Raw genomic sequence first — 115,772 nt, forward strand, 5'->3', positions numbered from 1 at the left:
CAGTGACTCACGGTGGTCCGGGGTCAGATGAAGAATGAGCTTCTTGTGCTTGCCCTGCCCTCCGACCTGAGATGCCTAGACTTTTTTGTGAGGTTCACTGACATTCTAATATCCCCAAGAGAAACTGTATCTAGCCTACTTGCATCACTCTTCTTGTTGAACTCAGGTATATTTTTAATATTTGCGCTACATGGTGTTTACAGTAGCTAAAGCATTCAGTGTTTAGAGTAGATGAAGTCAGTCTTTGGTAACTCCCTGAATTCTCTCTCACAACTTCTATCCCTGGTCTTCTTGGGAGCTTAGTGCCATCATTCTGCCCTCTAACTGCCCACTGTTGGCACCGCCTGTCTCCGCCCAGTACTGACAAGGCCTCAGAACGGATCTCTCCTCCACTCTTACTCTTCAAAATTTGGCTGCCAGGTGTTTCCCAGTTAGCAAGAGACTCTTTGCCGCTTGGTAAAGGGTATCACAGCGGGTAAAGTTGATGAGAACCATAGAGATGGTCTAATCCAATCCTGGTCATTTTATAGATCAAGCAACTGAGTCCCAGAGAACGGAAGGCGTAAGACCGGCACAGACCCAAAGTTTTCAACCAAAGTTCCCTTCATTGTCATGAGAACCAGAGCTCGTTGGGTTAAGGGCACGTGTGACCGGCCTCAGGTCTCCTCCTTCAGGCTATGCCGAACACTGCCCCACAACAGGTCTTCTTAGGGGGGCTCCTAGCACTTCTGCCCCCAAAGCCTGGCCCACAGCAGGCTCCACAAATGATCATTATTGTTGTTTTTGCTATGACAACCGCAGTAATGAGTGGGAGAGAGGGAAATACAAGATGCCCAACAACAGTAATAATTATTTACCTCATACCTCAAAGACACTAAACCATGGCCTGCTACCCCTGAGAGGTAGCAGTACTGTCTACAACTTTTAGAAAGGAGAAGGAAGGAAGAGAAGAGGGGAGTGCTCTGTCAGTGGATTAATCAAAAGATAGATTGTCAGAGATAAGTGGAGAATACAGAAGACATTGATGCTCGGCCCAAGATTGGATCTGTAGACCTGTGTCTTCAACAGAACCTAGATCTGTGCCCTACACAACACCTCAACGCAGCAGTTTCCAAGCTCTTTTGACCATTACCCTGGTAAATAATATGATTTTTATCTTTACACCCATGCATATATGTACATAACAGAAATAAAAGTGTTCATAAAACAGTCATGTTCACGGGGAGGGGGAAGGGTAAGCTGGAACGAAGTGAGAGAGCGGCATGGACATATATACACTACCAAACGTAAGGTAGATAGCTAGTGGGAAGCAGCCGCATAGCACAGGGAGATCAGCTCAGTGCTTTGTGACCACCTAGAGGGGTGGGATAGGGAGGGTGGGAGGGAGGGAGATGCAAGAGGGAGGAGATATGGGGATATATGTGTATGTATAGCTGATTCACTTTGTTATACAGCAGAAACTAACATACCATTGTAAAGCAATTATACTCCAATAAAGGTGTTAAAAAAATAATAAAATAAATTAAATAAATAAATAAAACAGTCCTGTTAACCCTTACCACGTGCCATGCATTTGGATATTTTCTCTTTCATTCTAAGTCTATTCTGTTTTGCTCTTTGAAGTGCTAGTTACAACCCCCTAAATGTATTTCACTACACACTGGTGAGTTATGACCCACAGGTTGAAAAATATATCTTCAGAGGGAAGATGAAAGAGCAGTCCTAAAGGAGAAGGGCTGGATGAGCCTCTTCTCCAAGAAAGAAGAAAGAAAAGCAGTTAGGGATAAAAATAGAAGAAAATGAGTATAGAGTCACGTTTGTAAGATTAAAGTATAATAGCAGAAGTACACAGCATCACCTATATAGAATTTTTGCCCAAAATGTTTAACCTGAATCTAATCATGCAGGCACAATCAGACAAATCCTGCACATTCTACAAGACAACAAACCTGGAAGTCTTCAAAAATCTCATTGTCATAAAAAGCAAGAAAATGTAAGAGACTGTTTTAGATCACAGGATACCGAAGAGACATGACACATGCAATATGTGATCCTTAATTGGATTCTGGTTGGAGAAAGGGAAAACAACAACAACCCAGCCACAAAGTACAGTATGAGGGCAATGAGGGAAATTTGAATGTGATCTCATGTTAGATGACACCATTGGGTCACGTCAAGTGTCTTGGGTGTGATAATGGCATCGTGTTATGTAAGACAAGGCCCTTGTTCTTGGAGGTACATCCTGAAGGATTTAAGGGGGAAAGAATTGTATCCTCTGAAATGTACTTCAAATGCTTCAAAAGACAGAATATGTGTAGAGAAAGAGAAAGCAATTGTAGAGGAATATTAACAATTAGTGAATCTAGGAGAAGGATATATAGGTAGGTGCTCATCAACCTATTCTTTCAACTTTATCTGTAAGTTTAAAAGTTTTTGCTTCGACCTTTGAATATATTTATAATAACTACTTTACAGTCTTTGCTAAATCTAACGTTTTTTAGTATATGGACCGTATTTTTCTGGGGTGTGTTTTGTTTTTGTTTTTGTTTTTGCATGTCTGGTAATTCTTGAATACTGTGGATTATGATGGAGTAGTATAGATGCTGTACTGTAGATGCTCTGGATTCTGTTTGAAAATGTTTTGGAAATAAAATTTTAGGGGGAAAGGGAAAGAAATAAAGACTTTAATAAAAGAATTTAAATTCTAACATTGCAATGAATATTAAAATGGTGTTTCATAAGCCTTTTCTGTGATTATATTTTTTTAATTGAGGTATAGTCGGTTTACAAAGTTTCAGGTGTACAGCAAAATGATTCAGTTTTATATATGTACATATGTACATGTATATATGTATATATATACACACACATATTTATGTATACATATGTATATTCTCTTTCAGATTCTTTTCCATTATAATTTATTATAAGGTATTGAATTTAGTTCCCTGTGCTATACAGTAGGTCCTCATTGTTTATCTATTTTATATATAGTAGTGTGTATATGATAATCCCATATTCCCAATTTATCCCTCCCCATTTCCCTTTTGATAAGCGTAAGTTTGCTTTTCTATGTCTGTGAAAACATTTAGAAATATTTTCTAAATAAGTTCATTTGTATCATTTTTTAGATTCCACATGTAAGTGACATCATATGATACTTGTCTCTGTCTGACTTACTTCACTTAGTATGATAATCTCTAGATCCATCCATGTTGCTGCAAATAGCATTATTTCATTCTTTTTTATGGCTGAGTAATATTCCATTGCATATATGTACCACATCTTTATCCATTCATCTGTCAATGGACATTTAGGTTGCTTCCATGTCTTGGTTATTGTAAACAGTGCTGCAATAAACATTGGGGTGCATGTATCTTTTTGAATTAGAGTTTTCGTCTTTTCTGGGTATATGCCCAGGAGTGGGATTGCTGGATCATATGGTAACACTATTTTTAGTTTTTTAAGGACCCTTCATACTGTTCTCCATAGTGGCTGCACCAATTTACATTCCTAACAGGGTAGGAGGGTTCCCTTTTCTCCACACCCTCTCCAGAATTTATTATTTAGAGATTTTTGGATGATGGCCATTCTGACCAGTGTGTGGTGGTACCTCATCGTAGCTTTGATTTGCATTTCTCTAATAATTAGTGATGTTGAGCATCTTTCCCTGTGCCTGTTGGCCATCTGTATGTCTTTTTTGGAGAAAAGTCTATTTAGATCTTCTGCCCATTTTCTGATTGGGTTGTTTGTTTTTTTGATATTGAGCTGTATAAACTGTTTATATATTTTGGAAATTAAGCCCTTGTCAGTCACATCATTTGCAAATATTTTCTCCCATTCTGTAGGTTGTCTTTTTGTTTCGTTTATGGTTTCCTTTGCTGTGCAAAAGCTTTTAAGTTTAATTAGGTCCCTTTTATTTATTTTTGCTTTTGTTTCCATTACTCTAGGAGATGGATCCAAAAAACTATTGCTGCAATTTATGCCACAGAGTGTTCTGCCTATGTCCAGTTTTCCCGGTGCCACTTGTTAAAGAGCCTCTCTTTTCTCCATTGTATATTCTTGCTTCCTTTGTCATAGATTAATTGACCATAGGTGTGTGGGTTTATCTTTGGGCTTTCTATCCAGTTCTATTGATCTATATTTCTGTTTTTGTGCCAGTATCATACTGTTTTCATTACTGTGGCTTTGTAATACAGTGTCCCCTACTATATGAACAAGTTCTGTTCCAATTTGTTCGTAAGTCCAACAAAGTTAGCCTAGGTACCCAACTAACACAATTGTCTATTTAGTACTGTACTATGATAGGTTTATAATACTTTTCACACAAATAATACATAAAAAACAAACACAAAAATAAAGAAAACATTTTTAATCTCACAGCACAGCACCTTGAAAAATACAGTAGTACAGCACAACAGCTGGCACACAGGAGCTGGCATCGAGAGAACAGGAAAGAAGAGTTACTGACTGGTGGAGGGAGAGGGGGTGGGAGATGGTAGAGCTGAGGGATCGTCAGCAATAGGAGATGGAGGGCAAGGTGCAATTTCACTCATGCCTGACGTTGACGGCACAGGTTCTGGTTCCTTGCTGGACCAGATGCATGTTCGCATCTTTGAAAGTTCGCAACTGGAAGTTTCGTATGTAGGGGACTTACTGTGTAGTCTGAAGTCAGGGAGCGTGATTCCTCCAGCTTCATTCTTCTTTCTCAAGATTTTTTTTGCTACTCCAGGTCTTTTGTGTTTCCATACAAATTTTAAATTTTTGTTCCAGTTCTATGAAAAATGCCATTGGTAATTTGATAGGAATTGCATCGAATCTGTAGATTGCCTTGGGTACTATGGTCGTTTTAACAATATTGATTCTTCCAACCCAAGAAAACCATATATCTTTCCATCTGTTTGTGCGGTCTTCAGTTTCTTTCATTAGCGTCTTACAGTTTTCTGAGTACACATTTTTTTAAAATAAATTTCTTTCTTTCTTTATTTTTGGCCGCGTTGGGTCTTTGTTGCTGTGCGCGGGCTTTCTCTAGTTGCAGCAAGCAGGGGCTACTCTTCGTTGCAGTGCGTGGGCTTCTCATTGCAGTGGCTTCTCTTGTTGCAGAGCACGGGATCTAGGCGCGCGGGCTCAGTAGTTGCGGCGCATGGGCTTAGCTGCTCCACGGCATGTGGAATCTTCCCGGACCAGGGCTCAAACCCGTGTCCCCTGCACTGGCAGGCGGATTCTTAACCCCTGCGCCACCAGGGGAGCCCCCGCATTTTGTAAAAGATGTAATAGCAGTGAATCCACACTTACTGCAGCTGTCACGCCACACCCCCACCACCCCTGGCAGATGGGACAGCTAATAAGCCCACTTTTACAATTTTAGACTAGAGAGGCCAATAGGAGTAGAATAAAATGTGTAGGTTTTGGAGTCTATCAGACCTTATTTGAGTCTCCTTTCCACTGTTTTAGCTGTGTGACCTTAGACAATTTACTTGACTTTTAAACCTGCTTCCTGGACAATGTGGATTTTAACCTGAGCCCAGTGATCCCAGAAAACAGTGAAGATTAAGATATCCTCACACCCTTTTTGTTCCAAAACAGCACACTGCAAGGAACCACCCTTCCCTATGAGACTTTTGTAAGATTTGCAGATGTCTTCCTTGTTTACTTATGACAGGACACACACAGCCTCCAAATTCCCATTCTTTGCTTTATAAACCGTTAGCTGAACTGTTTGTCCCTACTGATCAGTCAGAATAAGACGCTTGTTAACCAAACTTTTTGTTAAGCTTTTCTGACGTCTCCAGCTCCCTGAACTTTCATCCACCCTCAGCCTGAACCAGCATACAGCCCCCTTAAAGGATCCCTCCCAGAAATTAAGCTAGCCTCAGGGTAAAACAATCTCTGATCTACTATCTAATCTCACCATCCCTTCATCCCACTTTCTCACACCTGGTTCTCTCTAGCTTTGTCTTCTGCTCTGTAGAAGAAAAACCCTTTTTACCTAACTCTGGAGAGGTTTGCACATCTTTAAAGTAGTCCCCCTCCCCCATTACAATAATCATTTTGAAATAAGGTTTCTCCTTACTAAGTCTGGATTTGTTTTTTACTTGACACTCCTTTGTTGAATGAGGATAACAGTATGTCTGGCGCACAGTACGTGCTCCATAAATGGAAGCTGCTATTATTATTACTGAAGATAACATCCCAAATGAGAAAGATGAGGCCCCACTCAGCTCCCAGCTTGGGTCCAGCTCCAGAGCCCACACTTCCCACCACTAAGGCTCAGGAGCGCATGGCCCAGACAATGGGGGAAGCCATGTTTGGACCCTGTCATTTCAAAAGTATATGGAAAACACTGGACTGAGTCAGAAAAATCTATTTCTACTCTTTTCTGACAGTCACCTACTGTGTGACCATGTGAAACCCCTTTGTCTTTTGAGGACCCAGTTTCATGAGAGCTTTGGTTTGGGTCAAGAGTTTTCAAACTGTACCCCACAGCACCCTAGGGCTCCACAGAGAGGCCCTGGTGTTCCACATGTTGTGTGAGAATTCTAATTTTTTAAATGTGTTTAAATACTTTCTCAGCTATTCTTCAAAAAAACACCTGCTCAAGTATATTCTATGTCCTATTTTAACCCACAGGACATCACAAGGGCATTACCTCGTGCTACCAGGTTAACTAGCTTTAGTCCAGGCTCAAGTTAAAGCTTTTCTTGACACCTCCCCTTAATGGAAGACCATCCTGAGTTTGAAAAAAGAGCTGTTGGAAGGGACCACCGTGTGTAACTACTCATCTAGTAAAATCAAAGTTGCCTTGATTCTGTACAAGTAAAGCAAAACCAAAATTCACGCTGGATGCTGAGACTGCTATAAGGATGGAATATCATTCATAACCTTGAGCAAAACAACCTCATTGTTCTAAAGCTGTGCTATCCAATAGAACTTTCTGCGATGACAGAAATACTCTATGCCTATATACTCTAGTCACATTTGTCTAGTGAACACTTGAACTGTGGCTAATGTGACCAAGAAGCTGAATTTTAAAAATTTATTTTAATTTAAATTCAAATAACCACACGTGGCCAGTGGTTATCTAGATAGCCTACTTACAATAAACAAATCTTTGAGGGACTTCCCTGGTGGCACAGTGGCTAAGAATCCGCCCACTAATGCAGGGGACATGGGTTCGATCCCTGGTCCTGGAAGATCCCACATGCTGCAGAGCAACTAAGCCCGTGCGCCACAATTACTGAGCCTGCGCTCTAGAGCCCGCGAGCCACAGCTGCTGAGCCCACGTGCCACAACTACTGAAGCCTGTGCGCCTAGAGTCCGTGCTCCTCAACAAGAGAAGCCACCGCAATAAAAAGCCTGCGCACCACAAAGAAGAGTATTCCTGAAGACAGGAATAAAAACACAGACCTACTAGAGAATGGACTTGAGGATATGGGGAGGGGGAAGGGTAAGCTGTGACAAAGCGAGAGAGAGGCATGGACATATATACACTACCAAACGTAAGGTAGATAGCTAGTGGGAAGCAACCGCATAGCACAGGGAGATCAGCTCGGTGCTTTGTGACTGCCTGGAGGGGTGGGATAGGGAAGGTGGGAGGGAGGGAGACGCAAGAGGGAAGAGATATGGGAACATATGTATATGTGTAACGGATTCACTTTGTTATAAAGCAGAAACTAACACACCAAAAAAGAGTGAAGTTTTTTTTTTTTTTTTAAAGAATACCTTCATGATCTTGGAGTTGAGAAAAAATTTTTAAAGATGACACAAAAGAAATTAACTATAAAGGGAAAAATTATAAATAAGACTAAATTCAAGTTAAGGACTTCTTCCAATTTTAAAGTGAAAAGGCAAGTCACCAAATAGGAGAAAATATTTATAACACCTATAACTGACAAAGATCCCATTACAAAAATATATAAATATATTCTACAAACCAAGAAGTAAAAGGCCACTCAATCGGAAGGTGTGCAAAAGATTTAAACAGGGTCAATTGTAGTAGCCCAGGCAAATAATAATAATATTAATAATGATGGTGGCTTTATCTAGGGTGATAACAGTAGGCTAGAGAGATGTGAATAGATTCAAGAGATATTTACATGGTAGAATATTTATAATCATAAAACATTTGCTTTATTTTATGTTTAATTTTATTTATATATATATATATATATAACTGTTCAATCAAAGCTTCAAATGTATTTTAATAAAAATTTCTGTGACTTCCCAAAAGTTAAATTCCTCATTCTACAGAAGGTGGTATTCTTTGTGTGAGAGTTTTCTTTTCCTCAGCAGACTTCCTAACCTACCAAGGAATAGAATATCATGACTAGAAAGTGATAACATAAGAATTGTTTTTTGAATTATCAGTTTGATGCATAGAGGTTCATCCAGAGCTCTTTTTTTTTTTTGCGGTACGCGGGCCTCTCACTGTTGTGGCCTCTCCCGTTGCGGAGCACAGGCTCCAGACACGCAGGCTCGGCGGCCATGGCTCACGGGCCCAGCCACTCCGCGGCATGTGGGATCTTCCCAGACCGGGGCACGAACCCGTGTACCCTGCAACGGCAGGCGGACTCTCAACCACTGCGTCACCAGGGAAGCCTCCGGAGCTCTTTAACCTAGGTTGGTCAAAGGGGTTTCTGGCTGTCACCCATTGCTAACGTGAAGTTCAGTCAAGGTGACAGCAATGAGCAAATTTCACTTCCTCCTATCATCCCAAGGTCCCAGGGCCCCCTTTATCCCACCCATATCTGAATATAAGAAAGAGTCTTGGCCTATGTATTGCCATTGTTTTTCTCTGGCAGAGTGGCTGGGAGTATTTCGGAGGCTGTTGGGCCACAACCAGGGTCTGAGAGCAGAGCCTCACATGCAGGGGAGGTAGAAAGGGAATCAAGATTATACAACTGACCATCCAGGACCCTGAAGGGGCTCAGACTTGTTTCCAGTGAGTCAACCAAGGCTGGGCCACACAAGATCTCGAATCCTGAAACCTCGTTTCCTACTCCCAAAGCACCAGGAAAATAACACAAACAAGGTATCTGAGCTTCCTAAACTGAGATTAAACTGCTTCCACCATGTAGGTTTCCAAAGCCAAATGAAGTCAGGAATCATTTTTCATAAATATACTAAAGAACCATTCATTTCATATAAACAAACTAGTAAGGCTGCATTACTCAAGGACTTTTAAATTCATTTCAGTGTGATTAACTGGGCTCCTAAAAGTAGGACTTGTTGGAGAGATTCAATCTGACATTTTAGAAATAAGGGGGAAAGGTGAGACATTTCAGATTGTTCTATAACAAAGAAAGTAAGAACTCTCCATGGAATATGGAAACATAAGTATAAACATTGACGGTCATAACAGAGATTTCCTACTTCACAGTTTGGAGTTAGCTTATGCAGGTTGGAAGTCTAGCTCCACCGATTCTAGCTTCTAAATATGCAACCTTTGGCAAATGGCTTCACCTCCCTAGACCTCAGTTTTCTGCCCTAAGCAGGAGAAAAGTGGGTAATAAAGTTCTCACCTCATAGGATTGCTGTGGGTATTAAATGAGATAACCCATATAAAGAACTTAAACCCTGGCACATTCAGTAATAGCCGGGGTCATTCTAATTCCAGAGGCTGCTGGTAGCCGCCTCTAGACTGGCTTGAAGTGTAAACGATGTTTCAGATGCTGAACAGTGGTTTCCTGGAAGTTACCAGCCCCTGGGCTAGAGAAGGACCTTGAGGCTTGAAGTCTTCGGGCTGAGTCAAGCGGCCCACTGCCCTCAAACCAGAGTTCTGCTGCCATCTAGTGTCCGGTGGCAGCAAATGCCTAAATTCCAAAGTCAAGGTCCCTTTCCTTGTGTCCCTCACTCATTATTCTCCTTTTCTACTCCAGGTTCCAAGTCAGCAAAACCACTTGGCTTCCCCAAAGCTTCACGCTGTTTCACACTCTGTTTTGTTCAGGCAGCTCCCCGTGCCTGGTATGGCGTTCTCTTCACCGTCTCGTGTGCCAGGCAAAAACACCCACTTGTCGTATCCTCTAAGGAAGCTTTCCTGAGACACTTGGACTGCTCACTTCCTTCTTGCCAGCCGCGGTCACCCCGTATTAGCACATCTCTTCCAACACTACCTGTCTGCCCCCTTCACCCTCACCAAGGCTCCCCTGTGGACCCTCGCCCCTACCACAGTGCCTTGTGCCTAGCACGCACCAGCTACAGTTGTCCCTTGGTATCCGCGGGGGGTTGGTTACAGGACCCACTAAAAGTCCTGACACCGACACTCAAGTATCATAGTCGGCCCTCCATATCTGCGGATGCGGAACCCAGGGATACCGAGGGACGACTGCATGTGTTTAATCAATGAATACATAGGACAGTAAAGTTGGAGGTGGGGATGGGCATTCCTGATAGAACTGCCAGGAGCTCAGAAACAGCCCACTGTTACTGGCGTATAAATGCTTCATTGCCGATTGAATATCTGTAGCCCCTGCGTTGCTCCTTTGAGGTTAATAATTTCTCATTAGAAATAAATGCATAAACATACATCTACCAACAATCCAACAGTTCCACTTCTAGATATTTACCCAAGAGAAATGGACATCTATGTCTACAAAAGACTTGCTCAAGGATGTTCATAGTCACCACTTTATTCAGAATAGCTAATAACTGGGAAAGACCCAAATGTCCATCAACAGAGGAATGGAAAAACAAATTGCTGTATGTCCATTCAATGGAATACTATTCAGCAGCAAAAAGGAACTGAAGATAAGGCTCAATCTCAAAAGCGTTATGTTAGGTGAAGAAGCCAAACCCCCCAAAAAAGTACATAGGGATGATTTATAAATTCTAGAAAGGGAAAGTGTAATCTGTCGTGATAGAAAGCGGATCAGTGGTTGCCTGGGGTCTGGAGTGGGGAGATAGGGAGGGAATGGGCGGGGATTGACTGGGAAAGGGCAAGGTTTGTTAAAACACATCAAGGTGTTTACATCTAAGATCTGCGCACTTATCTGTTATGTTAATTATATTAAATATTTTTTCACTCTTTTTCAGCAGAGATTGGCACAACATTGTAAATACTTCAATTTTAAAAAATAAATACATAAGAGGGACGGAGGGAGGTAGAGGGGAAAATGCAGTCTCGGCGCTTACACTGCCGGCGGAGGTGGGCGAACCAGGTGGAGGAGGCCGAAAGGTGGGCGGGGACTCCGGGTGGGGGGGCCAGGGAGCGCGGGCAGAAGCTAGCCGCCGTACATGCAGTTGCTCATCTCGGACGCTAGGCGGCGGCGTGGGCCCGGAAAGGGCTCGCCGCGGTGACCCGGGAAGAGGCGGCGAAGGGGAGGGCTCGTGCCCGGGAGTCCATGTGGGCGCCGGCGCGGCAAGGAGCAGCGCCGTGTCGCCATGGCGGAGCTGCAGCAGCTCCGGGTGCAGGAGGCGGTGGACTCTATGGTGAAGAGTCTGGAGAGAGAGAACATCCGGAAGATGCAGGTAGCGGGTCGGGGGCCCAGCCGGGGGGAGCCAAGGCGGTCCGGGATTCCTGGCCCCTTCCCGCAGCCGTCGCACGATCCCCAGTGCCACTGCCTCCCTCCCCGCAGACCCGGGTCGGGGTGTCCCTGGGGTCGTCGCGGCGTCCTCCAAAGCTCGGCTCACCCTCAGACAGAACTTCTGGAGCTTCGGCTGAGCGGATGAAATCTGTGCTCCCTCGCCATGCGCAATGCCGTCTGCCCCCAAGGCCAGGCCGGGGGAGGGGGTGTCCCCGGGGCAGGGTTAAGAAGCCCCTGGTGTAAGATGTTCAGCCTCCCCGACCTTCCCCACTTGCGCGGCCCCTTCTGCAGGTGAGCAGCCAGAGGCCCGGAAGGAGCACAGCCAGGATGAAAGACCGGAAAGGGGACTGCGCTCGGCCTCCTCAATGGCCAGGTCATGCCCGGTTCTGTTGCACCGAACCTGGCACCACACAGCGCTGGCTTATGTGCTGTTCCGCTTTCATCTCCTAAATGTTTTGTGGCTGCTGGTCCTGCTTCCCTAACCGGATTGTGGGTTTCCCTTGTAAAGGTGCCCCTGGAGTCAGTGGACCAGTTGCTCCCTGGTGGAATGTAGGTTACTAGATTGCTGACCTCTGAACCCTGTGGTTTAGGCACCAGGTTTTCAGAGCTTGGCTTCATCTGACCCTCCACCACCTTCCCTGTCCACCCAGCCTTCGATTCAACAAGTGCCAATGAGCTAGCGGCAAGGAGGCTGTGAAACACTACGCTAGGCACCGAGGATAATGTTCCTGTTCGTGGTTTTAAGGTCCTGATGTCTATTCTAAGGAGAGGTGCGGGTATGATGCTTCTCCTAGCCTCTGTTGCACTCCGTGGTCATCTCTGTCCCAGAGGCTTTACTACCTAACCTCCCTCTGCCCTCCCCCCACAGGGCCTCATGTTCCGGTGCAGCGCCGGCTGTTGTGAGGACAGCCAGGCGTCCATGCAGCAAGTGCACCAGTGCATTGAGCGCTGCCATGCACCTCTGGCTCAAGCCCAGGCCCTGGTGACCAGCGAGTTGGAGAAGTTCCAGGTGAGGAATTCCAAACAGATGACCCTAGCCCTTGATGTTGCTCTTTTGCAGATGACAAGCATTTGTTCAAAACTCTTAGCTTTAGTGTCTTGGTTCTGTGTTAACATTTGTGACAGTCCTATGGCCAACTACTCTTTACACAGTTTCAAATTTTAGAAAAAGTCCAGGAGCTTGAGTGCTGTAAAAATTTCCCATAGAAACAATGTAAAAGGGAGTTAACCAAGGGAGTTCATGACCAAGAGCCTTATGTTTTTTTCCCCCATAAATATCAAATACATATGTATACTGTACAGTATAAAGCTTTCTAAAACATATTAATTCATTCTTACAACAGCAGAATCCCCAGGAAAGTGGAATGGGCCAGTCTTTAAAGCGTACTGATTAGAACAAGATCCTGCCGTCATTTTGTGGATATTCCCACCCAGGATGCTCCTACTTGCTACACCCAGGGGGCAGCTCCTGTGTCACTAAAAAGCAGCCATTTATATGAAGAATTATTATTGTTGACTCACCGATGCCTGACTCACAAGCCTCTTTGAGGTCACTAAGAGCCTCCCTACAGTATCCCTCTCTGGAGCAAAGGGTATCCACAACTACCTTTTACTCCCTTCCTCTGGATATACTTTCCTGGAACTTGGGGAAGCAGGGCCCACCTCTGAACCAGTTTTCATAGCCTGGGATTCTGTTCAAATGGAAAAATTATATCTAATGTGGTACATTTTTACATTCTATATAAAATTCTTCAAAATTACTAACACTATAAAAGAATAACTTCTCCAAGATCATGGAACTTCAGGGGGTTTCTTTGTGTTTGATACCTTATTTTACAGATAGGGTCTTTCAAAATTTGATTCTTGAATTACTGTACAACTTTCTTCTTCCATTCACTTTTTTTTTTTCTTTCATAATTGAGATTTTATTGGTTGTTTTGAGATCAGTACAGGTACAGATCAGTACAGGTTGTTTTGAGGATCAGTACACAGACATTTCAATTTGTACACAATTCTCAACATACATACCAAAAACCTAAAAAATCATGTAGTCGTGATTCTTTTCTGAACAGTTATTCCAGTGACTTTCCAGCTTAACATTTGGGGACAAATTTTCCTTCACAGGATATCAAGTACCAATATCTTCAAATATTGATATGCTGTTACATCGTAAGTCCCAATAATTCACAATTTAATATCACATACACTACATACTCAAATTGTCAGTCGTTCACAGCACATTAACAGTTACTAGAAGAACTGGACTACCACGACCAAAGATGTTACAGAGTGCACAAAATTCTGCCCAGGAGAGCCAAGATCAAGGGGTGAGTGGTTTGCTTTAGGAAACAATTCTACCAAAAACAACGTGGGAAGAGAAGTAATTTAAAGTGTTTAAGACATGAAATGCACAAGTGACTCCAAACTGCCATTTGGTATGCTTTGTATTATAGGATAGAAAAGCTACCCTCCATCTGTGGAATGTTAAGCTGACACCCAAGGCAATCAAAGCCTCCCATATTCAATATCCCACTATTTTCTGGTTGTACCAAAAAATAAACAAGCAAATGATTTCACCTCTTTAAAAAAAGCATTTACACTTAAAAAATGGGATGAGGTGGGATTCCTTCCTTTTTAAAAATGTTTCTAGAGCTACTAAAAAACCTGCATTTACAAAAGAGTTGATAAAAATATTCCTCTGGATTGTACAAGAAGGGAAACAGGGACCCCTGATAGGACCAGGTGTGTGATATTAATCAGACTTGGCTTCTTTCTCTCCTGCTTCATCAGAAGCTGGGCTCTCCTCATTTTTAGTTTCTCCATTTTCTGCAGGTAAGTCTTCTTTAGCCTCTTGGTGAGCCACTTCAGCCTGTTTTCCCTTTGCTCCCCTTTTCCCTTTTGTTTGCACTTTTTTCTCGGAAGATTTATCCTTTCCTGCCGCCTTTTTTGGCTTCGTTTCCACTTTTGCAGGAGCCGGTTTAGCTGACTACCTCGCCGATCTCCTCTTGGGCTCCTCCTTCGCCGCCCCCTCGGCGGAGCTGACCTTCCTCTTAGGCATCGTCGCGGCGGGGCTCCGAGAGCCTTCGCGAAGCTGGGCTGCCTGGCCGCTGCCTCTTCTCCCTCCGCCCGAGCTGCTGGGACCCCTTCCATTCACTTTTCACTCCTCCAATCAGACTTACTTTTCCACTGTGCCAGAACCACTCTTGCCACTCCCTTCCATGGGAGTGGTCATTTCTCATTCTTCATCTTACTCAACCTACCTGCATCATTGACACAGTGGATTACTCTCCCCCTCCTTAAAAATCTGTACTCAGTTGGCCACCAGGATAGGATGACTCACTCTCCTGGTTTTCCACCTCTCTCCCTCTCTCCTTTCTTGTTCTCATTTACTGTTTTTTTCCCTCTCCAACCTCTGAAGAGCACTGGAGTGCCCAGGGCTGTCCTTGGATCTTTTTTCTTTTCAATCTAGTTCTCTAGTCTCATAGCAAATACCATCTATATGCTGACAACACCTACATTCATATATTTAGACCAGCTTTACTCCTGATCTCCAGATTCATGTATCCAACTGTTTCCCCCAACATCTCCACTTATTTATTTTGTTTGTCTCTCTCCCCTCACTGGAATATCAGTTCAATGAAGGCAAGGACTTTATCTGTTTTACTCATTGCTGTATTCCCCAACATTAGAAGAGTCCCTAGCACATAGTAGATGCTCAATAAATATTCGTTGAATTGAGTATTTTTCTGTAGCAAGTACAGACCTTATAAAATCAAGGTGTTTGAAAGTCTGTAGTTGAGTAACATTAGCCTCTAGTTCCTTCTCACCTCCGGGAAGGGGCTTCTGTACAATTTATTCTATTATTCACCTGCTTTCTAGTGATGCTTTCCCTGGGCCCTCGTGGTGCCACCCTCTGTTTCAATCAGGACAATCCTGGTTAATTGCACGATAGTGTCACTTTAATTGATCAAGATAACCCACGTAATATGTAGAGAAATACGTAGCACAGAGCCTGGCACGTGACAAGCATTTGGCAAATAAAGGCCAGCCTTTCAGTTCCTCTACCCTTTTCCCTCTTGCCGCAGGACCGCCTGGCCCGGTGCACTATGCATTGCAACGACAAAGCCAAAGATTCAATTGATGCAGGGAGTAAAGAGCTTCAGGTGAAGCGGCAGCTGGAGAGTTGCGTGACCACGTGTGTGGATGACCACATGAACCTCATCCCAACCATGACCAAGAAGATGAAGGAGTCTCTCTCATCCATTGGGAAATAGATGTCTGCTATTGGCCATCGGGGCTGAAGGCAGGAGTCCATTTAAAAAGAGAAATGGGGATTTGGGTTTTCTAAGGAAAGTTTATGAATGAGGAAATTAAGGATGGCAGCAAGTTTAAGGCCTATGTCACTTGCCTCTGGACACTGGTTCCTTTGTGTTTGAAACCTAGAAAGTGAAAAAACCTGGTGCTAAAATTGGGGTCAGAGATAGCACAGGAGAGTTTTTGTGATCCTGAATTTCACGTGGCAAGTGCTTATCCTGGCAACAGGGAGTCTCCCTTGTACCAAACCACAGCCCTCCAAGGTACCAGATTCTCTTAGTACACAGATACCAACAGGCTGGCAGGTTCATCTGACCTGCTTATGAGCTGGTGGAGTGTGAGGAGAGGTGTTTCTGTTTGTTGCCAACCTCCTGTTTACCAGAAGGATCACTACAACGTTTCCCACAAACTGGAAATAAAACAAAATCCATGAGGTCACTAATTTAGAAGGGGAAAGGGGGCTTCTAGGGATTTGTTTTGCGTGGTTTTGTTTTATATACAAGGGTATGAAGCTACTTTAAGATGTAGAGTTGGGAGAGGTAGTTTCGATAAAAACTTTGAAAGGGTCCTTGCGGATATTCATTTCTGGCCGTCAGGATGTGGATGAGCATTTCTTAAAATTCTCACACATGACATCTTTCAGCCTGGAGACCCTGCAAAAATATAAGAAGCACTATCACACTGGTAGGGGAAGCAGACCTTCCCTCTGACTGGCAGCCATGATGAGCCCTGAGGCTGTCAGCAGCAGAGTCAGCCGAGTGACAAGACAATCTTGCAGTGACACTCACCCTTGAAGGGAAAGGGGATTTTGATTGTGCTATATGCTAGTATTCAAGAATGAACAGTGAAAGAGGAATTGTTAGCTGCTTAATTAAGAGAGTTATGAAGTACTGGCTTTGGAAAAATCTGGTTTTCATAAAACAAAATAGAATGAAAGCCTACACCCAGTATTGCTTACTTTGCCCCCTGTGATAACAGAGCTCTGTTGAAACAATCCCTTGGCAACACGAAGGTCAAAGGAGAAAAAGTAAGCAACTCGGGCAAGCTGTGACTCCTTTAGAGCAAAAACCGGGACAGCCCTCCGTTACCAAATACTACTTTTGCGACATGCGTTGTTCTTGCCCCAGTTCTGGCACCTTATCGTTTTATTAAGGACCTTGTGTTTTTACCAACTTATTACTTGAAATGATAATATAGCCTGTCTGTTTGCTGTTTCAAGACTGTGATATATTTTCCTAGTGGTTTGGTTTTAAAAATACATAAGACTTAATTTTTCTTCCACTATTGTGTTTCTTTCCTTTTATCTGGCCAGTGAATATATAACTTTGTCAGGATGCTTCTCTTTGTAATGTGTGAAATAAATTTAAGAGGTCCAGGGGAGTGAAAATTAGCTATATGTTATGGTTCGGATGCTTGTAAATGGGAAGAACTTTGAGGGCATGCTAGGGCACTACAAACTGAAGTCTGTTAATGTAAAAAGACAGAAACTATAAGGCTGAAAAAGAAATTCAATATCCACATCAGGTCTCTAGCTTCAACTAAACACAACAAAAAATGGAAAAGACAGGCAGTTATGACCCCTCTAGAGAAAATGCAATGCCTGGGATTTTGAGTACCAAGAGAGTACAAAATAGATGATGAATTTAAGTCTTTACTATCACTGGTATTTAAATAGAGTCATTCCTGAACATGAGGAATGAACTGAATCTTGTAGAACCATCCCCTACTTAAAATCACTAATGCTTTTCTATTTTGGCCTAAGTCTTCTATAATCCCAATTGTATCTGATTCGTAAATGTAGATGCACTTATTTTGGATAACTTAACTAGGAACAAGTCAGAGACCACTGTTTACACCTACACTCTTGACTTGAAAATACCTTGTATTAGAGATCATTTGTGTTCGTATTAGAGATCATTTGTGTGCTGCACTTCACGTTTTATACAGAGAGACAATGTACGTTAAGTGGGGTTTTGGAGGCATTGTTAACAAGCATTGCAGGACCGACCATAGTGAATACACTTCTGGGCTCTAGATTCAAAGTCTTGGAAATTGAGGCCCAATCACCCTCTCTTATGGTGCAGAGGTCACTCACTAACTGAGCTGTTACCAGAACCCTAGACTTAGCATGACATTCTCCTGTGGGAGTATAGGCAAACCTCTGAGATACTGCAGGTTCTGTTGGAGACCACCACAGTGAAGCAAATGTCTCAATAAAGCAAGTCACACATGAATTATTTGGTATGATCACAGATCACCATAACAAATGTGATGAAAAAGTTTGAAATACTGTAAGAATTACCAAAATGACACAGAGACACCAAGCGAACAAATGCTGTTGGAAAAAGAAAAAATGGCACCAAGAGATTTGTTAGACTCAGGGTTGCCACAAACCTTCCTTCTGTTTAAAATAAAAACAAAAACGCTGTATCTGCAAAGCACAACAAAGGGCAGCGCAATACATGGACATATCCCCACACATGCAAAGAAATATTAGGGGCCCACTCCTCTAGAGCTTATTTTCATTTGGTACATATGAATAAGATACATGTTGCAACCCACAAAGACACGGCATTAACCAGGTTCCTTCCGAAGCTAGAGGCGCACCCCGATTTTACAGACGGGACAGAACGGGGCTCCCGAAGGTCCCATCCCTCCGTCCTGGCCAATCGCTGGCGGCGCAACCGGAAGCTTGGGACTGATCGACACTCTCAGGCCTTCCCTAAGTATCGCGAGGTGAAACGGGAAAGCGGCCGACAATCAATTGGCTAACGGGATGAGTGACGTCAGACGCAAAGCGCCGGGCCTACTGCTGGAGTGAGAGGGAGGACTCGAGTTCTGTTTGGAGGCGTCTTTGAGCTCCTCGAGTAGACATCATGAGCAAAGCTCACCCTCCCGAGTTGAAGAAGTAAGTATGTGTGAGGGCCGTGCCCAAATGGCAGCTTATTTGTGTGCCTAGGGTTCCTTAGGTCCTCCGCCATTCCCGAGAGTGCGCCTGGCGTGCGTCTTCTGGTCCGTGGCCGACGAGATGCGGGCCGGTGTCCCGCGCTTCGGGGCCTAAGACCCGCTCAGACGTAGCATTTCGGCCCGGTTGGCAAGGTTACCAGAGGCAGCAAGGCGCCTCCGCCCGCCGAGTTGCATCCCAGGCCCGAGCTCCAGGCCCCGTCTCCCGCACGCTCTCGCTCGTTACTTGAGCATCTCGAATGCTACCCTTTGTTGAACATCTTGAGTAGCATCATGTTCTAGATAAGGTGGCTGTAGAGTAATTCTGTAAGGAACTAAGGAGATGGGTGGAATGGAAGTGTTTGATAGTATATGAGGAATCAAAAGCCGCCTTAATCTTAGAGTGTGTTTGTAGCTGTTTCTTTGAGCTTTAACTTAGAAATCACATTCCTTTTTCTTGTTCTCTTGTTCTTAGGTTAAACTTGAGTGTCGTGTGATATCTTGCTCTGTTAACAGAGCTGTGTGAGAATATTCATATTTTCTAATTAGAGAAGGCTAGGTTGTTTGGGGGGCGGGGGTGGGGTTTGAACCCAGTAAAGTCAACTCAAAGTAGGATATTCCTACTTTAGATAAGGCCCATTTTAAAGTTTTAGCGTCCTCAAACACTCTTGGTTGAACTTAGCATGGGCCATGTTTCCTAAGTAACTTCTCTGTCTTGTTTAGTTGGATAGCACAAAGGATGGAAAATTGGTCCAAGGATCAGTTTGTGAGGCAGCCAGCCATCTGGTCTGCCATGTGTACAGTTCATTTATTATCAGCCCCATAAAGAAGTCAGGCTTAAGGAAAAGTTCATATTTAATGATTTTACACTTAAGTGCACATTTGTATTGAAGCCATCTTTTGTGCAAAAACTCGTGTGTATTTTAGTTGGATCTGTTATAAATTTAAGACAATTATTAAATAAGCCTAACATTAAGAAAAACAATTATTGCTGTGAAAATACTTATCCAATTATCCTTTTATTGGTGAGCTGGTAAAATCTTATGTGTCCTCTGGCTTCATCAGGAACTGGTGAAATGGTAATTATTTTTTAACAGAAGGACCATTCTCTATTTGTAAGGTTTCCTTTTTGATTCTTAAGACATTATTTGAGAATTTCAGAGGATGAAACTAGTTTTAATACCTTTCTCTTCTTATCTCTAGATTTCATGAATTGTGAAATCCTGGCAGGTCTGCCTCCAAAATGACTTAATTTTTTTCTTCCTTTAATTTCTCACAAATAACCATCTTTTACACTTTTATACCATCTTCCTGGTTTAGCATAACTCAGTGGTTCTTAACTGAGGGGATGGGAGTCTGGTTCTATCAGCATCTAGTAGGAAGAGGCCAGGGTTGCTGCTAAAACTTTCTACAATGCACTGGATATCATGCAACAACAGAATTATCGGGCCCCAGATTTCAGTATGCTGAGGTTGAGATACCCTGGCCTAACCAAATTCTTAGTCCTGCTCTTAAAAGTCAGTGCCAGGAACTTCCGTGGTGGCGCAGTGGTTAAGAATCCGCCTGCCAATGCAGAGGACACAGGTTCGAGCCCTCGCCCGGGAAGATCCCACATGCCCGGGGCAACTAAGCCTATGTGCCACAACTACTGAGCCTGCGTGCCACAACTGCTGAAGCCCACGTGCCTAGAGCCTGTGCTCCACAACAAGAGAAGCCACTGCAATGAGAAGCCCCTGCACCGCAACGAAGAGTAGGCCCCACTCACCCCAACTAGAGAGAGAGCCCGCTCACAGCAACAAAGACCCAATACAGCCATAAATAATTAATTAATTAATTAAAAAAAAAATAAAGTCAATGCCAGAGTAGTCTTTTTTTTTTCTTCCAGTTTTTTTTAGATATAATTGACATACAGCACTGTGTAAGTTTAAGGTGTATAGCATAATGATTTGGCTTACACGTGCCACAGTAGTCTTGCCATTGGCTGGTTCTGCTGCAATAACTTATTGCTGTATACATAACAAAGTCCAGATTTCTTGACCCAGCATTCAAGCTCCTCCATCAGAAATCCAGGCACCAAATATTACACACAATAACATTTGAGTGCTGTGTTCTCTAGCCAAACTGAACCATTTGATTTTGCTCAAACTTTTTCACTGCTGTGACTTTGGAAATTTTACTTAACCTTTCTGAGCCTCAGTTCCCCATCTGTTAAATGCTGATACTTATTATTAATTTGTATGTATGTAATTTATAAAAGCCATCATAGGATTAAATAAGCTCATGTGTGTTATATTTGTTTTATGTAACATATCCTATTAAAATAGATTATTTTCTATATCATACTATATCTTTTTATTTGTAAAAACCTATCTTCTTACACCTTCTGTCAGCCCCTTTCTCTTATTTATCTTTGAATTCTCCCATGATTTATATTAAAATTGAATGAAATTTCATATTTTTTAGCCTATAACTGGAAGAGGTAAAAACTGGTTTGACTACATGTCTTCATATTCTCATACTACCCTGCTGAGATGGAATTTTCTTGTTTAATTCAGATTATTTAAAACTTCAAAATATGCATGTATTTTGCTAAAGCGTAATTATGTGTTGAAGACTATCCTGAACACTTAAGATTGATGTTTAATATTAAATAAAACAGCACTACGTATTGTCTCAAATATAAAATAAAATAAAATACCTATTGGATTGGGTATAGTTTGATTACCTTCTGGTTTCTTCACAACTTTGTTTGGTTTTGGAAATAACTAAAAATATAACCAAATCTTTGTTTTTCTGTTATGGTTGTAAAATCCTGTCATTGAAAGTTAGGTCAGTATTGAACAACAAGAATGGTTTGTAATTCACATCAGTATAAAGATGCAATTTAATGTACATTAATATATTGTAAATCCATTCCATTTTTGTTTATCTTCCCTTCCCAAATCACATTGCTCGGTTAGTATGAGTACTAACTGAGGTAGCCCATCACTCTCTCATCCTTTACCACAGTACAGTTTTTACTCTTTTAAATTTCATTATTCCTATTGTGTATATTTTAACAGATTATCCTGACTATACCTACTTTTGTGCTTACTTGTGCTTAAATTTTTTTAATTAGTTACATAATCTTTACCCCTTTTGCTTTTTCAGATTTATGGACAAGAAGTTATCATGTAAGTCTTTTTGGTTTTTTATTTTTGGGCCTTTTTTTTTTTAATATTAAATTCCTTTTTACATGTGCCTTGGTGGTATATAATGTTTGAAGGAGCAACATTATAAAAATTCAAAGCACACAGAACCTCTAATTCATATCCATTAATTAAGCAGGTTTATCAAAATCCTAACTAGACAGTTTTATTTACTTAATTTCTGATACTTAGGAAGTTTCACAGTACTTCAGACTCTTCATTATTTCATATAAGCCCTCTCTCACTTTGATAAAATTAACAGTATTTTCTATTTTATATTTGAAAACTTAACTTTTTTCCTTTAAACAAAAGACAGACAAGGACTAAAATCTAACCTGTACAGTACTCGAAGTATATAGGGGTTAAGACCATGGCTTTAGGGGCGAGCAGCCTTCAGTTTGAATTCCAGCTGTACCCCACAGTAACTGTATAATCTTGAACCAGTTATTTAAAAATGCTATACTTCAGTTCCTTCATAAAAAGTCAGGATAATTCTACTTCATAGGATTCTTATAAGTTTAAATGTGGAAGTAAATGTAAAATGTTTAGCCCAGTGCTTGGCATATAGTAAAGATAGTAGATTATACATCTCAAATACCTAGGTTTTATCTCACCTAGTTTTTTAAATTTATTTGGTTGCTCTGGGTCTTTAGTTGTGGCGGACGGGCTCCTTAGTTGCAGCAGGCAAACTCTTAGTTGTGGCATGCACGTGGGATCTGGTTTCCTGACCACGGATCAAACCTGGGCCCCCTACATTGGGAGCACAGAGTCTTAACCACTATGCCACCAGGGAAATCCCGATCTCACCTAATTTTTAATGAATAGTTTAGTTGATAATTAATGGTCAGTTTTATTAAAATGTCTTTTTCCCTTTACACAGTGAAATTAAATGGTGGCAGACATGTCCAAGGAATATTGAGGGGATTTGATCCCTTTATGAATCTTGTGATAGATGAATGTGTGGAGATGGCAACTAGTGGGCAACAGAACAATATTGGAATGGTGGTAAGTAAAGACACAAGATTTCTCTTAAGATTTCATTTTTCTTTTGGAATAAGCATTAACGTCCCTTCTATCAAACCCTTGGGTTAGACTGAAGTTAGGCAAATTTCAGGCAAGATTAGACATTCCATCTCCCTTTTAGTTTAATTTAATGACAGTTATTCAATTGTGATAATATCCCAGTTACCTGTAGGTTAGATCCGAATCTTACACAGAACCCACTGAGGTCCTTAGACTTGAAATGGCTGTTAGAAATCATTTTTGAGCTTTATTCTATAATAGAGACACATACTTGTTCTTTCACTAGAGCAGTAGTTCTCAATCTTAGTTGTATGTTAGAATCAAATTAGTCTGGGATGCAGCCTAGAGTTTTTTAAAGTTCCCCAGATGAAATGGTACAGATGAACTTATTTGCAAAGCAGAAATAGAGACAAAGATGTAGAGAACAAATTTATGATTACGGGGGCCGGCAGGCAGGGGTGATTTGGGAGATTGGGATTGACATAAAAAAAGCACTGTGTGTAAAATAGATAACTAATGAGAACCTACTGTATAGCACAGGGAACTCAATACTCTGTAATGGCCTCTATGGGAAAAGAATCTAAAAAGAGTGGATATATGTATATGTATAACAGATTCACTTTGCTGTACAGCAGAAACTAACACAACATTGTAAACCAACTATACTCCAATAAAAAAAAATTTTTTTAAAGTTCCCCAGGTGATTCTAATGTAAGGCAAAGATTAACCAGTGATTGAGAGCATTTACAATCAGTCATTGAGGAGTTTTTTTAAAAGCAAGCAAACAAAAATTATGCCTAGAGTCCACCTCAGAGCAATTGAAACTGTATCTCTAAGGGTGCTGCTCTCTTTTTTTGTTAAAAGATATTGTGTAATTTTAACGTGTAGTGAGGATTACTGCTTATCAAACTTTAACATGCCATGAATTCCCAGAAAATCTTGTTAAAATGCAGATCCTAATTCAATAGGTATGGGATGGAACCTGAGATTTTGCATTTCTAACAAGTGCCCATTTGATGCAGATCTGCCAGGTCACAGATCACACTTTTGGGATTTAATTGTATATATAATTAACCTAGATTTTCTGGTTTATCACACTCAAAAAGTAGTCAAGGTAAAAGTTGCAAGGGATACAATGACAGCCATTCACATGGAAGAAAACAGAAGGAAAACAGATGCTGACTTGTTAATCATAGGAGCAAACGTTTCTGCAGTCAATAGGCCGTAGTGGTATGACTACTGAAGAAGAGCTGTTGATGTTTGTCAACAAGACCCAGACTTTGAATTCCACTCTGCCCAACACAGGACAGTATACCCAGTAAGTGTTAAGTCTGAGTTACCTGGGCAAGGTGAATCAAAACAGACAGCTTAGCTTTAGCAAATCATTGAGCATGTAGACCTCTAAGAGGTGGTAAGAGTTCCTAATCATTAGCCATGATTTTGCCTCACTTTTTAAAGTTTGAGCAGTAAAAGGGTATAATTTTTTAATCACCCTTTCCAAGGCTTGTGTTATTGCTTATTTCAAGTGTATTTCCATTACTGCATTTTGAAAAGCAAATCAGTAGTCAGGGTTAGAGAAACAACTTGGAATCTCTAGCTATGAGACTCCCCGCCCACCCCCACACGTTTCATGTAAACCTGCCTTCTTTCCAGGTACAGTCTCCTTGAGCTTCTGGTTAAAAATGAATAAAAGTATGGGCAAATCATTAGCAGCAGTTTCTTATAAAACAGTTTTAAAATACCCCAAGATTTCCCCCTAGCCATTCCTTTTACAGATTAGGAAATCTTCATTCTAATAGAGGGTAGATTAGGATTTTGGTTCACATCTGAACAAATTTGCTAAAAAAGGATTCAAGAAGGAATTGACACCTAAAGTTCTTAACTTGGGAAGATAACTTTTTAGAGAATGTGTGGCACTTTTTGAAATTTTTACCGGAAGGAATTGAGCCTAGATCATGGATCTTTCTCGTAATTTTCTCCCTAAATTTTGATGGGCTTAATTTTCTTTACACGGAAATTGGTTAAAAGCAGTGTCCTCGGGCTTCCCTGGTGGCGCAGTGGTTGAGAGTCCGCCTGCCGATGCAGGGGACGCGGGTTCGTGCCCCGGTCTGGGAGGATCCCACATGCCGCGGGGTGGCTGGGCCCGTGAGCCATGGCCGCTGATCCTGCGCGTCCGGAGCCTGTGCTCCGCAAGCAAGGGGAGAGGCCGCAGCGGGGAGAGGCCCGCGTACCGCAAAAAAAAAAAAAAAAAGCAGTGTCCTCCCAAGTCATTCAAATAATGAGCACCTACTTACCGTGTTAGGCAGTCTGCTCCTCCACCTATGATGGGGGTTGTGTGACTAAAAATTAAAGTCTTGTGTTAGTAGGTGCTAATTCTTGTGGCTGAGTTCACTTTGAAAATGAAATAATGATAATATATCAATTGTCTTTAAAAAAACAGTCTAAAGAAAATGGAAGGATGGCTTTTCTAAGGAAAAGAGGGGAAAACAGTTACAGTTTTGTTTTTTCACAAGTTGTTTGGCTAAGGAGACAGTTACGTTGGCGTCATTATTCCCTTGTCCAATCAGTGACCCATTGAGGCCATTGAAATTACTTAATAGTATTAAATTAAGAATAGTATTAAGAATGTGTGTATTCTGAAGGGGGTGGGGTAATTTGTTTGGGGGATCTGTCAGGTGGATAATTACATAACAATGTCTCGACTAGCCTCTTATCTTTTGAGACACCCCCAGAGTAGTCAGTAGCATCAACTGTGTCTTATTTCCTAAAGATTCTACTCCACTCCAAGGTTCCCCTAAGAATGTAGTAAAAATTGTGTCTTTTTTTGACGCTACATATTTCAGGTGATCAGGCTTTGTGCTTCTGTAGCTCCATATTATGTTTGTATTCTTTATTAGGCAGTTGTGCCCTTGCAGGAGACTTTAAAAGCCTGAGCAACACTTTGCCAAAACTTAGTATTGAAGCCCAACAAAGGAGCAATATGGAATTCGGGTTCCAGTTTGATTTGGAGAATGGGGCCTCGAGCACAGTGGGGAAAGAGGTAGAGCACTGCACAACAGAGGTGTTCACGACAAACCTTAACTGTGTATTATGTGAGAAGGCAAAGAAGTGTGTGATACCATTTTAGAAAATGTTGATGAAAGTAGTGGTTTTGTTTTTTAATGATGGCAAAAAGGAAAAGCCCACAGATCTGAAAATCTTAGTTACCTGAAATAACTTCTCTCCACCACCCTCCACGTCTAGGGAAAGTGTCAGAAAGGGACAGATTTAGGAGGGAGCTAGGAAGGAAGCCTACTTGTTTTTCATGCTTTTGTCCGTGAGATGTGATGTTCATCTGTTGCCCATAAGCCGGCAGTTTAAAACTCTTGAGAACTAGGTAATCATGTTGTTTAGCTTTCTTCTTTTCCTAACTTGTACGAAGAGTAAGAGTCTGTAGTTTCCTTCAGTCCCCATTGTCATTTTCAGGGCCTTGTTCTCTTTAATGCAGCTCTTTAATTCCTTGCCACCTTCTCACCATACTCATTGCTGTTTGTCTCTGCCAGGCTCCAAGACACTTGCCCACCTGTCACATTCCTTTCCAGTCTGTCAGCTGCGGTAATCACGTGGAGGTTCATTTGTTTACTTAACAGTACTTACTGAACCTTTTGTGTGTCTGCCACAGCTTAGGCACTGGGGATGGTGCACCAAGCAAAGTCCCCGCCTCATAGAAATGACACTGGAGTGAGGAAGATAGTAAATAACAGTGTATGTAATAAATAAAGCAAGTAGAATGAGAGGAGAAAAGAACCAGTTACAGCGATAGTAAATAATAGTGTATGTAGTAAATAAAGCAAGTAGAATGAGAGGAGAAAAGAACAAGTTACAGCTATTTTTACACCACCTGCCTACAAGCATAGCTCCACTTTGATCTTACTCAGAATGCCTCTATTTCTAATAAATCGTTCCACATCCCTCATCCCACTCCTGTCCTTTTCACCTATCCAGCTCTACTTGAACTGATCTGTGATTGCATTGCCTACAGTCCACCAGGCGCTCCTTATTTTCATAGTCCCCTTCCAGTTTGACTTATTTTTCTATCCCTCTTTACCAGCCATTACCAGCCATTTCACCTATGCTGTCATGAGTATCCTGGCTTATCTTTTATAGAATGGCTACTATATCAGGCACTGTGCCCCTGGGGCCTTTTCTTTATAACTTTTCTTCCTGCCTCTAAGTCTCCCCCACCCCCATTCTCTTATATACGCTTTTGCCAAAACATTCCCCCAGCTCTGAAACTGTCACTAGTTCATTGTTGGTTTCATGATGCTTTCCAAACACTTTTAAGATTGGTGTTTGAGGCCTTTTAAGATTAGGTGCGAACTGTCTTTGTTTACCACTTCCTTCCATAACCGTTTACTTTATTCAGATTAGATTTTTCCTTATCCCCTTACGCTTTTTCATCTCAGTTCTGTCTAGAATTTCCTATCTTCCTGTCAAAATTGTACCCAATTTTCAAGACCCAGCTAAAATGTCATCTTCAGAAATCCTACTTTTTCCAACTTTCATCCTGGTTTGTTCCCTCAATGATCTTATACCCCTAAACTGATTGATGTATTCTACTGTACCTATTTTTCCCACTAACTTATGGATCCCTTAGGGGCAGGGATGGGCATGTTCATTTGAGTCCTGCAGTTTAAGTGAAATGGGTCATTGGAGACTGGTCTCAAAAAGGTACTTGTTAGCCTTCGATCTAGATGTGCATCTCATTATGAAGGGCTTAGTGGCTTCATGTCATTAGTAAAAGACTGGAATTATTTTGTGTTCCTGTGACCAGGAAAAAAGCCTCACAAACTGACATTTAATAACCGAAAAACCATTAATGATTTGATAAAATCAAATCATTTTAATCATCATTGATATGTCTGTTAAATGAATTGTGTTCTTTTCAAATTCATTTTCTCTCTTAGGTAATACGAGGGAATAGTATCATCATGTTAGAAGCTTTGGAACGAGTATGAACAATGGCTGTCTTCACCAGAGAAATCAACTGCTTCCACATGTCCCCTCTCCACATTTTACTACGATGAAAATTGGGTCGTGTACATTTTCTTACTGAACTGTTTTGTTAAATAAACTTCTGTAATAGTCAAAAATGCTTTCTCAGCTGTTCTGAACATAGAAGGTTTGCTCTTATTCTGATTTTTTTCTATCATGACCTGTTCCTGGTTGTGACTGATTTGTTCACGGGTGTTGTTTTTTGTTTTTTCTGTTTTTTGGGGGGTTTTTTTGGCCATGCTGGGTCTTCGTAGTTGCGTGCCGGCTTTCTCTAGTTGCAGTGAGCGGGGGCTATTCTTTGTTGCGGTGCACGGGCTTCTCATTATGGTGGCTTCTCTCGTTGCAGAGCACAGGCTCTAGACGCTCGGGCTTCAGCAGTTGTGGCGCACGGGCTTAGCTCTACAGCATGTGAGATCTTCCTGGACCAGGGATCAAACCCCCGTCCCCTGCATTAGCAGGCGGATGCTCATCCACTAGAAGTCCCTGAGGTTTTTAATGCATTAAAATACAAGAATCTTATTAAATATGAAACATTGGCAATGATGCCCATTTTCTGTATCTTTTACCACTGAACAGAGATAAAGAAGCTGCAAGCCTGAGTGGGTTTCTTCTGAAACATTAACTGGAATTTTCAAAGTTCTTGCCATAACTTTGACAAACTCTTACTTTTTCACATACGTTTACATACCAAGTACGGTTTTGCTCAAACAACACAGGTTTGAATTGTGCAGGCCCACTTCTATACAGATTTTTTCCAAAATAATTTTGGATTATTAGTAAATAATTTACTAATACTACAGTGCTACACCATCCATGGTGGTTTGAATCCACGGATTCTGAACTGGATGGAGGAACCACATGTGCAGAGGGCTGACTGTAAGTTACACGCAGATTTTTGGCTGCTTGGGGGTCGGCGTCCCTACCCCCCACATTGTTGAAGGGTCAACCATATAGTACAACAGAAGTGAAACACAGGAAGTCATGATATCATGGTTTTATTTTGAACATACGTGGGAAATTTTGAATACAAGAGTAGAAATACAATTCCAGAGAAGAACATTCCAGTGCACTGTGGTTCTTTGTGGAGAAGATCGTGATAACACTGCCCATGATATATTCACCTAGTTCATAAATTTTATGGTTCACAAACTCAAATGAGAGATATTTTACAGATGGTTGTATCATAAACCTAACTTTAAGAAACCTATCAAGCAAATGCTTATTTTTGTGATCTGGTAAAAAGCCTACAAATCATGAATTGCTTTAAAACTGGAGAGTGGGGTGTACACTGAGTATGTGAGGTACTTGTAAAGTATAATAAAACGGTGGCTTATGTGTATGTAAAGTGGTATTTCCTATTTATAGGAAATGTTTACAGCAAAAGAATAGCGAGAGGGATCAAACTAACGAAGGCCAATACATTTTTATTTTTCCATTCTCTTTTTAATTCTTCACTAATGTCAACAAGCTTGTGTTTTTTGCAGCCACGTAGAGCTGAATTGTTGAACTGGTTTTCTAAGTGTGGTTCCTAGACCAGTAGCATCACCTAGGAACATAACAGAAATGCAGTCTTCTGTATACCACTCCAAACCTACTGAAACAAATTCTGGGGTGAGGCCCAGCAATGTTTTAACAAGGCTTCCAGGTGATTCCGATGCACACTCAAGTTGGAGAACCACTGGAGCAGAACTTGGCCTTCATTCAGCCCCTGCATAATTTTTACCAGTCTCTTCTGTAAAAAGATGATTTGAGCGGCCTCCTGGAATAATAGGCCCTGATAGGTTTTTCTTCCAATTAAGAAAAAAAAGTTTTTTTAATGCTGTAATTGCATTGATACTAATATGCTTGACATACGGATAACCTGTTTTGCTCTTTGAGGAAACAACTTCAGATGCCTTGTTGGAAAACAGAGTTGGGTTTGATATAACAGCAACCTTTTAAATTGGTGTTCTAAGTACATATATGTCCTATCGCAAAACAAGTCTATAAGTGATAGAAATTAAATTACCTCACTAGTATTCACCCACTTTTAGCATATACATAATAGTATTACACTCTCTACATAACTCTCTTCATTAAAACCACAAAAGGAAAAACTGAATGTCTCAACATACTTATTAAGAATAAAAATAGTAAAAAGCTGACCCTTTGACAAACTATAAATTTAATTCCTGCCTCTACATCAAATATATCTTGGCAGTTTTATCAGCATATTATTCACAATTGTAATAGAGAAGAAATTGTTTTAAGAATCAGTGTTCTCTTTTTTGCTATAATCTGGAGGGCTTTTTTTTTAAAAAAACAATACATGTTAACTTGGTTGCAGTTACTTTTAGAATTCACAAGCTTTTACTTGTCCTGTCCTCCCAGTGACTATAAGGACAGTCACTCATGATCTTTGTACAGATGGAGAACTGGTTCTCAAGTTTGGCTACATATTAGAATCATTCAGGAAGCACTCCTACAGGTGATTCCAATGTACAGCTGAGGCTCAGAACCAGGGCCTCAAAAGATTTCAGCAACCAATTTCTCAACCAAAGTGCTACAGTACCTTTAGAAGCATTTAACAGTTTGAACATACACTGGATCTGATCAAGCAAGGTGTCTTACTGAATATCCTCCTCTAGTGCCAACTGCTCTGGAGTAATCTAAGTTGCCTCTGCGGTGAGACTGTCACTGCATCTTACTATCAAGATTACTAGAGTTCTCAATGAGAGAAATCATTCTTTGCAACATGGACCCGCTCTGATAATGGATTGGGTTTCTTGGGACTCGTAAGGCACTAAAAACCCTTGGGAAACATCATAAACCACCACCATCAGTGAATCTCAACCCAGGATGCACGTTAGGAACTTTCAAAAGCTACAAAAAGCTGAGGTCCTGTCCTCAATCAGCTAAATCAGAATCTGTTGTGGAGCTCCATCACTATTTTTAAAAGCTCCTCAGGTCAGGGTTTGATAATAGAAGGCCAATTTCTTAAATCAGTAGCCTGCACTTCTCATTTTACTTAAGATTTTTGTATGACATCTTAAATTTATACTAAACTAAGACTTCTGATTTTCACCCCTAATGAAATAGAGACAGAAGCAATGAAAAGAACATTCTGAAAGTCAAGGCTTCAAGCATGGGCATATGTACTTTGAAAAATATAAATTACTAAAGCCAGGCATAAGATACCAGCTCCCATAGTAGTTGTATCTGACTGAAGATCACATCCAGCTGCGAAGCACAAATGAACTAGTCCCGAACTGAAAGATAAGTCTTCCTCAAGTGCTCCACTTAAAATGCTTTAAGGTTTGGTTCAAAATCCAGGGCCCCACCCCAGACCTCTTAAATCAGAATCTCCAGAGGAGCTAGAGAATCCGTACGTTTAACAAACTCCAGATGATTCTTATGATCAGAGAAGTCTGGGAAACACTGCTGATGGATATTAAAGAAAGAATATATTTTGGAGATGCAATAGTTATGCCTTCATGCTTAATTAGAACCTTGTATATCTCACGATTCACTGGGATTACTTTTGTTAAACAATGGTAACAGCAAAATATCTGTTTCAAAATCGTCTCTGCTCAGACTGTGTTCTTTTTTGCAGTGATGATTCCATTTGGAACCAGGACGGAAAAAAAAGAAATAGTGGTATTTCATAGTTCAGTTTTAAGTTTCTCATATAAGTCCTCTTGGTCAATCATGTGTGTGTGCCCGTTCCAGCGGTGATAGGCGAGGAGAGCAGCATTGTAGCCTGCAACAGCACTCATTTCCATGGCACTTGCTGCAACCTCCATGCCGTTGAGGTAATAAAGTCGATCGTGGAGTATGATGGAAGGGCATTTCTCTGGAGGCGTATAATGAGGGTATGCAAGCCATGACCGCTTCACAGCATAATCATAGGACACAAAGAGCTTTAAAATTTGTTCTTTAGTAAGAGGTCCTGCTGAAAAGATCTTCCAAACGTGTGACCTGTCCGCTTTTGGTTGAGGATTATTATTACTTTCTTCTACAGAAGACACAAACCCAATGCTGTTAATGAACAAATCTGGATTATCAGTGGTTAAGACTGTACCGAGATCAAACTCATCTAAAGCTCTAGAGGTAAAGACAGTTGAATTCAACTGCCCCTTAATTAAAGTTGTCACTAAAGGTTCGTAGTATTGATGGAATTCCTCAATTGGAGGATCAAAGTTGAGAAAAGTTATATTGGACATTTTTCGATTCAATGGAGTGGCCACCAGGACGATGTCATAGAAGGCTGAATGGGTCTCAGATCCGGTTTGGTAGACCGCTTCATACACCTTTGTGGGATTTCCTAGAGGAAATAGGGAAGCATACATTTTTTTAATGTTTCTAACATACTATATTTTATACCTTCTAAAAATAATTCTATACCTTCTTAATAGTTTCTCTATAATTCTAAGGAATTAAACAAGTTTTATCCCTTAAGATAATTATCCCTTGCATTTGTATTGCAATGAGGCCAATTTTCTACTTGGAATGGAAATAAAATCTTGTCAATAAGTACAAAATATGAAATTTTTCCTTCTGAGGATGAAATTGTATTTTAAATCCAAAGAGTCATACTGCTGTACTTGAGCACATTTGTGAATATTTCTACATGACATACAACACCTCCAATTTAAAATTCCATCATTTGGCACTTCCCTGGCCGTCCAGTGCAGGGGGCGCAGGTTCGATCCCTGGTCGGGAAACTAAAATTCCGTTCCATCATTTGGAACTGAGTGAGAGATGGAGAAAGAGGTTTTTCTCCCCGAGCAGTTATTTTCTGCAGGGAAAATTAGGAACAGTAAAATGGAAGTTCAAGTTTACCTGTCTGCTTGGTCCTTGTTTTCTCCTCTATGGACATTACTGAGCCAGATATAAGATTGCTTTTGGAAGCCTGAAGGAGCCGTGAGCAAACAAGTTTATTGCCACCTTTTACTGCCCAAAGGCCAGGATCAGTACAGGACATTGACACTGCCCCTGTCAGCGGTAGGAAGAAAATGTGTTTTAATTCTGACTCTGTAAGAGGCCCTCTACCCACTCTCCCTTCCCAATTAGCTAAGCCCTGCTCCAAATGTCTTTAGACATTGCCAAGTGGCTCTGGGAGCAGAATCTCCCCCAGAGGAGAAGCATTCAACTAATAAAAGCTAAAGACTCTGTTCCCATAGAAATGCACATTTACATATACACAGTTTTGCCAACATTTTTATTGTGTCTGAGGTTTCACAAAGAAAGGCAGTCTTCTCCAAAACATGGCCTAAAGTAAGGAGCCACCATAGCATCAGGTAAACCACTCTGTAAACTAATGTCCATAACTATTCCAAGCCCTGACTTACCTACAAAGCCATTGATGTTCATGGTTTGGCCATAATTGATCCTCATGACAGGAGTAATAATTTCATCGAGGAACTTCTCAGAAAAGCCTGCTTTCTGCAAGGTTTCAAGAAGTGATCGGTTAAATAATCCAAGGTAGTCGTCCCCTCCTAGGGAATGTAGTAACTTTTCTACGCTACTGAAGGCATAGTCATGAGATTGGTAGCGGTAGATCCTTTTGAACAGAAAAGAAATGGCCATTAAACACCAAACAAGACAGGGGGAAGGGTACACATAAAAAAGGAAAATAGCATTCTAAGACTCAAAGCGACTTTCATGTGTCCTTCTGATGAGTCCCTACCTATCCTGTGAGATGCACCTCAGTCACCATCTGCCCCAGGTATCCCAGAGGTTCTTGGCCTCCCTCTCCCTCCGCCTCCTCTGGGGGAAGTCCACTGTCCTTTATATACACTCTTCTGCATTAATATGGTCACTGGGAGCACCTTTCAAGAAGTAGGTATGTCTTTTTTTTTTTTTTTTTTTTTTTTTTGGTATGTCTTATTCATCTTATCTTGAGCACACTAAGACATGTCTAAAGTTAAACTTTACCTTTCCACTAGACTTGATCCCCTCTCCTCCCACAACCAAAAATAACAAGTTACTCCCAACATCCTACATGTCATTCTCAGTTCACTTAGTTTCAAATTTAAACATTTCACTTCTCCTCTCTGCTTCTCCCACCTAAGAAGGAAACCTTATCAATCTTTCTAACATCTCTTCTGTTACTTCATTCTCATCTCCCTGATCTTAAGTGAGGATTTATATTCAAACAACTAAAATGAATAACTGATCTACCTGCCTCTAGTTTCTCTTCTTTGAAACATTTATGAATCTCCCAGATGTCCTAAAATACCCTTATTTTGTCATCCATCCACTTACTCAAAAAACATCTTGCGTATTACTGTTACTTACTAAAGTTCTGACATTAAAAAAAAACATCATGGATTTTTAGAGCCAAACTCATCAAGTCTAACTAACTCCTTTGCTCAATTGCAGATAAAGAAGCAAAGTAGAAGTTAAAAAACTTGTCTAAAAGTCACATGGCAAGTAGAAGGCTCAAGAACCACTATCCCCCTCTGCCTTCAACCACACACACACACACACACACACACACACACACACAAATCTTCCACTTGAATACAGCTGACCCATTCATTCACTGCTCTCAAATATGCTCTGAGTATTGCTCCCAAACACTGCACTGCCTCTTCCCTCCATCTGGAATACACTTCCCATCCCTAATCATACAACAACTAGCTACACTTTCCTTCAGGGCCTGAATCCCAAACCCTTTGCAAAGTCTTACCCAACTTCCCAGGCCACAGTGATGTCATCACCTCCAAAAGTCCCATAAAACTTAGCACTCATGCTCCGCACTTAGATACTACTTCGAATTATTTAATTTTTAGGAACTATCACCTGACATTCTCTGCACTTTAGAGACGTGAAAAAATGTTCACATAAATTAGTTCATGCAATAAGTCAATACATATTTTTTCAGGGTGCAAGTGATACAAAAATGAGGAAGACGTGGTTTCTTTCTCTCAAGGAACTTACAGCTAGGAACAGGTACTCAGGTATACGCACAGATAAGTGTATGAAGCCAAGGAAGAAAGAAGTGCCAAGGAAAGACCTCTACCAGTGATCACAGAAGAGTTTTTACATCAAATTTCTTCTCTCAAAATAATCTGTAATTTTTTTAAAGAGCAGAGATAATGTCATATCCATTTCAACATTACCTACTGTCTAACGGTGTAGTATACAAAATGTTGAATATATTTTTGTGGAAAAATTCTCTGTGCCAAAACTGAGAAATTAAAATAACTCCTTCCAGCCCATACTGTTTGGCTTGTAGTCCCTAGGAAGTTGGAGAAAGTAAGATGAGAACGCTGAGTTCTTCAGAAAAATAATACACTGAATACCTCATCAAATGAAGAGCAATCTTTTGTAATGGTCAGCATGACAAAATAGTAGCCAATTAAATAACTTAAGTATGATGTGATAAAAAAATTATTCCCTGCCTCCTCCCGCCAGAGCCCCAACCCCGCTCAAACAAACCTCCTAAGTAAAGGCCTCATAGAGGGTGACATGAGACAATATATATATACCGTATAAACACTGAGCACTGTAACTGCTTTACAATACTAGTTGCATTACAGCGGTCCCCAACTTTTTCGGCACCAGGGACCAGTGCCATGGAAGACAATTTTTCCACGGACGGGGCGGGGGTGATGGTTCAGGCGGTAATGCGAGCGATGGGGAGCGGCGGATGAAGCTTCGCTCGCTTGCCCAGCCCACCCCCACCCCCCCACCCCCGCCCCGCTCACCTCCTGCTGTTTGGCCCGGTTCCTAACAGGTCCGAGGCCCAGGGGTTAGAGACCCCTGCATTAGAATGCCTATTTACGGGCTTCCCTGGTGGTGCAGTGGTTGAGAATCCGCCTGCCAATGCAGGCGACACGGGTTCCAGCCCTGGTCTGGGAAGATCCCACATGCCGCGGAGCAACTAAGTCCCTGCGCCACAACTACTGAGCCTGCGCTCCAGAGCCCGCGAGCCACAACTACTGAAGCCAGCGCACCTAGAGCCTGTGCTCCGCAACAAGAGAAGCCCCCACTCGCCGCAACTAGAGAAAAGCCCGCACACAGCAACGAAGACCCAACACGGCCAAAAATAAATGAAATAAATAAATTTAAGAAAAAAAGAATGCCTATTTACTAAAAAGTGAGACGTAACTAGTAGTTTCTGCTAATCAGATTGCTTACACAAACTTCTTTTCTTTTTAAACTACATTTGTATACCCCCTACCCATTTATTCACTCATTCATTCATTTAATCATTCAACAAATATTTATGGAGCATCAACTTTGAGTCAGACACTGTTCTAGGTGCTAAGGATGCAGAAGTCAGTACAACACAGAAAAAAGTCCCTGCTCTAATGGAGCTTTTGTTCTAGATGGGGAAACAGGCAATAAAATAAATAAAGAAATGCAAGCAAATTATATGACAGTTTAGAGGATGATAATTATCAAGGAGAAAAGTAAATCAAAAATAAGATTGGAGGGCTTCCCTGGTGGCACAGTGGTTAAGAATCCACCTGCCAATGCATGGGACACAGGTTCGAGCCCTGGTCTGGGAAGATCCCACATGCCACGGAGCGACTAAGCCCATGCGCCACAACTACTGAAGCCCACGTGCCTAGAGCCCGTGCGCCTCAACAAGAGACGCCACCACGATGAGAAGCCCACGCACCACAACGAAGAGTAGCCGCCCCCACCACCTCAACTAGAGAAAGTCCGCATGCAGAAACGAACACCCAATGCAGCCAAAAATAAATAAATTAAAAATTAAAACTAAAAAAAAATATAGATTGGAAATGCTTGGAGCTGACAGGGTTGCAACTCTAAATAAGATGATACAAAAAAATAAGTAGTCAAGGAAAGCCTCACTGAGAAGGTGATCCGTCAGCAAACACCCGAAGGAGGTGAGGATACAATCCTTGGAGGGACGGGAGTGGGGGGAAATATTTCAGACAGAGGTATGAGCAGTGCAAAGGCCTTATGACAGCAGCATGCCTGGTATTGCAGCTGAAGCAGAGAGATCCAGGAGAACAGGTAGAGGCACAGACAGAAAAAAGTAGGGAAGGTGGGATGAAGCACTTCTACAATAATTGAGTAAGGACCTTAAAAAATCTGCCCCTACATAAAAGCAATGAGAACACCGACAAATATTGTCAACATCAACTTTTTCAAAACTCTGGAAATAAACAAAATCCCAGGAGAATTTATTCAAGGAAAATGGCTGAATGTCTGTAAGAACAAGTGAGCCTTGTGGTATTTTAACTTCCCCTATTCCCATTCCCCTCTTGCTAGCAACAAGGTAGCCTTCAAAATCAGCAGCCTTGCAATTACAATCCCTGTGAAACCAGCAAGCTGGCAGCCACAGGAGGGGATAAAACAGGCTTGGAGCATCCCAAAATTCCCATTCCCAGAGAAGTGCCACTTTTGCCCTATCTGGCAACTCACTCAAAAGCTCTATCCTCAGGGATTGTCCTTTTGTTTTTTTAAATACAATTTTTAAAGGATATACTCCATTTACAGTTATTACACAATATTGGCTATATTCCCCAAGTTGCACAATACATCCTGTAGCCTATCTTACACCCAATAGTTTGTACCTCCCAGCCCCCACCCCTGTATTCCCCCCTGCCACTGGTAACCATTAGTTTGTTCTCTGTATCTGTGAGTCTGTTTCTTTTTGTTATTTTCACTAGTTTGTTGTATTTTTTAGGTTAGGGCTTGTCTTTTTTGACCTGACTCAGAGCTCGCTCTGTACAAACAGCCCATCCTGAGTGCATCTGTCAAAAACATCAGCGGCAATTCAGCTGCCTGAGGCTGTGATGCCAACTGGGGCTAATAAGAGGCTTAACAAAAGATTGAAAAACTCCAATTCATTCCTGGGGACCTAGAAGCTCATGTCCATGTACAAGGCTGTCACATGCCCAGGAAAGACCTGACAAGGCCCTAATCTGTCACCTCCGGCTGACCTTGAGGCTTTGAGCAAGCCAGAAGTAAAGGCTAAAGTAGAGTTGTAAACCACCCTCCAGAGCATTGCAAACATATCCCAACACACACACTTGAGTAGCCATACATGGCAAAGAATACAGACTTCACAGAATCGGTCCCAGAAAGTCACTAAACAAACAAACAACAACAAACCTGGGGTGAGGGAAATTGTGATTTCCAGAGCTGCCATTTAATATTATTTTCAATGTCCAGTTTTCAACAAAAATCACGACATACTCAGAGAAACATGAAAGTATGGCCCATACATGGGGTGGGGTGGGGGGGAGGAAGGAGTCAACAGAAACTTTCCCGGAGAAAACCCAGACATTGGACCTACCAGACAAAGACTAGTAGGCCTCGCTACACGGCACATGGGATCTTAGTTCGCCAACCAGGGACCGAACCCACGCCCCCTGCATTGGAAGCACAGTCTTAACCACTGGACCACCAGGAAAGTCCCATAGACAAAGACTTTAAATCAGATATTATAAATATGTTCAAAGAACTAAAGGAATCCATATCTAAAGAACTAGAACAAGTATGAAAACAATGTTGATTAGAACAAATAGACTGTTAATAAAGCAATTATAGAAAAAATTTTTAATTCTGGAGTTGGAAAGTATAGTCTGAAATTAAAATTCCCTAGAGGGGCTCAACAGCAGATTTGAAACAGCAGAAGAATCAGTGAATTTAAAGATAAGGTCAGTTGAGGGCTTCCCTGGTGGCGCAGTGGTTGAGGGTCCGCCTGCTGATGCAGGGGACATGGGTTCGTGCCACGGTCTGGGAAGACCCCACATGCCGTGGAGTGGCTGGGCCCGTGAGCCATGGCCGCTGAGCCTGCACGTCCGGAGCCTGTGCTCTGCAACGGGAGAGGCCACAACAGTGAGAGGCCCGTGTATCACACACACACACAAAAAAGATAAGGTCAGTTGAGATTATACAATCAGGGACAGAAAGAATCAAGAGTTAAGAAAATGATCAGAGCCTCGGAGCCTGTGAGACAACAAAAAGCATACCAAGATACACATAATGGAATCCTAGAAGGAGAGGAGAAAAAAGAAACAGACAAAAAATTTATGAAGAAATAATGGTCAAAAATTTCCCAAATTTGATGGAGGACATTAATCTATACATCCAAGGAGCTCAACAAATCCAAAAAGGATAAACTCAAAAAAATCTACACCTAAACACATAATGGTTAAACTGTGGATAAATAAAGAGAAAATCTTGAAAGCAGCAAGAGAAAAGCAACTCATCCAGCAAAAATGATCCTCGGTAAGATTAGGAGCTGACTTCTCTTCAGAAGCCATGATGTCCAGAAGATAGTGGGATGACATATTGAAAATGCTGGGGGAAAAGAAGACTATCAACCAAGAGTTCTATATCCAGCAAATCTATCCTTCAAAAATAAAGAGAAATTAATATAATCCCAGGTAAACAAAAACAGATAATTTAACACTAGCAAACCTTCCCTACAAGAAATACTAAAAGTTGCCCTTCCGGCTGAGATAGCACCAGACAGAAACTCAAATCCACATGAAGAATGGGTAAAGGTAATTAAATACGTAAATATAAAAGACAGTATAGGGGCTTCCCTGGTGGCGCAGTGGTTGAGAGTCCGCCTGCCGATGCAGGGGACATGGGTTCGTGCCGCGGTCCGGGAGGATCCCACATGCCGCGGAGCGGCTGGGCCGGTGAGCCACGGCCGCTGAGCCTGCGCATCCGGAGCCTGTGCTCCGCAGCGGGAGAGGCCACAACAGTGGGAGGCCCGCGTACCACAAAAAAAAAAAAAGACAGTATAAAGATATACAGTTTACCCTTAAACAACACAGATTTGAACTGTATGGGTCCACTTATACACAAATTTTTTCTAATAAATATACAGTTGGCACTCCATTTCCACAAATGCAGAACTCACAGATACAGAGGGCCAACTGTAAGAGATCTGAGCATCTGCAGGTTTTGGTATCTGTGGGGTGGTCCTGCACCCAATCCCCCCCATGCATACCAAGGGACCACTGTATATGCTTGAAATTCTTTCCCCTTATCTGACTTTTTTAAAACTGCATAAAGCAATAATTATAAAACTAATAAGCTTATAGAACATAAAGACATAATTTGTATGACAATAGCACAAAGTATGGTGAGGTAACAAAGCTATATTGGAGTAAAGGTTTTGTGTACTTTTGAAGTTAAGTTGGTATTAATTAACATTGTTTTAAGCAATTAACATTATGTTAAGATAGTAACTGTAATCCCCAGGGAAACTACTAACACAATAACAAAAATATGTATTCTGAAAGAAGCAGCAAGAGAATTAAAATGGTACACTCTCTAAAACAAAAGAAGGCAGCACCTAGAGGATGAATAAATTCTGGAGATCTAATGCACAGCATAATGATGATAGCCAGCAATACTATTTTATATACTTCCAAGTTTCTAAGAGACTAGGTCTTAACTGTTCTTGCCGCATAAAAGAAATAATAATTATGTGACAGAGGTGTTTAGCTATGGTGGTAATCATAATGTAATACATATTATAAATGTATCAAATCAACATGTTGTACACCTTAAACTTACACAACGTCATATGTCAATTATATCTCAATATTTTTTAAAGGCACTATGCTAACAATGAACAATACGAAAAGGAAATGAAGAAAACAATCCATTACAATAGCATCAAAAAGAATAAAATATTTAGGAGTAAACTTAACCAATGAGACAAAAAGACTTGTACACTGAAAACTACAAAACACTGCTGAAAGACATTAAAGACATCCTGTGTTCATGGATTGGAAGACTTGAAATTGTTAAAATGTCCATATTACCTAAAGTGATCTACACATTCAGTGCAATCCCTATCAAAATCCCAGTGACATTTTTTTTTTTTTTTTGCAGAACTGGAAAAAATTCCTAAAATTCACATGGAATTTCAAAAGATCCCAAATAGCCAAAACAATATGAAGAAAGAAAAACAAAGCTGGAGGTCTCACACTTCCTAATTTCAAAGCATAATACAAAGCTACTGTAATCAAAACAGTTTAGTGCCAGCATAAAAACAGACATACAGATCACTGGAACAAAACAGAGAATCCAGAAATAAATTCTCATGTATATCATCAAATGTTCATCAAAGGTGCCCAGGCTACACAATGGGGTAAAGAATAGTATCTCCAACAAATGGGGCTGGGAAACTGGATATCCACGTGCAAAAAAATGAAACTGGACCCTTACCTTAGATGATATACAAAAATTAATTCCAAATGGATTAAAGACAAAAACATAAGACCTGAAACTATAGAACTCCTGGAAGAAAACATAGGGAGAAAGCTTCATGACATTGGATTTGGCGATGACTACCTGGATATGGCAACAAAAGCACAGGCAACGAAAGCAAAAAGATAAATGGGACTACATCAAACTTAAAACCATCTGTGCAGTGAAAGAAACAATCAACAGAGTGAACAGGCAACCTACAAAACGGGAGAAAATATTTGCAAACCATGTATCTGATAAGGGTTTAACATCTAGAATATATAAAGAACTCTTACAACTCAGCAACAACAACAAAAATCCAATTAAAAAATGGGCAAACAATTTAAATAGATATTTCTCCAAAGAAGACATACAAATGGCCAACAAGCATAGGAAAAGATGCTCAAGAGGGACTTCCCTGATGGCAGAGTGGTTAGGAATCCGCCTGCCAATGCAGAGGACACGGGTTTGAGCCCTGGTCCGGGAGGATTCCACATGCCGCGGAGGAACTGCGCCCATGCACCACAACTACTGAGCCTGCGCTCTAGAGCCCACAAGCCACAACTACTGAAGCCCACGTGCCTAGAGCCCATGCTCCGCAACCGCAATGAGAAGCCCGCACACTGCAACAAAGAGTAGCCCCCGCACACAGCAATGAAGACCCAACACAGCCAAAAATAAATAAATAAATTTGCAAAAAAAAAAAAAAAAAAAGATGCTCAACATCACTAATCATTAGAGAAATGCAAATCAAAACCACAAAGAGATTATCATCTCACACCCATTAGGATGGCCACTATCTAAAAAACAGAAAATAACAAGTGCTGGCAAGGGTGTAGAGAAATTAGAACCCTTGTGCATTGTTGAAGGGAACGTGAAATGGTGCAGCTACTATGGAAAACAGTATGGTGTTTCCTCAAAAAATTAAAAGTAGAATTACCAAAAGATACAGCAATCTCACTTCTAGGTATATATCCAAAAAAACTGAAAGCAGGATCAAAGAGATAATTGAACACCCACGTTTACTGCAGCATTATTCACAATAGCCAAGGGGTGGAAGCAACCCAAATATCCATCAAAAGATAAATGGGTTAAAAAAAAAGACAGGAGTAATGAAGAAACAGAGGAACAAAAATGATATAAGACAAACAGAGGGACTTCCCCAGCAGTCCAGTGGTTAAGACTCCGCCTTCCAATGCAGGGGGCACAGGTTCAATCCCTGGTGGGGAACTAAGATCCCACATGCCATGTGGTGCAGCCAAAAAGAAAAAAGACATATAAAAAGCAAATATCAACAGTAATTAAACATAAATGGACTATACTCTCCAATCACAACACAGAGATTGGCAGACTGGATTTAAAAAAAAAAAATAATCCAACTTATCTTGTCTACAAGAAATACACTTTAGATTCAAAGACACAAATAGGTTGTAAGTAAAAAGGTGGGAAAAGATATACCATGCAAACAGTAATGAAAAGAGAGCAGGAGTGGCTACATTAATATCAGAGAAAATAGACTTAAGACAAAAATTGTTTACTAGACACAAAGGAGGACATTTTATAATGATAAAAGGGTTACTCCATCAGGAAGACATAACAATTATAGACATATATGCACTTAACAACAGAGCTCCAAAACACATGAAGCAACACTGACAGAACTGAAGGGAGAGACAGACAGTTCAACAATAATAGCCGGATACTCCAATATCCCACTCTCAACAATGGGTGAACGAGTACGCAGAATACCAACTGTATATTAGTTCACTATGGCTGCCGTTACAAAGTATCACAGGCTGGCTGGCTTAAACAACAGAAATTTATTTCCAACAGGTTTGGAGGCTCCAAGTCCAAGATCACGGTGTTGGCAGGTTTGGTTTCTTCTGAGGCCTGTCTCCTTGGCTTGCAGGTGGCCACCTTCTTGCTGTGTCCTCACATGGTCTTTCCTCTGTCTGTGCACATCCCTGGTGCCTCTTCTGTGTGTTCTAATCTACTCTTCTTATAAGGACAACAGTCAAATTGGATAGGGCCCAGCCTAACGGTTTAATTTTAACTTAATTACTTCATTACAACCCTATCTGCAAATACAGTCACATTCTGAAGTACAGGAGGTTATGACTTTACCATATAAGTTTGGGGGTGGGGAGGACACACAACTCTGCCCAGAACAAACAGGAAATTTAAAAATGATGAATGGGATTATCTACATCCTATCAGGTCTTCCAAGCCATGGCACAGATTTTGGCTGTAACTCTGCAAAAGCCACTGAAAGTTTCTCAGCAGAGGAGTAATGTGATGACGCTTAGATTTTTAGAAAACTACTTTGGCTGCGATGCTGAAAACGGATTGCGATGGCACAAGGGCAAAAGCTGGGAGATGAGTTAGGAGGTGAATTAGTTTCCTATTTCTGCAGTAACAAATTATCACAAACTCAGTGGCTTAAAACAATACAAACTTATTATCTTATGGTTCTGCAGGTTAGAAATCCAAAGTCAATCTCACTGGGCTAAAGTCAAGGTGTCAGCAAGGCTGGTTCCTTCTAGAAGCTCTGAGGGAAGAAACCATTTTCTTGCCTTTTTCAGTTTCTATAAGCCACCTTGGCTCATGGCCCCTCCAAGCATCACTCCAACTTCTTTCTTCCATCATCACATCCAATACTCATTCTGATTCTCCTGCCTCCCTCTTATAAAAACTCTTGTGATTACATTGGGCCCACCTAAATAATTAAGAACTATCTCCCCTTTTCAAGATCCTTAATCTAAAGTCCCTTTTACCACGTAAGGTAACACATTCACAGGTTCCAGGGATTAGAATGTAGACATCTTGCAGAGGGAGGCAGGCATTATTTAGCCCACCACATGAGGCTATTCCAACAATCCAGACAGGACTTCCCTGGTGGTCTAGCGGTTAACACTCTGTGCTTACAATGCTGGGGATACGGGTTTGATCCTTCATTGGGGAACTAAGATCCCACATGCCACCAGACAAGAGATAATGGTGGTTTGGATCAAAGCAGTAGCACTGGTGGTGGTGAGAAGTGGTGAAATTCTGAATATATTTTAAAGACTGATAGGATTCAAGATAGACTGGATTTGGGAAATAAGAAAACGAAAAGAATAAAAAATGACTTTAGGTGTAACTTTTTTCCTTTGAGGAATAAAAAGGGTGTTTATAAAGCCTTTCACTATGAGTTCTATCAGTCTCAGATCAAGAAGTGTTAAGGATCTAACATATCCCCAGAAATGCACTAAGTGCTAGAGACAAGAATGAGCTTGAACCCAGCCTATAAGCCAAGATATCTCAACGGGAAGCCATTTTGTGGACCACAGGATTCAATTAAACAAATATGTGACTGAATATCTATGACGTTCTGGCTACCATGCATACTACAGAACAACACAAGTGTGTGTGTGGTGTGCACCATACAATACTTAAGAGATGTTCGAAAAGAGAGATGAATGGTGACTAGAGTATTAGGAAAGGGGTGAGATAAGACATGAATTCTGGAATAAAGAATGGCATCCAACCAGAAAAACTGCATAAATAAATGCTCAGAACTGGAAATTGACTTGGCAAGTGTGGATATCAAGGGCAGCAGGATCTCCACCCAAATACCTTCAACAGCAAAGAAAGATGCATACTCCCAGGGGTGTGGGGCGTTGCCTACCACAAGCTTGAACCCTCTTTCAAGTATCATGGTTTACTACTGTTACATGGGCTTTTGCTCACACTGTGCACACTCTGAAATGGAAGCACAAAAATGACAATGTACCTCCCCAAAGCTGGTCAACAAATCTCCCAAAAACTTCTACAGATGATCACACAAGCCACTTTAAAAAGGAGCCAACTGGATCTGTCATATATATCCAAAAAAGTGAGACAATATGTTGACCAAGGACTTTAGGTTTCTTACACCATTCAAAGAAAGAAAAAACTCAAGAATATTCTCCAATTACGCATTTTAATCTAGTGGTTCTCAACCCTGATTATAGGCAAGATTCACTTGAGGTGAACACACCAATGCCCAGATGCCTACTACAAACCAATGAAATAAAAATTGTCTAGGAGTAGAGCACAGCATTCTTTTTTTTTTTAATTTATTTTTTGCTGTGTTCAGTCTTCATTGCTATGCGAGGGCTTTCTCTAGTTGTGGCGAGCGGGTGCTACTCTTTATGGCAGTGCACGGGCTTCTCATTGTGGTGGCTTCTCTTGTTGTGGAGCACAGGCTCTAGGCGTGCAGGCTTCAGTAGTTGCAGCACACGGGCTCAGCAGCTGCGGCACACAGGCCCTAGAGCGTGCGGGCTTCAGCATTTGCGGTGCACGGGCTCAGTAGTTGTGGCCTGCGGGCTCTAGAGCGCAGGCTCAGTGGTTGTGGCGCACGGGCTTAGTTGCTCCGCAGCATGTGGGATCTTCCCGGACCAGGGACTGAACCTGTGTCCCCTGCATTGGCAGATTCTTAACCACTCTGCCACCAGGGAAGTCCCACATCATTCTTATTTTTAAAACATCTCCATGTTGGGAATTCCCTGGTGGTCCAGTGGTTAGGACTCCGCACTTCCACTGACGGGGGCCAGGTTGCATCCCTAGTTGGGAACTAAGATCCTGCAAGCTACGCAGCATGGCCAAAGAAGAAAAAGATCCCATGTGAATATAATGTACAGCCAGGATTAATAACTACTTTACTGAAATGTTGGGGATTTCACTGTTCCAGATTCCTCTTTGGCAACCTCTGTGGCTCCCAATCCTGGTTTTTGTAACATGAGTGATATTACAAATATTTAATAACTGGTACAACATTAAACAGAAAGTAGACTGACTACAGCACTGGAACTGAGTCAAGACTCCCTGCTGGAGCAGTGGAGGAGACTCCCAGGGAAGAGAAAACATGCAGCTAGTAGCTATTTCACAAGTCCAGCAGTATTTCACTACTTTAGCAACTGGCACATGCTGGCTCAATGCCTGCCCTTTCTCCAACTGTCTCATAGGGTATGACAAAATTATCAAAATAAGATCTGCATGCTCTTGATTTATTGAAAGAAACAGTAATGTATGATGGATGGCCTTTTAAACAACATAAAGGTCAGTGCTCTATAATCAAGTATCAAAGATACACTGGAGGGGGGCAGTAATTCCATAAAGTTTGGGAATTGTTTTCTAAAATCAAAAATAGTATAATCTACAGGGAACTATATTCAATATCCTGTGATAAACCATAACGGAAAAGAATATGAAAAAGAATGTATATATATGTATAACTGAATCACTTCACTGTACAGCAGAAATTAACACATTGTAAATCAACTATACTTCAATAAAATAAACTTTTTAAAAATAGTATAATTTATGTATCCCCTCACTGGGTCTTTTTCACAGTTCTGTAATACCCTGAATTCACCTGAAAAGTGATTTCTTAATTTCTCAAAGGGCAATTCTCTACATGTCAAGAAAACTGATACACACAGGCAAGGCTGTATCTGATGCCATGTGAACTTGATTTTCCTGCTGAGGATGCAGCAATATGCCCCCTTTCTTTAAAAAGTGACTGGCTGTAGGGCTTCCCTGGTGGCGCAGTGGTTGAGAGTCCGCCTGCCGATGCAGGGGACATCGGTTCGTGCCCCGGTCCAGGAAGATCCCACGTGCCGCGGAGCAGCTGGGCCCGTGAGCCATGGCCGCTGAGCCTGTGCGTCCGGAGCCTGTGCTCCACAACAGGAGAGGCCACAACAGTGAGAGGCCCGCGTACCACAAAAAAAAAAAAAAAAAAAAGTGACTGGCTGTAATGCAGGGGACAAGGGTTCAATCCCTGGTCCGGGAAGATCCCACATGCTGCGGAACAACTAAACCCATGCACCACAACTACTGAGCCTGCGCTCTAGGGCCCGCATGCCGCAACTACTGAACCTGCATGCTGCAACTACTGAAGCCCGCGTGCCTAGAACCTGTGCTCTGCAACGAGAAGCCACCACAATGAGAAACCCGCGCACCGCAAGGAAGAGTAGCCCCCGCTCACTGCAACTAGAGAAAGCCCACACGCAGCAACGAAGACCCAACGTAGCCAAAAAATTAAAAATTAAAAAAAAAAAGTGACTGGCTGTCTCTATACAAATTCTATATATTTTCCTAGTAAACTGCTTGTCTCTCTACTAGAATATGTATTCTTTGAGGGCAGGGACATGTTCTGGGTTCTAACATCTTTAGAACCTAGAATACTGCCTGGCACATAATAAGTACTCAATATTTGGTGAATGAACAAAGGAATGAATGACTACTTTAAAACAACCTGCACTATAGCTGAACTTAACGTACCCGCTGGAAAGGAGTTCAAGAAATTGACCTCAGAATGATGTTTAGAAAGAAGGAAATCCCTAACTACTGTAAGTTACACAAACTAGAGTACATTTATCCTATTCACCTCTTACATTTGTGCTGGGCAATACTTGGTCATATGACATGTAATTTTACCTTTTTTTTTTTTTGACAGATTTAATTTTATTTATTTTTTTTGGCTGCATTGCGTCTTCATTGCTGCATGCAGGCTCTCTCTAGTTGTGGCGAGTGGGGGCTACTCTTTATTGCGGTGCGCAGGCTTCTCCTTGCAATGGCTTCTCTTGTTGCGGAGCATGGGCTCTAGGCACGTGGGCTTCAGCAGTTGCAGCATGCAGGCTCAGTAGTTGTGGCACGCAGGCCCTAGAGAACATGGGTTTTGGTAGTTGCAGCGCACAGGCTCTAGGGCGCATGGGCTCAGTAGTAGTGGCTCGCAGGCTCTAGAGCACAGGCTCAGCAGTTGTGGCGCACAGGCTTAGTTGCTCCGCAGCATGTGGGATCTTCCCCGACCAGGGATCGATCCTGGGTCCCCTGCGTTGGCAGGAGGATTCTCATCCACTGCACCACCAGGGGAAGTCCCTAATTTTACCTTTTTAACAATTATTTTATTCCGTTGGCACAGGCACAGTAATGAAACATTATTAGCATTTACAAGCTGAGTTTCTCCAGGACCTAAAACTGTAAACCGGCATAAAAATTAGCACATGCCAATGACCTTAAAAAAAAAAATAGGTTGTATCTTTCAAAGGTAGACTGGTTATCTTATGTTATTTTTCCTACTTACCAAAGCAATGCATATTCATACACAAAGAAATTTTTGAAAATACAGAAAAACATAGAGAAGGAAAAGAGGCACCTGTATTCTCACTACACAAGACAGTGTGGGAATTTAATATCCTAATTTAAATTCCTGGGTCTCAGAACTGATATTTCAGGCTGCTGGCTGACTGAAACATCACATCACAGTTAAATAAAGCTCATTTAAGTTTTCTGATCCTTTCTACAAGCTCTTGTACACATCAGCTCATTCATCTACACACAACACTAAAACAGTTCCGAGATTAAGAGAGAGGACTCTGGAGCCAGACTGCCTGGGTAAGAACTCCAGCTCCACCAGTTACTAGGCGGGTGGACTTGCACACTTGAAACCTTTCTAAGCTTCCACCTTTCACACCTGTGAAAAGAAGCTAATAACAGTACTTACCTCAGAGAGCTGTCACGAGACTTCAAGGAGTTAATATTTGTAGAGCATTTTAAAGTGTCTGGTAACATTAAATAAGCATTTGCAAAATATGTTTTCAGAAGCAAAAATAAACTACCCTTTCAGCTTCAAAGTGGATAAATGGTCTGCGTATTGTATACAAAACATTTTGCCTAACGATCTTAAAAACAGGCTGCAGTTAGGTAGAGAACTGTTCCAAGAAACTATAATTCCTACAGATCATCTAATAAGTCTTAGGTTAAATGGAAGAGAAGAAATTACCTCATAAACTTGTCTAATATATCCTCTACCCACATGTGCATTCGGAGGGACTGAAATCCATAGTGCCAAATTAGTTTAATCATGTTTATTATAAACCAGCTGCTCTCCTCATATACCAGAGTCTCTCCGTTATACACCCCCACTAGGCCACTAGGGCTCTGAACAGCAGAGAGACCTGTAAAAACAAAGAAAGGTAGCTAAGTCAGTGGTTTCTGTACTGCTCAAATGAGAGAAGATAATCTGAAGCTATCGGGGACGTTCTGAAGTGAGTGAATCCGGGCTTCCCCCAGTTCGCAGGAGACATGTTAAAGGAGCTCTATCTTTAGAACAGTGGGTGATACACTAGACACCACACTTTCCAAAAGCGGATTCCCTGAAAGATGGGTTGGATGATCATGCAGATATATCAAAATGAGACTGGCTATAGTTAGTCTAAAAAGACTAAAAAGTCAAAAGAAAAAAAACCAAAGGATGAGCTGAATTCAACTTAAAAACAGAAATGTCAGACATGACTCTTGGCAGCATAAATGGCTCCTGGCATACACTCGCCCTCACGGAGGAAAGAGGCCCAGGAGGCGTCCACCGGAGATGTGGCAAGCAGCTAAGGAAAAGAAGTCAGCCCCATTCCTGTGCAAATCCTATTTTGCATAACTGGATTATTTCTGATAACTGGAAGAAGGCCAAAATTACACAATATTCCCTGAGGAAACCGCCTGCAGAGGCTGGCCACGCTTCCCCCACACCTGTCCAGTGCCTCTGCTGGTAGGCAAGCAGTCCGATGTCCCAAGTTCTAGGCACATGTTTGCACCTACAGCTGTATGAGTGACCTTAAGCCAGACACCTCAAGTCTCTGGGCCTCATTTCCCCAGCTGTAAAATGAGCACGCTAGGGTTTCTGCTAACTCAAACCATTCTTTGATTCTTTAACACGAACCCAGAGGTTTGAGAACCCACAGCAGCAACCATCCCCACCCTGTGCCCCATGGCTGTAATTCCAGATAACTGAAGATACAGATAACTAGTGTCCCATTACAGCAGAGCAGCTCCTGAGGCAGTACCAACTGCTAGCAGGAAAGTGAGGAAAGCAGTTTTACCAGCTTCACTGTAAAAGATGATTAACAAGGCAGGAAAGTTTCAGTTCCCTATCTGACAACAATATCCATGCATATTGAAGTCTGCTTGGCTCTAAGACCAAATTACATACCCAGGTCCTTGACAAAACGCTTCATGTGCAGATTTAAAGGATGGATGACGGAACCTCCTGACTCATATTCTTGCCCCTGCATAGTCACGGTGGCCAGACGGCCCCCCACCTCTCCTTTTTCAAACACGTCAATCTTCACATCGTTCCCAAATTTCTGCCGCAGATAATAGGCTGCTGAAGTGCCACCAATGCCAGCTCCAATAATCGCTATGGGGGGAAAAAAAGGAACAGGTTTTTTTCCCTCTTACCAGCTTTGTAGGTTTGCTTTGTTTTTGAAAGGCCGTAAATCAACAACAGACGTTGCTGAAGCCTGTTATCAACAATTTAGGGAAGCCAAGTGACAGCTGCAGTGAAGATAGAATTATGAATCTGGCCAGACACTGCCCCCAGACAAAAGTGGTAGTTACACTTTTTTTTTTTTTTTGCCAGATGGCCCAAGATTCTCACAGTTCGTTGCGGAAGAACCAAGTGGACCGCCGCACACCCTTCTTTGTGCCCAATGCAAAGGAACAGAGGAGGCGGGGCCTTTCAGGACGCATTTCAAATAAAGTGGCCGCCATTTTTGCCTTGATTTGTTCCGTCTCGTTAATGTAAACAGGTTAATGATTCCAAAGGACACGGCTTAAAGGGGAATTAAAAAAAACAAAACAAAACATAATAAACAGGGGGAAAACAACCAAAACGACTCAAACTAAAAGAGTGACTGTTTCGGCTGTGTAGTCGTCCTAGGCAGAGAACTTGTGCAAGCCAGGGGACTGTGCCAGCCGGCCGACTTCAGCAAAGCGGACGGGGGAAGGGCGCCCCAGCCCATCACTGGAAGCAGACGCGGCCAGCGCGGTCAGCTTATCTGCGCTGCTTGGTGTGCTGTGCCCGCGTGCGCCTCTCATCTGCAGAGCGGAATTGGCCCGTCGCTCCCGGACCAGCCAGAAGACCGATCTCCCAACAAGTGCAGCAAGGGAAGGCCGCGGGAGGGGCCTCAGCCTCCCCGGAGCCCAAGGCCTCCGACTCAGGGGCTGCAGGGAGGCCTGGCGCCCGCCCGCCAGCCCGGGTCGCCCCCCTCCACGGCCCATTGCTCAAGTGGGCAAGTCTCCACGCCCGGGAAAGAGCGGTCCGTGGGGCACGTAAAGCAGTCCTACGGTGCGAACCGGGAAGAGCTCCACTTGCGCAAGGAGCTCGTTCTGCGCAGCCCGGCGGGAGTCGCGGGTGCCCGGCCTGGAGCATCAGGCAGCGGCCGCCCGGCGTGGGGCGCGCTCCCACCGCCCCCGCCGCGCGCCGCCTCCTTCTCGCCTACCGATATTCTCCGGCGGGGCCCGTGGCTCGGCGCTCCCAGGGAACCCCCAGCTGCACAGCAGCAACAACCCCAGCCACAGCCCCACGGTCGAGCAAGCGAGCCGCCCACCGGTGCGCTCCATGGCTCTCGAAGCGCTGTTGTCGGACTGGAAAGCCCAGTTGTCCGCCCGCATTTGAGTCTGCGCTCTCTGCCCGCCCCGCCCCCTGGCTGGCCTCGCCCCTCCAAGCCCCGCCCAGGTCCACCCCCAACCTATCCCGCTCTGCTGCACAGGCCCTTGACACCCCACGGCCGCCCTTGACACCCCAGGGCCACCCTTCCGTCCAAGAGCTGCCAACCCGGTCCTCTCGGTCCCCTAAGCCCGCCCTGCCCCTCCGAAGCCCACGCTGCTTCAGGGAGAGACCAAAGGCCTCAGAGGCGGCTCACTTCAGCTTTTAATTTCTTCAGTCGTGCCTTCTTCTGTCCCTTCAGTCGCTCTCGCTCAAACAATGCACACAGCTAATCGCTGCCAGAAACAGACCAGGTGTGCAACAAACACTTTACTGAGTGATCACTATGTTCGGGACTGTTGGGTACAGGATGAATGGGTAAATGGTACTAGGTAGAAGGAAAAATGGGGGAGACCAGGGATGGGGTGGTCCAAAGTGAAGGGAGTGGAAAAATAGTGACAAACATGAATGAAAGTAGTGTACTTACCTCATATGCTGGAACATTATGCAAGCATTAAAAAGATTTGTAACATCAGTATCTATTGTCCTAGTATTGTTAGGTGAGAAAATCTGCTGACTGAGTGATGGGTATTATATGATCCCATTTCTGTAATTAAAATACCCCCCCACCCAGTCAAAAAAAAAAAGGAAAAGAAAAAACTAGTACATGAACATGAAGAACAGTATGGATGGAAGGAAAACAAGTTGGATAAAAAGAAAGGTTAGGGACTTCCCTGTGGATAAGACTCCGAGCTCCCAATGCAGGGGTCCTGGGTTTGATCCCTGGTCAGGGAACTAGATCCCACATGCATGCCACAACTAAGACCCGGAGCAACCAAATAAATAAATAAATAAAATTATGGTTTAAAAAAGGATAAGCTTGGAGAAAGGAAGCAGAAAATCCACTACAAAAAAGGATTCATTTATTGGACAAATATTTATTGAGTTCCTTCCAAGTGGCATGCAGTGTTCCAGGAACTTGAGAAAAATCAGTAGAAAATATTGATTTTTTAAAATATTGATTCTAATGACAGAGACATTCTAGTGGAGGGAGACAGATGACAATTAGAGTAAACAAGTAAATGATGTAGGGTGGGGAAAGAGGAAAGGGGAATGGCTTGCAATTTTAAATAGGATGGTCAGATGAAGCCTCATTGAGCAGGATGGCATTTAAGCAAAAGTTTGCAGTAAGTGAGAGAGTGGACCAGGTGAATATCTAGGGAAAGAGCTTTCTAGGCAAGGAAAATGCCTGGCATGTTTGTGGAACAGCCAGTAGAGCACAGTAAGAAAGGGGGAAATGGAGGTGTTAATGGAACAAGATGCAAGTCACACAAGAAAAAAACACTTCCATGTAAGAACATAAAAATAGGGACTTTGCTGGTGGTGCAGCAGTTAAGAATCCTCCTGCCAATGCAGGGAACACAGATTCAAGCCCTGGTCCAGGAAGATCCCACATGCCACAGAGCAGCTAAGCCCGTGAGCCACAACTACTGAGCCTGTGTGCCACAACTACTGAAGCCCATGTACCTAGAGCCCAAGTTCCACAACAAGAGAAGCCACCGCAATGAGAAGCCCACGCACTGCAATGAAAAAAAAGAAATAAAGTCTTTTAAAAAAAAACAGAAAGAACATAAAAATATGAAGATTAAGTCTCCTTTTTTACAAGTTACAAAGAAAGAACTAAATTATGTGTTTTTTACTTTTCTTTTTCCAAACTACATTATGCCCACAACACCTAAGTACATTAAGCCTAAAAGCCCTTCAATAAATATATGTTGGTTGATTAGAATTTACCATGTCAGTGAACTTCACACACCTGTCCTAAGTGGAAACTTTCATTTCTGCTTCTGAAACATTAGGAAAGATTCTGCTGAAAGGACCCTTGACGAACAGACAGTAAAAATGACTTGCAAAGTGGAGGTGGATTGAAGGCTTTCTCATTCTGCACTCTTAACTTTTCAAAAGAATACTGTCACTAAAACTCAAAAAGATTTTTTTTAAGTCATTGGTGGAAAATGTTACCATGTATATGAAGTGTAATAATAAAGTAATATAAGAAATATTTATTCAAAGAAGTGTTCAAGAAAGCAGTCTCCTTAAGAACCTAGACACTAAGATCCTCTCCTTGACCAAACTCTAGCCAGGTTCTTCTGAGACCTCTTCTCAACAGGGCCTCAGCTTTAGCATATAAAGACTAACATAGTTTACAACAGCTCAAAGCCGCATCCTTGGAATGAGCCCAACTTCCCTTAAAGTGCCTATCTGGAAAAACTCAAGGCTGCCAAAAAAATTTAGTGTTAGTTCCAGCTAACAAATGAAGATAGAGTCCCTATCTTCTAGTCTTTGTGGAAGGACTGGAGACTAAATTTGATAAGCAGCAGTTAACGAAAGCAGAGGGATTTCACTTGCCTAACAGCTGCTTCTCAATTTTTGTAATCTTTCATTTCCCTGACTTTACTGGTCCCCTACTCATCTCCCCACCCCCATTCTCTCATTCTCCTTTTAAAACATGAGATCACCTATGTACAAATCGAAGTTGATTTGAACATTTCCCTATTGCAACAGTATATCATTGATTAAAACTTAAATGTTGACAGGTGTCCAGCTTTGTATTCACACTGGACTTTTCCCCAGTGAAATACTAAATTACTGATAAAAGTTAAAATTTAACAAGTGTATGGCTTTTTTTGTCTATGACAACACTGAAATCAATAATTCTGCTATGTCTCCAGGTTTTTTTTCTTCATTGGAACTACCTTAAGAAATTCATTTGCATATGCTGTTACTTCCAAACATCTCATTTCTTTCTTATTCTAAATAGTGTAAATGATATTTATTCTGTCCTAGGCAAGATAGGAAATTTAGAGGTAATATGAGAAAAGATAAACATATTTGATTACATAAAACATAAACATTTTCAGATGGCAAGAGATAAAATTTTAAAAGTTTAAAAAAACAATGAATATTTGCCACTAAAATGACAGACAAGATGGTGGTTTATATCACAAACATACAAAGAACTCTACAAATGGATAAGAGGAGGTAAACAACTCAATATAAATACAGACAAAGTACATAATTAGGTAAATCACAAAAGAGAAAGCAAGTGCCATTGGTCAAAAAGACAAGATGAAGAAATTCTCAACTCCAGTAGTAGTTTAAATGAATGTAACTGCAAACAAGGAGATACCAGTTTTCATCAATCATATTGGGGGAAACTAACAAGAATAATAACATCTTAATGCAGAAAAAAAGGTGGAGTAGACATAGATCTCAGGTACTGACTTTGTTGGTGGGGGTATGAATGACTAAAACCTTTTAGAAACAATTATTTATTAAGATACATAAAAAGATAATATTGGGTTGGCCAAAAAGTTCATTTGGGTTTTTCCATAAGATGGGATGGAAAAAAACTGAATGAACTTTTTGGCCAACCCAATATTTAATTTATAAATCCCATGTTTGGAAATCTACAGAGATAAAATAATTAGTCATAAAGGTATATGTACCAGGATGCTTACTGCAACATTGTTTGTAGTGGTGGGGGGGGGAACAGGTGTAAAATACTAGAAGACATAAGGGAGACATTCACTGGAACACAAAAATATTGGGGAATTAAACACCAATATCACATCAATGGACAGATCTCCAGACAGAAAATCAATATAGAAACACTGTTCTTAAACAACACAGTAAACCGGTTTGACTTAATAGATATATAAAGAAAATTGCATTCAAAACAGCAGAATACACATTCTTTTCAAGTACACCAGGAACATTCTCCAGGATAGATCACATGATAGTCCACAAAATAAGTCTCAGTAAAGTTTAAAAGATTGAAATCATGTCAAACATCTTTTCCAACCACAACACTATGAGACTAGAAATCAACTACAAGAAACAAAAAAGTGCAAAAAACACAGTACAAACATGTGGAGGCTAAACAATATGCCTCTGAACAACCAATGGGTCACTGAAGAAATCAAAGAGGAAATCAAGAAATACCTGAAGACAAATGAGAAAACAAAAATGCAATGACCCAAAAGATATGGGACCCAGCAAAAGCCGTTGTAAGAGGGTAAGCCACATTACCCCCTGGTAACTGTAAGTTTGTTTTCTGCATCTGTGACTCTATTTCTGTTTCGTAGATAAGTTCATTTGTACCCTTTTCTTAGATTCCACATATAAGTGATACCGTATGATATTTGTCTTTGTCTGACTTACTTCACTCAGTATGACAATCTCTAGGTCCATCCATGTTGCTGCAAATGGCATCATTTCATTCTTTTTTATGGCTGAGTAATATTCCACTGTATATATGTACCATATCTTCTTCATTCATTCCTCTGTTGATGGATGTTTAGCTTGGAAGCATCTTAAGTGCCCATCAATAGATGAATGGATAGAGAGGTATATAAATATACATACATATAGATATATATATTTACTATATATAATGAATATATAAAATAAATATATATAGAAAGAAATATATTAGATATATATAAAATTATATATTAGATATTCCTTCCTATATATTACATAGCAAGGAATATATTATACATAATATATATAAAGGAATATTACTGAGCCAGAAAAAAGAATGTGATCATGACATTTGTGACATCATGGATGGACCCAGAGGGTATTATGCTAACTGAAATAAATCAGACAGTGAAAGATAAACACTGTGCGATTTCACATATATGTGGAATCTAAAAAACAAAACAAATGAACACACATAACAAAACAGAATCATAGTTACAGAGAATGAACAGGTAATTGTCAGAGGAGAGAAGGTCATGGGAAGGAGTGAAATAGGTGAGGGAGATTAAAAGGTACAAAAACAAACAAATAAAAAATAGGTGAAACCTGAATGTATGTCAATGAATGCCATTTATCACTTATTCAATTTGCCACTGAAAAAATTATGGCATATTCTGTGGACTCTTTGCTGCTTTTAAAATAACAATTAATTAGATCCATATTAGTTGAACTGGAGAATATCTATGATGCAAGTTTACGCGAGAAAAGAAAGTTGCAAGTAATATCCATGGTGTAACCACATTTTTAAAAATAACAAAACCCCAAAGTACTTACAGACACGTGCATCTGTATGCATGCAAAGTAAGATGTGGAAGCTTACAAACTAATGGGGGGAGGATAAGGTGATTATTAATCATTTCCTTATTTATCTACATTGTTTCACTTGTGACAGTGAGCATGTGTTACTTTTCTGAAAATAAAATAAGGTCCTTTAAGAAAAAGTAAAAAAATAAGAGGAATCTCCCAAGGAAGAACATAAAAAACGGACCAGTGTGGCTAACGGGGGCCAAAAATAAAATGGGACAGGCAGTCATGACAGACCTGGGGTTCAGTCACATACTGTGTGTTCGTAGAAAAACCACGAACAAAAACTTTAAAGACTTTTATTCTACTAAGGGTCCTACGTAGAAAAGCCCCAGTCAAGAAGCTCCAATGACAGCCAATCACTGATCATGATGGGAGGACTTGTAGTCAGTCTGCAAGGGCCATCCAATCCCCTTACAAGTCTCCCAGCTATAGCTTCTGAGGGTTTCACTTTTAAAAATCCCTCACCCCTTTCCCCCACCGAGAACACAATTTCAGTTTCAGCTGAGGGCTGTGTATCCCCAGTTTGCAAACCTTGTGAACAATAAAGCTGTCTTTTTGCTTCAAGATAACCCTGATGCTTTTCTGGGTGTTATTTCTAATTTAGGACAACACAGTTGTAACTTTAATACTTTATTAAAGTTTTTAATAAAGCTTTAAAAATATATATAATATATAATAAAATAATAAAGTTTTAACAAACTTTTCAAAGCTTAAAAAATACTTCTGCTGTATCCATTGGAAGGAATTTTATTCGGAACAAAATAAAGGAATGAAGTATTTTCTTTTAATTTTGGTTGCGTTGGGTCTTCGATGTTGCACGTGGGCTTTTTTAGTTGCATCGAGAGAGGGCTACTCTTCGTTGGGTGAGCAGGCTTCTCATTGCAGTGGCTTCCCTTGTTCCGGAGCACGGGCTCTAGGCGTGCGGGCTTCAGTAGTTGTGGCTCGTGGGCTCTAGAACACAGGCTCAGAAGTTGTGGCGCATGGGCTCAGTAGTTGTGGCACACGGACTTAGTTGCTCCGCGGTATGTGGGATCTTCCTGGACCAGGGCTCGAACCCGTGTCCCCTGCATTGGCAGGCGGATCCTTAACCACTGCGCCACCAGGGAAGCCGAGGAATGAAGTATTGATACATGCTATAACATAGATGAACCATAAAAGCATAATGCTAAGTGAAATAAGCCTGTCACAAAGGACTGCATATTTTATGTTTCTGTTTATACTGATGCAATAATATTATTTTTAAGGCAGGACAAGAAAAATTTTAAACATAAAATTCTCTCTGCCTGTTTGGGCCACTACCCTTGTTGCACTGTACATCTGTATGATATATTAACCAGCTCTCTTTAGCAGATGTAGGAATGCCTGCTCAACCATAAAAACAATTTTTTCCTGGTGCCAGCAAGGTAACTTCTTAGGATATAACATGTACTTTTTAATCTTGTAAGGGGTCACCAATTACCCACTTCTTGCCTTATACAAGGAGATCTGAACTATGTAGACTGTCAATACATCATTTGATATATAACCTTTTGTCTCCAAAATGTATATAACTGTGCTTTAACTTCTAATGGGCAAAACAGTCCTCAGAGCTTTCTGAAAGACTGTCTTCTATTGGCTCGAATAAAATTATTTCCTTCTTAGATTGACTACTAATAATTTTTCATAGTCATTTGCATAGCATAGCCAGCAGGATATCAGAGATACCCATCAGAGGACACCTGGAGACTACCTGAACTGGTTGTTGTTCAGTACCAGCTCAGGTCCTTTGAGTTCCACTGGCTTCTCAGTACTTTTCAGGTGTTCCTGTAAGTTCTCCAGATCTTATTGTTTTAGGTGATGGTCCTACAAACTGTATTCAAACTGATTTTACTTAAGACTTGGAGTCTTAAAGGGCACTGGTACATTTCTTAGGGACTTAGGGGGATCTGGGTGGGAGGCTCAGGGAAACCCAGATAGGTGGCCAGGTTTTTGTTAAATTTGGCTTAATTGAAAAACAAGTAGATATATGGTCTGAACAAACGGCTAGTGAAATGAGAGGCTGAATTATTCCACTCCGAAGAAAAGGGACATTTGCTCCCTCTGGCCACAAGGTGTCCTCAGGCAACTGAGAACTTAGTGGAAGTGTCTGAGGATTAATCCTTGTGACATGGAGCAGTCTCACAGGAAATCCCAGTACTATTGAGTCATTTCTGCTCTTCCTGAGACACATGATGTAAAGACTGATCGTCTAGTGCTCTGAGCACCCAAAGCAGTTTTAGACTATCAGAGGGAAGAACAGAGACATGTAAAAGAGTCAAACCAATCCAAGGTTAACTCTCTGAGGAGCCAGACTCAGAAGCAGCACACATTCGATACACCACACTGTTCTCAGAAAGTTGTTGAATTAGGCTACCAAATTAATAATGGGCAATTGTTCCTCAAAGGCCAAACAGCTCCCTGACAGACAAGCACCTATGGGAACCCCAGCTGGGCTTATGTATTACACTTATGGAACTGATACCTGCAAGAGCTTACTTAGTTGGGAAATGTGGAAAGTCACGCCCTGAAAATGACCAAGATGGGTCTCTTTCTGACATTCCCAAACTGGCTTTGCATATGCAGTTATATAATGCCAGCTTGATAAACATCTTTTCAGAATTCAGACCCTAAGGGAACAAGATCTTCTAGGAGGGACTTGCTTTTCTCTCCCTATGCCTTGAGATGTAAGTGTTCTACCAGGACTCTCAGGAACTCTTACCTTACTCTTATCTAAACCATCTCCAATTCCTGAGACCGAGAGGAAAAAAGGTGGAAAAGAGGCTTTTTTAAACTCATGCAGATAAACTTAACTTACTCCAATTGTTATTTACAAACTAGTGAGTTTATATTGTAATACCTGATTCATGACTAGACTTGAAAATGAAGCTATGAGATCTTTGGTTGTGTCTGTCTATACGTGTGTACGTTATAGATATGATATATCTTTACGTTCGGATGGCTTTACCAAAATTAAATGCCAATTAATGTAAATTAGCTCTATTTAATTGGCTTAAATAAAACTAAGCTCTTATGTAAATACTCAGAAATATAAAAGAAACTAACCCAAATGAATTTCAGGTTCACTGGAAAATATTCAATGTTAAATTAATATTTGGTATCAAAATTAGTTTAAATTTTTTGGTTTAACTGATACAGATGTGTCTGTGGAACCATCAACATTAAATACTAGGTTTACTAGAAGTCAAATAAGATCTTACAATCTCTGTTAAAAAATTTGTCAGCAAGAAAAAGAACTTGATTTGATGAGACCAAGTTTCTTTGTCAATTGCATTGTAATTAGATCTTTAACCATACCTTTTAAAGTCTTTTTGTTTTTTTTGCGGTGCGTGGGCCTCTCACTGTTGTGGCCTCTCCCGCTGCGGAGTACAGGCTCCGGACGCGCAGGCCCAGCAGCCATGGCCCACGGGCCCAGCCGCTCCGCGGCATGTGGGATCTTCCCGGACTGGGGCACGAATCCATGTCCCCTGCATCAGCCGGCGGACTCTCAACCACTGCGCCACCGGGGAAGCCCTAAAGTCTTTTTTGCCACTTACGGACAGCTATTGTTGTACTCCGATGCTTTTGAAAAAGAATGCTTCATCTTCAAGAATATTCATAGAAAGAAACTTTTGACAAGTACAGGTTTCTGTTATCTTTCAAATCATACCACAAATCTGGGTAAGAAATTAAAGAGTTCTAATGGAAAACCAAATGGCTTCATAAACTGTTAACAGATGATCAAGATCAACAAGGATTAGCTACATAGGACTGAGTGAACTGATGAATATGGTTATCATTTTTATGGCTTTTTGTCTGAAATATTTTTGGCTTTTAATCTTTGTTTTCCAGTTTTAAGGAAATCTTTCCTCTTAAGCTAATAATGACTTATAGCAACTTGGTAAGTTGTACATTTTTAAGCAGAATTGAAATATTTATCCTTTCTCTCAACTTAATTACTTCAGAATTTGGAAACTCTTAGTGAATATTCTCATTTTTAGGCAATATAGTTATTTGTATAAGTTCAATAAGAATCTGTTCTTCTTATAACAGGACATAATTGGAAACATTGGTTATATTAACGTGGCTTTGACTGGAATGTTGTATTACAGAATATGATAGAATCAGATATGACCAAATAACTTTAAAGAACTAAGGTGAGCTTTACAGAGCTATAAAGCCCCTGGGAAAACAACCTGGTGCCCTGCTTTCAGCAGCCTTACCAGGTAAATAAAGAAGTCTACCTGCTGGCTGGTGCAGGAATCTCAAGATATTTTGGGGACCTTGAGAAGAAAGGAATTCACCCAAATCTATAGATACCGCAGGCTGATAGCAAGCCCTTGATGTGGCTTGCCCACCCTTGACAGGCCTTTTAAAAGTTTAACCTGAGATTCCTTATGAAAACTTCCAGCAAAGCCACTTTAAAGAGCCTACATAATCAATTACACTTATGTAAATAATTAAGATAAGTTTATTGAAGCCAGGCTTATTTTGCAAACAAATTAGTCTTTTTTTTTCTTTTTTTTTACAAATTAGTCTTAATTTGGCTATATTTGGTGGAAATGAGGATAATTTTAGAGAGAAAAATTACTTGTGGATATTCAGTTCTAGCGTTGTTCGTGTCTTTGGGGTTTTATATTTACTACCTAGGACTCACTTCCTGAAGGGCTCCTCATTACTATGTTATATTATTATAAAGTTTAATTAACTTTTTAAAGGACATTCTAAGTTTCTTTCTGAAGCTTATCCCAGTAGTCTGTCTTTGGGCAAAGATCAGTTGTCCCATGACCTGCAACCAGGCAGATTATGCATACTGGGAAAGACATTATTTAAAGGGCCATCTCCAACCTAGATAGAAAGACCCTTACCAGGTACACTTGACTAGCTCATACACAGTAAAACTAAAGGAAATTGACTTTTGGATCCTTATTTCCCACTTTAGAAGGGTCCTGCACTGGGCTGGTCTATAGAGAAGACTGCTGACCTCAACTCACTTTAAAACAGTGCTCAAATAGAAGAGAAACTACACCCACACTAGGACAAGAAGACAATGACATCAGAAGTAGACAGCTATCTTGAGATGCTGGACCTGACTTACATGATTATTTATAGTGTTTTATTGATTTCGTGGACTTCTGCATATATCAATTTTTTCTATCATGGGCATAAAACCTAAGCAGGGTTGAAAATTAATTCAATTGTTGGCTTTACAGTGAGTAATCTACGACAGATTCTTCCGGGTGTACCTTGGTGGATTTCTTCTCTCCAAGGCTCTAACTGGATGGCCCTTAGAAATTTTATTTTAGAAGAAAGATACGCTAGGACTGTGCCAGCTACCACTGATATCACAAAGTGGGACCCTCTTATTCAGCCAATGAATGACATTTGTTCAGAACCTGACTATAAATACTCCTTTTCACTAGATATTAAATATATTACTTAGGGCTTCCCTGATGACACAGTGGCTGGGGGTCCGCCTGCCAATGCAGAGGACACGAAGTCGAACCCTGGTCCGGGAAGATCCCACGTGCCGCGGAGCAGCTAAGCCCGTGCACCACAACTACTGAGCCCGCGTGCCACAACTACTGAGGCCTGGGCGCCTGGAGCCTATGCTCCGCAGCGGGAGAGGCCACCACAATGAGAAGCCCGCATACCGCAAAGAAGAGTAGCCCCCGCTCGGCGCAACTAGAGAAAGCCCGTGCGCAGCAACGAAGACCCAATGCAGCCAAAAGTATAATAAAAATAATGAATTTAAAAAGGAGATAATGGATATAAATAAATATATATATATATATATATATTACTTAGCTCCTACCAGGATCCAATGGATTTATTGAACAATTTTATGGCCTTGCCTCTCCCCAGGTTGGTTAGGAAGATGCACAATTGGTTTTACTCATGCACAAGGTCACCTAGAGGTAGCCTTTGAAACTGTTCCTGCCAATCTGCCTTTAATGTGAACACACTGAGATCAATCAGTCTTGCATTGGTATGATCGTTTGGTCACAATATTTATTCCTTCACTTGGAATAGAAGTTGTCATTATTCACAGAGACTTTAACAAAATTCACCCAGCAAGCCTTAAATGATAGTAACCAAGCCATTAGCTTGCTCAATTCAGAAGTTTCCATGATGAGAAAAGAGGTCCTATAAAATCACATGGCCTGGGCCTCCCTGGTGGCGCAGTGGTTGGGAGCCCGCCTGCCGATGCAGGGGACACGGGTTCGTGCCCCTGGTCCGGGAAGATCCCACATGCCGTGGAGCGGCTGGGCCCGTGGGCCATGGCTGCTGGGCCTGTGCATCCGGAGCCTGTGCTCTGTGGCGGGAGAGGCCACAACAGTGAGGGGCCCGCGTACCGTCAAAAAAAAATAAAATAAAAAATCACATGGCCCTAGATATTTTAACTGCTTCCCAAGAGTCTTCTAATATAACCCATATTATGACACATATGAAAACGCAAATTTCCACTCTAAATGATCTTCTTCCCAGTTTAGGAGAAATACTAGGAAAAAGGTTTGGTTCGGGGGGAGGGTCCTGCTTTAAATCTTTACTAATGGCATTCTTACTCCTGTTGGTAATTTTGATGACAGTTTGTATAACTTATAAAGTGATGGTTTCTTGCATTTCGTGCTATGTGTCACCAACTTCTACTAAAATAATAATATCTAAACTGATTGAAACTATTGATTACATCTATAGTTCTCTATAAAATAATGAACATGCACAATGCACATGCAATGTAAAATTGACATAAGTCCTACTGGGCAACTTGGAATTCACTGTCAGTGCTTGACAGACATTATACCACTACAGTCCCCCTAAAAGGAAAGAAAGAACCAGGCTTTTAGAACTGGCAATGGAGGGACATGACAGACCCAGGGCAGGTAAGCAACCACAGGTGGCATCAAGGGACCAAATATTTGATCACCTAATTCTTTCTATCAAAACATTAATGATCAAAAGAGGGAACTGATGAAATAAAACTATTTTTAAGGGAGGACAAAAAAAATTTAAACATAAAACTTTCTCTCTGCTCATTTGGGCCAATACTCCTTTTTAGTGTGCACTATGCTTCTACAATTATACATAAACCAGATCTCCTTAAAAGACACAGGAATGCCTGCTTGATGGTAAAGAGCAATTCTTCCTGGCACCAGAAAGGTAATTCCTTAGGCTATAACATGAGGGATGAGACATAACATGAGGGATGAGGCAGCATTGAACATGGGGCTGTTTTATTTCTTTTCCTTCTCAACTAAAGACGGTTTTCATTTCCAGCTCAAGTGTATTTTATTTTATTTATTGCTATTATTTTTTGGCTGCAGCACACAGCTTGCAGGATCTTAGTTCCCCGACCAGGGACTGAACACAGCCTGGGCAGTGAAAGTGCCGAGTCCTAACCACTGGACCGCCAGGGAATCCCCATATTCCTTTCTTAATCCTTAATCAAGATGACTCACTACTTGCCTTGTACATGCAGATCTGGACTATGTAAACTGTCAATACATCATTTGATATATAACTCTTTGTCTTCAAAATGTATATAACTGTGTATTCTTTTTTATTTATTTATTTTTTAAGTACAAACATCCCAGCAACAGCACATGGTGAGCTGTTGCTAAGGGCATAGGTCTTTATTGGAGGAGGGGTACAGGCAGGGCATGAGGAAGGTTCCCCCATTCTAAGAGGATGGGAACAGTCCTGGCTGCCCCACAGTGGGTTGTGTGGTGGGGGGGGGTCTCTGGCCAGGCCACAGTCCACATGGGAAGACACCAATCAGTCACAAAGTCATGGGAATGCCACACAAGCCTGGCTGTGGGCCCAAGCACTACACAGGAGCCCAAGGCAGGTCCCCTGGGCTAAACTATACAGGATGTTAAACTATACAGGATAAGGCTGTACATGAGTTACTTACAAAAGAGCTATACTTACAAAAATCTGTACACACATTTGAAAAACTCACAAGATTGTCATCTATGTATCACAAGTTGCTAAATGAAAATAATTTAAAATGGAATAAAATTATACATTTCTTTTCTCAATTCTTTTCAAAAGGATTAATATTTTTAAAGCACATATACTACTTTCCTTAGCAAATTCCACAAAGAGACTGAGCAGCCCAGCCCTCCTTGAGCCCCAGAGGACTTGAGCTATGAATGGGCCTGGCCAGGGGACACTGCCCAGAGTCAGGGAAGGGGAGTCAAGCCCACAGTGCAGAGCAGAATGCTGAAACACAAAAAAGGAGGAAGTTGTCTCTGGCTACAACTCTGGCATTAAATAAAAGAGGCAAACAGGATGGAAACATGCAGCCCTGTCAGCCAGGTTGAGGCAGAGTAGGGGAACAGGCAGCCTTGAAGCCTGGCTCCAAGAAAGGTGGGAACCAGGCCTGGGCATGTACCTTGATGGGAGAAAGTTGTGTTTCAACCAGTTGGGTGTGCCTACTGGGTCTGGCAGGGAGCGCACGCATGAAAGAAACAGGGAAGGGCAGGTGGGCCACCTTGGCCACAGCCAGCTCATCCAGTAACTAAAGTGGATGTAGTACAAAAGTTGCAACCAAGTACTATGGACATGCTACCTGCTTGCCTTAAGGGTCATGTGGCAATGTTGGGCCAAAGGCAGGACCTTGTCCTTGTCCTGGGTGCCTGGGTCCTCAGCCACAGAAAGAGCCTCAGGTTTTCCCAATGTGTGTGGGTCAGAGGAGACAGAACACTCTCCCCTTACATGTTAGCCGAGAGCTCCTGGGTCCAGGTATCAAGGCTCAGAGTTTGTGCTTCTCTTTGTAGTCTGTGCCCCCTGTTGGCACCAGCAGGCTGAGAATGGACAGAGGAATATCTGGGCCTCTCACCCCATGGCAGAGCACCAAGCCTGAGCTCCAGCTCAAAATATCACAACAGCCCTTCCACACTGACAAGGTGTCCAAGAAAACCCACAGGGTGGCCTGCCGAATAGGATGCGATGCACAGTTCCATGGGGCAGAGGGGCATGGGTGGTGATGATCCTAGTGGAGCTCCGTGGCCCTCAGGTCTGCATCAGGCCTGGGAGGGCCATAAATGATCACCGAGGCAACGTGGTTGTTCTGCATGACCTCAAAGATCATCCGCTGAAGACCAAAGCAGAATGTGGAGCCAAATGGGTTGGTGTTGTCTGGGGAGCTCTTGGATGTTGTCCCCCTTGCTGTAGGTCATGCACGTTCCTGTCTGACCATCTGTGTTTTCTCTCTTTACAGTTAGTGGATTCTTGAACTCACAGTGGTGATAAATGTTAAAATTATAATGTCCAGGGTAATTGGCGTATAGGACAAAGTTCTTCACTTTGAGTGTATTCGCGTCAAAGAGGATGTCCACTCCAAGAGTGAAGTAGTTAAAAAAGTAGTCATTGCACTTGGATGGAACTTGCTTATCAGGAGAAGGAGAATAAATCTTCATTTTGTCTTCTGACTTGTAGAAGACCTTGTGTGGAGAGGTAAGCATGCTAAGAACATCTTGGCAGGAACTGCCAAAATACACTAAGAATTCAAATACCCACATCTTGGCATCTGTTAATACGCTGGGTCCGCAACCTGCGGCAAGTAGGCGAAGTCATAAACCTGAGGGTCCAGTTCCATCTCAAAGAACATCTATACTCTCAGCACACACATTGCCCAGGAAACAGCTCGGGGCATCATGGGAACCTTGGTATCCTGTAGGCTGTTTCCACTGTAGATGTGCATTCGTTTCACAATTGCTTCGTGGGTTGTCTGGAGAGAAGCCAGACCATGGGCAAAACTGGGTTCGCACTTGGGAGCCTCGGTCCATGAATCTAGCTGAAAAGAGAAAGACAGTCCTCTGAAGCTGAGGTGGAAGAGCTGCTCAGTGGAGTTGTACACTCCAGGATGGGTTGCATCGAAAGACTGGTCAATCTGCTCAATGGTGGGAGCTATGGCTTGAGAATTGAAATGCACACCACAATATTTTAACTTTACTTTAGTCAAGTCATATATTTCGATCACCTTAAGTCTCTGATAGTTTGATCCCATCCTGAGCCAGGTTAAAGATGAGGTGATGGCTTAGAGGAGACCAGTGCACATTCCCATTGCTCGTTTCCCAGAGAGCACTGAGGCACCACCTCCACACCCAGCATTGGTTTGGTTCGCTGATCCGGCGGCCTCCCTGCCGCAGCGCAGACAGACCGGAGCTCACCTGACTGGCAGCAGCCTCGGGATGCCCTGTGCATTAACTTCTAATGGGCAGAAAAGTCCTCAGAGCTTTCTGAAAGATTGTCTCCCGGGCTATAATCCTCAGGCTGGCTCAAATAAAATTCTCTATTGCTTTCTTAGATTGACTATTAATCAAATTTTTCGTGGACAATATAATGTCCAGAATAGACAAATCTATAGAGACAGAAGATTAGTGGGTTGTGGCGGGGGTTGGAATGGGGAATAGGAAGTGTCTTCTAATTGGTAAGGGTTTCATTTTTTCGGCGGTGAATGTTCTAACATTGATTATAGAGATGGTTGCACATCTCTATGATTACACGAAAAAAAAAAAACATTGGGGCTTCCCTGGTGGCGCAGTGGTAGAGAGTCCACCTGCCGATGTAGGGGTCACAGGTTCGTGCCCCGGTTCGGGAAGATCCCACATGCCGCGGAGCGGCTGGGCCCGTGAGCCATGGCCGCCGAGCCTGCGTGTCTCGAGCCTGTGCTCCGCAACGGGAGAGGCCACAACAGTGTACTGAAAAAACAAAACAAAAACACTGAACTGTGCATTCTATCTTTATACATTTTTTTTCCTTTATACATTTTTTTCCTTTTTTTTTTTTTTTCTTTTTGGCTGCCAGCTTGGGGGATTTCAATTCCGCGACCAGGGGTTGACCCCAGGCTGTGGTAATGAAAGCCCGGAATCCTAACCATTAGGCAACCAGGGAACTCCCAAACTGTACATTTTAAATGGAAGAAATGTATGTTATGTGAATTACATCTCAAAACGTTGTTTAAAAATACTATCCACTATTAACATTTGTCTTATTCATCCCCAAAAGACTAATATTTGATATCTTTGAATAAAATCCCAAGAATGTGCACCAGATTCTAAAGACAATTCTAAAAATGGTTATCCAAAAGTATCGAAGTCTAAAGGAACTAGTCCAAAGAAAACACCACATTTTGGGGCATGTACATTTCCCAATGTTTAAAAACTTTTACATAACTTATAAAATGCAATACAAAACACATAATGAGTATACTGAAGTACATCTCAGAGCCCTAATTTTTCTGCTTTCCTGGAAGAGGGCTGAAATTTGTATATATTCTGAGTCAGTTGGTTTTAGAATTCTTGGGACCTATTTGCATTAAATAACTATTTCTTAAATATTTTTCAGTATACATTGAATATACCAAGGAAATTCAAATATAAAGAAAAATTCTGCTAAGATCTAGAAATACATTCCAGGCTCTCAAAAATGTGGTTAATACCAAGAAGACATTCTTTTTTTTTTTTAACATCTTTATTGGAGTATAATTGCTTTACAATGGTGTGTACTTTCTGCTTTATAATAAAGTGAATCAGCTATACATATACATATATCCCCATATCTCTTCCCTCTTGCTTCTCCCTCCCTCCCGCCCTCCCTATCCCACCCCTCTAGGTGGTCACAAAAAAGCACCGAGCTGATCTCCCTGTGCTATTCAGCTGCTTCCCACTAGCTATCGGTTTTACATTTGGTATGTATATATGAAGAAGACAAATTCTTAATGAAACTTTTTGTTTTTTGGCCGCGCTGTGTGGCTTGCGGGTTTTATTTCCCTGATCAGGGATGAAACCCAAGCCCCCTGCAGTGGAAGCGCCGAGTCCCGCCACTGCACCTCCAGGGAAGTCCCTTGAAACTCTTTTAAGCTAAAAATAAAATTTTTTAATGAGATTTTTTCCGTACAGAAAAAGCAGGAACATCCATTCAACTGTATCGGAATGAGAGAAAAGAAATCATTTCTTATATTAAAAGTAACAGATTATATGGACTCTCAATAAACTTTTATTTTTAAATAAATAAACAAATCTTCCGGGAATACACGTATGCTTGTACGTCAACCTAAAGCATTTCAGCAAGACCAAACACCGTGAGCGCCGCTGGTGTAGTGGTATCATGCAAGATTCCCATTCTTGCGACCCGGGTTCGATTCCCGGGCGGCGCATCTAACTTTTGTCCTTGCCTTAAATAATTTTTATAATCTTTCTTCTTCTAGAAACACAATTTTTCATTTCCATGAAGATTTATATTTCACTATAAATTACTGTTGACACATTCGAATCTGGAGTGGAATTCAAAAAAGTTTCCTGAAGTCATGAACTAGTTAACCTTTACGCCTGCGCAGTCTGAGACATCCCCGAGCGTCGCTGGAAGAGCGGCTGCGCAACGAGTGAATATAAGGACTGAGGTGCAGCCTGGCGGCCGGGAGGTTGAAAGTGCAAGATTCTTCTGCGCCTGCGCGGCCCGGGTCACTTCGCTGGCCGCTTCAAGGCTCCCGGCTCGCCGCCATCTTGTGTTGGGGCTTCATTGTTCGCGCTGGGCCGGGTGGCTTAGTGTAATTGCCGCCGAAGCAGGGGGCGGAGTAATCTCCGGTCGGCCGAGAAACCCAGCTATTTCACAGACATAGCAGCTCAAAAGATTTGTGAGGTAGTAAAGAGTAGAGAGCTGGACCCGGAGGCGCCGCCGCGACAGCAGCAGCCATGGAGGACGAAATGCCTAAGACTCTGTGAGTCTGGGGCAGCGATGAGGGGGGCGGGATGGTGTTGGTCCCGGAGCGAAGCTTCGGCTCTGCGCCGCTCCCCAGCCTATTGTTCCCCGCGGACGCCGCGATATCATGGTTCCTCTCCCTAGCGCTCACCGGGATGCCTAGGGACCGAGACCCGGGCTGTGAGGGGACGAGATGGACGGAGACGGGGCTCAGCCCTCTAAATTAGTCCCGGCCGCGTAACTACCCCACAGCGCCGCGGTTGGCTTCGTCCCGGGCGCTCTGTGGTCTTAGGCGTGGAGAAAAGATTTTCATTCAAACCTGTTTTTAGAACTCGGCTAGCCTTTTTGTTCTACGCTTTTCTTCTCTCCCCCCATCCCCCTCCCCCGCGTCTCGATTAACCTCTTTTGATTTTTACAGCCGTCTCCCTTTCATTTTACTTTGATTTTCTCTAGAAACTCTTCCTTTCATTGTCTTTCGTTGATAAGAATTTTTGTCTTGAAAATGCTTATACTGATTTTCAGGGACTTAAACTTTATTCTCGCAGTTGCCAACTGGAAAAAAGCCAAATGTTTTTTCTTGAACTTCTCTGTGGCTTTCCTTCCGTGGCACCCCCTCCCCTGATCAAAAAGCCCCAAATCGGACCCCTTAAGGATCTTGAAACTGCTTTTTAAAAATGGAACTCTCCCCCGGAGGTATATATCAACTGAGGGGAAGTGAATATAATGCATTTTTATCGTCGCTTGCTACTTTTCTGATTGACATGTCGTTGAAGCAGCGGGGAGTTTTAAATGAAGCAACAATTGATAAGTACCTTAACATATTTAGTCACCTCTGAGAATTTTTAGACTTAGTGTTAAGTGATCTTAGTTTGGGATCTTTTCTTTGTCGTGTTGCTCTCCCCGCCCCCTCTCCTTTGTTTTTTTCGAAATATTATCCGCTGAGGTGATCCTGCCTTTGTTGCTTTTCTCGAAAAGAAGAAAAAGCCCGATGAGTTTTTGACGTAGCTTTTTTGTTTTTATTCTTAGAATACTGGCAGTTTGAGAACTCAAGGCAATAAAAATACGCTCAGGTTTCTTTTTGCAACTCTCTGGATATCACAGTTGTTATGAAGTACAACGTAATCAATTATTTTTTTCGCCAACAAAATAGTTTACGTTTTGTAATCTATATGAGAAATATAGTTACACTTGTTTTCTTAATGAATAGGTAAACTTTTTTGATAGTTTGTCTCATAATCTGTTAGTTACATTATGTGTCTTTTTAATAGGATGCAGCAATTAGCCCATGACTTTTGTCTTTTGAAAGATTATATCTGTAGATGAATACTCCCTAAAACATCATTAGCCCCATAGAGTTTATGGAAACCTTTTTTCCCTCCTGCCTCTTCGCTAGAAGTATGATAGCCAGCAGCATATTGGATTAAGAACGGCTCATCTTTTATAATGTCTTTAAGATTCTTATTTTGAAGTTTTTAATTTCAGAAACTGCCAAAAATAATCTGAGAATTTAACCTATTTAGTACGTTGATTTGGGAATATCAAATAATGAAGACAACTTAAGCTTTCCTAGGCCAGTCTACAAAAGCAAGCAGTACTAGCTTGGGGACAGGGGACCAACCATTGCAGGAGAATTAATGAAGTTTTATTTTTTATTTAATTTATTATTTATTTATTGAATACTTATCGTTTGCCATGTGTTCTCTGTTAAGTGCTTTATGAGCTTGTGTAATCCTCGTCAGAATTCTGCAGTAAATGGGTCCATTTTACAGCTGAGGAAAAGCTAAGCTTAGAATTAAAGTAACTCATCCCAAGTCATATACCCTTTTGTTCTTCATCATCCTGCAACTCTACTGTCCTCAACTCTTGACACTTACATTTATGACTAATTTTGCCTTGTATGCTTTACTAGAACACCCCATCCAAGAATCTTTTCCCCAAAGTAGTCCATGCTTTAACATTTCCTATTATCCCCTCCCTCGCTTCTGCCTTTCTCAACCAAAACTCCCATTCTTCCAGTCAGACCAATCTTGATTAAATATGAGTAGGTGCTCATCCCTGATTTTTCCCAGCAATGTTTTTTATTTTTAATATAAAATGTTTGTTTGAATAACCTTGGGAGTCAGAGGCTTTTAATATGTTCTTAGCAATGTCTGGTCCATGGTAAGTGATCAATAAATTTGTTTTAAAAACTGGTACAGTTTCAAGCAGTGAATCAAGATTTTACTCATTCTTGAGGGTAAGATACAGTCTGAATTTCAGTATTGCCTGTGTACCTGAATGGCTCAGAGGAAGTGCCTTCCTTTGCCACAAATGAGTGTTCAGCAGTGCCTTGTTAGAGACTGTTCAATTTCTTGTCAGCAGTACTCTGGAAATGTACAGTTGACCCTTGGGCAATGCAAGGGTTAGGAGCTCCAGCCCTCAAGCAGTCAAAAATCCATGTATGACTTTTACAGTCAGACCTCAGCTTCTGTGGATTCAACCAACTGTGGATCATGTAGTACATATTTAGTGAAAAAATTCCATGTGTATAAGTGGATCCACACAGTTCAAACACATGTTGTTCAAGGGTCAACCGTATTGTGAGAAGTGGTTTGATTCTGGAAATGTTTTGAAAACAGAGCTGTGGGAATTGCCAGTGGTTTGGATGTTGAATGTGAGAGTGAAGTCAGCAATAACTTTAATTTGCAAGCGCGTAATTATCAGCCATCTAGAATGTTAGTTTGTTGTAAAATATAATTTAAAACGAGAACTGTCCTGAGAGCATGGATATCTTATTAATAAGTCTTCTGGGCATAGTGTTAGATACTTTTGTTCAGACTGGTTTATGTACAGTTGGCCCTCTGTAGCCACTGAAGTGGAACCCTCAGATATGGTGGGCCAGTTGTAAGAAACCTGAGCATCCATGGGTTTTGGTAACCATGGGAGGGGGCAGGTCCAGGAAACAATCCCCTGGGAGTACCAAGAGATGGCTGGCTGCATATGGTCTGTTCTCCAAGTGAAGGAGGTGCTAGCTGATAAAATAAGAGGGTTTCAGCTATCACGCAACAGAGTGTCCTTTGTGAAGAGTAGACAGTTGTTAAATAATAGTAAGGTTATGATGCTGGTATATAGTATTTGTATTATGTACAACAAGCATTTACTGTCATAGATAATTTCTTTTTTTAAATTGAATATAGTTGATGTGCAATATTTTATAAGTTACAGGTGTACAGTATAGTGATTCACAATTCTTAAAGGTTATACTCCATTTATAGTTATTTTATAAATTATTGACTGTATTCCCTGTGACGTATAATATACTCTTGTCATAATTTTGTAATTAGTAGGAGACATATACCTTTCCCCCCTGAACTAGAGTGACTCAGGCAAAATGGGTTAATTCCCTAGCAAATTGCAAATGTTCAAAAGTAATTCTGAGAGAGTACAGTTATCTCTTTGACAAATATTTATAGAGCACTTAAATATTCCAGGCAGGGTTCTAGATAGTAGATATATAGTATGAATGAAAAAAAAATCTCTATTCTTATGAAATTTATCATTAGATTAAAACGTATTCATGTTTTTCACTCAGATTTTCAGAGGCCTCATATCAAAGTCTGCATTTTTATACGATTGTGGCTCATAACAAACCCAATACAGCATTCTGCCTTGTAAATTTTTCTTTGTAGCTTAAATTTTCTAGACCTGTACTAATCAAAATGAATATTTAAAATGTTTTGGATCCCAGTGTTATAACTGTTTGAACTTAATATCAGCTTTAAAAATATATATTAAATTGACATGAAATCCTATCCCAGAACTGTCAAATTTTCACTAGCATTGATGACTTTTTCCATTGAATTTTCTCAGGAGGCTTTTTTTTTTTTTTAGATTTATTTATTTTTACTGTACACAGGATCTTTGTTGTAGCATGTAGATTTCTTAGTTGCGGATGCACGTGGGATCTAGTTCCTCGACCAGGGATTGAACCTGGGGTGCCTGCACTGGGAGCATGGAGTCTTACCCACTGGACCACCAAGGAAGTCCCTCAGGAAGCTTTTTATTTTGAAAAATTTTAAACCTATGGAAAAGTAGCAAAAATAGTACGTTGTAGACTTTGATAACTTTCATGTGGCTTTACCAATTGCTAATAGTTAGCCAAATTTGCTGAACCATTTGAGAAGACATCATGACACTTAGGGGATAAATACGTCTAAGAATAGGGGCATTCTCTTATGTAACGGCAATATAGTTTTCATATTAAGGAGGCTACATTGAGTCAGCATTGTTAACTAATACACAGTTTATACTCATATTTTATCCAGTTGCCCAAGGAGGATGTTTACTTTCCAGTTCTGCACAAGGTTGGTACATGATCTCAGAGGTGATATAATAAATATCAACATGGGATACTTCAGTCTATGCTGTTAACAAAAAGTTCATGGAACACATAGAAAGGGATATTTTAACGTTCTTGAATAAAAAGCATCTTGAAAAATTAAAACTACATAAATGTAAGAAATTTACATTTTTGTTTAGTAGTCCAGTTGACATTGTGACAGGGAATTTGGCTTACAACTGCTCCAGTATCAATTTTTGTATCACTCGGAATTTCCTTAAACGCAAGCTGCAAAAAAATTCAGGCATAAAAGGAATTTGTTTAAAAAGATATTGGACGCTCCCAGAATTTGCAGGAAGGTTATGGAACCTGGCTTAGAAAATGTTCAGGAAAGAGAGACAACTGTCAGGCCTACAGTCCTAATCAAGCCACAGATCATCCCAGAAAGGATACTACCGCCACACCGACTGAGGACCTGATACTACAGCTTCCACTTTCACTGGGCATGGGACTCTGCGGCTGTTTGCCACCAAAGTGGATTCTCTTCAGTCTCTGCTGCTTTCACCCCTATCTTTGTCTTCTGTGTTCAGGACTGGTATCTGTAATTGAGCTAGCCCAGATCACATGCAAGGGAGACTATATAACCATATTTAGCCTTTTCATCTTCTGAAGAGGAGTCAGGCTTTGCCACAGGGTGAGGATTTCTCTAAAAACAGGAAGATATTTGGCAGCCTAAAAGAAAAAAATCTGTTACACAGGTAACTTAAATCCATGCTGTTAAGAGGAAATCCTTTCACTTCAAAAACAGAATAGTATGTGACAAAGTATGGGACAACTAAAGAAACATTTTTATATAAAAATGGGAATGAACTACATGTATATATGTTACTTGTAGTTTATTGTATTGATGTCGAAGGTTGAGAGCAAGTTGTTGTGTAACTTCCTCTGAAGAGACTTTCTCTAAACAGCTGTGTGTAGAGTTAATTGATAAAGCCTCCTGGAACATATAGTATACAGCAGGCCACATTAAATAAACAAATATAAAGGCAATACAGACCTTAGTGCTTTTTAAAGTATGTTTTATTATTATTAGCTATCTTCAAACTACGTAAATCACTCAGAAAATATTTCTGAGAAAATCTTAAAGTTTTGCAAAGAGTAAATGATAGACTCCGGGTTCCCTAAATACTGTTCAGCTTGTCACTGGATTATCTACCTTTAGCAAAGCAGATGTTAGAATTAAATTTTCAGAAGAGCCATTTTTTTCATTTAGACATATGCAACCCTTAGGATTTCTTATAGGCAAAAGAGTCGGGTAAGAATAGATACAGAAGAGTTGCAGAGATAGTACAGAGTTCTCGTTTGACCTTCACCCAGCTTCCCTTAATGTTAACATCTTACTTATATAACCATGATATAATTATCACAACTAAGAAATTAACAATGGTACAGTACTGTTAACTACAAATTTTATTACCATTTCCCCATGCCACTAATGTCCTTTTTCTATTCCAGGATCTAATCCAAGATACCACATTGTGTTCAGTTGTCATGTCTCTATCCTGTAATATGTAAGGAGATATCTTTCATTACTGTGGCACTTTTGAAGGGTACTGTTTCTCCACTGTACAATGACTACTGTTTTTCTCGACATACTCTGTCAGTTAGAATTGAGTCACTAAAAGTAGCCGACCCTCAAGTAGAGGGAAATTAAGCTTCACTTCAGAGGGAGGTGTATCAAAGAATTCTTGTCAGTAGCGATTATTACTAAGGTGTTTTAATGGTGATTTCTCTCATTTCTTCTACATTTATTAATTAGAATTCTGTAAGAAAAAGCTCTTGCCCCCCCCCACCTTAATCTAGAATTCAGTCAAGGATTATTCATTGTATTAGGTTGTCAGTGTCTTTTAAGTCCCTCTTAATCAAACACAGTCTTTTTTAGGACAATAATCTTTTGCAGATAATCAAATAAGTCGCCATATAATAATCAAATAAGTCGCCATAATACACATATATATATGTGTAATTGTTTTATATGCCCAATATCCTGTAAACTTAGATCTAAATTTAAGCTTAGCTAGATTCAATTAGATCTTTCTGATTTGAATACTTCATAGATTGATATTATATAATTCATATTGTACATACAGTGTCTCATTGTTTATCCATAAAATGATTTAAAGTTTGAACAGTGGGTCAAAGTGGCCAAAAGCTCTCACTTTTAAGGTGGGTTTTCCCTTTGCAGTTGTTAAGTGATCTATGTGATAATTTAGGCACCCTGCAAATATCCATTTTCTTACCAACCTTTCACCTAATAGTTTTATATCCATTAATGGTTCATGCCTGAGTCAATTTTTCAGTCAGGCTTACACATTGCTAATTTAATGCTCTCTGTCTACATTTATTGACTAGCATTTTTCTATAAAGGAATTGTTCATTGTTCCTTAAGACTCAGCACTTCTCCCTTTGCCATTTTAACCTATACCTGTGCCTTCACAGTAAGCATTCAATATTCTGTTGAATGGGTAAATGGAAGGAAGGAATTGAATCCACACTTTCTGGCATGTATAGATGTTTATTTTGGGGGGGAGAGAGTCCATACCTTTCATCACATTCCCTGAAGGATTCTTAGCAGAAGAATGAGAAACTACAGTTGTTGGGAGACAACATTCTCTGATTCCAGAAGTAATAAACCTCTAACTCTAACATGTCTGGAGGTAATCTCATTTTAAAATCCCCTTTTGAAAATTAATTTATAAACCCTTTAAATAAGGATCATCCCCCTTCCCCCTGAAAAAGTAAAGATCATCCCAGTCATGTGGTCTTATAATACATTATTTACACTAATTAAGTTTGTTAGCCACCACTTCATATTATCTGTTAAAAGTCTCTCCTAGACTCTTTCTACTCCCTTTCTACTATCACTGATCAGTGGAAGGTTTCCCATTGAAAGGTTTCCGATTCTTTTGTGAGCATGTACAACACCTGATAAGTGATTTATCCATGATTTTTCAAAAATATGTTTATTGTGTAAGCCAAAGTATACCTAAATTGGACAGTTTTAGGGAAATCATGTGAATTAAAAATTGAAGAAAATTTAATGTTCTCAGTAATACTGTAGAAGTAGAAATAATTGCAAAGCTTTCCAGGATTGATTGTATAAAATGTTCTACATATTTAATGATTCATTTGAGAGATTTTAAGCATATCTTCCTAAGGTAAGCCTAGAAACTTAGAAACAAGCAACAGGTTTTATTTGTACAACCTTGAATAAAAACACACACACACTAGCTTCCCCTCTACTAACAGTGTCTCATTAATATATTTGCAAGTAACGTATCTTCCATATGTTTTGAAAGAGATTTTGAAGTTTTCACAAACTTTTAAAAAGTTCCCAAATAGTAGATCCCAAAGATCTACCTATTCCCCATATTCACTCTCCAGTAATCAACTTTAGGAACTGATGCAAAAGAAGCAAATTTAAAATGATGAATTGTTTTTCTTTGTGTTTCAGATATGTCGGTAACCTTTCCCGAGATGTGACAGAAGCTTTAATTCTCCAGCTCTTTAGCCAGATTGGACCTTGTAAAAACTGCAAAATGATTATGGATGTAAGGGTATTTTACTTAGTTAACTTTCTTTTTTTTCTTTTCCCTGAGGTTGTCCATGATACATTATTTAAATCCATTACTTCCAGGAACTCTTAAATTGCTTTATACAGTCTAAATTCATAGGGGTTTTAGTAAATTTGTAATGAATCCGTTTTGGCCACGAAGTTTGTTTTAGTAAGTAAAGAAAGAAGAGAATGGTACTAATCATGTCTAAAGCAGGTGACAACTATATGTGGGCTCTTGTTTTAAAGTGTATTGAGGCATCAGAATTGTTTGTTTTATATGTGGTATCAGTTGATTGGCTAAACTAGAAATTCAGTTATTACAATTAAAATGGGAAATTGGGTAAAAAAAATAATAGACTTTGATATTGTGAAAGTGTTTTTAACTTAATTTTAAAGGTCATGATTCAAGTTTTTCTTGTATTGTGGCAGTGCCCATCCATCAGACCTTAATGTATAGAAAAAACATAGAATTCACTCATCTAATTGGTATTAATCCTGAGTCATAATGTGTGTTAAAAGGCACCTTAAAATTCTTTTAATGAGAAAAACAGTGCTAAAGAGAAATCCTTTTATCCCTGGTCTCACCTACCTTTAAACTTCTGGTTTTCTTTTCTCCAGGAAAGAAAATCATATATGTGTCTGTATCTACTACTTTCTCTTCTATTGTATTTCAATTTAACTATTTTTTACTTGGTATTTTTAAAAATAATTATTTAGCCAGTTGGCTTTGGTTTGCTGTCTCAGATTTTAAAATGTCAAACCTTTCTCCTGGGATTTCCCCAGTGGTCCAGTGGTTAAGACTCTGCCTTCCAATGCCGGTTCGATCCCTGGTCAGGGAATTAAGATCTCATCTGGCGCGGGGTGCAGCCAAAAACTAAAATAAAAAACTTTCTCCTAATGTGGTAGGGTCACCTACATATAATATAGATGGATTCAACAGATGTTTTTTGTCCTTTACACTCTTCTAAAGTGTTGGGTTTTTTTGTTTTTTGGGGTTTTTTTGGCGGTACGCGGGCCTCTCACTGTTGTAGCCCCTCCCGTTGCGGAGCACAGGCTCCGGACGCACAGGCTCAGCCGCCATGGCTCACGGGCCCAGCCGCTCCGGGGCATGTGGGATCCTCCGGGACCGGGGCACGAACCTGTGTCCCCTGCATCGGCAGGCGGACCCTCAACCACTGCGCCACCAGGGAAGCCCCTAAAGTGTTTTCTTATCACATTTAATATCTGTATGCCTTTGGATAAAGAAGAAAAGATTTCTGTACCCTTAGAGAAAGATAAGAGGGAGAGATAGGGGACTATGATGGAGAATTTAAAACCAATCTTTCATCTGGGGCTCCTTCCTTATCTTAGTGATAGTATTTATGGAATGCCTACTGCCTGTTATTTTAATGCTGATGCCTTATCACAAATGCTCAATAGAAACATTACAAAGCAGCTGTTATTCTTTTTTTATTATTTTATTTATTTACTTTTGGCTGCTTTGGTTCTTTGTTGCTGTGCGTGGCTTTCTCTAGTCAAGGCAAGTGGGGGCTACTCTTCGTTGCGGTACGCGGGCTTCTCATTGCAGTGGCTTCTCTTCTTGCGGAGCATGGGCTCTAGGCACACGGGCTTCAGTAGTTGTGGCTCATGGGCTCTAGAGCGCAGGCTCAGTAGTTGTGGCGCAGGGACTTAGTTACTCCGTGGCATGTGGGATCTTCCCGGACCAGGGCTGGAACCCGTGTCCCCTGCATTGGCAGGCAGATTCTTAACCACTGTGCCACCAGAGAAGCCCTTCCTATTTAATATACACAGAAATGGGGCAAAGCAAGGATGTAAACCCAGATTGATCTATTCTCTCCATAGGTCTGTAGGCTGCTATTCTCTCTGTGTCTGGGTCTTTCTAGATATTTGCCTGTTAAAGATCACTAGGCAAAATGTTAATGACTGCTGGACCTACAGAAAAGGCTAGCTAGGTTACCTCTGCCACTTTGTATAAATTTAGGATTTTCATCACTCAAAGGCTTAGATTAACCATTCCTTCTCCTCCTCCTTATCATTATTTTATTAATATTAAAGTCTAAATTCCAGTCTATTCACACTGATGCACTGATGTTCATATTTAGGAATTTTATACTCCCTAGAGTATAAAGGCTGATAATGTATATGCTTAGAATTTTTTTTTAATCTAAAAAGTAGTTTGTTTTTTTTCTGGGTACAAATTAAGTAAAATGAACATTCTTATTTATTTGTTTGTCTTACTCTTAGGTGTAAGCCACTTTTCTAACCACATTCTGATGCCTGTCAACATTGATCTTGGTAATAGAATTCCCATTAAATATAACATTAGTTTGATTATACATTTTTAAAAACATTTTTATATTCTGTAATGTTTTTAAAGTAAAATAATGGATAGTTTCAATGTCATCAATTTTGTGGTTGCCTCCTTGCTCTAAAATTCTTTAAAATCATTGCCAGTGACTTTTTTTAACTGTTAATTGTGCTTGAAACAAAGTGGCATATTTCTTTCTTCTGTTATCATTCTAGTCTTTTGAATTAGTTTCTTATTTTAACAGTTCTGCTTAGGAGATTATGGAAAGAATTAAAAAGTCGTTTGGTATTTTGTACTGATAGGTGTAAAATATTGGGTGTTTTTTCTGCTTCTTTAATTTATAAGAAAACATCCAGGCTTCACCTGTCATCAGACCTCAACTACTTGGAACACCAGTAGAAAAGAGGAGAGAGGTTTTTTTTTCCTTTTTTGGCCGCATCACGGCTTGTGGGATCTTAGTTCCCTGACCAGGGATTGAACCTGTGTCCCCTGCAGTGGAAGCGTGGAGTCCTAACCATTGGACTGCCAGGGAATTCCGAGAATTTTTATTTTTAAAAGATTTCTAAGCAGGCAAAAATTTTGATGTCAGAAAGTCCACATTCTAAAACATATTCTAAAACTTTGCTTACCAGAGAACCTCTTCAGTTTTCAGAGCCTGTTTACTTACATTTTAGTAACAGGTTTAAGAAGGTTAATTAGAACACTTAGGCATTAATAAAAGATTAAATTATATATAGTAGTATAGTATAAGCTGTTGAAGAAGATAGCTTTCTATAAAAATAGTTCAATTTTTAGTGTTTACTGCCTTATCGAAACATTTACTTGCAGAAAAGACCCTTCGTTCTCCATGGCCTGTTACTGAGATGTATAAAACTTAAAATTGGCTTTTGTGTTTCTTCTTCAACAGACAGCTGGAAATGATCCATATTGTTTTGTGGAGTTTTATGAGCATCGTCATGCAGCTGCAGCACTAGCTGCTATGAATGGGCGGAAGATAATGGGTAAGGTAAGCTGTCATAATTAAAGAAGGTGACTTGCACTGGAGAATTCTAAGTTTTATACGGTTTTGTTTCCTTTTTAGAATCATTGTATTCGCTTTACAGAAAATGATCACATTTAATATTAAGAAGCTGGGATAAAGCAAATTAGAGGGTATGTTTATGTTAGTGTTCTTCATGGTGCCTTGCACATGGTAAATACTAAGATATTTGTTGAATTATTCAAGCTTTGATGAAAGAGCTAGGAACATTGGATACTAATGGGGAAGAATAAAAGAAAAAAAATTTATTGGTACTTTAGAAAGGTTAGTTGAATGTTAACAAAGAAATATGTATGGTTAGGATTTGTTAACATTATTTGCGTAAGTGTACGTTAAAAAAATAAGTATTGAGGGCTTCCCTGGTGGCATAGTGGTAGAGAGTCCGCCTGCTGATGCAGGGGACACGGGTTCGTGCCCCAGTCTGGGAAGATCCCACATGCCGCGGAGCGGCTGGGCCCGTGAGCCATGGCTGCTGAGCCTGCGCGTCCAGAGCCTGTGCTTTTGAATGCTTCATCTCAAACGTATACGTATGTGTTCATAGATGCAAATCTTGTAATATCTGATTATTACCTTTATTTTTATGGAGTATAAATGTAGAAAAATTTTTTTAGGAAGTCAAAGTGAATTGGGCAACAACCCCCAGCAGTCAAAAGAAAGATACAAGCAGTAAGTATATTTTATACTCTTTGAACTTTTGTGTTTATTGTACATAGTAGTTTTATTTTAAAGCATATAAACATCATACATTTGCAGTAATGTTTTGATCGTTATCCTAAGATATGATTGAATGTGTTTGTGTTAATAAATTTAAGAACAAATCTAATCTTTGTCATCAGGTAGTACCGTTGTCAGCACACAGCGTTCACAAGGTAATTGTATCTTCTTAAACATAAAATGAAATCTCTTGAAAGGGTATTCACTAACCACCTGAAGTTTTTTTGTTTGATATTGGGGGGAGCGGGGAGGGAGGGGTCGTATTTCTATTTGTCTCTCTGGCAATATTTTTCCCCCTTTTTCCCACTGTTGACCAATTGTGGTTTGTCCACTACTTTGGTGGTATTTTAAGTTCTCTGATCCCCATTGGTAGCAGCTGATGCCTTAGAAGTACTTTCACCACTGAAGGGCAAGATACCCTTTTTCCTTGAGGTCATGATCTGTGCTTCATACCAGATCGTCTGATTGCTTGAGTTGCTCCTGAAACTGTGTTTCCCAAATGGCAACCCAATATGTTGCTTGAGGCCTGCCAAATAGGGGTAACTTTTCTTTCCAAATATACTTTGTCAGAATTGATATATATGTCCATTTAAAGTGTTGATCCAACTATTTTGTATTTTTAAAGTGTTTCTTTTTTTTTGAGCATTGTCTTTTTAAGAAAACTTCACATATGGGAACGTTTTTTCTCTCCAGTGCTTTTTTAATGGCTCTGATATAAAGTGAAGGGATTACTGTTTTCATTCTGTTGCCTTCAGTCTTAGTTCACTTGCACATGGATTCACATAAACTGAATGGTGTAATGTCTGGGCAACCAAAACTGTTGGCTTTTGAGAAAACTGTCAAATACTTTAACATCAAACTGTTGCAATGCAAGGTATTTCTTTGATTGTTCTTCACAAAATATGGTTAAACCAAGTATATCACATAGGTAAACTGAATAAATGTAAATAAGTACTATTAGAATGGTAATGAAGTCATAAATATATATATATATATATTTTTTGCAAAACTTATTATTATTAGTTTATTTTCTTAGACCAGTATAATAATTGGCTATAAGTAGAAATATAACTGTCAGTTTCCCATTAGATATATCATAGTCCTTAGGAGAATCTTTCCTGTATTGTCACCTTGATTCATTATGTTTAAAACTGATAGGATTTGTCTAGGTATAGGATAGTGTTATACTTTACTATAATCCATAAATTATTTTAAGAATACTTTACTGAATAGATTTTAGCATTTTTTTAAATTCTAAAATTATATTTTTCTTTTCACTTCCCCTTCCTTCCCCTTATAAGATCATTTCCATGTCTTTGTTGGTGATCTCAGTCCAGAAATTACAACTGAAGATATAAAAGCTGCTTTTGCACCATTTGGAAGAATATCGTAAGTAACAGAAGATAAATTTAAAATGCTTTATATTAGAAACAATCTTACATAGAAGTAATTTGAAAATCTATTGTGAATTTTGGACATTAATTTTAACACTTGAATGTGATGTATTAATATTCACTTGAATAAGTGTATTGTTTAGAGACTATTCAAGCAGTTAACAGCCAAAGATTATTTTCCCATTGATAAATCTTTGGTCTTCAATTATCTTAGAACTCTTTTTCAATTAGCATTAGCTTTTAAGAAACAAATGTGCTGTTGTGCATATTGTTTCTTATATGAGTGTCCTGCTAGCTTGGTCATAATCTTTAGTGAACTTGTGCTATGACTAAGGAATTTAGACCCTTTGGCACTTCTATGATACCATGCATTTTCTGTTAATATATTTTAACAAAAAGAAACCTTAACAATTCAACCCAAAACGCAGTTATTAAATGTTAATTCCCAGGTATCTATCCTTTTGTTGTTGTTGTTGCTATTAACAATAATAATAATGCCTTTTAGTGTTTTATGAAGCACTGTCTTGCTTGCATTTGTTATTAATTGTATAGTTTAGGCCTTTTATAAAAAGGTCACTCAAGGAGTATTCATCATAAAAGAACTTTATATTTTGAAAAGCATGCCTGTAATAGAGTAAGAATAATAAGTTGATGATTGCACTTTCTTAGAAGTAATCGTTGAATTTAGAAAACAAAATTTTTAGAGTTTCTCGTTGCTTTATTATTGTTATTCCAGCTAGAAGAGTAGGAAAAAGGAAATGTTAGCTTTGGTTTGGTTTGATGAACAGACCAACAGCAGAGATGAGAAGGAGACTGGACAGTAAAAGCTGGTGGTATTGGTGTTGACTTTTGGAAGTTTTCGTTTGAAGAGTTTTAGTTCATTGGTAGGAGGATGAAAATGCATAGTGACCAAGGAATGACCATAAGTAAGGGGCCAACTTTAAAGGCAGTCACACGATTAGGGTTTACAAGTAGACCCTTCTGTTAGGTGACATTTTTCTTTGTCTCTTAGAACTGACTTTAGGAAAATAAAGTTCTAATTTCTTGACTGTTCCTTTTAATCTGTTTTAGGGCTTTGATTATGGTTAGCTGGCTTTCTAGCTGGCTTTCAAATATCTAGATTGGAAAGGTCTTAACCTTTGGCCTCTCAAAGTTTCTGTAAATCTCTGTATGCAAAATTTTATCCTTGCTTTCATTTTGGTGTGGAGTATCTTTGTAAGTTTTATCCTATTTTCAGATTAGTCACAGGGCCATAAAAGATTAAAGAACTCTGATATAGATCTTTGCTGCTTCTTCCTTAGAGAATCCTTTCAGATATAAGTAAGCATTAAATATATTTCAAGGCTAACATTTCCTGAAACTTACCTTTAAAAAGAAAAGGCTTTTCTAACATTTTAACAGATTAAATGCTATTTTATTAAATGTTTCGATTTTGATTGCAGTAGCTTTTCTGAAAGCATGGGAATTTTAGTTTGGCATTAGGTAAAGATTGTTTAACAATTGGTGAGTTTAAGTTAAATGACATTCAAATTTTAGTAATTTCATTACTTTTTAATCAAGGATCAATAATTTCTTTTTGTTAAATATGTTGGTATCATAATTATAGTCTAGATTTTCTTAGAGTCAACTATGATTACTGATGTATATATCATTTTTTCTTGGTAAGGCCTTTAAGTTTTATAATTTTCAGTCGAGATAATGTCTAAGCTTTAGGCTACCCAAAGAGTTAGTGTTTCTAAATTTGAAGGAACCATTTTCAGTTGGTAGCATCATTTCCTGATTTTTTTCAATTAAAGGAGATAAGTTGATAAATATATATATTGAAAGGTTCTCATGATAGTCAGATATTCCCCATAGAGATCCTACAACAGTGCTTGATTTATAAAAGGTGTGTAGTAAATGTTGGCCTATTAAAATATTTAGTATATAAAATATAGTACTTTCTTTCCCTAATTTATATAGCTTAAACTTTTCCTGTTCCTTGAATTTAGGGTAGTCTAACAAATTTTGCTATAGAAATGAATCAGCTACAAATTAAATGCATGTGTACCATACAGATAATTTTAATAAGTATTTTTACATATTGAGAAGTGGCTTGCATTAGTTTTCCCCTTTCATCATCACCTCTTTGTCATTTTGACCCTAAACACTTAATAAATCACTCCTAAATTGATCAAAATATGCTTATGTATACTTTAATATAAAATTATATTGCATGGCTTTCTGACTTGGGTTTTTGTTGTAAAAGTGCCTGTTTTGTTCATGTGTCCTGAGAGAACAAGCATTGTGACATACCTGGCTAACTTAAAAGCAGATTGCCTGTGAAGCACAATTTGAGTCCAATTTTTTGAGGTATGGAGTTTTAGCTATCATGGCTGGGTTTTTTACTCAATCTCAAATAATAGGGCTCTGGTTATTTTGCAGAGTATCTCTGAAGAATGGACAGAATTGCCCTGGCTAACTACAAGCTACGGTTCACAGTGGATAAATGTTGGCGTGCTTTTTTACTTTCTGACTTTTTAAAATTTTGCTTTTATATCTTATAGTTTCCAATCAATCTTATATGATTGCTATTTTAGAATTTAGTGTAAAATTTTCTCTTATATAGTATAAAACTAAAGTGTGTGTCTAGTATTTTTCTTCAATGATTTAACATTTCTGAAAAGTCAAGTTCTCAAAATTTACCCATAGTCCGGAAGGGGGGTATAAACTGATCTGAGAAAATGAAAAAATTTAATTAATTTAGGGAATATACAACTTTTCCATTCTTTTAGTTTCCAGTTTTCTATTTTAATTTTTTAATGATTAGGTAGTAAGTATATAGTGTCAAATAGCAAATTATAAATTGCATGGTTAAAGAAAGCCATTCATTTAGTGTGCCTGTGAACCCTATAAGTTAAGTAAAATTCATGTGAATAGCTGCTTTTACCATGCTTAATATTTAAAAATTTAAAAACTTTTTGAAGTGGGAGGCAGTTTCTGTACAATGTATACATATATATTTAAGAAGTTACTGATTTGCATGTTTATAAAATTAAGCCTCATTTGCTAATACATGATAAATTTTATAGAATAAAAGGTGAATTTGCATTAAAGGTTCATTTTAATGAAGATGAAACATGAAAATGAGTTGTGTATGAAATTCTCACTTGATATCCAGAGGAGAGTTTGCAAACCTAAACTTCCGATTGTTTCTGATTTCAGAGATGCCCGAGTGGTAAAAGACATGGCAACAGGAAAGTCTAAGGGATATGGCTTTGTCTCCTTTTTCAACAAATGGGTGAGCTAAATAAATAAAAAGTGCATGTGTGGCGCTTTAAGAGTAAAGGATAAAAATATTCATTTTGTTTCGATTGTTACTCATTTTCCTCATCTGCCATTTGTTCATTTCACTGATAATTAATACCCTTACTAGAGGATATCTTTTTTCTCCTGTTTGGTCATTTAGTCAGCATTTATTTAGCACCTGATGCATGCAAACTACTGATAAAATGTTTTCAGAATATAGAAAGTAGAGTTGTTTAAATCATCAGCCAAAGTTAGATATTGACTATCTCATTTATATATTTAATTCATTATGTCCCTGTTTTATATTCCCATGGTAATTCAAACGTAGCTAGTGTGATAACTCAAGGTTCCAAACAATTAAATGCAGAGATAATCACATTTCTAAAAATATAGGGATGGATGGTAGGAGAATTTAATGCACTAATCCTGGAGTATACACTAAGGTTTCATTAACCTTAGATTTTATTGTATTGCCTCTATGTTACGACTGTTGTTTGCCAACGATTACTACAAAAATATTGTACTTTCTGTGTAAGAGTGCCTTAGAATGAGCCATTAAAATTTTTGATAATATAAAATTATTTTAGAAAGGATTTTCTTACTTTAGTAAATAGAGTATTTGAAATAGATATCATTTCTTGATGACTTCAGGTCAAATTTATGAGCATCATTCTGAGTCTTTTAAAAATACACCCATAAAAAAAAAAAAAATACACCCGTTCGCAGTTATGCCAAATAGTGTCAAATTGTCTTGTTTTTTTCTAGTTCCTGTCTGCTTACATTGAAACCGTTTGGTTATTCCTCCCTATGAACTCTTACTATCCAGATACTTGCTATAGCAGCCAGCTTGCAACCATTTTGCCCCAAATCTACTTTTCAAATAAAAAAATCTGCCCTAAAAATGTTTACGTGGCTTGTAAGTTAAGGCAAAAGAGGGTAGAATGCACTGTAATGGTATGTCCGCTGATTGCACAGTAACATCATATCTTGCAATCACATTGTTTAAATGTATAGCTATCATCTTCCTCTCATGAAGTGAAAATGCCTTCTAAGAAGTAGGTTAGCCTAAGAGGTCAGGAAAAATCCGTATATTAGAAGAAAAGTTGCACATGGTAAAGCATATTGAGAGGTGAAGGGGTAAAAGCTCCGTCATGTATGTGTCCCATCTACCAAGTATAAGATGAGATAAGGAAATAAAAACTATGAGAATGTAGCTGGTTCTCAAAGCTTTACTGTTAATCACAGCATAATATTTAGGAAAGGTAGAAAAATACCTCATACAATGGATTGATAGCCACAATTAGTATGAGTTCCTTAAAGGATTGATAAATAGGATATTAGTGTCTTGTGCTACTTGGGGAAATAGGTTGAGGGCTTTGGGTTGACTAAGAGCTCATTTTTTCCATTTGAGATTATGGAATATATAGCCCTGCTATATGAAATCACTATTTAATGCATATTTAGTATGAAAGTCGGATAGCAAACGATGTCTGTGTGTGGCCTCTGGAATTAGCCAGAGATGGATTGTAATCCTGACAGTCATCATATGATAGGTGTAACTTAGAGTAAGTGATTTAATGTGATCTTCCCAAATTTATATTTCACTTTCTGTACATTTGAGATATGTGATTCGCAGGCATTCTCAGTGCCACAGCGCTGACTGAAATTACCCCTGGCTTCCTTGCCTCTTCCTGTGTTGTGTGTGCTAGGCAAACTCCAGTACTGGTTGAACATAGCCTCTCTGCTTACTCTGAAGTAATTGAGTATTGATAGAGAAAAACTGAGTCAATGGTTTTGCTTCTAATTTAATGGTCACACATTAGATGAGTACATGTTACTGTCTTTGCAAACCTATGTTTCTCTAGTAAATAAGATTTCCTGTTCTTCGATAACTATTTCATGCCCCCTCATTTCTCCTTGGATATTCCTCACTTTTCTCCATCACCACCCTGAGCTTCAGCTGAGAAAATAGAAGCTATCATACAGGAATTCCCTGAGCTTTCAACCACCAAACCTACATTAAATGCACTCACCTTCTCCCTCTTCCTCCTATTACAGTGGAGGAAAGGTCCTGTAAAAGACCAAATCACTTATGATTGGGGTCCCACCACTCCATCCTTTTTAAGGACTTTGATCACGTGGTTATTCTGGATTTTTTTTCCCGACTAAAGCTTTATTGAGATATAATTCACATACCATAAAATCCACTCATTTAAGGTATATAACTCATTGGTTTTTAGAATATTCACGATTATGCAGCTACCACCACAATTTTAGAACATTTTCATGACCCTGAAAAGAAACTACATACTCATTAGCAGTCACTAGCTTTTTTCTTCTACACCCTCCCCCCTCAGCCTTGAGCAACTATTAAATCTACCTTCTGTCTATATAGATTTCCCTGATCCAAACATTTTTTATAAATGGAATTGTATATTATGTGCTCTGCTTGTTCTTTTGTCCTATGTCATCAGTCTTTCCCTCTTCACTGAATCATTCCCATCAACCAAAAAAACATGTTCTGATGTCTCAATAAACTTAACCCCATATCCCTTCCTTATCTGTATCCCTATTTCTCTTAATAATTCAGACTCCAACTTCTCAAAAGAGTTGTTTGCACATTCTTCCACTTCTTTGTCTCCCACTCACAATACGCATACCCCCCTCAGAAAAAACTTTCCCTCTTCTGTGAGCAAGTAATTGTATTTGTTTTCTAGGGCTGCTGTATCAAAGTAGCTGAATGACTTAAAACAACAAAAATGTATTCTTTCAAAGTTCTGAAGGATAGAAGTCCAAAATCAAGTTGTCATCATGGCCATGTTCCATCAGAAGACTGTGGAAGAATCCTTCTTTCCCTTTTCTTAGTTTCTGGTGGTGACTGGCAGTCTTGGTATCCTTGGCTTGTAGCTGCATCACTCCAGTCTCTGCCTTGGTCTCCACATGGCCTTCTTCCCTCTGTGTGTGTCCACATTAGCTTCTCCTCTTCTTACAACGGCCCTTCTTAAAGGGCCCACCCTAATTTGTATTGACCTCATCTTAACTAATACATCTGCAAAGACCCTATTTCCAAATAAGGTCACATTCACAGTTATGGGCAGGGTAGATAGGACTTCATATAAATTTAAGAGACACAGTTCAACCCACAACAGTAATTAAACATCGTATGGAGCTCAGACTTGTTAGTGTGGTAAGCAATATTTGTTTCTTTTTTAAGAATATGCATTTCCTTTTTATGTGTCTCAAGAATAGCTTTTAGTTTGCCTGTTCTTTTGTGCTAGTTTAAGCTGACGTTTGACATATGCAAACCAAAGCTGAACCCCATCTACTTTTCACTGTACTCTTTTTTTTTAATAAGTTTATTTTTTTGTATATTTATTTATTTTTGGCTGCGTTGGGTCTTCGTTGCAGTGCGCGGGCTTTTCATTGTGGTGGCTTCTCTTGTTGCAGAGCATGGGCTGTAGGTGCGCGGGCTCAGTAGTTGTGGCTTGCAGGCTCTAGGTGTGCAGGCTCTAGAGCGCAGCCTCAGTAGTTGTGGCATACAGGCTTAGTTGCTCCGTGGCATGTGGGATCTTCCCAGACCAGGGCTCGAACCCATGTCCCCTGCATTGGCAGGCAGATTCTTAACCACTACGCCACCAGGGGAGTCCCTTTCAGTCTGCTCTTAAGCTGGCTTTTGTTCTTACTCTATACCAGCACTACCCTTTTCAAGTTCACCTCTTGACTTCTGCTTGCTTGACCCTGACAGTACTTTTTTTTTTGCGGTACGCGGGCCTCTCACTGTTGTGGCCTCTCCCGTTGCGGAGCACAGGCTCCGGACGCGCAGGCTCAGCAGCCATGGCTCACGGGGCCTAGCCGCTCCATGGCATGTGGGATCTTCCCGGACCGGGGCACGAACCCGTGTCCCCTGCATCGGCAGGCGGACTCTCAACCACTGTGCCACCAGGGAAGCCCTTGACAGTAGATTTTTGAGGGTTTCTTCCTTCATCACTGGCTATTCCTTCTTAGTCACCTTAGCTAGTGATCTCTCCTTTACCCAGATTTCAGATTTTGCTGTTTTTCAGGACTCTATCCCAGGATGCGTTCTTCTCTCTAGTCTTTCTTCATGACTCTGAATCTTATATCTCCAGCTCCGTTTACTTCACACTTACTAACAAATGGTCTTCATTTAGATGTCTTACAGATATCTCAAACTTAATGTGTCTTAAATCATCTTTGTTTCTTCCTCAAACTTGTTGCCCTCCTCCCTCCCAGGCTTCTCATTTCCATTAATGCTAGCACTATCCTCCCTACTGCCCAAGCAAAACCTAGGAATTATCTTTGATTCCTGCCCTTTGGCTTACTGTGCACATCCCTCCCCACCAATTCTCTTGACTCTTCGTTTAGATTACATCCACTGCTACTGCATTAGTCCTGGTCACAGACTGTTTTTTTAATTTGGATATTGCATTAGTCTCATAAAGTGTCTTTTTCCTTTTACTATCTCCCCAAACTGTTCTCCTTCTTAAAACATAAGAATGGCCTTCTTAAAACATAAATCGGATCATGATAATCTTTCTTAAAATAATCAGTTTTTTCCTCTGGCACTTTTCCTTTTTTGCACACTAGATTCCAGTAAAACTAGTCATCTTTCACATGCTTCTCTAAGATGCATACCAAACATTTTCCTGCCTTAACACACCTTGCAGTGCTTTTCCCTCTATCAGGAACACCCTGGTGTTTGGACTTTTCTAGCTCCTCTTCCTCTCTATTTCAGCTTAAATGTCATTTCAGAGACCTTCCCTAATCATGCTGCTCTAAAGTAGATCCCCATGCCTGTATCTCAGCATGGGATATTCTCTCTCTCAACCTTTTGTTTCTGTCATGGCATTTACCACAATCTGTAATTACTTTATTTGTCCCCCGCAAAAGAATGTAAGTTCTGTGGCAGCAGAGACCATGTCTACCTCATTGACCAACATTTCCCTAGCACTTAACCTGCTGTCTAGGACATGATAGCTGTTCAGTATTTACTTGTAAGATGAATGAGAAACCAAACACTGTCATTAAAAGCATGTTGGATTGTATAAAGTGCAATTTTCATCCATAATAGTATGGGTTGTTCCATGAACTTTACAATGGCTACCTCAATAAGGGCTTTTGGGCTCGAGTCTTTCAGGTGATTAACATTCCCAAAGTCTGATATCCAAGTAAAAGAAAGACAGTTTAAAAGCACCATTGTGTTTTAGGAAAGCTGTCATATATTGTGTATTTCACAAAGCATTTCATTCAAAAAACATTTGTGAAAAGCAACCATGAGTTTTCTCTATTGCTAACAATTGTTTAACGTCAACTAATAGTGGCTTCTTTGTCATTTCTAATGTTGTGTGGAACAGGATGCTGAAAACGCCATTCAACAGATGGGTGGCCAGTGGCTTGGTGGAAGACAAATCAGAACTAACTGGGCAACCCGAAAGCCTCCAGCTCCAAAGAGTACATATGAGTGTAGGTGAATTGGAGAAGAAAAGGAAATGTGGAATTTTGGAGGAAAATACACTAGATTTTAAATGTTAGAGCTGTTCCCGGAGACTTATTGCAGAAATAGATGAGAAGCAAATCAAGACTACTGTTCAAAAATGTACTTAGTTTTCATTTTTGTAATTATAAATAATAAATTATATCTCTAATGTCAAGTCTCCTATTAAATAGAGAATATTGAGTAATTTTTAGACATTCTTGGGGGAGGTTTAATCTTCAGTCAAATGTAATATGTATTAAATAAGCATTTTGATCAAGGTAAATATTACCATTTCAGTAGTGTAGTTAATGTTGCTTTACTCTTTCTGAACATTTTATTTAATGAATTAAAAATATTAAATTTTTCCTCCCCAGCAAACACCAAACAGCTATCATATGATGAGGTTGTAAATCAGTCTAGTCCAAGCAACTGTACTGTGTATTGTGGAGGTGTCACTTCTGGGCTAACAGGTATGGGGGCTTTACCTATGTGGCATCTTGAGATTAATTTTTAAACTAAAAGGCTTGGTATTTGTAGGATTTTAATGCGGGTTTGTTTTTTGTTTTTTTGGTCTAACAGAACAGCTAATGCGTCAGACTTTTTCGCCATTTGGACAAATAATGGAAATTCGAGTCTTTCCAGATAAAGGATATTCTTTTGTTCGGTAGGGGTGGTTTTTAAAAAAATGTTTCCCCCCAGATCATTTTTGAACATTTAACTTAGTGGTTTTCTTTAAAATTTACTTTGGTTATAAAGAAATAAAAATTTCTCTAGTGTTTATCATATTTGCCACTTTTTTAATAGCTCCCTCCTTCCAACACAAGGCAAATAAAACATTCTGTTAAAAGAAGTTTCCCCAGAACTATAAGATCTTTGAGGGGGAAAAAAAAATGAAAATATGCCATTTTATTGATTCTTTTATATTAACTTCCTGTTATATTTCAGGCTTAGTTTGATTTTTAAAAATAGGTTTTATTCATAAGCACTTTAAACTATTTATTTTTAACATCTTTATTGGAGTATAATTGCTTTATTTACAATGTTGTGTTAGTTTCTGCTGTATAACAAAGTGAATCAGCTATATGTATACTAAATAATTTATATTGGTAATTCTTAATATTATTTTCAATAGGTTCAATTCCCATGAAAGTGCAGCACATGCAATTGTTTCTGTTAATGGAACTACCATTGAAGGCCATGTTGTGAAATGCTACTGGGGCAAAGAAACTCTTGATATGATAAATCCCGTGCAACAGGTGAGAAGGTTCTTGACTTTGCAGAGTAATTGCTGGGCTAATAGGTATTTTTAAATGAAATTGTTGATAATCGTCATTAATGCTTCTAGCTAAAATGATAGCATATAAGGGCTCTTCATGTATTATAGTTCCAGAGTAGTGGTTCATGGATGCAGGGGTGACATGATGAATGTGACCACCTCGATTGACTCATGCTCACACAGTGGATTTTAAAATGCTGCAACAAACTTAACAGGGTATTAAATTTTTTCTAATACTTAGTAGATTTATTCACATACTATTTGGAGGACTCACAAGCATGTTTTTTTTTAATTATTATTTATTTATTTATCTATCTATCCGTCCATCCATCCATCCATCCATCCATCCATTTTTGTTTGCATTGGGTCCTTGTTGCTGCGCGTGGGCTTTCTCTAGTTGCGGCGAGCGGGGGCTGCTCTTCGTTGCATGCATGGGCTTCTCACTGCAGTGGCTTCTCTTGTTGCAGAGCATGGGCTCTAGGCGCAGGGGCTTCAGTAGTTGTGGCACATGGGCTCAGTAGTTGTGGCTCACGGGCTCAGTAGTTGTGGCTCACAGGCTCTAGAGTGCAGGCTCACTAGTTGTGGCACATGGGCTTAGTTGATCCGCGGCATGTGGGATCTTTCCGGACCAGAGCTTGAACCTGTGTCCCCGGCATTGGCAGGCAGATTCTTAACCACTGCGCCACCAGGGAAGTCCTCACAAACATGTTTGATTCAGGTGAAACAAAAGCTATGAATATATTTAGGACCTTGGCATTTTCTTCCAGATTTTGCTGCCTTTGTTTTTCCAGGCAGTTCTAGTGGTTCAAACTTGACCCCACAAACATTTCTATGAGGAAATGGAGCATCAAGATAGGAGTAAGAAAATCCTAAACTATATAACTTTCTTAAGTAAACTGAATATAGGAATAAATAGTCCTTATCTTCCCTGTCTTCCCTAGCTAAAAGAAACGGTCATATGGATAATTTACAAAACACCTAAACATTATCCTGAGTTTAATAACCCTAACCCTAACCTACTGCCTTACAAAGAGTATGCCATTTAGAGCATCATTGTAGAGTTAAAGCAGTATAACCTCACTTTTTTTTTTATTAGCCGTGACTTTATAAACTTTTCTTTGTCCTTTAGTGTTTTCTTTTTAATATATATATAAATTTATTTATTTTATTTATTTATTTTTGGTTGTGTTGGGTCTTTGTTGCTGTGCACGGGGTTTCTCTAGTTGCCGCAAGTGGGGGCTACTCTGTTGAGGTGCGCGGGCTTCTCATTGCGGTGGCTTCTCTTGTTGCAGAGCACAGGCTCTAGGCACGCAGGCTTCAGTAGTTGCAGCACATGGGCTCAGTAGTTGTGGCCCGCAGGCTCTAGAGCACAGGCTCAGTAGTTGTAGCGCCCGGGGCTTAGTTGCTCTGCATCATGTGGGATCTTCCCAGACCAGGGATCGAGCCTGTGTCCCCTGCATTGGCAGGCGGATTCTCAACCACTGTGCCACCAGGGAAGCCCTGTCCTTTAGTTTTAATTGTAATTATGGCCCTATGTGTTATGGCTATGTATTTGTGGTGTATTAGGACTGTATATGCCCCTATAACTTTAAATAATATTAAATTATCTGTTATAATTTTACTTAATAGCAGAATCAAATTGGATATCCACAAGCTTATGGCCAGTGGGGCCAGTGGTATGGGAATGCACAACAAATTGGCCAATATATGCCTAATGGTTGGCAAGTACCTGCATATGGAATGTATGGCCAGCCATGGAACCAGCAGGGATTTAAGTAAGCATACTTGTTCTTTTCCTTTATTGTTAGCCTTTGAAAATGTCAAGAACTTGGGAAGAGATTTTAAGTAATTAGTAGGTAATGTGCCTTCTTTCTAAAGCATAGCCTTTGAAAGACTTAGAGAGGTTTTTACTTTATAGTTTTAAGTGTATATCTAAAATTTTGCCTAGAAATGTGTTGTCTTGATTTATAACCAGCGTTATGAGAATTTTGGTAATGCTTGGCAGTGAATCAACAAATATTTAAGTAAGGAAATAAGAACTTAATAGTTGGCTAGGCTTACTGGATACAGTTATTTTGATCCTAATTGCTTTATTCATTATGCTTTTTTTTTGCGCAAGAGGGTTTATTCATACATTGTTATATGAAAGCTTCTTTATACATCCTGAATTACAATTTTACTTAAATTTCTGAAAAACAAACTGGAAATTAAAAGGCTTTGCCATTTTTATTAAAAAGAATCTTGTAATGTTGAGAAAATTTATGAGTTTACATATACTAATAATTATCTTAATTTCTTCTTTGAGTAATATAAATGCAAGTCCGTATCATACCAAATGATCACGTTTCCTTCAGGTAGTGGCTTGTTCAACATATGTCAAACTCCAGATGGACAGTTTTCTGAGATTAGAGATGAGTTTTTCTGAGTTCAAGGGAATAAATGTTTATAGATAAAGGATATTTTCTTAGCTATAATTAAACTAACAGAATTAAACTCTACAAATTAAAGCTACAAGGATGCTTGTTTTTAAAAGAAAAAAGCTTTTGCCTTTGCTTTCTCTGGCATAACAGTTATTCTTATATTTGGGCTTAAGAAAAAGGATATTTCCCACGTATGTGTTATTTATTCTTGGCATTATTTATTCTTGGCATTACATTTTATTTTAACCAGTGGATTTCCCCTCCCCTCTGCTTCTTTCACATTCTGCACCAGTCAGACACAGTCTTCTGCACCGTGGATGGGACCAAATTATGGAGTGCAGCCGCCTCCAGGACAGAATGGCAGCATGATGCCTAATCAGCCTGCAGGGTATCGAGTCGCAGGGTATGAAACCCAGTGAAAAAGGACTCCAGAATCTAAAGCCAGTGGCTTAAGGCTACAGGGAGTGTAGTAAAGCCGTTGTTTACTTAAAGATTTATCAAATCAGTCAGTGCAAATGTCAGATACAATGTATTTATTTAAAAGATTCATTTTTTAATCATGAAATTACTTACCATCCGCATTGTTTTAAAAAGAAACAATATGCTGGATGTCTGCCAATTTTTGCCTTCATTACCTTTTTTGATAAAGTTTCTCAAATCCTTGTTTCAAATACAAATGCAGGGATTGCTGCCACTTTTTTAAAATTGAGGCAGAAAATTGCACAATGTTGAACTTTTTTCCACTGAAGTAGTGTGCAGTTCTAGTTTGCATTCCTGATATGATTTAAAACATGTAATATAAAGATGTAAAAAAAAGAAAAAAGGAAAACCAAAACTGTGCAGAGTCTAGAAGTTCTTTGTAATCTTCAGCTTATGCACAAATTCTATTTTAGGTTTTTTTGAAATAGGCATTGTTTGAGCTGTCCCATCTCCACTGTTTTCCCTTTGGGGTTTTTTAATATAAGTTATTAGTTTACATCATTTTTGTATCTACATTTTTTTCACAAATTTGTCTTGCCTTATTAAAGTTCTATGAAATATACTTAAATGGAAAAAAATGATCTTTAGATTGAAAACTTTTCTCAGATGGATTGATAATTGCATTCATCTTGTGTTTTATATGAGAAGGTGCCTCAAGAATTCCCTGTTGAATTTGTTTAAAAGGGTTTTTATCTTCTGTGATAAACTTTGCTGTGTACCAGGAAATATAAAAACAAAAACTTGTTACTAAAGAAAATCTCTGAAATGTGATAAGTTCTTATGAACCCATGTTAATTTCATGTGTCAACTTCTACATTTACATGTATCATTTCATTATGTAAAATGTTTTAGCAATTTAATATTTTGCACAGTTAGCAAACTTTGTATGTCATTTCCTCCTTAAAGGCATCATGCAGAGTTGACAGGAGATTTATAAGGTTTTGTTTGCATGTGAATATCAAATACACACTTTGGTAGTCTTTGAATACAAAGTCATCTGCTCTTGTTTTTCAAGAACTTTGAGACACAAAGTTGTATGTAAAGAAATATATTAATTTGCCATATCCTAGTTATATTTACTCAAAAAGAGTAAATCAACTTGATTTTAATATGTACAAATGATAGCTGTGAAACTGTAGAATATCCTTATGTCAGGCTTGGGGTTTCTTGTGAACTCCAAAATTAGCCTGAATGACCAGCCGGGCAAAGCATTTTTTAAATGTTCAGAGGCCAAAAGATAAACAAACAAAAAACCGTGAAATCCTACCTCCTTAAACAGCCTTCAAAGAGGAGAATCCTCAGTGCAATCATTACTTTGATTCTTTTGGTACCTGTTTTCCTGGAGTTCCCAATTTTATTATTTTGGGGTGGCTCCGAGCATTAAGAGGTTTAATCTTTGATGGCATTGTTCTAGTTTTGAAATTTCTAGTATATTTCAGTCTCTTAGAAGAATTGTGGGAGATTTTGTTTTGTTTTGTTTTCAGCGAAAGTCACAAACTCTCCTCTTCTTTGACTCACAAAGGGGAAGGGTCCCCAGTATACATATTTGGATGCTTGGTTGTTTTTAAGACCAGAGAGCTTCTGGTGTTTTATTTAGGAACAGAAAAGGCCCATGGAATCCTAAGAGTTTCCTGGCCTGTATCCTCCAGGTAGGAGCAGATGACTCTAAGCTGGTCTCTAAGCCAATACTCCTGTAAACCAGAGCCCAGGAAAGACAGCTCATAAATGTATAATTCTCTGGAGCTCAATTCTATGCAGTTGTACTGATGTTTCATCAAGTCACTGTGTATTTTCTAAGTGTTGATACATTAAAAGTTGCTTTATGGAAGATGAGTAAATTTTTTAAACACTTGGAAATTTTATTTCCTTGTTAATTAACCTTCTACAGATCAGGGCATGCAACCAAAAGCAGCTTAAATACTCAAAAAAAATAACAGGATGCTGTTTTTAGATTCTTCTGGTTTATGTTCCTATTTTAGGACCCTCACTTTTCTCTTATTCAAAAGTATTTTATGTCCTATACATCTGTGGATTGCAGGGTAAATTATTTGGGCATAAATAATCCAAGCAAAAGTATAGTTTTTCTTTCATCTTGACTATCTCAAGAAATAACACTTTTTATTAGCCAATATTTTCTTATTGCACAATTCTAAAATGTACATTGACTACTTTTTGAGAAGAAAGTAGCATTACTCAAAGGCTTATTACTACTGAACAAATTTGCAATTCAGGAACATTGCTAACTTTGCTTTAAATCTTACTCTCAGTGTTAAATCATTTTAAAAATTTACAGTCTAAAAATCATACTGGTATTAGTATCAGGTAAGGAAATTAAAGTTTTTTAAACGGATTCATTCTCTGCAATATGCATTCAGATTTTACTTTAAAATACATCTGGTACTGTAAAGAACCTAAAGTGGTTCACACTTAATGGGTCATTAATCCAGTATTCTTTGCCCTGACTGTTTGGATATTAAAGTTCCTTTATGTTTTCTATAACCTTTGGGATCTTCTTGCAGTGATTATTGTGTGTGAGAGATTTTTTTTTCTTTTTGGTCTAGTTATATTGTTATATTCACTCTGGTATTTGTTAGATTTCTTTTTAATCTTTTTTCAGAAACCATGGTTTGCATTGGGTTAGTTTGATACCACAAAGAATTGCTGTAGATTTAACTCACTATGAAATCAGGATCTCATTTTCCTTGTTAATATTCTCTCCCTGTTGAAAATGAGATTCACATTCTAGTTTTATTCTTCTCCTGTTTTGTTCCTGTGCTTACTCAGCTTCCTTTTGTATGTGTTAGAGTTCTATTACTTTTGAGAAGGCGGTTGATAAGGACTAGTTTGCATACACAAAGAGAGTTAAGTTTACCAAGAGCTACAGGGTGCTCTTGAGGTTACAGTTGAATTGGAAAAATAAAATGTGTTTGTAGGAAATAAAAGAACAAACCCTTTCAATGAAAGAGTGATGATTTCTAAAAACAAAATCTTTTTGTAGGGGCTTGTTATCGTTTTTTCCAGTCACTGCATTTGACTATTTAGAACTTGAAGAACAACAAATTTTAATTTAAGAGCCTTGATAAAATGTATGTGAATGTTTCTGAGTTGAATAGGACTTTACACTGTGGTCTCTAAAGTTGAAGGCTGAAGTTATTCTGATAGTAATTCACCTAAAAAAGGGAAAAGTAGATTTCTGACTCAGGGTTAATAAGCTCGGGCGAGAGGCTGTGCAGAAAATAGTTATTAAGCAGCTTTATATACTAGATAAATGAGATCCCTAGCTCCTTATTTGTGTTCAGCTCTAGAAAACCAACAGCCACACTCAAACACACCAGGCAAGATTTGGAGGCTCCTACTGTGGAAAAACTAAGCAACTCTTGAGTGAAAAGACAGATGCTGACATTTGAGGGTCCCCGCCAAAAAGTAACTGGCCAAGAGTCCCCTTACGGTGGAGCGTACCAATCAGTAAGCCCTGCCCACGTACACAGACCTTCCAAACAGGTTTTTAGTGCTTCACTTCTAAATAAAGACAGCCAAAGATCACCAGAAATTGAGAAAAACCTTGACTGTAAAAGGTAGAGCTAAATAAAAGCAACTCTCAAGAATCAGAAAACTTCAACAACTATCATATCCTCAAATAAGATACTGTACTCAAGAAATTAGAACAGGATACTAATAAAATGTCACAACAAGAACTTAGAATATGAATAAATTCAGTGAGAATATTAAAAGAGATATTCTATAACAAATCAAAAGTGTAGGGAAAAAAATAAATATGGATCAATTCAGGAGGTTTAATATTAAATCAATAGGAGTTCCAGGAAGAAAACAGAAAATAGAGGATTGAGTAGAATTTATTAAATAAAGGAAAATTTCCCTGATGAAATTTTGAGTTTCAAGATTAAAAAAAAGCTAATGTTGAATTTGCACAATAAATATAAAAGACCCATACGAAGCCATACCACTATGAAATTTTAGGATGCCAGACCTATAAAGAGAATATTCAGAAATTTACCAGGTAGAAAGAGGATCAAGGAAAATACTCAACGGCAACATTGGAACCTAGTGATCAATGGGGTGCTGTCTTCAAAAGTTTGAATGAATTATGTCTTGGGTGACAATAGAATAAAGACATTTTTAGACATGCAAGTTCTCAAAAGATTTTCTTCCTGTTCACTGATTCTCAGTTACTGGATAAACTCCATCAAAATAAGAGTAAATCAAAGAAAAAATATGATGTAGCGTCTAGAAACAGGATCAAACACGAGTGAGATAATGGGAAGTCCCAGGATTGCAGCTGTGAAGCGACCTGGCAGCCAATCCAGACTGATGGTCAGAGGGCTAGACTTAAGGTTATCTGAGACGCCAGCCTGTGTATTGTGAGATGTTTTATGGAACTATGGAGCATGTGAAAAGACTAAATAACTGGAAGAAAAGCAAATGGAAAGAGACAGTTGTCAGGGAAAGCATTCTATAAGAAAGGAAACATTCCCTGAGCCAAGTACATGCATCAAGATAATATTTCATGTTTTCCTGAATTATATTCACAAATATTTGTATCAATACTATTCCACTGCTTTGGTTTTCTTTGGCAATTCCAATTGTGTGTTGGATTTCCTCTGCCTGACATGGTTTCTATCATTTGTTCTTAATTATTTTTACCTTTTTGTTGGCGTTTTTCATTTCTAATCTCCGTTCCTTAATATGCTTCCTCTGGTATCCAGACTCACTTGTGTTCCTTTTAATGTAATCTTCATTTCTGAAAAAAAATTTTTTTTCTGTTTTCTAAATTCCACCAATTTTTTCTTTGACTTCAGGGATGTCTCTTCCCTGAATTCTTGTTTTTCTTAGCTGCATTTACTTCATTAGATTTTTAAAATTCATATTGGAATGTCTATATTATTTTCAACTGCTTTGTGGGAACATTTTTCCTGTGAGTCTTCTCCAGGGAAACTGTAGGTAAGTTTTGCCGTCTTATTTTTAATTACAGTATCTTGATACAAACGCTGTGCTTATTCCTATTTGTTCATATTTGAAACAGTTGGTTTTTCCTAGACCAAGTACCAGCAGGAGGATGAAGGGGAAAGACCTTGTCGAGGTTTCTCACCTCCCCCTGTGGCTACAATGAATTGTCTCCTTAAAAGTGTAGCCATGGGTCTTCTCTGGGATGTGATCTTGTTCAGAAGTTCTGTGCCAGCTCTGAGCTCCCTTGGTTCCTTCATCTGCTACATTAAGGGACCTAACTCATGTCTTCAATGAGATCCCCTAACTTGCTTTCTGAAAGACATCACCTTTGGACCCCTTAGGCACTTCACACACCTTCCCTCCCTGCCTCTCCCACACTCATATGCTTGTTCAGTCCTCCCCACAGCAGGCTCCAGCCAGGGTTTGGCTCTCTTCTCCGAGTGAATATTTGCGAGTGATTTCTGAGGTCTGCCACTACCAGCCCCCTCCTCACTCCCTGTCCTTCCCCCATGGCACTCAGTTGGCCTCCCATCCAGTACCACACTTCCACTCAATGTGGAATGTATAAGTTTTCTTTGCATCCCTAGTTTCACTTAAGATAACTGTTCGTGGGAGTCGGTCATGTTTTCCCTGTGGTTTCCAGAAGTGGAAAGATCCAGAACCAGGCTGCTAACATTTCTACCAGAATCAGAAGACCAAAGGAATCTTTTAACAGATGTAAATCTGATCATGACACTCCCCTGCTTGAAAGTCTTTGTTTCAAATTGTATTTAGCAGTAATCTAACATCTTTAAGGTGGCCCGCAGAGCCTTCTACAAATGCAATCTGTGCTTACCCAACTTCACAGCAAGCCGTTCTCCAGTCTCCCATAAGCCCTTCCACCCCACACTCATCTTTCACTTTCCTGAATAAGTAAACACTTTATATCAGTTAAGGTCCAGTCAAGGAGACAGAAGCCAACACTAAAATTTGAAAAGGGAAATTTTAATGTGAATAGTTGTTAAATAATAAAAAGTGGTTAACTACTAAAAGGGATCCAGAAATTGCAGGTGCAAAAAAAAGCAGCTACTATTTATGGACGGGGGGGGGACAATGCAGAAACTAAGGGTTTAGGAGAGCACTGAGTTTCTCACCTCTTCAAAGTGGGCTTGATTATCATAGGAACGTGCCACCTGCTGAACAAACATGCCAGAGGGCGTGGGTCAGAGCTGGTCCTTAGAAGCTGCCTGCCATCGGCCAGAGGTGGGTGGGCTGGAGATAATCTTTAGAAATGGTCCACCGTGTGGGGGAGCTATAGGGTTGCCAGAATTAGCAAGTGAAAGCACAATCGCAAATATTGCAAGAAACATACTAAAAGTCATTTGTTGTTTAACTGAAACCCAAGTTTAAGGGGTGTCCTGTATTTTTTCTGTCAGTCCTCGAGAGTGGTGCAGCCAAAGATGCCGTGGAAGCAGCTGCAGGTAAGTAAAGTGTGGCCTGAGGGTGCAGCCGGGGCAGGTCCAGAGAACCACTGACGCGAGCGCCACTGGGTCTTCTGTACACTGATCCATTGGCTTGCACACTGAATAAAAAGAGAGAACCAGAACCCATAAGGAATGTGCCTTCCTGTCACCATCACCTTGCCATGTTCCCCCAGTGCCCTCTATTGACAAAGCCTAACATTGAGCTAACTGGCAAAGAAGAAATGTTTCACAAAGCAAGGCCAAGAAGAGTGGACTGGGGACCGAGACTCCCATTGCAGAGCCCTGCCATGTGAATGCCTTTTGTCTGCTCTTTGTCTTCAACTCTCTGCTTAAATGTCCCTCTAAAATGCCTTCCTTTCTTTACCCACAATCTAAATCAGTAGCCTCTCAAGCCATCTTATGTTTACTTTTCCTTTATAGCATTTGTCATCATTTTAAATTATGTATTTGTGTGATTATATCGTTAAAACCTGTGTTGCCCACTAAAAGCTGGTGACTTTTCTTCAGTGCTGTATATACCCAGTAGGTAGTAAGTCAATCAATTAATTTATCTCAATCTTGTTTTAACCAAATGGATTTCTACCATGTGCTGATAGTACTACCAGCTAGAGTACTGGGTATGAGGTGATAAGAGCTAAAACTAAAGGACGAAACCAGGGCCAATTCTTTATGCCATGCCAAGTAATTTGAACTTTTTTTTATCTTAAAGGTCCTAGGGAGCCATTGATCTAATTTGTTTTTAGTCAAGATGTCTTCCAGGTTCCTGGCATGAGCAATTAGATGGATGGTTGGGACTAGTTACTGGGGTAGGAAAAGGAAGAAGCGCAGTTTGCGAGGGTGAGTAAGGATAGATGCTAGTTACAGGGCAGAAGATGAAAGCTAATGAGGTCTGCCTTTCAAAATGTGGTGCTTGGACATGTGTGACATTCAGGTAGAAATAGCCAGTAGGTAATGATATGGAATTTGGAAGGGAGATCCAGGCTGAAATAGAGATGGGAGTCATCAGCATTTAGGTGGTAGTTCAACCCATGGAGTGGCAATCACCCAGAGAGACACTAGAGTGAGAAGAGGACTGAGGACAGAACTCTTAGGTCTATCAGTATTGAAGGGGACAGAGACAGAGAAGCTTGCAAAGGAGAATGACGAAGAGCTGCCAGACAGGTGGGAGAAATACTGAAGGTCCATGATGTTGCAGAAATCAAGGAGGAAAACATTCAAGGAGTAGTGAAGAGTCAAATTTGGCAGAGGGGAAAAATACAAGTTGTGAAAAAAAGTCCACTGGATTTAGCAATGAGGAAGTAATTGGTGACTTTAAAAATGAGCATTTTGGGGTTCCCTGGTGGCGCAGTGGTTGGGAGTCCGCCTGCTGATGCAGGGGACACGGGTTCGTGCCCAGGTCTGGGAAGATCCCACATGCCCCGGAGCGGCTGGGCCCGTGAGCCATGGCCGCTGAGCCTGCGCGTCCGGAGCCTGTGCTCCGCAATGGGAGAGGAAATAACGGTGAGAGGCCCGCGTACCGCAAAAAAAAAAAAAAAAAATAGAGCATTTTCAGTGAGGTAGTAGGAGCAAAATGTGGACTGTTAAGGAGTGGGAGGTGGGGATAGTTAACTAGTGCAGCCTCTGCCTTCCCGATTAAGTGGGCTATAGACGGAAGGAGAGAGGAAAGAGGAGATGGGTTTAAGAAAGCAATAATTTTTTAAAATCTCAATACAATAAACTATGAATAAATCACAAAGATAAGTAAATGACCACCAAAAAAACAACCCCACTCTTCATTCGGAAATACACAACAAAAAACATTCACCTCCGTTTTATGTAGAAAATCGGAACAACAGTTAAATGCGTTTGTGTGCATGTGTGTACTGTTTCTCTAGGATACTCAGAATTGAATGATGGATTAAAGAATGTAAATTGCAAAAACTATGATATATATTGTCAAATTATATTGGTACTTTATAACGTACAGCTCTTTATAATGGTACAGTTATAATGGTACAGCTCTTAAAAGCTGTACCTTTTTACACTCCAACCAATAATGTCCGAAAGCACTCGTTTGCCCCCCTACTTTTACCAGTGCTGGTTGTTATTAAGCCTTTATTTTTGCCAATCTGATGCATGTAAAATGATCTCTTTTATTTCCCTGATTGTAAGTAAAGTTAGTGATTTGTTCCCATGATAGTTGGCTGTTTGTGTTTCTTTTCTGTGACCTGTCTGTATCCTTTGTCCATTTGACCTCCAAGGACTTTAAGACATTATAATAATCACATGTTGAATATGTGATAACTATATATCATATGTCTTTAGAAGTAAAAGATGCAGTAAAAATATGAGCAAGAAGTGACTATTGAATGATTAGGCAGAATTTTTAAAGAAACTAATAGAACCTCTAGAAATTAAAAACACGAAAGCTAAAATTAAAAATTCAATGGACTGGCAAAACCGAATTAGATACAGCTGAAGACATCTGTGAATTGGAACAGTACAACAGTGCAGAGACAAAGAGGTAGAAAATATGAAGAGAGCATGGAGAATAGAAGGGGAAATCTAAAATATATTTAAACTGGAGTTCCATGAAGAGAGAAAACAATTTGGGATGGGAAATATTCGAAGAGATAGGGCTGAGAATTTTCCCGAATTATTGAAGGGTAGGAATTCTCAGACAAGATCCACAATGAATCCCAAGGAAGATAAATAAAATGAAGTCCGTGCTTACATATATAGTCAAATTGCAGATTATCAAAGACAGAGAGATTTTAAAAGCAGCAGAGAGGGGGAGAAAAAAGACTACTACAGTGATATGACAATTAGATTGACATCAAATGTTTCAACAGCAAGATGATAGGCCAGAATTCAGAGGGATATCTTCAATGTGCTGAAAGAAACAACCAAACTAAAGCAATCATACAAGAATGAGGATGAAATAGAAAAAGAAAAGCCAAGAGAATTTGCCAACAATAAATCCAATACTAAATGAACTTCTAAAGCATATATTTCAGGGAGAAAAAAATCCCCAAACAAACGTCTGAGCTGCAAAAAGAAATGGTAAGCAAAGAAATTTATACATATGTAGTTTAATCTAAAGCAACAATAATAGTGCCTTCTTCTAAGGGAGAACTAAAATAAAATACTGGATAATAATAATATATATGACAGGAGGTGGTTAAAGTGTTCTAAGATCACTGTATTTTTTTCAGGAGAATAGCAGAAAAATGTATTAGCTTTGGCCTTGAGTTAAAATGTAAAGGATCATCACTAAAATAATAAAAATAGAGCATATAACTTCCAAAAAGAGGAGGTAACGAAAGAAATCCAAAAGAAGGCAGAAAAAGAAAAGAAACAGAGAAAGCCAGACAAACCAATCTTAGATGGTAGAAATAAAATTAGATGGTAGAAATAATTCCAAATGGATTAACAAGCATAATAAATGTACTAAGCTAATAAAAGAGATTGTCTAATTGGATTTTTAAAATCTAGATGCACTGCTTAGAAGCAACATCTAAAACAAAAGTATGCAGAAAGATATACACCAGGAAACCCTAAATGAAGCTGATGTAGCCAAATTAATAGCAAAGAAAATATATACACATCTGTTCTCAAGCACACATGGAATACTTAAGAAAATATTGGTTTTAAAAGGTCACAGGAGTTAGAAGGGTAAGGGAAGTTGAAGAATAATTATTGCCAATTGGCAAAAGTCAAAGAACTGTGAATAATTGTTCTAATGTGCCAATACCACACAAATTCTTTTTATTGGAAATGCCTTTAAATATCAGAAGCTATTATTCATCTATTAACAAATAAATAAATAAAGCAGAGTTTCTATGAGATCAAAAGAAGTAGCTTATCATGTTTTCTGACCATAAAGAAGTTAGGTTAGAAATCAATTACAAAAACGCATGTATAAATAACTTATGAGTCAAAGAAGATGCCATAGTGAAATTTTTAAATTATTTAAAATTTAAAGAAAATAAAAATATTGTATATCAAAATTTGTGGAATGCAAATAAAATGGCCCTTTGAAAGTAATGTATACCCTTAAATGCTTATATTAGAAAAGAAAGGTTAGAAATTAATGGACAGGGACTTCCCTGGTGGTCCAGTGGTTAAGAATCCTCCTTCCAATGCAGGGGATGTGGGTTTGACCCCTGGTTGGGGAACTAAGATCCCACATGCCACGGGGCAACTGAGCCCACACACCACAAACTACAGAGCCCGCACACTCTGGAGCCTGTGCGCCACTAGAGAGCCTGCGTGCTGCAACTGAGACCCGACACAGACAAAAATAAGCTTTAAAAAAATAGTCTATATATATTTTAAAAAAATGAGAGAATTAAGTAAAGTGACTGGGTAAAAAAAATTAACATACCATAATGAACCATAACTTGAGAATATTGTGCAATTCTGAGAATCCTATTTATGAGAAGAGGGTTCAGAAAGGACTTCGATGATGGCAATGTTTCTTCAAAGACCCTTCTTTGAAGAAGGAATGGAAGAACCCTGAGTGTCTGGCTTGGAAGAAAGAAACCTCTTCTAGAATGGGGTTGCCTGATAGCTTCCTTTCTGACTGGAACAGATAATGTGTCTCAGCAGAAAACCCACAGATCTCTTAGGACACATTTGGGCAATTCCACTGAAAAAAATTTAAACACTCTTTACAACAGGGTCTCTCAATTGTGGCACTACTGACATTTTGGTCCAGGTAATTCTTTGTTGTAAGGGCTGTCCTGTGCATTGCAGGATCTTCCATGGCATCTACTAGATGTGTAGCAGTGCTCCCAGTTGAGAACAACTGTTTTAGATAATCACTTGGTACTAATACAATCATAAACACAACCAGGCATTGAAACCCCACAGTATTATTAGGTGATCATCTAGATGATACAGGATATACTGATGATCATTTAAAACCTTATAATTGAAATGGAAAGACAAAATTGGAAAAATTTCCTTGAAAAAAATGTGCCCTTCTCCCCATACCTCTAGTTTAAGAAACAACGTAGCAAACCTTAATCATGAAAGGGACCACTTCTCTTATTAACAGTTGAGAAGACTACGGTTCTACCAGCTAAAGAATGTCACTCACCTTCTGGCTCAACAAGGATTAAGTCATTAGCCACTGCAGTCACTGACCTTCAACACACCCTGAAAGGAGTTCAGGGTGGAGATCAGAAATGGGGCACTCCATGCTCTGGGAAAACTGGCAGAATAGGACTTCATATAGATATTTTCGGGAGATTTTATGAACCCAGTTTCTTGCATCTTCCCATACTTAGAAAAACACTGAAATCATTATCTGTGCCTTGTGACCAGCAGCAATCTTCTACCAAGCTGTGTGCTTGATTGCACATACCCCTTCTCCAAAATCACAGATGTACTAACCTCTCCCCATACCTCTTCAGATCACTTCCTCAAAGCTATCTGAGAGGTTGTCTCCCTGACTATAGTCCTAAGTAAGTCCCTGAATAAAACTGAAACTCACAGCTCTCACATTTTTTTTTATTTTAAATCTTTTTATTATTTCCGTTGACAGTTCTCAGGCAACCAGCCCACAGTGCCACCAATAATAAGTAGCAGGATGAAGGCTAAAGGTGCAGGAAATCTCATTCCAGAGTTTTCCAACACACACACACAGGCCTCACCCTTAACACATTTGTACTCAGGAGCACAAATTTATTTATTTGATTAGACTTATTTATTAGACTTATTCTGTGCGATTCCAAGGACCAAAACTAGGTCATACCAGAACCCAATTCCAACGCCTTATACGGGAAAACGTTCAAGTAATATGTCAGAGTATAATTAAGGGAGAAAAAGATAACTTGATGCAAACACACAAGTGATAGAAGCAGCGAATACTTTGGTGGACAAGACCCCCTTGACAAAACACTAAATCGCAGCCGGCATCTGCTAATAATGTAGAAAATCTAAGGCGATTTTTGCATCAATGACCAATGGAATTCTACTCAGAAATAGGACTCACTCAGGCCTGAAACAGTCATGACCAGCCCTAGAGTTGTCTGTGCCTTCCAGTACCAGCAGGGTTGGCCAGAAGCACTCTTTCCACAGCAAAGAACCTAAGTAGTACTGCCGCCAGGTAGGCGCAGATTCCACCACCGGATTCCCCAATTGTCAGCCGCCTCCAGGAGGAGGAAACTACAACTCCCGTCAGACAACGCTAGCTGAGGTGGGCGGGCTCTCGCCGCGCGTGGGCGGCTCTGACCAATAACGACTGTCGTTACAGCGAACAGTTTGGCCGCGTTTGTAAAAGGCCGTGGCAGGCGAAGAGAGAGGAGGTGAGGGCGGTCATCAGCTGGGGGCCTGGGACGGCGGGGTGGGGGGCGCAGGGCAGGTAAGGGGGCTGTGTTGACAGAAGGCGGGGGCGGCAATGGGACAAGGGCGTAGAGCTGGGAATCCCGGCGGATAGCGTTTCCCAAGAGCAGGGTGCCAGGCAGGTGATGCTTCTGCTTGGGCCTACTTAGGACCGGAAGTGAGCGGTCGCTCGGGGAGGATGCCGGGAAGCAGGTCCCCGGGTGGGTGCGTCCGGGGGCTGGCCGCATCCCGGAAGCCAGGTGGGAGGTGCGGGTCCCGCAGGCCGGATGACAGGGGTCTTGTCTGCGTGGCCCCGGAGGCCTTTCTCCACTATTCCGAGGCAGTGCGGGGCAATGGAAGCACCTTGGAGCTGGAGTTGAGAGTCCTGGCTTCTAGTCCTGCCCCTTCCTCTCACTTGTGGTTTGACGGAATCCAGCAGATTCCAAACTCACGTTAGATTATCTAGAGGCCGGCTGAGGGACATTAATCAAATCACTACTTTCTCTGAGCCAGTTTCTTCATCTCTAAGATAAAATAATACCTACTTCACAGGATCGTGGTGAGCATACATGAGTAAATGCATGGGAAAAGCTTACTTGTACTCAGTAAACGTTAGCAAGTTTATGTTTTATTTATGGTGATCGTTCTCTTCACTTACTGTGCTTCACAAGCCTTAAACAGCATTCACCAAACTGTATATAGCTCTACAGCCGAATAGTACGGGGCTGAAAACCCAGCACTACAGGGAGTGTTCGTGGGGTAGCTCTTCCAGCACCAGTCCGTTTACACCATCTGAGGAGGCTGTTGAGTAAACTTGCTAGGGAGAGGAGACGCTTTCCTAGGCAGGATTCAAATACAGGTTCTTTATGAAACTGCACTCCTTCTTGGGTGGGACCCAACCAAAACTCAGACCAGGACTCCAGCCCCCCTGCACCTCACATTGGGAATTGAACCCACAATCCCTGACTTAGGAGGGGACTCGAACCCACTGTCTTTTAGTTGAAACTGCTCACCTGGTGTCAGGACTTACTGAAGCTCAGAGAATTCAGCGTGAGGCAAAGTGGCAGGTGAAGAGTGAGTTTATTAGCATAGGAGGCTGGTGAGAGATACGAGCTGGACAGCAGGGGAGCACAGCCCTGAGAACAAAGAGGGCTATATTTTTATAATCAAAGAAAAAGTGGGGAGGGGAGAACACCACCTTCTTCCTCAGTCTTGGGCAGACGTCAAGGCTTACATCATCGGTTCCTCCTTTGACCCTATCTGGTCTAACCCGGACTGCCTTGGCGCGATTTAAATCATATGTATATTAGCAAAAGGGTGGTAAATTATAATAAGATATGGTAATTCATCTCAAGTTTTTGTATAATGTCCCCTCTCACCTAGTTTCTTTCCCCTTTCATCTATATTCCTGTCTTGGCTACATGCAGAAATGCTACTCTTCAAGGATCATTAACTCCCTGACTTCATGTAACAAGATTCAGACCCCATATCTATTGTCTTGTGTTGTAACTACCAGGATTTGTGGCTTGAGTGTGTCTGGTGCTTGGATGCACCTGGTCTTCCTTCAAGATAGTGTGGATTGTTGCTAGGTTACTGGATTCTTTTCTTGAGTGGTCATTAGCTTACATCAGTCTCCCAAACTCCCTTAAAATTCCCTTTCTCTCTTTAATCCCCTAGTGGGATTTCTAAGCTAACTAATCCTACTCTATCCCTATCATTTACAAATTGTGTTACTTGTTTATATATGCTTTCAATATAGAATCTGTAATAAGTGATACTAGTACAAGTTTAAAATTCAAATCGTATGGAACAGTGAAATGTATATCTCCTTCCCACTTTCTATTTCTCAAGTCCCCAGTCACTTCTTCTGAGGCAACATATTCTGTATGTGTGTATCTCCCCTGTCTTTTTTCTTTTTTAAACCAAGAGTATCACATTATACACAAGTATTATACCTTTTTTTACTCCACAGTATATCTTGATATTTGTTCCTTATCAATACATATAAATCTGATTCGTTTTAGGGGCTCTATAGTAGCATATTGTATGGTTACACCATGATTTATTTAGTTAGCTCTTAGGCTGCTTCTGTTCTTGTGCAGTTATGCAGCCTTGCATGGAGTACCCCTGTACATATTTTGTGTTCATGTGAGACTAGAACTCATGAAATCTTAAAAGTGGAATTGCTAAGTCAAAGTGTGTTTTAAGTTTATTTTATTTACATCCCTTTAAAGACGATATTGCAGTTTACACGCCCACAATAATGTACAGTGCCTATTTCTCCACATCCTCATGTGATAACATTTATCTTTTATGTCACTTTGCTGAAGTCTTGTTTTCATTTGCCTCTTGCTTATTGTAAGGTTGAATTTTGGACGTTTAAAATCGTTTTTCGAGAATTCCCTGGGAGTCCAGTGGTTAGGACTCCGTTCTTCCATTGCTGGGGGCCTGGGTTCGATCCCTGGTTGGGGAAATAAGATCTCACAAGCCACACCGCCAAAAAAATCATTTTTTTTCTTTTTCATAAGCTGTCTTTTTATGCCCTTTGCTCATTTTTTCTAGTGGGTTTGCTTCTTTTTTCTTATTGTAAAAATTCTTATTTTAGGAAATTAACCCTTTGTTATTTGTGTTCCAAATATTTTCCCTTTATTTTTAATGACAGATTTATTGAAACATAAATCACATAACATAAAATTCACCCTTTTAAAATGTTACAATTCAGCGATTTTTAGTATATTCACAGAGTCGTGCAACCTTTCATTACCCCAGAAAGAAACATCACACTCAATGGCGGTCACTCCCAGTCCCGCCTTTCAACCCTAGCAACCACTCCTCTTTCTGTCTCTGTGCATTTGCTTATCCTAGATTGGTTCCATTTAAATGGAATGTAAGGCTTTTTATGTCTGGCTTCTTTCACTTAGCCTAATATATCAAGGCTCATTCATCCATGCTGTAGCATGTATCAGAACTTCATTCCCTTTTATGGCCAAATAATATTTCATTGTATGGATATATCATATTTTGTTTACCCATTCATCAGTTGTTGGACATTTGGATTGATTCTACTTTCTGACTTTTATGAATACTACTACAGTGAACACCAGTACAGATTTTTGTATGTTTTCAATTCCATTGGGCATATATAAATATAAATATAGATATAGATAGATATAGATAAAGATTCTCTTGGGAGTCATATGGTAACTCTGACATTTTGAAGAACGATCAGTTTTCCAAAGTGGCTGCACCATTTTGTAATACCATCAACAATGTATGAAGGTTCCAGTTTTTCTATACCCTTGTTATTGTCTATCTTTTTTTAGTCATCTTAGTGGCTGTGAAGTGGCATCTCACTGACATTTTGATTTGCATTTCCTTAGTGACATGATATTGAATATCTTTTCGTGTGTTTATTGGCAGTGACATGATATTGAATATCTTTTCGTGTGTTTATTGGCTATCTGTATATCTTCTTTGGAGACGTATCCATTCAGATCATTGGCCCATTTTTTTTTTTGAATTTTATTTTATTATTTTATACAGCAGGTTCTTGTTAGTTATCCACTTTATACATATTAGTGTATACATGTAAATCCCAGTCGCCCAATTCATCACACCACCACCACCACGCCCGCCACTTTCCCCCCTTGGTGTACATACGTTTGTTCTCTGCATCTGTGTCTCTATTTCTGTCCTGCAAACCGGTTCATCTGTACCATTTTTGTAGGTTCCACATATATGCGTTAATATATTCTCTTTCTGACTTGCTTCACTCTGTATGACAGTCTCTAGATCCATCCGCGTCTTTACAAATGACCCAATTTCATTCCTTTCTAAGGGTGAGTAATATTCCATTGTATATATGTACCACATCTTCTTTATCCATTCATCTGTCCTTGGGCATTTAGGTTGCTTCCATGACCTGGCTATTGTAAACAGTGCTGCAATGAACACTGGAGTACATGTGTCTTTTTGAATTATGGTTTTCTCTGGGTATATGCCCAGTAGTGAGACTGCTGGGTCATATGGTAATTCTATTTTTAGTTTTTTAAGGAACCTCCATACTGTTCTCCATAGTGGCTGTATCAATTTACATTCCCACCAACACTGCAAGAGGCTTCCCTTTTCTCCACACCCTCTCCAACATTTGTTTGTAGATTTTCTGATGATGGCCATTCTAACTGGTGTGAGGTAATACCTCACTGCAGTTTTGATTTGCATTTCTTTAATAATTAGTGATGTTGAGCAGCTTTTCATGTGCTTCTTGGCCATTTGTATGTCTTCTTTGGAGAAATGTCTATTTAGGTCTTCTGCCCATTTTTTGATTGGGTTGTTTGTTTTTTTAATATTGAGCTGCATGAGCTGTTTATATATTTTGGAGATTAATCCTTTGTCAGTTGCTTCGTTTGCAAATATTTTCTCCCATTCTGAGGGTTGTCTTTTCATCTTGTTTGTAGTTTCCTTTGCTTTGCAAAAGCTTTTAATTTTCATTCAGTCCCATTTGTTTATTTTTGTTTTTATTTCCATTACTCTAGGAGGTGGATGAAAAAAGATCTTGCTGTGATTTATGTCAAAGAGTGTTCTTCCTATGCTTTCCTCTTTTTTTTTTATAGTGTCCAGTTTTACATTTAGGTCTCTAATCCATTTTGAGTTTACTTGTGTATATGGTGTTAGGGAGTGTTCTAATTTCATTCTTTAACATGTAGCTGTCCAGTTTTCCCAGCACCACTTATTGAAGAGGCTGTCTTTTCTCCATTGTATATCCTTGCCTCTTTTGTTATAGATTAGTTGACCATAGGTGCATGGGTTTATCTCTGGGCTTTTTATCCTGTTCCATTGATCTATATTTCTTTTTTTTGTGCCAGTACCATGTTGTCTTTTTTTTTTAATTTATTCATTTGTTTATTTAGTTTTGACTGTGTTGAATCTTCATTGCTGCACACCGGCTTTCTCTAGTAGTGGTGAGCGGGGGCTACTCTTTCTCATTGCGGTGGCTTCTCTTGTTGTGGAGCACAGGCTCCAGAGCACAGGCTCAGTAGTTGTGGCTCACGGGCTTAGTTGCTCCGAGGCATCTGGGATCTTCCCGGACCAGGGCTCAAACCTGTGTCCCCTGCATTGGCAGGGGGATTCTTAACCACTGTGCCACCAGGGAAGTCCATATTGTCTTGATTACTGTAGTTTTGTAGTATAGTCTAAAGTCAGGGAGTCTGATTCCTCCAGCTCCATTTTTTTCCCTCAAGACTGCTTTGACTATTTGGGGTCTTTTGTGTCTCCATATAAATTTTAAGATTTTTTTAAGACACAGACCTACTAGGGAATGGACTTGAGGATATGGGGAGGGGGAAGGGTAAGCTGGGACAAAGTGAGAGAATAGCATGGACATATATATATTACCAAACGTAAAATAAATAGCTAGTGGGAAGCAGCCGCATAGCACAGGCAGATCAGCTCAGTGCTTTGTGACGACCTAGAGGGGTGGGATAGGGAGGGTGGGAGGGAGGGAGACACAAGAGGGAAAAGATTTGGGGACATATGTATATGTATAGCTGATTCACTTTGTTATAAAGCAGAAACTAACACACCACTGTAAAGCAATTATACTCCAATAAAGATGTTAAAAAAAAAAGATATTTTGTTCTAGTTCTGTAAATAAAACACCATTGGTAATTTGATAGGGATTGCATTGAATCTGTAGATTGATTTGGGTAGTATAGTAATTTTCACAATATTGATTCTTCCAATCCAAGAACATGGTATATCTCTCCACCTGTTTGTATCATCTTTAATTTCTTTCATCAGTGTCTTAATACTTTTCTGCATACAGGTCTTTTGTCTCCCTAGGTAGGTTTATTCCTAGGTATTTTATTCTTTTTGTTGCAATGGTAAATGGGAGTGTTTCCTTAATTTCTCTTTCAGATTTTTCATCGTTAGTGTATAGGAAGGCAAGAGATTTCTGTGCATTACTTTTGTATCCTGCAACTTTACCACATTCATTGATTAGCTCTAGTAGTTTTCTGGTGGCATCTTTAGGATTCTCTATGTATAGTATCAAGTCATCTGCAAACAGTGACAGTTTTACTTCTTCTTTTCCAATTTGTATTCCTTTTATTTCTTTTTTTCTCTGATTGCTGTGGCTAGGACTTCCAAAACTGTGTTGAATAACAGTGATGAGAGTGGACATCCTTGTCTTTTTCCTCATCTTAGAGGAAATGGTTTCAGTTTTTCACCATTGAGAATGATGTTTGCTGTGGTTTGTCATATCTGGCCTTTATAATGTAGAGGTAGGTTCCCTCTATGCCCACTTTCTGGAGAGATTTTATCATAAATGGGTGTTGAATTTTGTCAAAAGCTTTTTCTGCATCTATTGAGATGATCATATGGTTTTTATTCTTCAATTTGTTAATATGGTGTATCACATTGATTAATTTGTGTATATTGAAGAATCCTTGAATCCCTGGGGTAAATCCCACTTGATCATGGTGTATGATCTTTTTATTGTGCTGTTGGATTCTGTTTGCTAGTATTTTGTTGAGGATTTTTGCATCTATATTCATCAGTGATATTGGTCTGTAATTTTCTTTTTTTGTAGTATCTTTGTCTGGTTTTGGTATCAGGGTGATGGTGGCCTCATAGAATGAGTCTGGGAGTGTTCCTCCCTCTGCAGTTTTTTGGAAGAGTTTGAGAAGGATGGGTGTTAGTTCTTCTCTAAATGTTTGTTAAAATTCACCTGCGAAGGCATCTTGTCCTGGACTTTTGTTTGTTGGAATATTTTTAATCACAGTTTCAATTTCATTACTTGTGACTGGTCTGTTCATATTTTCTATTTCTTCCTGGTTCAGTCTTGGAAGATTTTGCCTTTCTAAGAATTTGTCCATTTCTTCCAGGTTGTCCATTTTATTGGCATAGAGTTGCTTGTAGTAGTCTCTTAGGATGCTTTGTATTTCTGCAGTGTCTGTTGTACCTTTTCTTTTTTTCATTTCTAATTTTATTGATTTGAGTCCTCTCCCTCTTTTTCTTGATGAGTCTGGTTAATGGTTTATCAATTTTGTTTATCTTCTCAAAAAACCAACTTTTAGTTTTATTGATCCTTGCTATTGTTTTCTTTGTTTCTGTTTCATT

General features: G+C 39.9%; 4 protein-coding genes, 1 non-coding gene and 2 pseudogenes across 23 annotated transcripts; 4 read left to right on the forward strand and 3 right to left on the reverse strand.

The window, feature by feature from the left end:
* Nucleotides 1-11,295: 11,295 nt before the first annotated feature.
* Nucleotides 11,296-17,172, forward strand: TIMCC (TIM double twin CX3C motif chaperone). Of its 3 annotated transcripts, none has more exons than XM_089923040.1 (4): nucleotides 11,374-11,466; nucleotides 12,173-12,292; nucleotides 12,391-12,531; nucleotides 15,608-17,172. In XM_089923040.1, exons 3-4 carry the CDS (start codon nucleotides 12,397-12,399, stop codon nucleotides 15,794-15,796), a joined length of 324 nt encoding a protein of 107 aa, XP_089779166.1. In that variant the 5' UTR covers nucleotides 11,374-11,466; nucleotides 12,173-12,292; nucleotides 12,391-12,396; the 3' UTR covers nucleotides 15,797-17,172. The 3 variants fall into 3 exon arrangements, with proteins under 3 accessions (XP_022416997.1, XP_089779166.1, XP_030619069.1); XM_030763209.2 differs by having other exon boundaries at nucleotides 11,377-11,466; nucleotides 12,113-12,292; XM_022561289.3 differs by lacking the exon at nucleotides 12,173-12,292 and having other exon boundaries at nucleotides 11,296-11,466.
* Nucleotides 14,115-14,840, reverse strand: LOC115803579 (non-histone chromosomal protein HMG-14 pseudogene; annotated as a pseudogene).
* Nucleotides 17,173-18,610: 1,438 nt separating the features above from the next.
* On the forward strand, nucleotides 18,611-28,122 carry SNRPG (small nuclear ribonucleoprotein polypeptide G). Its single transcript, XM_022561219.2, has 4 exons — nucleotides 18,611-18,744; nucleotides 21,930-21,952; nucleotides 22,848-22,972; nucleotides 27,937-28,122. Exons 1-4 carry the CDS (start codon nucleotides 18,713-18,715, stop codon nucleotides 27,985-27,987), a joined length of 231 nt encoding a protein of 76 aa, XP_022416927.1. The 5' UTR covers nucleotides 18,611-18,712; the 3' UTR covers nucleotides 27,988-28,122.
* Nucleotides 28,123-29,003: 881 nt separating this feature from the next.
* On the reverse strand, nucleotides 29,004-51,667 carry PCYOX1 (prenylcysteine oxidase 1). 2 transcript variants are annotated; one of them, XM_022561221.2, is made up of 6 exons: nucleotides 51,508-51,666; nucleotides 50,217-50,423; nucleotides 49,014-49,188; nucleotides 33,355-33,566; nucleotides 32,846-32,998; nucleotides 29,004-32,327 (listed from the first exon to the last, which is right to left on the reverse strand). In XM_022561221.2, exons 1-6 carry the CDS (start codon nucleotides 51,626-51,628, stop codon nucleotides 31,666-31,668), a joined length of 1,530 nt encoding a protein of 509 aa, XP_022416929.2. In that variant the 5' UTR covers nucleotides 51,629-51,666; the 3' UTR covers nucleotides 29,004-31,665. The 2 variants fall into 2 exon arrangements, with proteins under 2 accessions (XP_022416929.2, XP_089779165.1); XM_089923039.1 differs by lacking the exon at nucleotides 32,846-32,998 and having other exon boundaries at nucleotides 51,508-51,667.
* A 14,171-nt stretch (nucleotides 51,668-65,838) lies between these two features.
* Nucleotides 65,839-67,082, reverse strand: LOC111167914 (phagosome assembly factor 1 pseudogene; annotated as a pseudogene).
* A 1,874-nt stretch (nucleotides 67,083-68,956) lies between these two features.
* On the forward strand, nucleotides 68,957-69,027 carry TRNAG-CCC (transfer RNA glycine (anticodon CCC)). Its single transcript has one exon. It is a non-coding gene; the product is annotated as a tRNA-Gly (tRNA).
* A 291-nt stretch (nucleotides 69,028-69,318) lies between these two features.
* TIA1 (TIA1 cytotoxic granule associated RNA binding protein) lies at nucleotides 69,319-98,415 on the forward strand. Of its 16 annotated transcripts, XM_089923043.1 has the most exons (15): nucleotides 69,325-69,588; nucleotides 73,874-73,912; nucleotides 75,403-75,458; nucleotides 77,402-77,498; nucleotides 80,719-80,817; nucleotides 81,462-81,516; nucleotides 81,687-81,719; nucleotides 82,866-82,953; nucleotides 86,163-86,238; nucleotides 91,619-91,727; nucleotides 92,115-92,210; nucleotides 92,320-92,404; nucleotides 92,873-92,996; nucleotides 94,646-94,791; nucleotides 95,729-98,415. In XM_089923043.1, exons 3-15 carry the CDS (start codon nucleotides 75,439-75,441, stop codon nucleotides 95,853-95,855), a joined length of 1,155 nt encoding a protein of 384 aa, XP_089779169.1. In that variant the 5' UTR covers nucleotides 69,325-69,588; nucleotides 73,874-73,912; nucleotides 75,403-75,438; the 3' UTR covers nucleotides 95,856-98,415. The 16 variants fall into 16 exon arrangements, with proteins under 16 accessions (XP_022416922.1, XP_022416910.1, XP_022416917.1 ...); XM_022561202.3 differs by lacking the exon at nucleotides 75,403-75,458 and having other exon boundaries at nucleotides 69,322-69,588; nucleotides 94,649-94,791; XM_022561207.3 differs by lacking the exon at nucleotides 75,403-75,458 and having other exon boundaries at nucleotides 69,323-69,588; nucleotides 95,733-98,415.
* The last annotated feature ends 17,357 nt before the right edge of the window (nucleotides 98,416-115,772 follow it).

Source organism: Delphinapterus leucas, chromosome 13 (assembly GCF_059928025.1).
Source record: "Delphinapterus leucas isolate spDelLeu-1000000601 "Yukka" chromosome 13, BTC_Dleu_Yukka2, whole genome shotgun sequence".
Lineage (NCBI taxonomy): Eukaryota > Metazoa > Chordata > Mammalia > Artiodactyla > Monodontidae > Delphinapterus > Delphinapterus leucas.

Bases quoted from the DNA above. Each gene is read 5' to 3' on its own strand.
- TIMCC (XM_022561289.3), top strand. From the start codon at position 11,380: ATGGCGGAGCTGCAGCAGCTCCGGGTGCAGGAGGCGGTGGACTCTATG. The intron at 11,467-12,390 runs GTAGCGGGTCGG...CTCCCCCCACAG, and splicing joins AGAACATCCGGAAGATGCAG to GGCCTCATGTTCCGGTGCAG. The intron at 12,532-15,607 runs GTGAGGAATTCC...CTCTTGCCGCAG, and splicing joins GCGAGTTGGAGAAGTTCCAG to GACCGCCTGGCCCGGTGCAC.
- SNRPG (XM_022561219.2), top strand. From the start codon at position 18,713: ATGAGCAAAGCTCACCCTCCCGAGTTGAAGAA. The intron at 21,953-22,847 runs GTAAGTCTTTTT...CCCTTTACACAG, and splicing joins TATGGACAAGAAGTTATCAT to TGAAATTAAATGGTGGCAGA. The intron at 22,973-27,936 runs GTAAGTAAAGAC...TTTCTCTCTTAG, and splicing joins AGAACAATATTGGAATGGTG to GTAATACGAGGGAATAGTAT.
- PCYOX1 (XM_022561221.2), bottom strand. From the start codon at position 51,628: ATGGAGCGCACCGGTGGGCGGCTCGCTTGCTCGACCGTGGGGCTGTGG. The intron at 33,567-49,013 runs GTAATTTCTTCT...TCTGTTCAAAAG, and splicing joins ATATTAGACAAGTTTATGAG to GATCTACCGCTACCAATCTC. The intron at 32,999-33,354 runs GTAAGTCAGGGC...TACCGCTGACAG, and splicing joins GAACATCAATGGCTTTGTAG to GGGCAGTGTCAATGTCCTGT.
- TIA1 (XM_022561201.3), top strand. From the start codon at position 69,563: ATGGAGGACGAAATGCCTAAGACTCT. The intron at 81,720-82,865 runs GTAATTGTATCT...TCCCCTTATAAG, and splicing joins CAGCACACAGCGTTCACAAG to ATCATTTCCATGTCTTTGTT. The intron at 92,405-92,872 runs GTAGGGGTGGTT...TATTTTCAATAG, and splicing joins AAAGGATATTCTTTTGTTCG to GTTCAATTCCCATGAAAGTG.